The sequence below is a fragment of the Carassius auratus genome, chromosome 6, assembly GCF_003368295.1.
Source record: "Carassius auratus strain Wakin chromosome 6, ASM336829v1, whole genome shotgun sequence".
In the NCBI taxonomy this organism is placed as follows: Eukaryota; Metazoa; Chordata; class Actinopteri; order Cypriniformes; family Cyprinidae; genus Carassius; species Carassius auratus.
Genome location: NC_039248.1, coordinates 3536644 through 3639503, shown reverse-complemented (window position 1 = coordinate 3639503; position 102860 = coordinate 3536644). Strand labels below are relative to the sequence as shown.

General features: G+C 36.5%; 7 protein-coding genes across 10 annotated transcripts; 5 read left to right on the top strand and 2 right to left on the bottom strand.

Annotated features, from left to right (window-relative positions):
- Positions 1-3210: 3210 nt before the first annotated feature.
- dmbx1b (diencephalon/mesencephalon homeobox 1b) lies at positions 3211-8888 on the bottom strand. Its single transcript, XM_026256488.1, has 5 exons — positions 8663-8888; positions 6110-6272; positions 5705-5883; positions 4364-4736; positions 3211-4128 (listed from the first exon to the last, which is right to left on the bottom strand). The coding sequence occupies exons 2-5, from the start codon at positions 6261-6263 to the stop codon at positions 3716-3718; spliced, it is 1119 nt and encodes a 372-aa protein (XP_026112273.1). The 5' UTR covers positions 6264-6272; positions 8663-8888; the 3' UTR covers positions 3211-3715.
- A 30257-nt stretch (positions 8889-39145) lies between these two features.
- On the top strand, positions 39146-61383 carry LOC113105147 (collagen alpha-1(XXVIII) chain). Its single transcript, XM_074559915.1, is given in 35 exon segments — positions 39146-39311; positions 42413-42963; positions 46982-47002; positions 47217-47276; positions 47922-47975; positions 48057-48101; positions 48200-48226; positions 48722-48760; positions 48838-48882; positions 48975-49028; positions 50382-50450; positions 50535-50603; positions 50683-50751; positions 51644-51712; positions 52127-52195; positions 52269-52337; positions 52456-52524; positions 52749-52820; positions 52923-52991; positions 53191-53262; positions 53368-53436; positions 53680-53748; positions 53856-53924; positions 54045-54113; positions 54216-54284; positions 55467-55535; positions 55612-55680; positions 55763-55843; positions 56139-56174; positions 56277-56293; positions 56679-57256; positions 58042-58298; positions 58438-58564; positions 61085-61276; positions 61376-61383. Coding segments are annotated over 35 exon segments (3537 nt in total).
- Positions 61384-63151: 1768 nt separating this feature from the next.
- Positions 63152-67415, top strand: LOC113090998 (kelch-like protein 41b). Its single transcript, XM_026256487.1, has 6 exons — positions 63152-64363; positions 65204-65361; positions 65464-65571; positions 66079-66264; positions 66744-66890; positions 67028-67415. The coding sequence occupies exons 1-6, from the start codon at positions 63260-63262 to the stop codon at positions 67137-67139; spliced, it is 1815 nt and encodes a 604-aa protein (XP_026112272.1). The 5' UTR covers positions 63152-63259; the 3' UTR covers positions 67140-67415.
- A 273-nt stretch (positions 67416-67688) lies between these two features.
- On the bottom strand, positions 67689-70430 carry LOC113088129 (E3 ubiquitin-protein ligase RBBP6-like). The gene is made up of 10 exons (XM_026255691.1): positions 70083-70430; positions 69794-69893; positions 69661-69697; positions 69115-69162; positions 68850-68938; positions 68682-68778; positions 68449-68588; positions 68196-68374; positions 68023-68126; positions 67689-67943 (listed from the first exon to the last, which is right to left on the bottom strand). The coding sequence occupies exons 1-10, from the start codon at positions 70240-70242 to the stop codon at positions 67779-67781; spliced, it is 1119 nt and encodes a 372-aa protein (XP_026111476.1). The 5' UTR covers positions 70243-70430; the 3' UTR covers positions 67689-67778.
- A 649-nt stretch (positions 70431-71079) lies between these two features.
- LOC113090972 (peptidyl-prolyl cis-trans isomerase G-like) lies at positions 71080-79126 on the top strand. 2 transcript variants are annotated; one of them, XM_026256485.1, is made up of 13 exons: positions 71080-71233; positions 72310-72374; positions 72490-72564; positions 72730-72837; positions 72915-72959; positions 74447-74534; positions 74800-74829; positions 74931-75070; positions 75953-76124; positions 76438-76647; positions 76789-76870; positions 77453-77604; positions 77772-79126. In XM_026256485.1, exons 2-13 carry the CDS (start codon positions 72314-72316, stop codon positions 78709-78711), a joined length of 2103 nt encoding a protein of 700 aa, XP_026112270.1. In that variant the 5' UTR covers positions 71080-71233; positions 72310-72313; the 3' UTR covers positions 78712-79126. The 2 variants fall into 2 exon arrangements, with proteins under 2 accessions (XP_026112270.1, XP_026112271.1); XM_026256486.1 differs by lacking the exons at positions 71080-71233; positions 72310-72374; positions 72490-72564; ... (1 more) ...; positions 72915-72959; positions 74447-74534 and adding an exon at positions 74576-74597 and having other exon boundaries at positions 74754-74829.
- Positions 79127-79804: 678 nt separating this feature from the next.
- On the top strand, positions 79805-82038 carry phospho2 (phosphatase, orphan 2). 2 transcript variants are annotated; one of them, XM_026256482.1, is made up of 2 exons: positions 79805-79925; positions 80051-82038. In XM_026256482.1, exon 2 carries the CDS (start codon positions 80060-80062, stop codon positions 80783-80785), a length of 726 nt encoding a protein of 241 aa, XP_026112267.1. In that variant the 5' UTR covers positions 79805-79925; positions 80051-80059; the 3' UTR covers positions 80786-82038. The 2 variants fall into 2 exon arrangements, with proteins under 2 accessions (XP_026112267.1, XP_026112268.1); XM_026256483.1 differs by having other exon boundaries at positions 79852-79925; positions 80056-82038.
- Positions 82039-82544: 506 nt separating this feature from the next.
- Positions 82545-91307, top strand: ssb (small RNA binding exonuclease protection factor La). Of its 2 annotated transcripts, none has more exons than XM_026256480.1 (12): positions 82545-82640; positions 83151-83209; positions 83295-83398; positions 83925-84099; positions 84286-84393; positions 85456-85559; positions 85684-85755; positions 85830-85872; positions 85956-86093; positions 86179-86371; positions 87701-87817; positions 90238-91307. In XM_026256480.1, exons 2-12 carry the CDS (start codon positions 83153-83155, stop codon positions 90330-90332), a joined length of 1206 nt encoding a protein of 401 aa, XP_026112265.1. In that variant the 5' UTR covers positions 82545-82640; positions 83151-83152; the 3' UTR covers positions 90333-91307. The 2 variants fall into 2 exon arrangements, with proteins under 2 accessions (XP_026112265.1, XP_026112266.1); XM_026256481.1 differs by having other exon boundaries at positions 82581-82640; positions 83148-83209.
- The last annotated feature ends 11553 nt before the right edge of the window (positions 91308-102860 follow it).

Below are 102860 nucleotides of genomic sequence, written 5' to 3'. Positions count from 1 at the left end.
CAGTGCATCATTAAACAATTGTTATTGCATGTAGCCTACCTTCAAGACCCATAAAATCTATCATATTGTAAGAAAGATAATTTATCTTGGTATTTTGAATTTATTTTGTGTGTGTGCTATAAACCTATTATAACATCATAATTTTTCAAGGATTGATGGTCACATTTCTCCTAAGAACCACGTGCTCCCAATTTGAAAAATGAAAATGTATCAAAAAATGTTGATAAAAAGACAAAGGAGACATTTACAAGCAAAATGAATACAAAATAAGTTTTTTAACTGTTTCAATTCATTTTCTTTTTATAATTCTGGAAATGAAAACATTGAATAGGCTACAGTTTGTCGTGTAACCAAAATACTAATAACTGCTCTGAATCTGTATTGTGATTTCTGTTTTCTGGACCCATTGTATTTAGACAGTAATTTGTTAGACCCTTTAAGATATTGAAGACATTTTATGACCTTACATGAAAAAAAAAGCAGAAAATTCGAACTTTTGAGGACACACAGACACACTTTTTATTCACAAACTTACTCCTAAATCTTTTTTGCATTTTGTTCACATCTATCTTTAAATGCAATTGAAATGCTGGTACTGTCGGGCCCTTCTTCCTCACCCCTCCAAAATAAGCATATATAGTAAAACTGCATCAGACTTTTGTAACGTATATGAATACATTTAATACAAGACCGCCCACATTGATATGTAAATAGCACCTGTTCAGTGTTCAGAATCTTTGTTTGTCTTTTCACAGTGAGACAATGAGGATATTACTATTATTTCTAAACACCAGAAGAACCAATTATGAAAGTGTAATAGGCGAAAGCAGAGTATACCTTCAGCTCTGAAGATTCATTTTCATCTCCTCTCAGTTTAGTAGCAGCAGAAAACAACAAGCACAATTTAAACAGTGTAGTCACCCCTTAAAACCTTTTTCTTGGATCTTCACCCACTGAGATGGAGTTTAACTAATAAACTTCATGCAATGTCTCCAACCTTAAATCAGACACACCCCTCTGATATTCCCTGACTTCTCTACTTTATGCACACCCAGCAAGGTTAGAACAAAACTCATACCGTGCCATTGAAACAGCCCTTTTTCACACTCCTTTATGGCTCCTCTAAAGGTCTTAGCCGTGCGGCAAAGGAGAGCTGTCACTGGGGAACCTGAGCCCATTGATGAACTGACAGCCACTGCCAGAATATGATCCTAATCCTGTTCCCAGCATTCTTTAACCCACTGCCATCACAGTCCCGCCACATATTCAAGCAGCTGTCAACTCAGAAAATCCCTATAACAGAGCACAACCCTGATACACATCAAAGAGCTCAAGACGACCTCAACAGCTTAACACACACAAGTAAAGACGAAAAAGCACCCAACCCAAAAACGGCACACACACACACACACTAAAACCTTGGTTATAATTGTCAAAGAAGAAATTTGACATCTCGTACTTGGCATCAAGTTCATTTTATTGTGGTATAATTACATTAATGATCACTAAAGCAGTGGTTCTATTAAGCAATCTTAATTCAAGACACATATTGTATGTTGGAGAATAACAAAAAAAAAGTGCACATAACACTGATGTTTTAGAAAAAAAAATGTTTTTATATTTTTATTTAAATGTGTACTACTACTAAAATGGTATAGACTTAATTAGAAAATTGTTTTTTAATTCATTTTGTTTATTTAAATGTGTGCAATCGCTAAAACAGCAGATTAAATAAGAAAATTTACATTTATTTCATTATCTGGATTTCCTTTGAATGTATTTTTAATTGTGTGTACAATTACTTAAAATAGCACAGACTGAATAAGAAAACTAAAGTTAATTTTTTTATAAAATGGCTTTCAATAGTTTAAAAACATAAGCCATATTTCATGAGACCTAAAATGGTAAAGAGTATATATATGTGTGCTAAAATGGAATAGACTGAATTAGAAAACTGTCATTTTTATTTATTTATTTTCATTTAAATGTGTACAATTACTAAAACGGCATAGATTTAATAAGAAAATTAATGTTTAAATTTTTTAAAAGTGACTTTTATGTTAAATTAATTCACCACACAAACCATGTTTATCCTTGTTGTGATAAAAACGTGAACCTCTTTTTCATTTGTCTTGGACCATACTTGTGTTAAATGATTTTTTCGTCACACAACTTTTTCATGTTAGCAACTCCAAAAATATTTTATTTACCTACTAGTAAATCACATTTTATTGTTTGCATTTAGCATTTTTTTCCCCCGCTGTCTGTGACAAACCACTTGAGAACCAAGACATTAGAGATGTTAACCATTATTAAGCTTTCCATAAAGATCCTGTCTTTTGTCCTCCCTTTTCTGGAATTTGAATGAAATCCAACTTTTTAAATGCACTGCAGTCTCAGCATATAAAGTATGGGCTGTTTACAGGTGACATGTCTTCTCCCTCCGCTCCTCTGTTCTTCCTCAACTTAATCCACTGGTATCCTGACCCGTGTTAATCTGCTTACTGTGTGAATTCTGCCGCAGAGCTGCCAAACCTCTGACAGGTGGGTGGTGACGGTCTCGCTGAGGTGGATGTGGCTGATGGACTCATTTTCTGCCACTGTGTTTTAAGCTTTTCATTGGATCAGTTCTCAAGATCAGCATGGATGTGAAAGACGGGACAAGGCCAGACAGAGGAGGCACATAAACATTTAATTTGTGTGTTAACCAGGTTAAGTTGCCATTTATTTGTAATGGTGTAAAGCAGTGCATATCAAACACTTATTTTGGGGAATAAACATGAAAAAGGAGCATGATTAAAAATCTAATCATAGTGAAAACAAACCTAAGTTTAGGTCCGTGATCTGTTGTTTTTCCACTGAGGATAAAGATAAATCCTGCCATCTACTTTCATCATTTTTTTAATAGACCACTAATTATGATTTTTTTGCTTTTCAGGGCAATTTAAGTAATTTAGATGTTTAATATTTTAAATTTCTTTTTTATCACAGAAATCTAAAGGATAGTTATAGATATTTTTTTTTGTTTAAATTGTGGATATGTAAGAAAATTACTTTTTTAAAACTTTTGACTTTTTAAAGTCTAACTTTCAAATTGCATGTGCAATAAATTATTAGGCCCAACAGACAAGGAAAACATATATAAAATCTGAAATATAGACTCAATAATTAAAACAATAAAGCTCAGAATCCACTAATTACTGATACACATTCAGTTGGTATATGTGGTTTATTCCTTTTCAATTCACTGATAAATTATTCACATTTATTTAAACAATTCAGAGATATCGATAGACTTTAAATCGACAAAACACATGGCATGACGTCAGGAGCATCAGTATTTCTGATGTTTGCAGGGCCTTTATCCATTCGCATCCACAGACAGTGAAGACATTTAAACCTCTTTAAATATTCAAACAGGAGGCCTCACTAACCTTCTACCAAGGCTGTGGACCTGAATAAGCCTATTTACAGAAACAAATTAATGTGCTTTTTTTTTTAACGTTTCAAAGTGCAAAGCCAGGGGTGTTTGGAAAAGTTAAAACCTCTGCCATGCAGCCGGACCGAAACACTTACAAGTCAGCCAAACTTTTCCACTTTTGCCATGCTATAATAATGAAACAGCTCCAGCTGTTGATTTGAGCACACTAATGAGATGTGGATCCCGAACACAAGACGTTGACGCAGAAATGCATTGATTTGCATGAATCAGTGGTCAGTTTGGAAGCGTGTCCAAGCCGAGGGATGCAGCGTGCTGCTTGGCCCTCAGACGCAGGTTCTCGATGCTTGTGGTTTTGCTGTTGAGGGCCGGTAGACCACCGGAGCCCTGCAGCAGGGGGCTGCTCCACATCTGCTGGGCTTGGGACAGGCTCTGGTAGTAGGGCTGACACGGCAGGGATCCCAGCGGAGATGCCATGTTCACGTTCATGCCCAGGTAGGGTAAGGAGGACGGTGTGGTCACGTCGAAGGCAGGATAGTGCATGAGGTTGTTGGTGGCAGCCATGTGCTGGCGAAACTGTTCCTGCAGACGGAACAGACTGAGAGGAGATGAAGCGTAGGGATTGGTCTGAGCCACTTCACTGCCGACGCCACTGGAGGAGGGAAGAGCTGGAGAACCCAGCGGCTCATCTGAGGTGAGAGAGGAGACAATGCAACACTGTAAGCCCCAAAGAACCCTTCAGTGAACAGTTTTTTTAGTGTAAAGAAAATTTTAATAATAAAGAACCTTTATTTCAATGGAAAGTTGCCTTGTATCTTAAATGTTCTCCATGAAACCACAGGTGCCAATAAAGAACTTACATTTTTAACCCACTAATTTGATCATTTATTAATATATATATACAGTGGAATTTGTTCTTCATACCTGATTTAGGGCTGATAGGTTTGCAAGAAGGTGAACCATTGTCTGCCATCACGGTTGGCCCCGCCTCTTTTGCTTCATCTTTGATGGACAGTGACTCATCCTCTCTGTCAGTCATGTCCTCGTTCCCTGACTCCACCCCTGAATGTTCCGGTGAGGTGACATTCACCTCTTCACTCAACTCACAAGGAGGGGGACATGTGTGGCCACGCCCATCTGAAGGGGAGGGTGGGGCTTGAGCCTCAGCAGGCGGAGCTTCTTCTTTCCCCTCTTCCTGGGCTCCCTCCGTCCCAGCATCCTTCAGCCGCTGAAGCTGCTCTTTCTGCAGGCTGCGCTGCTTCTTGCGGAACTTCGCACGGCGGTTTTTAAACCACACCTGTTAGCGTGAAGACATCATTGTTTGTGAAACTTTGACAATCACAGAATTTATTTAAATAGGGTAAAAATCTTAACTAATAGATATCACCATACTTCCTGGTTAATTATGCAAAGTACATTAAGACAGTTTTGTATTACACTTTTCTGAAATATTGTATTACAGTTTTCTAAAATCTACCCCAAGTCTGCACTAATTTGCATACATTTCCAGAACAGAACGAATGTTGGATAAATCCAAGTTAAATTTTCTTGCTTCATTTTTTCTAAGGGTTTTTAAAGAAGGAATTTTAGATTTATCTTTTTCTCACTCCATTAATCCAAAAACACTATCAATCAGTAAAAAAAAAAAAATCAATACATTTAACAATTTTGGGTGTACATTAGGCAAATTATACATGAACAAATCTCTCTGTAGATACCTTCAGAATATAAATAAGATTTCATGACTGTGATGTTTAGTGTATGCAAGTGCTGAATTAGAGATTCCTGACTTTCTGGGGGAAAAAAAAATTATTTTGAGAAAATGTATGCATTGTAATTGAAATCTGAAGCAACTCGATCAAATGTCAAAAAAATCTAAATTGGTTTGACTGTTTTCTCATTACTATTCTAAAAGACATGTTTTGTAATCAAAATCTCAAAATCAACCAATGCATATAATAATAATAATAATAATAATAATAATAATAATAATAATAATAATAATAATAATAATAACTTATAGTTTTGGCTGTAGTGTGTCTTCTTAAGGTGGAAAGTGTAACAATGTATATAATTCTGCAAGCAACCTGCAGTTGACATAGTTGAGTTTATGTTTTGGTTGCATGGGGATTTTTGAAATTATATATGTAATTATTATTTTTATTAATTAATTAACTCATTCATTCATTTAATTATTCCCCCCACTTTTGGCTCTAGTAGAAGACTAACCCCATTGGCTGGTGTCCTCGCGTGCTGTGAACTCACCTGTACTCGAGCTTCGGGGAGGTTGGTGCACATGGCCAGACGTTCTCGCATGACCACATCAGGGTAGTGAGTTTTCTGGAAAGTTTTCTCCAGCGCCTCGAGCTGCTGCGCGGTGAAGGCTGTGCGGCTGCGGCGCTGCTTCCTGTGCTGAGAGCCGTAGCGCGCCTCCAAGATGATGTCTGAACATGTGCACCATGATAAATTAGAGTGAGTTCCATAATATGTAAATCTATCTATCTATCTATCTATCTATCTATCTATCTATCTATCTATCTATCTATCTATCTATCTATCTATCTATCTATCTATCTATCTATCTATCTATCTATCTATCTATCTATCTATCTATCTATCTATCTATCTATCATCAGTCATTACTTCAGGTGAGCGGATATTATTTCTTACCTGCCAGTCTCTCCGCGAGCGTGAGCGCGTGCACGGAGGGCCGGTAGTCGGGTGCGTGCTGCGCGTGCTGGGCGGCCTGTTGATGAAGGTTGTACATGGCGCTCAGAGAGTTCATGGCGTGCAGAGAGTAACCATTTACTCCGTAGTGCTGCATCGCGTCCCTCTGATCAACGACAGACCATGCATATGATTAGGCTACTGTCAAGATTAAAATAATCATCTTATGAGTTCATGGTGCTTTTGAGGTTGCAATGTGGCATCTAAAAGGATTTACAGTGATAGTCATAGTATAAAGCATATTTAGCATATTTTTATGAAGGGAACTCAATCATGTAATTTCTATTAGCAGAAATGTAGAGTATTAACCTAATTTATCTACCTCTTTTTTAATTTTTTTAAATAAAGGCACGTGCTTTACTTGCATGTCATGTTTTATAAACAGGCTACCATAAATAATTTAATTCTCGCATATAGTAAGCCTAAGCTATAATTTAAGTTCAAATAAAATAATTTATTCCCCACAAAAAAATATTTACCATGTGCTGTCTTTGACTAAATGTACAGAAGACTCTTACAACAACAACAACAAAAAGTTTTGTATCAGTCGTAAAAAAAATGGGCATCTGTGTCTGTTCATCAACTTTCTCTTCATGTGTTTATTGTAAAACGGTTAGCCTACTTATTAAGAGCTTTTTATTTAGCTACATATTTTATTTACGCATTTTTGCCATTTTATTTAATTTGTATCGAATATTGAAAAAAAATCAGTGCTACGTAATATTCCTTTTTAAGTAAACAATGTACTGACTTTTGTTTTAATAAATAATAAAAAACGGTAGCCTATAATGTATCTGTTTTATCTGCCTTTAATTGTCTCTATTCACCATCATCAAATCAAAGAACGAGGTAATCTTAATGTAATATATATATATATATATATATATATGTGTGTGGGGAAAAATGCCGTTTTTAATTCAATCAAACTGAGCGAAAACATTTTATTGTTGATGGCGCTTGACATTCGACACAAACGATGATGAATTATTTCGTTCAGTTTGCAAACAGCCGTGAAAATCTCTGATGGATGGGGTTATGACAGGTCGTCTATCAAATTAAATGTAGGCATTTATATATGAATAATTCGTTTAGATGTTTAAGACGTTTAACGATTTGTATTAATTGTTGCGCATTCTCTTGAACAAGAACTGGGCTCGAGGGCATGCTTTTGGCTATATCCATCTGTCAAATGACAAAAAGGAAAACACCTTGACCTGTCATAATAGACGACATAGTTAATAATAATAATAGTAGTAGTAGTAGTAGTAGTAGTAGTAGTAGTAGTAGTAGTAAAAAGCAGAAGATTGAATTGAATTAAATTATTTTCATAAGGAGAAAGTGTAAGGATGTTCCATTATTAATCTTTTAATCGATGATAATTGGCTACAGTGGGATTAATCTCTTTATTAGTCATTATTATTTTCTGAAGCAAGAATAAGTGTAAGCAGCCTGAGGGTTTAGGATTTAGTCCTCACTAAAGAGCCCGTGGCATTTGTGTCACTGACACTAAATTCCCCAATGTAATCATATTCCAGCCACATGGGAATACTTTAATTCGGCTGAACAAAAAGTGCTTTGCTAAACATTTACTTTGCCCTCCCAGTGTTAAGCTCAATTGGTGCTCTTTCTGTCCTTCATCGCCTCTGGGCTGCTTCTGCTGAAGATGTATGTATGCATTAATAAATGCTGTTCCCAGTTGGGCCGCGTTTAATGTTGGTGCAAATAGCTTTCATTACCAGTTTGACATGATGGGGCGCGAGCTGTTTGTGTTTGACCACACTTGGTGCACAGTGTTTTTTTTTTTTTTTTTACAAGTCACAACACCACGAAACGATTTTTCTAAAACAGTTTTTGATTAAAATTATTTTAGGCGATTGACAGACGACAGGTCACAAAAATATTAGGAAGCGTGTATTTGTGTCTTCATTTATTTATTTATTTTAAACATTAATAATTCATTGAGAAACACTGTGCACTGCTTAACAAATCAGGGCTTTATCCACATTCAATATAAATGCACATATGAATATTTAATATTTATAAAATATACTTCATATAAATATATAAATCAATAATTTCTAAACTGAATATTGATTGACGAGTTATCTATAATGATCAAAATCTGCATTAACTTTTATTTTAAAAGGTCAGAAATGAATAAAATAGTCCTATGAATAAAATAATCCAGATTTGGTTACAACCGCCAAAGTAATTTAAGTAAAAGATAATTGAACAACTTCACATAATACAACGTTTGTTAAAATTGTTATGAGGTTTACATTTTATTAGTCTAGACTTTAAAACGGATTTAAAAAGACCAAGGGAATAGTCTAATATAGACTGAATAAAACAAAATGTAGATTTAAAATCTCAGTCAAGAGGATTTGGTTTTATATGAGTGAATTAAAACAGATCATTTCCCAGTTTTCTGTTTTATTTGAAGGAGGTAGATTTTCACATTACAGGCTTGTAGGAGTTTTAAAAGTGGTTACTCACCTCTCTGAGAAGTTTTTTTGTCCTCCGAACAGCAACAACAGCAATTCAGCTGACAATTTACGCAATTAAACAGAAGTGATTTTTCCCAGTCAGTAGTTTAATATCCTGTTGGAAGTCAAAAGTATCCGAGACTGTTTACAGCTGCTCTGTTCTGAGGAAAGTTTGATGTTAGTCCTCAAAAAATATCATTGCCTCCCCTGGTCAGCGCGCCAGGAGGTCCCGCCCACCGACCAATGAGGAACGCGAGGAGATCACAGAAGAGCCCCATTGGTTAATTTCACTGTCAGCCACAGGTTTCCCGTCACCTTCAGTTCCAGCAGTTTTCACGGGTTCGTGCTGACCTTTGCTGTGCTGCCTTCAGAAATATGTGACTAAATCAGTAAAGAAATAATTGCAACATTAGCTGTTATCATAAATAATAATCTAGACATGTTAACAGTTTTTAAATCTCTAAAAAGGTGCTCTAATTGCAATCCGTGCTCATCAACAAATGTGATTTATTATTTTAAAAATACAAAAATTAATTTACAGTGTATGAACAGCCTATCAGTTAAACTCCTGAACAACTGTGACTCACAGATGTGTTTTTCAGGCACGACTGAGATATGGAGGGGAAGCTGTTCTAAACGCATTCACTTTATTATTTGGGTTCCACCTCTGACAGCTGTTTTTAAGAGGGACTGAAGCAGAGAATGAGATCTCTAATAGATGGCAGAATCTCTCCAGGCCTGGAGGATTTACAGAGACAAGACGCCATCTCAGCCTTTAAAACAGTCTTAAAGTGACGGATGGTAAGAGGATTAAAACAATAATGCCCTTCTCTTCTTCAGACTTTTTTAAAGATTTTTTTTCTTTTCACAGAGAGAGAGAGAGAGAGAGACCAGCTAGAATTAAAAAGTGGTCCTTAAATGTAAAACGTGCATATTTTGTTAATATGCTCGGAAAAAAATCAGAGATTCAGGGTTATATTTTCAGTCTTTGCGAATTCTTCTTTTATGTTGTATGCATTTAGCTATTTAAAAACGATTGTATTTATTTATTATACTAAATATCACATAATTAATGCTACCTCCTTACATAATGATAATCATCTAAGATGGGTTAAAATCTGATCTGTCCGAACTTCCTCCTGATCCTATATTTTGTGCACATCTGCGCGTATTAGGGTCTAGAAAAAAAAATCCGATTAACTTTTGAACCAGTGGAAATAAGAAGTTAAATAGGGGGTAAATCTGAGTAGTGTCTCTTTGTAAAGACCATTTTAAGGCAATTAAAGCGAGAAGGAATTCCTCAGTGTCTAAGACTGTGTCCAGCACCTCCGAAGAGTTCACGAGCCACTAAATAAATTCAACTAGCTTAAACTAAATGGTGATTTTTAATAACAACGTAATAATGCTGACCGACTTTTAATAATTATGCTACTTTCATGTCACTTACGAGCTTCTCTGACATAAAATGCATCCTTAGCAGTTCAAAAATAGCAAGGTATGCCTTACTTCTGTATTCAGTTTGATAGCCTGACATTATATTATAGCCACCTGCTGAGATTTCTTTGTTCATAAATAGTTTTTTAGCAGGGGAATATAAATATTGAGAAGAATGAATTTCAATAGAAACATGCATTTGTTATATTGTCTCTCAACTCAGAAACAAGCGCGAAAAAGTGAATGAATGTTCTCTTCAATTCGATTTCAGTGTGAATACTCATTAATTACAAGCATTTTTAGTAACACTTGCTTCTACAAACATCAAAGTTGTCTTTAAAGATGTTTTAGGCCACTTAGGACAACAGCATTTACAAAGGTTTGAAGGAGGAAGATTTATTTTTATTCTAAAGTTGAGTCCCTCTGTTTGAGGATGTGTTGCACTGACCACTTTTGATCTCTGATAACATATTCAGTCTCTGTGGACGTTGTTCTGTGGCATCAATCTCAGTATTTCACTCCGAACAGGCTTCATCACAGAAAGCCTCTTTAGATGATTTAGCATCTTTCCTCTTGGAGATGATGCTCTCGCATGGCAGATCTTCAGAACAAAACTTTATCCTCTCTTAAAGCTCAACCAGCCAGCCAAAATGTGCGAGCTTAGTCAATGAGCTGTAAAACCAACTTTAAACCAATGAGCCAAATGCAATACGCTGGGTTTTAGTCAGCCTACTTGAATTTCATGTTTATGATATGGATGCATCCAAGATTTTCTGGTTTGAATTCGATCAAGTCTCTGAGAGATGTACTAAAAGAACACTTGCAAAATTGTCTCTTGTTGTGTTTTGAATGTAAACACCATGCTTTGCCATTCATAGTGGGCTGAACCTCTGGACAAGGGTATTGTAGTTTGTGCTGATACACGGAATATTAATAATTTTGATTAATGGCTTTAAGTTGAATGGTGTCCGGGGACAAGAATAGCAAAACAACTTGCCAGAAGCGATCAGTTAGAGGTGTTATTATTAAGACATTTGGTTCAAATATTTTCTTTCCACTTCTGCTGAATCTGATTGAAAGTGCCAAAATAACAGTCTCCAACACTCAATCCTTCCTCAGTAATACTAAACAGCACTGGAATTTTTCTGCTTTAACATGCATGAATGCACATGGTCAGCACTTAGGGTTGAAGGATGAAATTATGATTTTGGGATGGTTAACACAGCATGATGTTCCTGCGGAGACAAGGATTGTCTAGGAATGTTTTTCTCTTCTGAAAAAGGCATGGTGATGGTTTTGAGAGATTTTTAGTGATAGAAACTAGTTCTTATTTGGCATCATTACATAAATGAGCATACTGTACTAACCTGAAAAATCCATGAAAAGGATCAACAAGCAGTTTAGTTTTCTTTGATGGAGTATTTCCTATAAGCAGAAAGTTTGGGTGGGACATATCAAAGTGATCAATTGAATAGTTGTAACTTTGGGATCCCAAAATCTGATCTGCAGTCTGAACTGCCCTCCCCGTGAATATTTGGACACCAGAGCTCTCCTCAATTGGTTTGGCCAACTTCCCATCCTGAGAACATTGACATATTGAAACTGGCAGCTGAGTTTCTTCCCTCCAGCCTACGGCCGGACACAACAACACCTTTTGTGTTGGTCTAATCCTGGGGCTCCACCGTCTTCGCAACTCTGGAGGATAAAAGCACCATCAAACCAGTACTTTAGGGGGAAAATCTTCCCTAATCCTAGCTTTACCTAAACAAAAGGAGGGAAAAAAACAAGGGGGTGGAGAGAAATTGTGCAGAAACAGGGCAAGACCCGGAGCAAAGTTCCATACAAACCATTTTCCTGGAGAAACTAAGCATTTCTGACAGGCTTTCAGGGCCACTATAGTGACACAAAGTACCAAGAACGCTCTACAGATTAGATATTTGACTAGTTAAATGATAAAGCATTGAAATTTCATAGGATTTGGTTTTAAAAAATATGTTAGTCTCAAAGTATCTCAACATGCAGTTGTTCAGTTTCCCTGTTTTATTCCCAAGGCTGTTTTTAATGTACAGCTTTTAGTTGAACAAACCTAATCTTTTGTACAAACCCCCTCAAAAAATGTCTTTGCTCTAAATAAGTTGCAGGTTGTTTTTGTGCAAAAGGGCAAGTTATAAAACACAACCATCCATCTTATCTTGCAAAATACTTTTAAAAGAGCAGACATTTTGTTGCTGAAGACAAAGGTTTTGGTGCTAATACCTGTCACTTGGTAGAAGCTTGTCGATTTAGGCAGATGCATGTAAATGTAAAGGAACTGGTATTAAATGCAAGTTACAGGTTGTTGCATCGCTGCTTGATGTCCAATTTAAAATCTGGCTTCTGAAGCAAAAGCCCAGTGCTAAATAATCTGCTCAGTGATCTACTCCGTTTGAGCACTATAGTAAGTCTGGTCTGGGCCATGAGTTCTGCACCTGTTGTATTCCAGTGACTGATTTCTGCAACCGATATAAATCTTAAATACGATTTCCTCCTAAATCTCACCCTCAGTGGCCACTTTATGAATCTAACGATGAAGGCTTCCATTTTCTCCCTCGCAGTAAACGTTCCACGAGAGAGCCGTTGTGCTCCTGATTCTTTCCTTCAGAAGGATATTGAGGTAAAGAATGAGCTGATGGAGTCAGACTCAAACCACGCAACGACTCTCTGGGGTCTAAACACAGCCGCATACACACCAACGCCTCGAGCAAACTGCTTCTACTGACCTCTTTGTTTTCTGTTTCCTAGTAAGACTCGTCTCGAGACAGACTTTTCAGTGTACAAGATACTCAGGAGCTGATCCAAATGAGTGTTTGAAGCAGTTGATGGGGTTGTTAAACAATTAAGTAAGTGTTTTATGCTTCATTAGCGCTTCCTCAAAAAAAAAAAAAAAAAAAAAAAAAATGATGTGGGATTCACTGAACACTGGCAGGTGGAGGAATATCATAACAATAGGAACAATGAAGAATTTAATAAGCAAAATAGAGTTTATATGAAAAAAAAGACTTTATATGAATATTTCCCCCCAAAATCCAAAATTAAAATTCTGTCATTATTTACTTACCCTCTTGTTGTTCTAAACTGATATGATTGAAACATTTTAGACAATGTATAGCTATTAGTGAGAAATTATTGATATTTAATCTGGAGGCATGTTCAGATTTAAAAAATGGTGTGTTGCTAAACATTTTGCACCAACAGTAGCCTACATGCAGTGAGATTTGTGGCATGACAGAGGGGAAGATTTGTCTTTAAAGATGTTTAAGGCTACTTCAACGTTTTCCAGCATTTATAAAGGTTTGAAGGAGAAAGATTTTATTGATAGATTATTGATTATCATTGAATAATAACTTTTTTTTGCAATATAACTTTAGAAGATGACTTTAGTGATTTTGGCACATAGAAAAATTAATTAATTCATACATTTATTTGGGTGAACTGTCCTTTTAACTGATGTGTTTGTACTAATAAACAGAGAAAAAAAAGGAGTTTTCCTTTCTGACACAAAATATATGGGAAGAGACTACTTAAAGGAATTATCCAAGGTTTGTGTCACTTAACTGGTATTTGTGCCTTTATTTAACACCCCAAAAAAGCATGTCTTCACCCATTTAATCTAGGCATTGTCAGTCTCAGCTGAACTTTCTACTCAAATTGACACTTTCAATAGTCTTTTTTAATTAGCCCTGTTTACTAAATCTAGACCTAAATATCAAATTTTATGAATATTGTACAATGTAAAGTACAGTGAAGAGTTTTTTTTTCTCAAATTGTTTTTCATATTGAACATTCAATATTTTCAATATTTCCAAGAATGCATGAATATAATGTCTGTTTTGTTTTATAAAACTGAAATTCAGAGGTCAAGCACTCTTTGTCTGTCCATTTGTGCTGTCTGACAATCTGATGTTAAGCAAAAATGTAGTTTGAAGCATCATTCTGTTATGGAAATATTGATTGGAAAAATAATAATTTGAAGACTCATAGCACCTTTGATAAACTGTGTGTGTGTGTGTGTGTGTGTGTGTGTGTGTGCAGCCACAGGGATTCTGTGGATGCTTCAGTGGAGTCAAGGCTGTCAAGCCGCTGGCCGAGTGTGTCTAACTCCTTCACAGATGCAAACACTGAATGAACCCTCCAGCCTGTCTCTCACTTAGCTGAAAGAGCCCTCATTGAGCTCAACTAACCATGTAACGAGTGAGAGCAACCTGTTAGACACACACTCACACACACACACACACTGCTCAGACACTTGCCTAAACACAGATAATCCCTGTTGCTCACTGTAGCAGCGGGGTGCTAGTGAACAGAGCAGTGATGGATGTGTTTGTCTACTTATCTTCCCCTAATGATCAATTGATTTTCAGCCCCTGGGCAGCCACACAGTCCAGCTTTTGACCGATACGGTGGTAGTGAAACCCAGCTGAGGTCAGTCCAAATTATTTCCACATGTAATACTTCCATGCACTGTTATTTTTTGTCCATCCAAAAGTTTCAAAATCATTTTTGATGGAAGCTGTTGTTCGGGACAGGCACAGCATGAAAGTTCAGCTCTCTGCATAATAGCTTTCATTATTTACAAGGAAGACTACTTTTCTAGGAGCACTTAAACACTTAACCAGTTAACTGTCTGAGGCTTTTCACTGGAGTCACATTCCTGTGGTGTGACATGATACATCATCTAAAATTATAAAAAAAAAAAAAATTATTAATAATTTTTTTGTAATTATTATGGAAGACATTTCTGTATTTTAATCGCTCCACAGGAGCATTTAAAGACCTCATTAAATGTATTAACAAACACAATTTTCTTTGTTAACATAATTCCTGCAATTGTTATTATTATTATTTATTTCATAATAATATTATATAATGTTTTTATGGTTTTAAATAGATAGATAGATAATACTACTACTAACAACAACATCAACAACCCATAGTCTTCAGTCATCAATATTTATTGGTCTGTTATCCAAGATAAGAAAGATTTTAATATTTTTATACCTGCAAGCAATTTTGTTTAGCCATGCATGCACTACTACGTATATATATATATACATAAAACAGGTGTGGAACTTCAAAAGTAAATCATAAGTACAAAGAAATTCAGTGTTTGCATGTAAATCAATAATCAAATCACATATGTCACAATTCTTCAGTGCGTTTTTTCAGTATCTGTTCACATTTCAGAACAAAATCACAATTGTTTTACTTGACAATTCTTTACCTTAAATGACACAAATTGTTTTTAATAATTTGCATTGACATGTGCAGTAGTCAATTGTTCACAATAGCACTGGTGCCACACTGGATCAAACAGAGAGAGAAAGTATAGCAAGAGCAATTTATATAAATGTTTCCTATTTGAAAAAAGCCACAGCTTTTTAAATAAAGCTGGGAATAATCTGTATCCACTGTGCTGTGAGATCCTGCAGGGATTTGCAGAAACATTCGCCCGTGACACAGATCTACATAATCATTTTAACTTTCTCCCCATTCCTTCCCATGATTCTCCTGCTGTCACTTTAGATACTGTTAAAACTGATTTGGGTTCCTTAATCTGGCGGTATTTCTTACACTTTTAAAATCTCTAATATTATAAGGAGATTATTTCATTTATAATTGATTGAGTGCATTTCCTGGAGTGCCACTTCAAAGTTGCTGAATTGAAGATGCATTTAATAGCCAAAGCATGCAGAAAAGAGAAGAGAAAGAGAGAGAGGGAGGGCTGGAATAGCGACGCCAGCCAAGAGCTTGACTCCCATGCTGTGGGAAATGAAGCGCGCAGTCTTTTCTTTAGAAAGCAAGAGGCGAAGATATCATGAGGGCACTGACATAGGGCAGGCGGTGATAATACACTCCTGCTTGATTCGGCATAATTATGGTATAATCCAGATTCTACATCACCCATGTGATCGAGTATTACAAAAACTAAGCAAATTAAACTGATGAATAAATGGTGAAATGTCTTAGACCAGAGAAAAAATTATTGGAATAATTCACCCAAAATGAAAATTTGCTGAAAATGTACTCAACCTTAGGCCATCCAAGTAGTAAGTTTCTCAAATTTGGATCAATTTAGCATTATATCACTCGCTGTGGATGGGTGCCTTCAGAATGAGAGTCCAAACAGCTGATAAAAACATCACAATAATTCACACCAGTCCAGTCCATCAGTGAACATCTTTTGAAGTGAAAAACTGTGTTTGTAAGAAACAAATCCATTGTTAAGCCATTTTGATTTTTATAACTGTCGCACTGCTTCCTCCAGTGAAAATGTCTATCCCCAGAATCCACCAGCATATTTGTTTAGAGCTGTTTTTGCTTCAAATAGTGGTTGATCTGTGCATATTTCTCTCCTGATTCAGACCAGATGACTTTTTCACTGGAGAAAGCAATTATGGATTATGGTACTTTGTTAAAAAAATAATTAATGATGGGTTTGTTTCTTACAAAAATGCAGCCTTTCACTGAACAAGATGTTAACTGATGGACTGGAGTGGTGTGGATTATAAGAGATGTTTTTATCAGCTGTTTGAACTCTCATTCTGACGGCACCCATTCACTGCAGCGCATCCATTGTTGAGCAAGTGATGCAATGCTATATTTCTTCAAATATGTTTTGCATGAAGAAATGATGTCATGATGTTAAATGTTATGACACATTTTGGAACACAACTTAGTCACAAGCATTCGTGCATTTGTACTTCATGTATTTGTAAACAAAAGCATCTGCTAAATTATTAAAAGCAACACAAAATAAATGAGCGGTTTGCTCCACTGATTTATGATGCTTGATAAAAGCCTAGTCTAAATTATTGTGTTAATATCTTAGTATTTGTACTCTCAATAGTTTGTACTACAAAAATAACCTCAGTGGCAAAATGCTGTTTGCAATTACACTTACACTTTAATGATGGAAAGCTGCTGCCTTGATGTAAATACTGTAACCTGTTATTACGAGTGAAACAGGCCTAACTATACTAGATAATTACAATCACACATTCATTTGGAAATGCAAATATTCAATTGGAAATGCAAACATAATTTGCTTGATTTCTATTACTATTTCCAAAAAAGAAAGCAGAGTTCAGCTTCTCTCTGCGACGTTCATGACTTTAGACCTCCAGTCGAGGCAGATCAGGACGCCTCGCTCTTGGTCTTCATTAACCCAGTGAGGAGAGGATGCTGGAGCACATTTCCAGAATATGGGATTTTCATCTTGCTGATCATTTATGAGGGAAATGAGTTTTGACAGTGAGAAGGATGCCCCCCACAACCCCCCGTCTCAACGGGGCCATGGCCAAATGGGATCATAATCCTCTTAGTGCCCATCCTTATTAAACACCTCTCTAAATGACATGAAAGGCTCCAGCAGGGGGGAAAATACTATTATTACCCCAAAATAGAATCCCGGGCCCCTCACTGTACAGTATGTATATTTTACTTTTTAGTTTCATGACAAGTGTGTCTAAGTCTTCTCAACATATAATGTTTATATATAATGTAACAGATTGAGAGCTATTAGAGCTCACTTGATGAACTTAGCACTCCAACTCTCCATTAAATTCACAGCTGTGAAATCCCTAATTATTTAATTGACTGCTTAACCCTTTTATTGTAAAGATAATCATTCATTTGTCCTAGTTTGCTTTTGTCTCAGAGGGTGGCACTGGAGACGGAAAGGAAAGGCACTGTTTTTGGAAACAAACCAAAGAATGAAGTAAAACTAAATATAAATAAATTCAAGTATATTAAATAACAAACAGAAAATAAACTACAAAAAATAATAATAATAATAATAATAATATTAATACTAATATGTATTAACCATGTTACTAACCATGAAAAAATAAATATATGCACCAAAAAATTTACTTTTAAAAATTATTATTGGAAACACTTTACAATAAGGTTACATTAGTTAACTAGTTAATGCATTAAATATTTACTAACAGTTGGCAATTAATTTGTTACAGCATTTATCTAAAATATACAACTGTTAATTTTTTGTTCATGCCTTTTCAGGTCCATTAAATAATGTTAACAAGTTTTGTTAACAACTTTTGATTTTAATAATATATTGGTAAACAATTATTTGAACATTTACTAAGATTAATAAATGATAAATTTTTAATTCATGTTAATAATTGTATAATATTATTTTAAAAAAAGAAGCCTTATGTGTAACATTTTATAATTGCTTGCGAAATCTATAAATCTAATTAAAAAAAAGAAAAGAAAAGTTTTGTAATTGCTTTAAATATATGTGACCGATGTGACATCTTTTCACAGACATACTTCATGCAGTCTATTGGAGATCTCATTGAAAGTGTCTTAAACACTTGGATTTTCTGAAGGTTTGATGCACCCAGAAAATGGCAAAGATTCGGCTTTCACAAAAATGTTGGGAAGCACAACATTGATAATAATCAAAGATCATGTGACCCTGAAGACTGGAGTAACGATGCTGAAAATTCAGATTTTATCACACAAATAAATTACCTTTTAAAATATATTAAAACTTAAATAGTAGAAATATTTCACTATATTTTACTGTGCTTCCGGACTCTTTAGCCTTTCTGGCATGATAAAACACATTTACTGCATAAAACACTGTGTTTGAAATCAGATAAATGTGTTGCTGTGGCAGAGCTGTCAGAGCTGTTGCTCTCGGTTATTTCTTTTGGTTTAAAATTCCTTATATACTTCCTGTCTGTCTTAAGCTAGTGTGAGGACTGTATTATCAGGGTCTTGTCAGAATTTCACACCTATATTAAAAATGCCTGCAGTTTGCCTTCACTTTGACCTGCTCTGGCTTCATCTCCATGCTCGCTCGATCTCTTTCACACAGACACGCTAGAAGCATGGTCACTTTAATCTTCAGCTGAGAAATATCTGGTCAAAAGCATTGAGCCATTTGTATAAACCACATTGTGTTCAACAGAAGAACTAACATGTCTGAAGTTACTTAAACGGCTGTGAAGGATAAAGTACACACGAGTCTGTGATTTCTGCCGAGAGCTGATCTGTGTGTGTGTTTGTTTTGTGAAGACTGGCAGAGATCTTAAAGAGAAGGTCAGAAAGTCAGTCCGGGGGTTTGTGAGATGAAAAGTTATGTCACTTGTGTCTCCTCACAGGAATCTCTGATCTGTAATCTCTCACACCTTCTTTCCATAAAACCGCCTGAGATTTTCACAGCGCTCTGTCAGAGTTAATATTTACCGTGGCCTCTTCTCGTACAGAGCGAGAGAGCCGAGGAACGTCTCTTTGCACATAAGTTCGAATTATTACCATCAAGTCAAATTGACAGTGTTTGCAACCCCTTTGACCAGTGATGTATAGTGTACTGACATACAATATTTGATGGAAAAAATACAATTGAAATAAAGAAAACGTAGCTGTCAAATTTAAGATAAACATTAAGAAAAGGTTAATTTACTCTGCTGTTCAAAAGTTCATAGTCATAATATTTGAAAGAAGCCTTGAAGCCTCATGCAAGCCTGCATTTATATCCAGTGTCTTTACTGTCACTTTTGTTTAATTTAACGCATCCTTGATGAATAAATTGATACATTTCTTTCTTACTGACCCATAAGATTTGAACTGTAGTTGATTTGTTATATAATTTTCAAGTACTAAAAGAATCATTAAAGGGTTAGTTCACCAAAAATGAAAATCCTGTCATCTTTTACTCACTCTCATGTCGTTCTAAACCTGTATGAGTTTCTTTCTTTCTTCTGCTGACCACAGAAGAAGATATTATAAAGAATATGGGTAACCAAACAGTTAACTGTAACCATATATTTTTTTAGTCAGTGGCTACTTTCATCTGTTAGGTTAACAGCATATCTTTTCCTAGACAGAAGAAAAAAACTCAAACAGGTTTGAAATGACAGATCCTAATTTTGCACACTGAGTAGTATGTGAGCCGGGATGCAGCATGTTTGTCTGTTTTCTCAATGTAGTTGTTCATAAAGCAAAGGAGAGGGCTGAATACATACCCAGCCTGTAGGAGGCGCTGCGGCAGGATTTACCCTGAGTATAGAGCGCTTAATTCTCCCGAGTGATCGCTGGTGGGGACAGAGATGCTCAGCACGGGACTCCGCCCCCTTCTTTTCAGAGTCTGCGAGGAGCTTTGGGATGGCGTTAAAAAAGAAGATTAGGTTTCCTCCCAAGAGCAAAGCTCCTTAAGGAGTATCGCTGTGCCTCTCAGTCTCTGGTCAGTAACAGTGAGAGGAGGAGGGGAACCAGACTGCATTCATAACACGCACCCATGCAAAGGCCACCAGGGTCACCCCATACACTCAGGTCTGAAAGATAGACGTGATGTGATTATCGAGTCACCCCTTCATATGGCTTTCATGTGGGGTGGAGAGATATTTTTAACACAGGCCACGTTCATGGCATTGATATATAATGTGCTTTTGCTCTTGCATATAGCTTTTGCTTATTTAATCCTAATTACTGTGTGATTGAGGACGCCATGAGCATCCAAATCAGGAGGAGTCACACTGAGGCGACAGAACAGTGTGAAGACAATCTTTGTGACACAAGTGCAAGGTCAGATATTAACCAGGTGTCTTGAAAATAAAGTTTCTTTTTTGGAATTGATGGTTCTGTGAAGAACCTTTTTAATGTCCATGAAATGTTCATTCCACAAAAAGTTATTTATGATTAAAAAAAAAAGATTTGTATCTATCTGTTGCATCTTGCATTTGATATATTACAATAATTGCTCAATTCTAGTTATGGGTTTAATACCTTTACTGGTTTTGTAATTAGCCAATACTGGATGTGAGATGTCAGCGGTGAGCATTGTTCAATGTGTAGCTAATATAATAGTGTTTATGATATATATATATATATATATATATATATATATATATATATATATATATATATATATATATACCGTATATAGATAGATAGATAGATAGATAGATAGATAGATAGATAGATAGATAGATAGATAGATAGATAGATAGATAGACACTGAAAGTGCAGAAAATGCTTCAAAATCTACAATATAGAGCTGTTTAATCCAGTACAGCAGCCAATGATTAACAGTCAGATTTAAAGAGGTTATGCAGAGGAAGTATGACAGATTTGACACTGAAAAAAAATATATATATGGTGTTAATAGTTAATTGTAATTTCACTCAGAAATTGCTTTTACAAGTACATACAAAGAAATGGTTTCGCTGAATTAAACTCATTAATTAGACTACCAATGAAATTGTGATGTAGTAAAATAGTATTTTAGTTGTATTTTCTTGTAAAGTATTCTATAATAATCTTTAATACTTCAAAAATATTCTTTAAAGTATGATTACAGTATGATTTCACATATGAAATCACATATTTACTCAAAATTGGATTAAAAATGCTAAATAAATAAAAAATCATAAAAAATAAAATAATATAATAACATAAATAACTATATTTACAGTATATGTCCAATAACAGCACTCAATTAATCAAACATGCATTAACAACATAAAAATACTTAATTTTGTAATTTAACTGTGGTAACACTATTTAAATAATTTATTGTGCAATAAAAAAATTCTAATTTAAATTCTCCAGGTCAGAGAGGCATAAAAGCTATACTCAAAAATATCTCCTGCATATTCTGATTACTTGATTAAAACAAGCTAATGCCACTCAGTTTTGATACAACTTATTTTTGAATTATTTTATTGCCACAAAGTTTTGTGTTGGGATGACATGAATAATTTCTGTTGACCACTTTGCAAGGAACTTTTTGAGTAAAGTGTTTAATTTTCACTTATGTTGAAGATTTAGAAGAGTTTTTATGTTAAAGTTTTTGTAATTACGTGCAAAAGCGTAAAAACGGTAATTAGTGTTGCTTCTCTGAATGAGCAAAAGCTGTGCTAATGTTACTGCAGCTAAGAGTCTCTTTATACATTTAGTTAACATGCAATATGCTGACAGTTAAATTGAAGCAGTTCAGATAAATCAGATCAACTAGAGTTAATTATTTTCAAGCAAAATTCACAGAATAAGTCAAATGAAACTGTGATTTCACTGAATTCAGAGAAATTTACTTGTCAGTACAATTCTCACAATTAGATAAATCTACTCAACCAAGTGGTAATGTGGCATAATTTTATTATGTCAAGCCTATTTTTGAGTGTAAATTATGAAAGTGATTGCAAACATGAATAGAAAAAATATCAAATAATATTTTAATTTGAATATCTTTATTATCAGTGTCTACTTGTAAACAGTGAAATTTAATAATGCTACTCTACTGTTGCATTGCGTGTAAAACGCAACAATGGATATGATAAAACAAGAAACATCAATAAAACCTTACAAATTTTCCATCTTAATAAACAAAAGCTAACTGATGAAGAAACAGCAAATTAAAGGCTTCTTAGTATCTTGGTCATATATTGATATCAGCATTGTGGTGTAGATTGTTGTCCAGACAGTGTAACGCAGCATCGTGTTACTCATTAGCTGCTGTTGTGTGGCTGATAACATCAGTCCAGCATTTCATTCACACTTGAGAGAGAGAGAGAGAGAGAAATAGAGGCAAATAAATCCTTGCACATTCCTTTAGCTGACTGAAAACACTGATGACAGTGCTGAATGAAAATGTGCAGCTAAAATCGAATGACTTATTGAGCTTTGTAGCAGGCGCTGGATAACTTTATCTGGTCCATTCAAATTCACGACGGTTCCCAAGAGGCTGGATAACTGCTCACGTTTCAGGACTGTCAAGGCCTGCCAATGGCTATAATGGCTCCTAATTCCACATTAATGCAGTCTAAATGAAGTGTCAGAGGAAGATTGATCTGTGGAAGTCGCTGTCTGAGTACAGCAGTGCCTCGGGCCCAGAGCATCAGCTGACCGTTACACAGCAGACACACGGACGTCGTGAATATCAAAGTGATGGGGGTTGTTAGTTTGTTAACAAGAACATGGGTTGCTTTGATTTGACAGTGATTCTCGCTTGGTGGGCAACAGCCCAAAATCCATTCTGTTACCCTGGACAATAGGGAAAAGCAATGCAAAAATGAAAATAAATACAATTTAAAAATGACTGAATTTGGAATAGCATACTAGCATGCTGTCTATTCTGTAAAAAAATCTGAACTTAAAAAATGTTGGAAACAGGCTTGATGAGCAGAAGAAACTTCTTTCAAAAACATTAAAAAATAGTAATGTTTCCAAACTTTTGGTCTGTACTGTATGTATATAAGAAGATCAGTTCTCATCTCAACCAAAAATGTACACATACAGTACATACATACACTATATAAAGTATGCTATTTTACATTTTCTCTGTTTCTCTTGCCTTTCACTGTTTGGTTGTCAATGATGCATTTTTTGACCTACACAGACTTCTTCTCATACATAAACTGTGGCTTTTTTTCAGTAAAACCACATATTTTGCTTCTACAGGATCGCAGTATCATTGAATCCATTATTCAGTTTTGTGTCACTTGCTACTTTACCATGCTCTCTTGCACAAACAGATATAAGCCTTTTAAAATCACTAATACCTCTTCAAAAATAATAGAAATCTTTCTATTCCTAATTTGTCAGCTCTTATTGATACTGCCATCATTCACAGGGAGGGAATATATATGTATCATTTGTATTTGGTGGAAAAGAGGTGTGTATTATGTGTACTTTAGCTTGGATACAGTGTGTGAAAACAAATTCCCTCTTTCTGAGGACAATAAAGAATGAATCTGAGTCTATATCAGCTCATCTAAAATTTTTATTCCTATTCACTTATCTTATTCTTTAATGCATTTATAAATCTTATGATTATGACAAAGAATTAAGTGAACTTAAAATATTAATTAATTAATTAATTAATATTAGTAATTTTTTAAGTTATATTTTTCCCCAAAGATAGGAAACAAATGTATAAAAAATTAAATTAAATTAAATTAAATTAATAAAATACAAAATATAATTATTATTATATGGTCCAATTCTATTTACTAACTATTAACTATCAATTTGCTGCTTATTAAGTTGCCAGTCATTAAGGTTAGGTATGCTGTAGGGTTAAGGAATCTAAAGTATAGTCATTCAAAATATTATCTTTTCATTTAATGCAATTTCTCCTCTCAGACAGTTACTGTTCCTTAATAAATATACAATCTGATATACGTACATTAATGTCTGACCACTGTTATATAATAATACAGTGCACACATGTCTCTGTCTCTCTTATTTTAGACGACCCTCACTGGACTGAAGCTGTGTTGGGACATCACACATCCGGCCTGCGGTGGATGCTGGGAAAAGCGTGTGGATCCGCTCAGGAGCCCCTGACTAGCGCTGAAGCTGCAGCGGCTGCAGTTTGATTAAGCGTAAAGCAGGGTTTTAGGGACATGCAGGCAGGTTAATGAAACTCTGCAGGACAGCAGCTTCTCCTGGTTTACACCCTGCCTGAGAACCGCGGGTGACAGAACAAGGTTTAGTATCTGCAGTTAAATCCCTCACCTCAGCCTACCTGCTGACTGCTGGGCCACCAAACCCCCTGCGTCCTGTTCCAGCAGCACACTGCATCTCTCACACACTTCATATTAATATCAGTGCTAAATTACTAGATGTTTTACACTCTCCTTGGAAAATGTGTGTTATGCAAAGCTTTGATGCTGGGGTGTCCTCGGTGGTTACCAGGACATTGGGAGGTTTTTAGTTTAACTCAATTTAGATTTTTTTGTACTTTCAATGCAACTTTACAAAAAGTCCATGGTTGTACAATACAATCAAAAATAGAAAAAAAAATCTAGTATTTATCGTGCAGATAATGCATTCATCCAGTTAACTGACGTCATGCATATATAATTAAGCAGAAACAATTTGATCATAGTATTACATGGAAAATATTTGTGTATTAATACTATTTTACATATTAATCAAGTTTGTGTCATCCTCACTGAGGACTTTTAGTCTTCTATTAAAATTAAAATGATATTAAAAAGTTATTTTAAAATAGCAAAAATTTATTCAACAAATATAGCCTTTTTTGTACTATTATTAAATTGAAAATACAAACATTATCGATGGGAATGGTGTATAATGCATCAGTTCCAAAATGCATCCTATATATATGTATTACATAACTGCTTATTCATAGAAATAATAAATATTTTTAAATTAATATTTATTTATTTATTTATTTATTAGTTAGTTTGTTAGTTAGTTTGGTTGGTTAGCTAGCTAGCTAAATAAAGCATCAGATTTAAAATCTAGCTAGCTAGTTAGATTGATAAATCAAAATTACAAGATTACAAACCATCAAAATCATGCATCCTGTTTACTTGGAATTAAAGTGCATTTTTATAAACAATTTATTAACAACTATAAAATAAAAATCTCTCGAATAAAAAATGAATGAATGGTTGAGTGATTTGAAACAGAGACAGAACAGACAAAGTTTTTTACATGTTTTAATTAAGCCAGGATTCGAAAGGACCAGGTTTCACCATTGTATGGATGGTAGAGATCCTATAAAACTCTGGTAAAGACCTCATCAGATCATGAATCAGCTGTCGAACAGAACAGAGGTATGTACTGTTTATGGCAATAGTCAGGGTATGTAGGTTAGTCTTAAAGCACCTGCCTTTCATTTCCACCCTATAAACGAGCTCCTTCCAGCCCAGTGGCTGACAGATGCAGAAGTAGGACATACCGTTGGGAGAGGAGCGCAGTTTTGATGGCTCCCTGCCTCCTCGGGTTTGGGCTGGGAGGGGTTCGTCTAATCTCCAGCGATCCACTTGGGTCTCGGATTTATAAATTCCCAGCAATCTTGGATTCTCAAATCCGTCTTGATTTTGTGGGTCTGAGGGTGCGGGGTGGCGCAGGGGTAGTGCTGGGGGGTTGCGAGTTGTTTGTGGTGTCCTTTAGAAAAAGAGCTTATGGGTTCAGTAGAAGAAACGTGGGGAGCTAATGTGAAGATTTAGGACTTTCTGTGAGGCTTGGCCTCCTTTAAGCTCTGTTTGCTTGAGCCGTTTGTGGGGTCCTGCTCGTACTAAACCCAGATTAATATTCCTTTATATCCAGCAGCCCAGAATCACACTTACACACTCACAGAGGAATCAGTCCCCCCTGCAAACACACACACACACACACACACACATACAGACATGCACACCTCCTCTTGGCCATAATCGCCTCCAGTCTCTAATCCATAGCTGCTCATCTTTCCTGCTATCTGTCTCAAGTAAGCACCTTTCTCACGGGTTATTTCCATATGGAGAGGGGAGGAATGACACTGCCGTGTTTGCTGTGTTTCCCTCAATGTCCTTGACCCCATACACCATTTTTATTGATGAAGATTTCAGTCACATTCAGCCTCATGATGTAACACGTTTAGAAAGACAACAAAGAAGGTTCATGTATTGTTATGGTCTCTTGGTGTAAAGTTGTTTCTTTTCTAACATCAAGACCCCATGCACCATTTGTCTCCAACTACACAAGTTGGACAAACATTGGATGGGTAGTTATATAGTAGATATATCTAATTGTATCTAATGGTTGAAACATCTGCTATTTTACATATTTTACATTACAAGTCAGAAAAAGTAATGAAAACGTATTTGAATGTTATGTACAAATCAAACTTTACGAAGTGGATCCTGGGATGCTCTCTTTAATATTTTGCATGTATGATTGGCACTTGTTAGCTGCTTTAGTGCATGTATTAAAAATAATAAAAATCATAAAGTATAATAAAAATGGTTTCATACATAGAATCATAAGACTACACATAATTTACATAGACAAATGTATTTAGTAATTCATGTAGTCTCTCAAATAACAAATCTCAAATGGATAATTTTAAAATTAATAATTCTAATATACTGATTTGCTGCTTAAGAAACATTTCTGATTATTATCAATGTTGAAATAGTTGTGCTGCTTAATATTTTTGTGGTAACACGATACATTTGATCAGGATTCTCTGATGAATTGAAATTGCAAAAGAGCAACATGTCTCTGAAATAGAAGATTATAGAACCCTATCAATTTAATGAATGCTTGCTGAATAAAATGTAATGTCTTTGAAAAAAATCCCAAAACTCTTGAGCAGTGAAGTGTAACAAGTAGTCCAACAAACGCAGGTTATAAGAACCCATGTGCAGTTTATTCAACAACAGTGTGAAATCCAATATCCAAACTTGACTTGAAACAGACTTGACTTGGCATGAACAGAAACACAACTCACCAACAGTAGGTTACACAGATAATAATCGACAAGGGAGTTCCAAATGCTTTTTTTAAGACAAAAATGCCCTACTCCCTTTAAAGAATACACTTCAAGGGCTCTGCCCTTTGAAGGGAGTAGGGCATAGGGATGCACACTTCTGTTGGGAATTCACCCTTTGATGACACAGGTGACAGTCACATGGCGTCTGTGCCATCTCAAGTTGGACAAATTTCTAACAGCCATGCACTGCTTCAAGTCAGAATTTGATCTGCACAGTGCTGCGTTAAGTCGAACACACCTACAGACAAGAGTAGCATATGACATGATCACATGAGGGAAAAACCAATTACCCCACGTTGCATGTAGTGTATAATTGTCTACAAGAATAAGAAAATATAGTGTCACAGTTTCATGTCAGCTTTCCATTTCATTTCAATTCCTTTTTTGTTGCTTTCCATTCTCGACGTGAGGCGTGATACGGCCGCTGTCCGCAGCTCTCAGCCAGATAAACCCGAGTTGTGTTCCTAAAGCAGTTTACAGCTCCTTCAGTGCTTCTGATCTCCCGTCTGCTCAGCCTAAAAGCCTCTTCCCTTTCCCGCTTTGTCTTCCCTTTTGCTTTCTCACCTACTTTTCTCTTCTCCTGAGTTGTCACAGTGATAAAAAAGAAAACAAAGTGAGAAGAAAGAGGATGAGTTTTAGCATGCTGAAGAGCCTCTCTAAACCAATTACCTAAGTGTCTTTTATCCGCTATATGCTTTTGTGTCTTGATCAGCTTTGAATCTCTTGAAAACGCTCCCTGAGATAACAAACAAATGTATGAGGAGAGAAAGAGGAAGAAAAGCTTTTTGGCACGGGGAAATAAACTGGCACTGGTTGGAGATTTCATCTGTAGGGAAAATGCATAAAATTATCCATATTCTTTCTCTTGTAGGTGAAATGTTTTTGAGAATATCATAGAGGAGACTGGGGTCAGGCTTTCAGAATATTTCTAAAGCCAGGTTTCTTTTTAAAAGTACACTTTTGTGTAGACACAATGTACACAAAATGTCGTTTTTGGACCTTTTTTTAGTGTGTACCTAAAATCTTAGCTTAAACCATTTAATCACTACTTCTCTGGAACAGAATACATTTTTTTTTTCACTCTCACAAACACTGCCTTAAGTAAAAAGCTATAAGGTTATACATTTTTGCAGATGCTGCTATCCAAAATCACTTACAATAGAGGAGCATAGACAATTAATCAACAGTATTCACTGTATACAATGCCATGGTTATTAAAAAGCGTCTTTGTTTTTAATAGGAACCTTGATTTGAGTGAAGAATGCTAAAAGGCTATATAACCATGCAGATTTTTTTTTTTAAAGAGTCTAATCTATTGATTTCATTGCAATAGTACTGGCCACATGGGTGACAGGAGTTAAACTTGCTTGGTTGTGGATAACTTTATTGTGCAAAAGTAGAAAAGACAGAAGATTCTCACTCACTGCAAGTAAGAGAACCCAGTGTTTGAAAGTGACGTATAATGAATGCACCATAATCTCACAATGGTGGTCATTCTTATCAGATTCACTGCAAAGACTTTTCTAATAGTTTTGTTTCTCTGTAGCCTGAGGCACAAACGGCAGAACAATTGAGGTGATGGGTCAAGAGCAGCTTAATCCAGACATTCTTCATCCTGGAATATAATATCACTGGAAACCAAGGGGCATGTAAGGGAAGAATGTGTTCAGAGAAGGTAAAAACATGAAAGAAATATTAACCTTCATAGGAATTCAATCAAAAATGAAAATTCTGGCATTATTTACTTTACTTGATGCTTAAAATCCCCACAGAAAAACGAACAGCATATGGATTTGGAACGACATGAAGGTGAGCAAATAATATGATCTTTATTATATGACCTGTAATATGTATATGTTTGATAGCTGTGATAAACTATGGCGTTTCCTCCAGTAGCTCTCTCTCTCTCTTTCTCTCCCAGTGGATGCTGGAGGAAATAGATGTCATTAATAACAGCTTCACTCTTCCACCCGATGTGTGGTTCATCAGCTCCACCGTGCTCTCCTGGAGCAAGTCGTCGTTTCTAAGATGTCACTCAATTACCTCTTAAGTGCTCAAACAAATGGAGAGACCTGGCAAGTGACATCAAATCAACTCTGTCACAGGTGATTGAGTCTAGTCATCAAGTCAGGGCGAACGCCGCTGCCTGTCAGGAGCGGGAAAACACAAGAGCAGGACAGAGATTGTAATGGACTCCTATTAATACAGAAACATTTTTTTTTCAGAACATTTTCAGGTGGTAAAGATTGAAATATATTTCGCTTGTCCTCTAGTGTATTGCCGTCTTATGCACGCTTGTGGGTCATGTCATTCCAACCCTGGCAAAGACCTCGTTTTGTTTAGTGTAAGGATGTGCAAAGTTTTACAGTGGCCGTGTTTATGTGCACATGACAGTTTCGGTCATATTCTAATCCGTGATGTAAATGCATAAACTCGATATCATTATAAACAATTATTCTGGTTTATAGAAGTCAGTTTAATATGAATAAGACAGTCAGCATATGCTTGTAATAACCCGAATTCTGTGTAAACATCTCGTCTTGAATATGCATTTTAATGCACTGTAATAGAAAAGCGACATATTTTCCAGTTTACGTAATCTTTTGAGACACAAATACAAAAAATTTTAATTACTTGAAACTACAAGAAAACTTGCATCAGAAATCCCTAAATGTTGTCCCAACACAATTGTCTGATATACTGTGTTACCATTTGAACATTTGCTGTATAAGAAATCTGTAGTTGTCTTGATAAATTTATTGGATGAATGAGACATTTATAAATCCACAATTCATTCATTCATTTTGCATGTAGTGAGCACATTAATAGTTTTATTTGGGACAATATTTAAGACAATAGTTGGAAGAAGAGCTTACAAAGCATCAGGCTGCATTAATTATTTAAAGTTTTCACTGTTGCTTGTTGCTGTGTAAATTAAATTGTAATACATTTAAAGTACAAATAATTCCAATAACTGAAGCATAATTGTGTTTTGGAATAAATCTTGGAATAAATTCTGAGAATGATGTGCATGTAAATGTAGCCATTGTTTGCACACCTGCATGTTTTAATATGAATCTAAATTTGGTCCTTTTGTGATCTAGTATGCATCCTTTAAATGCATTAACCTGATTGCCATTTGATTTCTATAAAGACAGCTTTCTTTTGTCAGTGTAAATTGGAATATTTGGCCACATAAACACATCTTATTTTTTGCAAATTATTTGAACACCACTTTTTAGAAAGCATCATCACAAAAGTGATCTTTATCCCTTTTTTAATCCAAATGTTAACCAGTCAACATGAGCAAACTTTGTGAGCAGACGGGCCTTGAGCGCTGGAACGCGCATCTGATGGAGGCAGGAGGCCGTAGGACATTATCAGCGAGATAATATTGTCAGTGGCTGATGTAAATTGCAGGGAGACATAGTCAACAGACATGGCTGAGTGGCTGCAGTGTGTCGGGGCCGTGACACTGACAAATGGAATATTTTTCGAGGGCTTAATCGTAGGAAATGGGGTTCTGTCTGATGGTGACATGCCACCCCCCGCTCCAATGGCCGCAAAAAAGAAAACTGATTGTCTGGGCCGCTCACTCAATCTCACCTCCTTCAACCTTGCACCCTCCTCCCTTCCCAAACACACACTCATACACAATTGCTTTTTCCCTCGCTGTCAACAGAAAGAGGCCTGAAATGAAAGACACCCTCATCTGTTTCATTAAATAGGCAAATTAAGACATTGCGTGCTCTTTTTCATATTCATTCCATCCCAGAAAAAAATTGTATTGCTCAGGAATGGCTTTTCCTACACTTAATAGGGTGAAAAAACACTTTTCCCTCTTCAAATCAATATAATGTTTAATAATAATTAATATAATAATGAAAGAAAATAAAAGGTGATGTGATTAGTGACTTTTTCTCAAGTGAAACATATAAGATATTTCGCATAACCCTCCACTTTCTGTCAGTTATTGCTGTCAGTGCAAAACAAACTAAATCACATTACCATAGTAATACCGTGTTCAGTGCGTTTGAAGGGTTAGTCCACCCTAAAATGAAAATTAGCCCATAAATTAATCACCCTCAAGGCATCCTAGATTACTTTTTTCTTCCCTACGAATCCAGTCAGAGGTATATTAAAAATTGTCTTTCAAGTTGTTTAATGGTTGTTGCAGTGCATCAGTCCAAAAGAAGTGAATTAAAAAGTCCCCATCCATTAAAAAAAAGTGTATCACAGTGCTCCGGGGGTTAACAAAGGCCTGCAGCGAATCGATGCGTTTTTGTAAGAAAAATAACCGTATTTAAAATGTAATAATCACTTTAATCTATCTTACACTCACTGTTGATATTATTGGGATATTATTGCACATTATTGCAGATTTGGAACATCTTCAGGATGTGATCAGTGCACTTAATGTTTAGTAAAAAAAATATTAATAATTGTCAGACTAGATATAGGATTGTTCAAGTTAAAATCGATTAATCAGAAATCAATATTTTTACCCAGTTCTACTATATTTCTGCATGGGATAATGAGAAAAGTCTTTTACAATTGATGCCACAATTGATGCATTTTACCAACTTTGTTCATAAATTTTGCGATGTTGAAGTTATGGCTAGCAATCGCTTTTGTGCTGTATTCTTCAGAGCACTATAGCCACGAGCTGCTAATGAATGCTATTCACCGTCATGATGTCTGTGACTAGGAAAGTTCAGATTTTATGGTCTTATAGTTTCCTGTAATGATTTTGATAATGATAGCTTGTGGCCTTGAGGGCGAATGTCAGTGTCTGGGGCCGAATTAAAGCTCTCAGATTGAGAAACAGGAGCTGTGCTTTATTAGGCGGCTAAGAGCTGCCGTCTGATGCTGGACGTGCAGGTGGAGAGACGTCCCCTCAGCAGCGCTTCATCACTGTTGTTACCCGCTGAGAAAGAGCAAGACCGTCCCACTTCAGGCATGAATCATTTCCAAATGCGCCTGACCCACTCTCTGTAGATCAATGATAATTACCAGTGTGACATGAGTACAGTTATTACTGTACAGGATCAGAGGCTGCAGGGGAATGCTGGGAGCTCGATGGAGCTTGAGTTACGGCTCTCAAGGCCCGTGTGAGTCTCGCTCACTAAGCAAGCCATTTTACACTCTTGTATGACAGGTTACAGCAGGATATAAGCCTTAACGCTTGATGGCCATGGAAAGAGTGGCATGTTTCTCCTCTGCCTCGGTTCTCTATGATAGAAAACACATTTTATACTTGATTTTTGAATAAAATAGTACTATGGAAACAATCAATTACTGTGCCTGCCTGGTCATTTTGCAAAAGCTTAGATACAGAAAATATAGGCCCATTTAAGTGTGTGTGTGTGTGTGTGTTTCAGTTAAAGCCCCAAAAAAAATTAATAAAAGAAGTTAATACTTTTATTAACAAGGATGCATTAAATTGATCAAAAGTGATTGTAAAGACATTTATGATGTTACAAAACATTTTGGTTTCAAATTAGTGCTGTTCTTTCGAACTTTTCTAACATTGCATTCTCACAAAAATATTAATTACTTTTGAAATTAAAAATAAAGTAATTATGCTGTAAATACAGCTTTGAACAAAGGAATAAATTATTTTTTAAAACGTATTTAAAAAAATGTATATTTGAAATTGTAATAATATTTTATAGTATTACTGTATTTTAAGTGTATTTTGGATCAAATAAATGCACCTCATTCTCTTTGAAGTGTTTGGTTATTCTGAAGAAGTTGGTGTAAATAAGGGCAGTGTGAACTAGCAGCATAAAAAATACAAATATTTGAACCTAAAGTGTCAGAAAGAGAGTTGATCATGTTAATGAAATCAAATGTAAAAAGTTCCCAGTTGCCAAAACATTGTAAGTGGACCTTGAGAAAAAGCTAAAAACAAATATTTGACCCATTAATAGAGCTGCTGGATAAGTAAAGCACCTCTCATTTGCACACACACACACACACACACACACACACACACACTCACATCCTCTTATCCCAGTATTTCCACGCTATGTTTGGCAGCTCTCATCTTCCCTTTGATTCCCTAAGTCTGCTTTCCTGCGGTGTGTGTGTTTTCAAGGATCCAGTGGTACCTGTAATCATAATCTACGACAGGAAACTTCAGAGAATCAATTAGTCCAACCCTCATCCTGCGAGCGAAGACGATTCCCCTCGACTTGAGCCGCAAACACCTTCTATCACGAGTCATTTTGCCTCCCTAACACCCGACTTCTCTTCCCTGAGCCCGGATAGGTTTGACTCTAAGCCTCTAAAAAGTTGACAACCCAAAAGCGCTTTTCCCCCTCTCGCTCTCTCCGCGGCCCTTCTCCCCTTTCAGCCTGTCGCAAAAGAAAGCTGGATTTGTTTTCCTGCGCCACCGATAGCAGAGCCCGTTATGGCATTTCATCCCCAATTAAATAAACAGTCTTTTAGAGTCGTCTACAGCAAAGAGTCGGGTAAATAGGTGAGTCTGCAGGGGAAGCCAGTGGCTCTACACTTTCCTTTGTCCCGGGGAAAATGAGCCCCTGAAGAGAATTCATTGTGGCCCCGTTGTTTTTAAACGTGGCCATGTTGCACAAAAGGAAACGTAAACCTGGCTCGCTCCTCTCGGCTAAAGTGGCTCCTCGGCTGGAACAAACACCTCATTCAGGGGTCAAATTTAATCCACCCCGCCTCAAGCTTTTGTATTCAGATTAGAGACTAAGGAGGATTTGCAGCGGCTCGAAGCCTCTTGTTAAAAGGCTGTGTTCCCCACTTAACTTGCAATTTACCTGTCACTTAAGCCCTGAGTGGAGATGGAGCTCACCTCTTCAGGAGAGGTTCAAGCCTTTCTCCTTTCCTCTCAATAAGTGCTTTCTCAAATGCTTACTGTACCGAGAGGCAGAGACAGATTAGAAGAATCAAAACCACCCGGCTGTTTGGATAAGTAAAAAAGCATATACACCTGAATGAAATCGAGAAATAAAACACAGACTTGTGAGGCGAGCGAATAACTCTTTTATGTTCCAACAAAGACCCGACTGTGGTAAATCCACATGACAACACCGCAGTAACAAAGCAATCCCATAATGCACTTTTGTAATGATTAGCACTACTAACCGTTTAACCGAATGCTGCACGTATTCATGCCAAGTCTTTATTCTGTTAAAAGATGTTTACTGAATATTAACCAAGCAACACAATTTGTTAAAGGGTTGTTTTCTTGATGTCTTGATGCCTGCACTTTGGATAAATGGCACCTCAGTATGAGTTAAAACAGCCCCTAGAGTGATATAGTGTACTCTTATGCCACTTTTGATCAGTTTAATATACCTCCTTACTGAAAAAATATATTTTTGATCAATAGTGTATGTAATGGATCTATATCATGCATGCATTTCATAAAAATAAATTGTAATGTCATTGGAATAGCATCTTAGCATCTTTGCCAATCATTCTTAAGACCTGTCATTGTGATCATAAACAACTGGTTGGCCACCTACTTATTCTTGAGGAGAATTCACAGACAGCTTGTGTCTCTCGTCCTCACCTTAAACCTCTCTCGCTTTGTGTCGCGCCACAGACTAATTATGAGGGAAGCGTATTTCACTTCTATTTACAAACCACATTATTGTTTTTCATTAGCTCAAACTAGTCAAGCAGCTCGACTGGAAATATCAAACCAAAAAGGAATGTAACATGGCACGATTATGAACGCTGCAAGACCGTAATGGTCTTTTCCGTACTGCTGCCATCATCCTCAACATTAAACAGGGCACAGTTAATCAGAACCCACTCTGATTTTTAATGGGAAGAAGAAGAGAGAAGTGGGATGCGTTAAATGCCGTCTGTCATGGCGAAGCTTTTCCATCTGAGTAAAATCAGTGTTTATGAATATGGATTATTATCGAGGAGTTCACAATGTGTTTCCTGCCCTGGCTGGTAAAGATGAGAGGGTTGTGTGTGTGTATCTGTGTGTGTGTTTGTATATGTGTGTGGATATTCCCTCTACTCGTCTGGAGTCCCTAGGCTCCTCGGCGTTCTTCTCCATGAAATGATTTTGTAAATTCAGAAGGCCCTGGGGCTACAGAGGCCCGGGTCTCTTTCAGAACTGGATAATTGACTCTTTTACCTTGATAAGTCATAGCTTGCATATGCCAACTAATACATCAGCATGAGAGCCTGTGGCTGCTCTTGCATCACCCCTGAGACCCTCGAGGAGATCGAGACAACAGACAGTGAGAAATCACCCTTTCTGGCTTTATGAATGAATTATGTCCACAAAACATCTTGATAAGTGCATGGTGTCATCTTGTGTCTATGACATTACTAATTTGCTGGTTAAAACAAGGAGGAGATGGACGGAGGGGAGATGAATCCGCCAATCAGCTGGCAGAATGATGATGTCTCTGGATTTTGTTGGTCTTTTAATACATTCATCAAAAGCTGCCATGTTCCTCCCCCAGTCTTTAATATTGCCCTTTTCAGGAATGAGATTAGCATTATTGTGAGAAGAATAGACGTCATTTGTTATTTCAATAGGCATGTCAGATCCTCCAGTTGTCTTCATGGATTCATTTGTGTACTCATTGAAAAATCATGTGATATAAAGTGGATTTTCATCCTTTTTTTTTTTTGAATTGTCTAAAAAAGAGAAAGATGAACATAACATTTGTCTACAATGTGACTTTCTGTATGTAAATTCAGTTTGCATATTCAGATCCATGTTCTGCAATCTATTAAAAAGGTTGATTCTGTAAAATTAGAAGTTAGAAGTATCACACGAAGTACTATGAAATGTATAAATACATTTTGCCGATGCTTTTATCCAATGGAATGAAATGGATCCCAGGTTTTACTCATTTGACTGAAACAATCCTACAGATACTAATGTGTTTTGTTTCAAACTACTCAAGTTTGTGCAGCATATGGTGCATCTTCTTATTCCAATTTTGTTGTTGTTGTTGTTGTTGTTGTTGTTGTTGTGTGTAATGTCTGCGCTCAGGTGTTGGTCTTTGGGGAGATGTCTAAATGCAAAGAGGTCAGAGGATGCTGGGAATCAGACATTTGGGAATGTGGAGGCAAATGCATGAGTTCATGGCCTTGGCACTCTGCAGTTGCATCAGTGCTTTCATCAGTGCTTTCACACAGAATTGACTAAAATACATCCTTGAGGTGTTTAATATTATTGTGAAACTTTGTTTTGAGCATCTATTTTTTATATCCCAGTTAGGTTTGAACTGGGAGGTTTCATGCGTACATATGCAATCCACAGTGCAGTGCACCCTCTAATGGTTCTATACAGAAATTTTATGTAAAAATACATGGTTCTCCTGCCCCCTGCTGGCACATACTCATACAGGAACATTGCACTATTGCATAGGCCTATATTTTTCAGCCTTCATGTGATAATCAGAATACCTGATCAATCTCAATAAATTACAGAGGGACTGTAATTTAATCATTTCACCATGTTGGTTCAAAATGTTTATTATATGAAGCAAACTAAGCATGTGTTTTATGCTGATTTGACTAAATACAGAATTTCAGAATATTGTGTGAACAAAAGGCATAAACTTTAAGTGGTAAGTGTGGGGGGAAATAAACATTGAGGTAAATGCACAGTGCATGTCATTTCCAGTCAACCTGTACTTGTTAATTTATGCCTAAAATGTGAAAATATAATTGTGTATATTTAAACTACATAAAATGTTGTCTTTTTTTCCTTTAAATATGGATTTCCAACACGTTAACTCCATTCATAATTTGAGATGTGGTGGTTTTGCCGCTGATTTTTTTTTTACAGTGATGTGTAAAGCCACATAACTTAATAGAGCTTGAAGAATTTATGCATCATTAAAACAAACCATCTGTAGTCCCATATGCTGATATATGAGATGAACCTGATTTTCATGAGTTTCTGACTTCACCGTGTGTAAGAGGCCGTAAAGATGTCCATGATCATGGATGTGAGGCAAAGGTTATATGGTGCTTCAAACAAAGGTAATATGCTTCTAATTTGAAGCAGAAAAATAAAGTAAGATGCACTGTTCATATATTTCTGATATAGAAAACAATGTACGCTAGGCATGTATTGATAGTTTACACATTTATGCAGCTCTGCGTTAAGTCCAGTTGTCGGAGAACATCCCTGATAATAATGTTCTCCTGATTCTTTCCAGCTCTGTTCACTTTAAGCCCTGTCGTCATCACTGGAATAAAACTGAATTTATGTTTCTGCTCAGATTCACGTTTTATTGGTTTTGTTTTTTTACTGCCTGATGCTTTGAACACCACATGCTCTGATGTTTCAGCTTCAGTTTATTGCTAAGGTGTTTCCGCACAGCATGCTGATGTACATGGCATGTAGCTGTATATCACAACAGGTCAGGACGTTAACCATCCGTGCTGGAGATTTTTCAGACACGGCTGACACCAACAGTAATTATTTGAGTTAAATGTTTTTACATAAAAAATCATTAAAAGGTTATTTTGTCCATTTAAAATCATAAATGAACCTAATAGCTGGTTTGTTTAATTGGTAAATGTCAGATATTAGATTCATTACAGGAATAATTAACTTCTTAGAAATCAAATGACCACTTCCACAAACATTAGTTATGAGAAGGAATGAAATGATGCTAATAATGCTTCATTCAGTGAAATAGTCAATCTCCTTTTGTCCTCTCACATCAAAATCCACACACATATTTGTTCAGATTTTGATCTGTGCATTATTTCTCTCCTGATTCAGAGTAAATAACATTTTCTGGAAAAATTAATATTATTGATAGAGGATTCATATTTTAGCTGCAGTTTATAGCTAAAAAAAAAAATTGCATTCTGATGCATTCTGATAACACCCATTCACTGTCAAAGGAACCAGTGGTGAGCAAGTGATATAATCCTACATTTCTCCAGATCTGCATCTTAGTTGGAGAGTGAGTACATTTTCAACAAATTAAAATTTTTGGATGAGCTATTCCTTTAACATCCCTTCAGTAAGTGTTTGAGAACTATTTGTGATAACTTTAACCATAACAAATACTAATGCTTAACAGATCAGAGATTTTTAAGGTACACAAAAAAATCTGTTCTAAATTGCATTACATTGACTGAAAATGAAAACTACTGCACTTGCTTTAAAAATGATTATATTCTTTGTTACGTTTATGCACAGTCATGCATCTTATATACTATTGGCCCAAATGTGAAAATAGGTTGGTTCACGGGAGGAGCTCTGGATATTAGTGTTCCTCTGTATGGCAGAAGATTACATGAATGGAGCTGATGCACATTATTACATTTCTTGTCTTCATACAGTCTTCACACATATCACTCAATCATTCTGTATGGGATCTCTTTATAGCATGTGGATCTCACACAGAGAAGAGGCTGTAAAGACTATCATGTCCTTCTGATCTTCATCATTCAGCTGCTGATTTTAGGTTGGACTCGAGCCTGTACTGTACCGAAATTAGAGCTGTTTCTCACAGTAAGTGCACATTTTGTTTGCATTAGCTGTTATAATTCAGTAATATATTAGTTCAGATAAATGAGACTAATGAGAAAATAACTTTTTTATTATTACACTTTTGAAACATGTTGTTAATGGTAAGTTTTGAGTACTTGAGTATTTAAATTAAATAAGCAGACACTGGTTGCATACTTTGAATGAGGCAATGCATGTGATGCATTTGAGAATAAGGTTATCCATTCTTAATACTGTGTTGGCATCTGTTTGTCTCTCTTTTAGTGATGATACGGCTCTGTGAAAGCTGGCTGGTTTATCTGTTGGGAATGCAGCTTGTTTTGGCTCAGCTGGGTAAACTTGACCATGCTGCTGAAGATGATGTTGATTTAGAAGACAAGAGAAATGGAAGAAATAAACCAATCACCTCTAATGTCATCCCAAAAAACAATGGTAAATATTTCTTGTGGTTCATCACAACGCAGCAGGTGGCTCATGAGCAAGTGGCTTGTAAAATACTGTATTTGCCTTTTAAATTAAAAAACCTGTTTGGCTTCAACTAAGCACAAGTAAGGTTTTGGTCCAGGTGGTATAAGATCACTACAACAGATTTAATTAATGCATACTGTATGTCAGACAGAGGCAGGGTATGGTTAATTATGATTTTTAAAATAAATTAAACTGATTTAAATAATTAGCAAGAGCAAGAAAAGTTTATATATGACCCTGGACCACATAACCAGTCACATTGGTCAGAGTGATGTAGCTGAATAAGATTTATAGGTCACATAAGTGATGGAGCTGAATAAATAAGCTTGCCATTGATGTATGGTTTGTTAAGATAGGACAATATTTGGTTGAGATACAACTATTAGAAAATCTGGAATCTGAAATTAAACTCGCCTTTAAATTGTCCATTGTCCAATGCATATTATTTAATTAAAAAAATAAGTTTTGATGTATGTAAGGCAGGAATTTTAAAAAATATCTTCATTGAACATGATCTTTAGCTAATATCCTAATTATTTTTGGCATAAAAGAAAAACCTTTACTTTTGACCCATATAATGTATGCTATATCTACAAATACTGTATACCCCTTCTACTTAAGATGGTTTCGTGCTCCAGGGTCACATAGTTTGCTCTGCTTTCCAGGGCTTCTGAATTTGCTCAATGTCCTGGTGCAGATGTCCTCTTTGACATCTTCATCATAAATGTGATTTACTGGAGACATTTCAGCTGGTTCACATTAACTATTATCTTTACTTTTTTTTTCTTCCTTATTCAATAGAGAGTATATTGCATTAGTCATTTCTTTTTTGGTTTAGTAAATGCATGTACAGTATTTTGTTTATTTTGCTGCAGAAATTCATTTCTAAATTTGAATGATCCATCTCAGAGGCTAGCTTTATAGAACGAACGGTTTATTTGGGGAACAAAGACAGACAGAATTGCTGCAGTAAAGGCTTTATTTGCAACAGGACATTAGAAAAAAAAACAAGCGTTTACCTATACTTAAAGTACTTTCTCTGAACTCTTAACACAGCAACACACCTACATCACAGAATTAGCCTAATAGTTAATTTTCCGGCCAAAACCACATTTTGTTAAATAAATACAAACTCTACATTTCAAAATGCTGAATACCTTTTTTCCTACATATGTCATCTATCAAAACACAAGCAAACCCAATTCAAAACCATTTGGACAAAACATTAGAACTATTTTTCTATCCAATGGGAACATATTGTCAATCATAGCACAGTGACTGTCAAAATACGAACAGTTGATGGCTTTACAAAAACTACATTACTTTCTTGTACATGATTGTCATACATGTTTCAGTTCTACTTGCATAGACAGTATTTTAGTTTACAGTAATTTAGTTACCATTAACTGAAACCTATTTTACATTTTTAAATGTTGAATGTTTTCATTCTTGGCAACATACTGTCTGTAACTGAATGAGTCATTACTTTATAGATTGCACAATAGAATAGGATCCTCTATGCAGGAATTCAATTGGAACCTTGACCATGGTAGCTGATGCCATGAGATCAACAAAAATTACAAAATGCATGGCCTACTGTAACTGTAACATTACTGTAAATGGTCACAATTACCTTTAACCCTTTATATTCCATTTCAGAAATAAGCTTTCATAGGTTTCACATGTGTAAGAGGGAAAAACAAACAAACAAACATAAAAATGCACAGTCCAGCACACATTCTTACCTCCTCCCTTACCTCTTCTTCTCCCTTTTTCTGATCAATTCATCTCCCTGTCCCAGGCATTATTTTTTTCTCTCTATGATTCTTTGTGTTGTTCTGCATCCACAAAACCAATTAAAATAGGTATTTTTTTACACTATGTTGATGTAATGGAAAGAACATCAACACCTGACTATTCCTCTAACTGAGACTGGAATCAGCTATTTCTAAATATTTTGGTGATCTGTTACCTAAAATTGCTTAAATTTACAGATTGGACAAAAAGAAAGTTAGCAACTGAAAAAAACGGTATTATGTAAAAAAATAAATAAATAAATAAATGTAATCTAATCTGCCTGGTATTCTGCGTTTGGCCACATATTCTCATCCACATCACACCTGATATTTTACACATTTATGCAGGAGTGCACTTTTCAGTACATTTACATTTAGAAGACCCTTTATCAGATTTTCTATCAAATATGGAGACATTTGTGTTTCAATTCACAATATGAACAGCTGTTCACTTTAGAACTAAAAAACACTAAATTTATGCATTTAGCAGACACGACTTAAAGTGCATTCAGGCTAACATTTTTTACCTAACACGTGTTCCCCAGGAATTGAACCCACAACCTTTTGTGCTGCTAACACAATGCTCTATCACTGAGCTACAGGAACACAACAAGTTTGGTTTTGAAAATAATGTTATCTGTTCTAACATATAATGCAAAAGTGTTTGTAAATTTGGCAGTAAAAGTTAATTGTTTTGGTCTTGGTTGAGCTTGTGTGTGAAAGAATTTCAAGCATTTAAAATGTGTTAACTGCATGCATTTTGTGTCAAAGCAACAAGAAATGTGTTAATTGTATAGCCTACACAGACGGATGTTGTGCTAACTGCATTAAGAGTTTTGGAAAATTGTTATATGTCATAGTGATTGTAAAAACTGTCATATGAAAATGGAATGATGCTTTGTCAACTGGCTGAAATAAAATAAGTGTAAAGATGTTATATTTTAAGTTGTTCATTTTATTTGTATTTTTTAAATGCTTTTGGTTGTAGTTTTTGCTAACAATAATAAGCCTTGCATGCAGAACATATTTGCAGCAGTCAAGCTACACAAAATGCAAAAACACAGTAAAACACTATAAAACTCAAATCAATATGACATCAGAAGTCAAGGTTAAGGTACAATGTAAATCATGTTTGGTCACAATACATGCAAGAAACAAATATGCATAAAAATATATTATTGATGTCCAATCTAACGTTTTAACATAGATTCAAATTTATATCTTTAGATAAATGTTTAATAAATTTTTGTCTTTTTCCCCATCTTTCAGATGACTGTAACTTGGAACTGGGTTTTTTGGTGGACAGTTCAGAAAGCGCCAAAGACAACCATGCTCAAGAGAAACATTTTGTTGCTGATCTCGTTAGCAGGATACGAAACATCCATCTCCAAACTGGACAGGGCTTGAAATTCAGAACTGCTCTCCTTCAGTACAGCAGTCATGTGATCATCGAACAGTCCTTCAAAGATTGGAGGGGCGTCCCCACCTTCCAGGACCACATCGGGCCCATGCCTTACATAGGGCACGGTACCTACACCACCTACGCCATCACCAACCTCACACGCATCTATCTGGAGGAGTCTGGCCCTGACAGCGTGAAGGTGGCCATTCTGCTGTTTGACGGCGAGTCGCATCCCAAGAATCCTAATATCTTCTCCGCTTTAGCTGATGCTAAGAACCAAGGGATTCAGTTCTTCACAGTGGGTTTCACATCCGCTGCCAATGTGGAACAGCTGCGGCTCCTGGCCAGTCCCCCGGATGTCCGCTATGTACACAGCCTACAGGACAAAGGCGTCGTAGACAAGATCGTCAAAGAGATTGTAAGTGTTTTCCCATTGGAAATAAAAATCTAAATGTTTTTGATAGACATGAATGAGAGCAAATGGAACATTTTGTCCTGCTAGACCCCTTATTTTACTATGAAATAGTTCATAGGGATAGTTCACCAAAAATGGAAAATCTGTCAGCATTTACTCACCCTCATGTTGTTCTAAATTTTGGAGCACAAATTATATGACATTTTTTTAATGAAAATTTATCTGAGAGATTTCTGTCCCGCCATTAATAATCTACAGTGCTACTACTTTTTCACTTCAAAAGGTCTTAACATCTTGAGTCTCATCAGAAAATGTGGACTAAACTGCTCAATTCATTTGGATTAGTTTTATGATCTCTTTCTGAACATTTCAAACATTTCAACATTTCAACACAATGTGGTCATGCATAGAGTTTCAATGGCTAAACCGAAATCTCTCAGATTTTATTCAAATATCTTCATCTGTGTTCTAAAGACGAACGAAAGTCTTACAGGTTTGGACTGACATGAGAGTGAGTAAATGATGTCAGAATTGTCATTTTTCTTGTATCTATCTCTTTAAGAATTTCCTCAGAAGCATTGTGAGCCTAAAGGCTGAAATGCACCACACAATAAAAAAAAAGGCATAAATGAGACTAGGAATAGGCATCACTAAGCATCACTAAGCAATTTGGACTGTATGGAAGACTATTTTCTGCCACTCAAAAGAAAAAAATGTAATTGTGACATTTTATTTCACAAATCTGACCTTTTCCGCAATTGTTTACTTCTTGCAATTCTAACTTTTTTTCTTGGAATTGCGAGTTTATATCTCACAATTGTTATTTTATTTCTCACAATGTATATCCTGCTATTCTATTCTATAACTTTTTTTATTATTCAGTGGAATAAATAGGTGAAATGGTGAAGTCTGTGTGCTTCAAAAACTTAGCAATTTTCTGTGAGATCTGTTGATTCTGATTGCCCAAAATCTGAAGACTTTGACATTCGGCAACCATCATCAACTTTTGCAGACTGAAGATTGAAGAAATTGGTGCCAATGACTTGGCTTTAATCAACCTAGACTTGTGACGCTATTAGAAGTCTCTCAATATAAACTCAATTTCTATTAAAAACAATTATTTGATCTGGATCATCACTCATTTTATAGTAACTTGTGTATACTGAAAATTATCTGTTGTCTCATTTGTGCCTATTTTAATTTCTCCTGAGGAATGTTTGAAGAAATATCTGAAAATAAATTCTGAGCAATAAAATTTCCCTCAGGATTGTCCAAACAAAGAAGTTTTATGGTGGCAGTGTTTTTTGGTCCTTAGGGAAAAACGTTGAAGTGTAGAAATTATAAAGTTCAGATGCTTGTGAAGGCCCAAATGAAGGATTTATATCTCTTGAGGGATCACAGATTAAGTGGGACGTGTGTGTGTGTGTGTGTCAGGGTTTGTGCTATTAAAACACTCTTCATGCAGTTATGTGTTCCGTCTTATCTCTGTATCTGTCCTGAGAACATGGAAAGATTTGATTATGTATTCCTTCAACAGGCCATTAAGGGCATAGTGACTAAATGCTTTCTGAAACCTTAAGTTAAATGAGATTTAAGAAGCTTTCTACAATTAGAGCAAAGTATTGTGGACCATTGTGTGCTTGTCAGCAAGAGGTGCAATTACAAGTCTGGCTCGTGTAATTTCCTGAACCCAATCTGACTTTGTTGCCTGATAAATGTGATACAAGCATAACTCCAAAAAATATTGGTGCCAAAACCTGATCGAGTGTGTCTCAATGCATGTAAGATGCATGTCGTGTCTGTCTGTGAGATTCCATCCGTCTATTTCATCACACGTTTATGTTTTATTAATGTATTCGGAAGGAGCACGATCAGATAATCAACCAATTTGGCACAGGTATAACCCGTTTAGCTAATCATCCTTATTTAAACAATATGTATATTCTGTATATCCACAGCCTACTGACCTCTAGCCAACAAAAGTTTTCTGGCATCCCTCCTTCACCCCAACTCTTCACTCTTAATCTATTCTCATCCCATACTAAGGATAGGGGGAGTCCTCTGGGCTCTGGCTATATTCCGGCTGGGATATCCCTCCCCCAGGACAGAACGCCAACATATGCTTACTATAATCTCAATCAGATTAGATATAAGGATGAACTCATGAAAAATCCTTCAACGTTTTTTTTTTTTTTTTTTTTTTCGACTTTGGCTAATTGTTTTAGCATTGTTTTCTATTAGTAGACAGGAATGCTGGATCTTATCTGGAATATCTGGAGTTGTATAAACTTACAGAATATCTTTAATGTGGTGAGCTGACCTCTGTGTCCCACAGCATCTGCACAAGGATGGGAAACTTTTACGACTGAATATGTTATCCAGCGCTGCCGTCTCCTGCTAGAGGTTCCCTTGTGCTTCTCTGATAATAGAAAACATCAGATCACATGAGAGACATCCAAGCCTGTGACATCACACCTGACAAAAATCCAGCCTTTGATAGTTGTAAGTGTTCTTTCTGGTTGGACAAACCTGGTTTTAGTGTTTTAAACTGATGGCTTTATCAAGATTTACTTTAGTCTGGATTAGCAAAATGTAAAGAGAGAGGGGGGGGGGGCAAGAAGTTCTCAAATGTTGGTGGTTATTTTTTCATCTTTCTTAGGAACAATGGTAAAAATAAAGATAATATAATTTTTTTAGAAGTTAAATACATTCTTTAGAAGTATTTGGCACACAGATATCCATAATTTTAAGTTAAAGAAAATAAAAATATAATGGCAGTTAAGAAGAATATTATTCTTAAGAGTGTTTTGTGAAAGTTCTGGCCCCTTATTATAGGTTTTGACCATTTTTCTTACGACTGGTTGACATCCTTGGCCAAGTTGGTTGTCCACTACACTACCAGTTTATGGGACTGAGGTTGACCTGGTAAATCATGATTGTGCTGGTGGGAGCTGAAAGACTACTTTGATTAAACAATCGCTGAGCTATTAGACCAGTTTTATCAATTGTATCCAGTCAGAATGGCTGATTTTATGCTCAGTGGTTGGGCAAAAGAGTGATATCTGTAACAGACATTTGTGGTTGGTAGATCCAAATTCTGAGGGTAAAAATACTCCAGTTTATTCTCTTATTATTATTTTTTTATTTTGTATACCAGTACATATGTTGTGAATTTTCCATTTAGCTTCTCAACTGTGCATCTGATGTAGTCAAATAGGTTTATTAAGATTTTCTTAGAACATTTTCTTCCTCTGGTATTGAATGTTAAAAGATCTGGTTAGTCTGCTTGACCAGTTGGATTTTTTTTTCTTAGCAGATATAGTTAGAGCAGAATAACAGTTAATGGATTGCAGTATTTGAACAGTGAACATCTGTTTCTCACTGACTGTGCTGAGTCAGAGCTTTAGGGTACTATGAGCGGCATGATCTTGCATGAAGGATGAATATCTCACCCAGCCTTCTACACACTAGCTGCTCTGGAACAACTGTTCATGCAGGTGCTTGTCAATGAGACAATCAGAAGGCCAGGAACATTGCAATCGCATGCAACATTGTCATCTTCTCTGCTGCTCGACTGTCTCATCCGCTGTAGTTACATCTGTTAATGAGCTACTGTGTCATTATGTCAACTGTGTGCACTGTTTGCAATCAAGATGAAATTACTTAACGTGTTGCAATTACATTTTCTTTGTTCTTCTGAGTGCCTGCGATTCCCAGATTACGGCATTTGTCTTTTTTAAACTTGATCTTCCAAGGAATGTTGTTGGAAACGTATCTCTTTTTTTGTTTTTTTTTTCATTCTTAAACATATTATGCAAATGCAAGCACACTATCTAAAAAAGGCAGACTTTCTTCCAGCAACCTGTTGTGTATTGAGAAGAGCCTTAATATGGGACCTTTCAGTTTTCTAAAAGTTGGTTTGGACATTTATACACACATAGTCTGTGTGAAGTCTTATATAATTTTTTTATAAATCTTTTCTTGTAAATTCATTTTTTTTTAAACTTTTGTTTCTTTCTAGACTGAGCTGGCTAATGAAGTGGTGAGTGTTTGACTGACAGAATTCATTTAGGACACTTATAAGCAACATTATTTGATGTGACTAAAGCAGTGTGTGTGTGTGTGTGTGTGTGTTGTGTGTGTGTGTGTGTGTGTTTGTGTGTGTGTGTGTGTGTGTGTGTGTGTGTGTGTGTGTGCGTGTGTGTGTGTGTGTGTGTGTGTGTGTGTGTGTGTGTGTGTGTGTGTGTATCTAACAGTGCCCCCTTTCCCCAAAATGCACTTGTGAGAAAGGAGAGCGAGGACCCAGCGGACCACCTGTAAGTGTAACACATTCTTTAAACCCTTTCCAGGGCCTCACATTGTGTCTCAAAAAAGCATAAATTAATATAAAGATTTGGTCTTTCCACATGTTTTTAATAAAGAGACCAAATGCCCACCAGATTGATCAAAGTGGCTTCATTGGGCGGAACATGCTACAATATTACAGTTGAATAATTATCATGCTTATGACATACTAAACTTTATTTTTTGAGTTGCTTATTTTTTTTTTAGCATTTGCACTCAACTGTTGTCCATACAGTGACAGTTTATAATTATAAATGTCGATCTCTAAAAAGGAGAATACAATTTAAAAATATAAGAAAAGCATCATACAATCAATAGACGTCTTGCATTTTAATGAAACCATACTGAATTTTATTTGGTGGAGAGAAGTTGTTTGAATATTGCTGAAAAGTAGTTAATTCAGATATTGAACGGTTTTTTTTTTTTTTTTTGAAAGAAAATTGCTTGACTGCTGTTTTAAGTTAATACAATTTCAGCCTATTAATAAAACTGTGTATCTTTATTATTGTAAAGAATTTTCTGTGTCTAGAAGGTAACACATAAACATAATTAAATAATTCTGCACCCGTCAGTTCTGAATCATTATTAAATTAACTCTATTTCTCTGAGAACCACAGGGTAAAAAGGGTCGTACTGGAGAAGACGGAAGTCCAGGACCTAAAGGGCACAAGGTCAAAGTTATTTTAAATTACCGCTCATGTTTGTCATTATTGATTTGTGTTACCCTCTAAAATGAGACACACTTCCTGCAGGGAGAGAGCGGATTTAGCGGTCCTCCTGGACGAGACGGGACAGAGGTGAACCTGTCCAGAACAAGGGCTAAAGTCACTCTATTTTGACTTTACCTGCTTGTGTAATTGCGCTTTCTCACCATGTTTTCTTTATTGATTATTAGGGGAAACCTGGATACAAAGGAGAAAAGGTAAAATGATGCATCATAGACTGATTTACTAATTATTGGTTGTGCTAGCAATGGCATCTCATGGTGAGATTAGAAAAAAAGAATTCATTAAATGCAATTTAATCGCTTTGAATAAAAGCGTCTGCCAAATGTCTAAATGTAAACAAATACAAATTTTATATGTCATATGCAATCCACAATGGTGCAGCATTTTATTTATTTAATTATTTATTTTGTATGTTGTACTGACTGATGTTACAATGTTTTTAACTGTTAATATAGAATATTACATTTAAAATAGTATAATATAATTTTTTTTGAAATGTGTAATTTATGAAGAATAAAACAGCTTTTAAGACAACTAATATAACTTTATCTGAGTGTACATCATATGTCAAAAGTGATATATATTTTTCCAAAAATGAATGGGCAAACCTTTAAATTTTATGTATATACTGATAATGACTATTAAAAAAATAAATATATATATATATATATTATAGGCTGATATTATAGCGAGGGGAGTGTGGGACACCAGGAGTCAAAGGAGACCGAGTGAGTGACACTTCAGATCTACAGTTCATGTACAGTAAAATGAGTTATTTTTAACTGGCTGAATCTGATTTTTAAAGGGGCCGGAGGGTCCTGTTGGTAACAGAGGAAGCAGAGGACTGCAGGTTTATCTTTAAACTTCATTTATGAAAATTCAAAAAAATGTTCTCTTTTTCATTAGTAGTTTACTTTATTACTCCGTTATGTTTCTCTGCAGGGTTTGCCTGGACCTAATGGAGACATTGGCCCTGAGGGCCCACCAGGCAAAAAAGTGAGTTTGATTCAACAAGGTCTGCTTTCAAATACAGTAAAGCAGCATTTTTTTTTCAGCAATTCTTCAAAATAAAGATTACAAAAGAGGATTTTCACAGTGATGCCATATAGGAACCATTTAGGTTTCCTGCTAAAAAAACAAAACAAAATAGAAACATTTTAATGATCTTTAATAATCACAAAGCACCTTTTTTCAATTTAAAGAACCTTTTGTGAGATGGAAGTGTTTGTTAATGGACGTAAGCAGTTTATTGCTGCAGTTTGAGTTTTGGGATTCCTTCCATGTATACTAATCACCATTTAGATGTAAATGTGATCCACTCTTCATCCTCATAGTGCTCCAAAAATTTAATGAAAAATGTCTAGAGACATGTTTTTAAAAGTTGAACTTCTTTTAACTTGAGCACTGCGTGTTTGCATGTGAGACACTGCAAAAGACATGATACATGACTGCAACAGTCAAACACGCCTGTCTAGAAATTTGTTTGTATAGAGAAACAATGGGATAATAATGCAGTGGAATTGAAAATGTATTCTATGTGAACAGACGCTAAGAATGTTATCCAGATTGCCTAGTATTGGTGTGTCAGATTTAACCTTATATTTCTATTTATTTAACAGATCCTAATATGTAAAGATTGATCAATAATTATCCAAACCATTAATTATTAATAAAGGGGTCCCTCAGGGCTCTGTGTTAGGGCCATTTTCAAACCCTTTTTTAATTTTACATGAATAATATTTCTTAGGTTATCTGTAGTCAGAAAACCTATATTCACTCTTTATGCTGTAGGATCTTCATATGGTGAAGTTTTAAAACAGGCACAGGATAGTTTTAATAATATCCAAGAGGCTTTTAATGACTTAAATCTATATATCTAAATAGCACAAAAACAAAAGTTTTTTACGTTTGTAAAAAAGGTTTGTATGTTTCTCAGGAGATATGAATTCTCCTTCCAGGCTGTTATTGAAAACAAGAAGGTGTTCTTAATTGACTTGCCTGGTTAAATAAAGGTTAAATAAAAAATTATAGTATTTAACATTTCAACATGTAGATTTTTATAGTAATGGCACAATAATCTTTTTATCACCTTTCTCTCAATATCATATCATATCAAATAGCAGTCATCCAATTTCTATGCATTGATTTGTTAGTACATTAATCTAAATACATATGGATATATTGAATAAAACATCTAAAAAGAAAGTCTTAGTACTCTTTTTTTTTTTTTTTTTACAAATTTAAGACTATCTCTCTAAATGCTTGTCTAGTGTGGGCTTTTCAATATGGTAGAGAGGTATAGAGAGCATATTATTGTTATTATTGTTGTATATGGTTCTGCATCTTTAGGGCGAGAGAGGTTTTCCCGGACCGCCAGGATTAAAGGGCGAGACTGGCTTTGGGTTTCCTGGACCAAAGGTTAGCTTTTATATGGAAACTCTGAGATCAGGAACCCAGTGAAATTGTATCTGTGATCATAATGTGTGTTTTTTAAATCTATAGGGAGATGTGGGGTTTCAGGGCAGAATGGGTCCTCCAGGGCCAACTGGGCTTGGCGTGCCGGGCCAGCCGGTAATTATTCTCATGGATGGTTGCTATTGTGATGGAATACATTGTCTTATTAACCTCTATAATCTTGTTTACTCTGAAGGGGGCACAGGGGCCGCAGGGTTTGCCAGGAGAGAAGGGCCCTCCAGGAGAGGGTTTACCAGGACCAAAGGTAAACTTGTCATTGAACGCAGTGTGTGCGTGAGCCATGTCAAGGTTATGAGGTGGTATAATATGTTTTTATTCAAGTTGTGTCTTGTGTGGAAGGGTTTATGTCAAAGGACCTATTGAAATGTCTGAACTTTGTAACTTCTGACCTCAATACATTTTCTGAGTAATCCAGCATTCTTTCTTCTGTTTTTATTCAGTAGAGGAACATAAGTGATCTCGCTGTTGTTTGACTCTGTATCTGAGAAATGCAGGGTATGTCAGATATATTTATCTATTTGGCAGATGCTTTTATGCAAAGCAACTTAAAGTGTTTTCAGTTAATGCGTTGCCTGGGAATCAAAACAATGACGTTGGCGTTGCTAGCCCTATGTTTTACAAGTTGAGTGTCAGAGGTTTGTTGACACAGTGCAGAATTAGATTTTTAATCGTGTTTTTGTTACAACGCAACTAAAACAACCTGAAAAATATCCAGATAACATGCAATGGGGAAAACAAGATGCTGAAGGTGTTTTTTTTTAACCTAATTGAACACAAATTGCTTGTAATTTTCACAAAGAATTACAAAGAAACAAATTAACCATGAATAAAACATGAGATTTTGAAGTGGAAAGACTAAAATAGTATTTTAAAAAAACATTAAATGCAGTTTAGCATGATCATGAGTTTTTCTTGAGAAGCTGTTGTGCATTATGCAAAATGTCTTAATGGTTCTACTTCTAAAATATGAATTAATTTCCTCTCTACAAATATTGCTTTTTCTTTTGATCTTATAGGGTGAATTGTGACCTCCACATTTTTGTGACATTCACCAGGATAAACAACAACAAAAATATATGAAAATGGGATGGCAATGCATGGTATAAATATGTTGGTTTAACTTTTGTCTTTTACAGGGTGAGAGGGGTCTGGAGGGTCAGAGAGGACCCAGAGGACCAGTAGGTCCTGGCATTAGAGGAGACAAGGTAAAACATTCAGATTGATTAAATGAAATTAGATTTTTAAGTGAAATAATCACTTTCTTTTTTGAGCTCAGATCTCATGAGCGGGTTAATTAAACCCTAAAACTGCTCTATACTAGATGTTTAGTTTTCTTTCATAACTTTTAAAAATGAATATGAAATGTTCTTAGCTCTGAAAAGTTTCAGTCGTAACTATTTTGCATAAATATTTTGCATATTTTTTTATATACAATTCTCTGTGGCTCATGTAACAGTTCAATCAGTTATCAGCATGTGGCCAAGATATGAATATCAATGCTGTCTATTACACATTCCAAATGCTTTTAAGAAATAGATTGTACACGGGTGGACAGATTTGTTTATGCTTGACTTTGAGGTGTGTAATTGCAATAATGTATTTGTGTTTATTGTCTTAAGGGTGATATTGGTCCTCCCGGTCTTCAAGGACCAGTGGGGCTTCCTGGAGCGGGGATCCAAGGAGAGAAGGTGCTGACAAGCTTATGATCTGAGCAAGATCAAAAAATGTACATCCATGCAATGTAGGATATGCTTGTTTTAGGGTGTGGAAGGACCACGTGGACCCCCGGGAAGCAGAGGCCCACCGGGTGAGGGCTACCCTGGGCCAAAGGCAAGAATTTCCTATCATGCTATAGCCAATGTCACAATTTCAAATAGTTAAAGTGTTGGATAAATGTTGTTTGATAACTTATGAAATCATCTGAATGTTCCCAAATGTGCTCTTGAAGGGTGATCAAGGTTTAGCAGGTGAGATCGGTGCACCAGGAGAGAGAGGAGCAGGAGAACCAGGAGCTAAAGTAAGTCATCTTCACTTTACTCTGATGATGCTAAAATAATGGCTGCATGTGTTTAAAATCATTACATTCTTCTTAAACAGAGTAGTTTTGCTGGTTAAATTAGTTAAGCATCCTACTGAAGACACCAGGTCATAGCAACCTAGAAACCATATAAAACTAGCACCACTTTTCTTTCATAATTTGCATAATTAATTCATGTTTAATATTTGAATTATTCCGTGAAGGGGGAACCTGGTGCTCCAGGGTTATCAGGATTACCAGGTGTACCAGGAGAGGATGGCGCTTCCGGACAGAAAGTACCAAGCACACTTTAATCTCATGAATCAATTCATTCAAGATTTAGTTAGCATCAGCACCTCAGGAAAAGCCAGACACATTCATCACTGTGTGTATTTCAGGGAGAAACTGGAGCCCCTGGGTTGAGGGGCCCTGAAGGAACAGCAGGAGTGGGCATCCAGGGTGAAAAAGTATCTCTTTCACGTTTCTCTCATGTTTTCTCACGTTATACTTTATAAAATTGTCTTAAAAACCTATCAAATGAAAACTGAAGTTTTGAGAGTGAGATTTCCATGCATGTCAAACTAATAACTTCATTGAGGGTCTTATACTGTAAACCTCAACTTGATGCTAATTGATGTAGTGTTTTGTTAATGTAATATTGTTTAGGGTGATCAGGGTCAGCGGGGAATCCGTGGGTCACCAGGGCCACCAGGAATAGCCGGACCCTCGGGGTCAAAGGTGAGTGTCTAGTGCTCAGCTGTGAGTCTGGAATAGTTTACTACATAGACATTATATAACATCATATATAAATTGTCAATCTTTTCTTTATTAATGTCTTTGTAGGGACAGCCTGGCACCCCTGGGAGAATGGGATTACCTGGACTACCGGGACGTGCTTTAACAGGCCCAAAAGTAACAGCTTTTCTATTGCAATATGGAAATAAAAGTTTTTGGTTATTTGTAATATAAAACCCCCCACTTTCTGACACACTATTTCCCTGTTTAATACTGTAAAGCTGCTTTGACACAATCTAAATAGTAAAAAGTGCTTTATAATTAATGATGACTTGACTTTTGCAGCCCACAATATATGTGTTAAAAACCCTTTAAATGCACATTATGTCTGTAAAAAAGCATTGTAATGTTTCATTGTAGGGTGACGTAGGCCTGCCAGGTCCATCTGGTCCAATAGGAGAGACGGGATATGGACCTCCTGGACCAAAGGTTCATTTATTCTTAATTATTGTTAATTCTCTAATATAAACCCATGTTATTAATCTGTTGTCAGTCTTGATTAAACATCAATGGATTGCTCATGCTATGTTTCTCAGGGTGATCGTGGTGACCCAGGTCCTCCTGGTCTAAGTGGACCAAAAGGGGATGGCTATCCTGGTCCCTCAGTGAGTTAAAAAGGGCTCTTATTAAAAACCATTCGTGATCATGACATCATTCTGTAATGAAGTTCTCGTAATTCACAATGAAGTCATATTTTGTTGTCGCTGTGTGTTATATGTTTGCAGGGGCCTCCTGGTCTTCCTGGTCTTCCAGGAGAACCTGGTCCAGAGGGCATAGGGATACCTGGACCAAAGGTAGGACAGTACTTATGTGTCACCTAAAGTAGATCAACTGTATATGAATATTATCATCAGATGGGGTGTAAACACAAGTATTTCATCATGTCTGTGTCTCAGGGTGATATTGGCTTTAGAGGTTTACCGGGCCCACCTGGACCTCCAGGGGAAGGACTACAAGGACCACCTGTATGTCACCAAACACAGACGAATGTCATATTTAAGCCCTTGTCAATTTCATTCAGCCCTTCTTAGTCTTGATTTAAGACAAATTATAACACATCCATGAGAGCTCCTCAACATATTACAAAAGGAAAAATGTGTGTGTGTGTGTGTGTGTGTGTGTGTGTGTGTTAAAGAACAGTCTTCACAGTTAGCCAAAAGTTTTTAGAATATGAATATTATGTTAAAATAGTATTTACACTACCATTCTCAGGTGTGTGTTTTTTTAAAGAAATTAATACTTCTGTTTAGCAAAGACACATTAAATTAATCAAAACTAAGACTTGTATAATGTTCTAAAAAGTTTACTTTATACATTTATTTATTTTGAACTTTCTATACATCAGACAATCATGAGAAACAATGTAACATTGTTAATAATCAGAAATGTTTCTTGAGCAGCGAATCAGCATATTAAAATTATTTCTAAAGGATCATGAAGACTGGAGCAATGTTGCAGAAAGTTCAACTTTGATCACAGGAATATATAACAATTTGAAATACATTACAATAGAAAAAAGTTTTTTTAGATTGTAATAATATTTCACAATTTTCCTGTTTTTACTGAAATACTTGATAATAATAATAATAAATGGAGCCTTGGTGAGCAGAAGAGATTTAGTTATTTAACTAAAACATCTAACACCAAACACTTGATCTTATTATATATTTTTATATTACAAAAAATTTAAGTGGCATCTGCAAAGAGATTGCTAATTTGAGTTGCTAATTGTTTACACAATTATTAATTTGTGGCTTATCTATCCAGATACTTTTGAGATAAAACACTTCTTATATTATCCGTAAAGTATTTCTTCTACTATCTGTGATCCCTGTAAGACTGTAAGTGCATTCTGTCTCCCTGAATGAACTTCCTATAGAATACATGCCATTCCTCAAAGGCTTCATCAATTACCACATCATCTTTACACCACATTTATCATCATATTGTATCCATAATCGTATATTACACACACACACACACACACACACACACCTGCTCCAAATCTTTTACACATGTGTCCAACAAATCCTGATAATGTAATCCAGTAACAAAAAACATCATTCCAGATGTTCCAGTGCTGCTTTTATCTCAGCACCAATGAATCTGTTTGTGTTTTCCCCCTTTGATTTGTGTGAACAAAACAGGGAAACATGGGAAGACCAGGACCTCCTGGACCAACTGGGCCGCCAGGACAAGGCCTACAGGGTCCAAAGGTGAGACACTGCCATACACAAATCTTAAAGAGTTGACCATGCATATATAACAGCACAATCTTGTACACTATTGCAGGGTGATCAGGGGTCACAGGGGGTGAGTGGGCCAAGAGGACCTCCTGGAGAAGGAATGCTCGGGTCAAAGGTCTCAGGATTTGTTATATATTCTGTTTTGTGATTGAATATTCATACAATGTATTAATATGAAGCCCATTTGTGTTTTTCAGGGGGATCGTGGAGGTCAGGGTGAGAGGGGGATGAAGGGGGTTAAAGGTAATCTGGGAGATCCTGGCATTACTGGACAAACAGTTAGTAAACTAATCTCATCGTTTACAGAGTTTCTGCCTGTATGAAGCATTTCAAATCAGTCATAATGCAAATGAGTTCCTATTTCATATAGGCTGCAACATAAATAGTAGGCAGAGAGGTCATTTGGAAAAATGTTATCGGGTTAAATTAATTAAATGATTTGGATCAACAGCATGCAACAAAATACACATCCCAATACAATTTCAATGTGTGCCACATAGGCAAATATCTCTGTGATGTAATTTCCGTTTGTGTATACTTTGAGATGTTATAACTCTCTTACTCATGTTTCAGGGTAGACCAGGAATCAAAGGAGAATCTGGACTAACGGTGTGTCTTTTACATCTTTCACATTTTATCAAAATATGCTGTTTATTCATATACTGTATGTATTTCATATGCATTTTAGTGACTCAAATGATGTTTTTTTAGAGGGAAGAGATAATCCGAAAATTTTAACATAATTTGCTTTATGTACTGTTCAAAATGTTGGGGTTGGTGTGATAAAAAAAAAATAAAAAAAAGGTAATTAAATTCTAATAAAAAATTATTTTATGTTCTCCAAATCTGCATTTATTTGATCAAAATGACAGAAAAAAGTTGTAGTTTAAAATAAAAGTTTTGTAATATATTTTACAATATATTTTTCCTGTCACACAATGCTGAATTCAGTATCATTCTTCCAGTCTTCAGTGTCACATGATCCTTTGGAAATCATTCTGAAATGCTGATTTGCTGTTCAAGAAACATTTCTGATTATTATCAATGTTGAAAACAGTTGTGCTGCCTCATATTTTTATGGAATTCTTATTTTTTTAAAGAATTATCATTAAATGTCCTGTACTGTCTTTCAGGCTGTTGAGTCAAGTGTAAAGAGCGTCCCATGGAGCTGGTGTTTGTGATTGACAGCTCTGAAAGTGTCGGGCCTGATAACTTTGAGATCATCAAAGACTTTGTGGCAGCATTAGTTGACAGACTTACCGTGGGGCGTAATGCCACCCGAGTCGGTCTCATTCTGTACAGCTTAGAGGTCCAGCTTGAGTTCAACCTCGCTCAGCACATGACCAAACAAGATGTCAAACGGGCGATACACGGGCTTCACTACATCGGCGAGGGCACATACACTGGCTCTGCCATTCACAAAGCAACTCAGGAAGCGTTTTACAGTGCAAGGACTGGCGTGAGGAAGGTTGCCATTGTCATCACAGATGGACAAACAGATAAACGGGAGCCTGTGAAGCTGGAAATTGCAGTCAGGAAGGCGCATGCAGCCAACATTGAGATGTATGCTCTGGGGATTGTTAACGTTAGTTATTCAACACAGGAAGAGTTTTTCCAGGAGCTCAATCTCATTGCGTCGGAGCCTGACAGTGAGCACATGTTCTACATAGATGACTTCAACACCTTGCCAGGTAATAGATTCAGTGAACTTGAGCTTAAATGCCAATTCACATACTTCTACTGCATGAATGTACTTCTCTGGTGATGGCAAGATGCATAACTGAATACTGTACATATGGAGGTATGCATAAGCTGATAGATGCTTTCTCCCCCCAAAAATGGTTTATTTATGGCTTGTTAACCAGCATTGGCATGTTTTTTAAAATCGCTTTTTATCTTGACTCATTGATTGATTGCATTGCTAAAAAGTCAAGACATTTTACATTAACCTCAATAAATAAGCTAAATATTAACATTTGTTATAAGCAGAACTGTACTAAAGAACATCCAAAGAATTAAATTCTAAGTTAATTGCCTTATAATGCCTGAATAATTTAAGTTTCTGGTCAAATTTAGTGTTGATTTATTACTAAAACATTACAATTCATTATTAACCAACTTTAAAATACATTTAAAAACTGATTATTTATATATATATATATATATATATATATATATATATATATATATATATATATATATATATATGTGAGAAAAAAGTGCTGTTTTTTTCTAGCAAGTCCTGGATGAATATATAATTTCTTGTTTAAAAAAACAAACAAAAAAAACTTTTGAATGGCAGATTAAATATTAATATTAATAAAATATAGTCTATATATTTAATAATAGTTGACTTTTTATTTATTTAAAATGAACCAAATGATAGGCTTAATCTGGAATTGATCAGATATATACATTTGGGTAGAATTCAATATCTAATATTGCTTTTCTCTCTTTTTAATCCACTTTTATAAAGCTCTGGAGTCCAAACTGGTCAATCAGATCTGTGAGGATGAAAACGGAGCACTTATCTTCAGTCGCATTAATGGTTTTGAAAATGGATATGGTATTAATGGCAACCGCGTCAACGGTAACGGCAGATACAGTTATGGCACCAGTGTAAATGAAGTCCATAGAGAGAACACGGGAACACACTCGGGGATGAACACTGTCACTCATGAGACTGGGAGAGGAGACACGTTTGCTCCATCAGCAGCTCCAGACATTAATGAGGTTAGTGCACTGACAGTCTCAACCGTGACCAGACACTTTCTTGGGTGTCTTTGTTTATTAATAATGAATGGAATTTTTTATTTGTGTTTAACAATGATTTGGAGTGTTATTCACATTTCAGTCGATCACTCAATTAAAGGTTAAACGTGTACCTGAGACACCAGACACAAACCCTTCAGAGCAGAGCAGTGGTAGAGGAGATTCTCCAACGGTCACTTGGACATCCACCCACCTTATACCAGCACCACGACCACCATTACCTAAAGGTAAAAACATAACACACTCATTAATGCACAACAAAATACACCACTGTTCAAAAGTTATGGATCTATACGATTTGTATTTATTTATTTATTTTGAGAGACGTGAACGCATATATTCAGCAAAGATGCATTAAAATTAAATAAAATTTCAGTATATTAGAATGATTTCTAAAGGATCAAATGACACTGAAGACTGGAGTAAAGATGCTGAAATTCAGCTTTGATCACAGGAATAAGTGAATATGAATATGAATATTAAAATAGAAAACAATATGTATGTAACCCGCGTTCCTTGAATGAGGGAAAGGAGACGTCATGGGGTGTAACAAATAGGGATGTGCAAAGAGTACTGAGCAATGAAAAAAAAAAAATCTGATTGGTTATAGCAGCACTTTGGGTGGCACCCTGAGCTCTGATTGTTTAGCTTGCAACAGCATGCGGTCCAAATTATAGACATGAGAAGAGAGAAGCATGGCTTTGAAGTCACGTAGTGATGTATGGGTTAGCTACATACATAAATGATTAATCTAATATGATGCATTGAAACATCAAAGGTGCAATAGGTGATTTGGTTCAAAATAATTTGTTATGCTGGTTCAAAATCTCTTCACATTTTTATAGTAATCATTAAGTTAAGTGGGACCAATACATGTTTGTTCTTTTCGACTTTTTTTTTTCCGACTGCCTGTCAACATATGTATTTGTATACTTCTGCGCACCCCATTCACACAGACCGGGTTTACTCCATCAGCACGTTCATGTATGCTGTGCAGACAGTGTTGTGGTAGCAGGATGAGCATGATGGCCTCGGTCTGCTTCTGTGCAGTCGAGAACTACTGGGTGAGGTTCTTCACCGTGTCACCGAAAAGGCCGGACTGGGACATGGGGGAATTCAGGAAACAAAACTTGTCGGTCTCCCTGATGTCAGTGACGGCCAAACTCAGCCAGAGATGGTGCTCCTAGACGACCATCATGGACATTGCATGATCCAGAGACTGTGCGGTGACCTTCGTCAATGGCATGTAGGGCAGAGGCAGCTTCTCCATAGGCCACATAAGCACTGCTGGTCAGGGTCAACGAGTACCTAAAGGCCTGAGAGGGGAGGGACAGCTTACCCGCCAGATGGCAGCAGTGTTTGCTGGAACCACTGCCTCTTTGCAGGCAACTCCTGGACGGTCATTCTCCCACAATGAGAGCACGACCCATCAACAAAAGCTGCCTCAGCGTGCTTAACAGCCAGACACATGAGGCAGTGATCCTGAACATCAACCGGTGCCAGGTAACAACTGCATCCAGAAACCTGTGAATGCTCTTTTAAGATTTAAGCTCAGGAGAGTTGACTGCCTGCACTAAAAACAGGGGGTAGTGCATCCAGATGTGTGCAATGCACTCGACAAGGGATCCTACCACTGCTGAAGCACCGTACCCCCAACACCAAGAGCTCGAAAAAGCTTGCTGAACTCAGTAGTCAGGAGCAGAACTATGTGATTGCTCGGCTCTGAAGTGTAAAGCTGAGTATGTGTTGCACCTGCTGCATAATTATACTCACGCTGCGATCAGTGGCAGCTGGATGCAATTATCGCATGCCACTCTGCATTGGCTAGTTTAGTTACACTCGAATAGATTGGTCTCTCTAAGATCCCGATTCTTCAGTCAGTACCGATGTGACATGGACAGTGACCGACTGAAAAGGAAACTACAGTGACCGAGAGGGGACATTTTGGGTTCACGTTTTGTCATGGCCATGGCATACTGACTCGTGGGAACATCATATTAACTCGTGGGAACGTGATGAAATGTTGTAGCTTCAAAATCCTATGTTGAGGGAATGACATATTTTTCTTGTTGCTATGAATTTAATGTGTAAACAAACCTGCTTGACCATAGCGACCTGATATCATCATTGATGGATTTATTAATATTTTATTTTGAATTAAAAAAATGATTATATTGTAGAAATTAAAACATTATTAATTTATATTAATTATATTAAGAGGCCTAGGCTACTGGACAGCATTACACACAATATATTCAGCATTTTAATGAAGCTTATCATGAATAAATGTTACATAAAGTACAGGCCTTCAAGAAATTTTTTTTATCCATCTCACAGCCTTGTAAGTCTGTTTACTGATTTTCTGTTATATTTTTATATTATTATTATTAGACTATTTTTATTGGTTATGCTGTATAGAGGGTGTGGGGGGCATCACTAGATTTAGTCATTTTATGACATTTAATTTTTAACTTATTTAAAACTGCAAAGTCTGCTGCACAAGCATGTGCAGGATGTGTGATATCACATGGATTTCAGATCATCTTGTCATCAAATTGTCTATATTTTCTGCAGTCTTCTTTTATTTGAAATGTCTGATGAACAAAAAATAAACAAATAAATCTATAGTTGAAGATTCACATTAATACAAACCAAGTAACCTAATGAAATATCTGAATATTTTGTTCACCAGACAAGATATGAAATACATGTAATCTTGTAAACCTTTCTTTTTTATCTATGTTCAGAAGTTGTATCTCTGGCCCCCCACTGTGAGCTGCTCCTGGATCAGGGCCCTTGTCGGGACTATAACATGCGCTGGTACTACGACCCGCGGGCCAACTCTTGCGCTCAGTTCTGGTACGGAGGCTGTGATGGGAACCAGAACCGCTTTGACACAGAAGAAGAGTGCAAAAAGACATGTGTTGTTGTAAGAACAGGTAAAATACACACTTGAATTAAACTTTTCTTTAGTAAATGAAAACAGACACCAGTTCCTTCCATATAGTCACATTCTTCACTCATTTCTTTGCATTTAGGAGGCTGATATCCATTATGGATACTTTTCCCTTTCTCCTCACACTCAGATATGATGGATCTGCACTGAAATACACAAAGTATATGAAAAATTGATAGGACAGGAGATTTCATTGAGAGTAGGTAGTTAATGAAGCACAGTGTTTTTTCATATCACTTCCTGCAGGACTGTGAAGAAGCAATACTGTAATATTGTACACGCAACATTCTTGAATTGGCATTAATGTAATAAATGAAATGTAATCTGGATTTTGAGAACTATGTGGTTTTGTGTAATAAAGCTTGTCATTTTATATCTTGTACTTTTTGTAATAAAATATTTTGTACTTGGAAAAATGGGCTGGCTGCTACACTGTCAACAAATCCAGATGCTGTGCTGGTTATATTATAGTTATAATGAGGTAGCATGGCATATGTTATGTATTGACTTTGAGGTTGCACACTGCCATCTCTTAGAGAAAACAATTGATTTGCAGTATTTTGATATTGTGATGTCTGAGAAAGCAACCCATTAGCATTCCCATTCATCTCAACAGCAGTCCAGGAAGTGCATGACCTGCATCATGCCATTTTTGTTAATGTCACCAATTACTTATATACTAAGATAAAAGATCAAATTGAATGCAATTATGGGAGGCAAAAAAAAAAACTACTTTTGATTGCATGATATTTGTTTAAATGTAGGGCTTCAATTAAACCAACCCCAAACTTCTGAGCAAACAGCATCCAAAATGAAAACCCACATGCTGAATAAACCTCAGCTAACCTCAGTCAATTAAACTGGTATGTTTTTCACTCGTCATCATCAATATCTCCTCATGCTTCCTCTTTAACAGTCTCACACATCTTTCCCTTATGCTTTGACTTCAATTGCACATGTCTCCTTCCACCAACACCTTTCTGCCCGCTTTAATTTTAGTATTAGTATGTGACTGGTGCTCTCCTCTGAGCCCCGAGATCATTCTAGAACCATTTGAGAGAATTGGGAAAACGAAATCCTGCATATTTATGATTGCTCTTTTGAATAGCACTAATGAATCTCAAATTATTAGTCTGAATTGTATTTATAATGACCCCAAATACTGTTTAACCAGGAAGAGATCATCTTTGATATCATTTGTACATTTGAGGTTTTTGTTTTTTAGCTGTTTTCCTCACAGAATTTGCAAAAAGTTACCTTTAGAGGTGCATCTGGTGTAGTAGCTTTAAAAGGTCCACTTTGGGTGGTAATATGTAACCTCAATGTACTACCTTTAACCTTTTATTGGTAAAATATGTACAAAAATGTCCCTTCGAGGGTGACTTTGAAGCTGCTGTATCCCTAAAGGAAATTTTTGCACTATTTACTGAGAGTGCACAAGTATGACCAGCTACACTAAGAGTTTTGTCTCCTCCCAGGATCTGACGCATGCATAATAAAGTTCACAGCTGAAAATGGCTCATCACCTGTTGTAGTCGCAGCTGTCTCCAAACACTGCTAGTTAACCCTCCATTTATGTGGGGAATTAAACTCAAAGACACTTGCATAAAAACTTGAGGACAAAGTATAGAAGAAAGGTGTGGGATTGGTATATTTTGCCGAGATGTAAGTCTTCTCAGAGCTTTATTCGTCCTGCCCCGTCGTGACAGCTGCTGTCTAGAATGGCCATCACACTGGGATCCCTTTCTTCACAACTAAGATTGAGGGATGACAGAGGCAGTGGGGGTGGACAAGAGCGAGAGGGTTATATTTAGAATGGTAGGATTAAATAACAGCCTCTGCACTCTGGGAATCTTTTTAGCACTCTGTCCTTTTCCAGCCTGGCCGGTGTGGCGAGCAGACCTGGAGACACCTTCTCCCCTTTTTCTTCTCTAGTCTGTCAATTCCCATCTTGAAACGCAACAGCATGGATCCTAAAGCCATAAAGGATGAGCTGCGACTGTTCCAGAGCACCTTGCTTCAGGATGGACTGAAGGAACTTCTGAATGAGAACAAGTTTGTGGACTGCACTTTGAAAATCGGCGACCGCTGCTTTCCTTGCCACCGCCTGATCATGGCCGCCTGTAGTCCTTACTTCAGAGAGCTCTTCTTCTCTGAGGACGGCAAGGAGAAGGAAAGTGGCAAGGAAGTTATTCTGGATGACGTTGATCCAAATATCATGGATATGATCATCCAGTATTTGTATTCTGCTGAAATTGATTTGACAGATGACAATGTTCAGGAGATCTTTGCAGTGGCGAACCGATTCCAGATTCCCTCAGTGTTTACAGTATGTGTGAACTATCTCCAGAAGAAGCTGTCTCTGTTTAATTGTCTCGCCGTCTTCAGGCTCGGCCTGGTCCTCGGTGTTCCCAGGCTAGCCATAGCGGCACGCGATTTCATCGCTGACCGGTTCGAAACCGTGGCGGCTGAGGACGAATTCCTTCAGCTGGCACCTCACGAGCTCTTTGCTCTGATTGGTGGAGACACTCTTAACGTGGAGAAGGAGGAGGTTGTGTTTGAGTCGGTGATGAAGTGGGTGCGCAACGACAAGGCCAAGCGTGCCAAGAGTCTGGGCGAAGCATTCGATTGCATCCGCTTCCGCCTTCTTCCAGAGAAGTACGTTCGGGAGAAAGTCGAGACCGATGACATAATCAAGGCAGATCCAGAACTCTTGAAGAAGCTGCAAATCATCAAAGAAGCCTTCGGTGGAAAACTCCCCGAGAAGAAACCCAAAGAGAAGAAGGAAGGAGAGGCTGGAGCAGAGGAGGAAGAGGAGCTGCTGCCGGGTTACTTGAACGATAATCGTAGACTGGGGATGTACGGACGAGACCTGATCGTCATGATCAATGACACGGCCGCTGTGGCGTACGACGTGGGAGAGAATGAGTGTTTTCTGGCTGCCATAGCAGAACAGGTGCCAAAGAACCATGTGAGTCTCTGCACCAAGAAGAACCAGCTCTTTATCGTTGGTGGCCTGTTTGTCGATGAAGACAGCAAAGATTCTCCTCTGCAGTGCTACTTCTACCAGGTACAAAATGACTCTAAAACAAGGTGCTGGTGTAATAGTAACCACACTAGTTTTCTTAATTAAACTTGCTTTACCAGAAGGGATCTCTATGGTCTTGACCAAGAGGATCATGCTGGTCAACTAGCTAGACAAGTACCAGCATAGAATCTTTATGATCTGTTCATGGATCCTTGTACTGAATTAACTTTAATCTGCAAACTTCAATCTTTGCAAACTTTAATCTGCAAACTTCACCTTGGTACTTTTCAAGTTAACTTTTTTCTTATATCCTATATTTAAGGTCTCTGAATTGAGCTGCTTTTATGGTGACACTTTTCATTGTAATTTGTTAACACTGCATAACATGAACTAACAATGATCAGTACTTTTTTCAGGATTTAGGTTAATTTTATATTCTACCTAATGCATTTACATTTTTCAAATTAACAAGAATGCATTATAAACAAATATGAATTAACTATGTATATCAAGTCAATTCATTTCAATGCATGTGGTTTCAAAGAAGCGTTTCAGAAAATCAAGATGTTACTATAATAATATCATATGAATTTAGCAGATTAGAGCTGGAGTTCAAACCTTGCGACAACATAATCTAGTAGTTTAGTTTATATATTACAATATGTGAATATGCTGTTTATATGAGGATATATCTAAATTAGGTGATAATGCAACATTTGATAATATATGAAAACATTATTAGTCTACAATATTATAAATTTGTTTATAAATGAAAAGGAATGTATATTAATAAATCTGTTAATTATTAGTTAATGATAGATACATATTGTAAGGTATTATTGGAAATGATTTGTCATTTTAAAACTATTCTATCACATCCAGCTGGACAGTATTGCTGCTGATTGGAAGGCAATGCCTCCTATGCCCAGCCCTCGATGCCTGTTCAGTCTGGGGGAATCTGAAAACCTGCTGTTCGCCATCGCTGGCAAAGACCTGCAGACCAACGAGTCCCTCGACTCCGTCATGTGTTATGACACTGAGTATGAATTCAAAAGCTTTGTCTGTCCAGCTGCTGATTCTGCCCTTCACACTTAACTGCTGGCTCGGATCTGTGGCTTCAATAGTATTTTATGTCATTACAGAAAGATGAAATGGCACGAGACCAAGAAACTTCCTCTGCGTATTCACGGCCATTCAGTTGTCTCGCATAACAACATGGTGTACTGCATCGGAGGAAAGACAGATGACAAGTAAGTGTGTGTGTGTGCGTGCATGCGTGCGCATGCAACTGAGATCATTTTTATTCAGGAACATATGGTGCTTGCAGCTTTCTGTGATCCATCAATCTTATGTCCAATGTGAAATATAAAGGGCTCTTATCATGAGGAACAAGGATGGATCTTTTCAACAGCTTGATGAAACTTTATCTTCAGTCCTAAGCATTTATTTACTTTTATTCACAGCTATGACTAAACATCAGAAGAACTAGTAAAAAGTAAAGAAAATTTGCCAAACTGTGAACTGATTTTGATGTGTAGCACCTACATCTCTGCATGCTTGAATCAAGTGGTTAAGATAAAATTGATATAAATACATAATAGAAAATTATACAATTATACATAGTTAAAAATGAAGAACAGCCCCTTTTAAGTCAGGTAAGTCAGACTGAGATGAAAGATTACACTTTTTTTAAAGTAACATGAACCAATGTATATAAAAATCTAAAGTGAATAAATCTCTTTTTTTGTCTCTCACAGCAAAGCTCTTAATAAAATGTTCATGTACAACCACAAGCAGTCAGAATGGCGAGAACTGGCTGCTATGAAGACGCCAAGAGCGATGTTTGGTGCCGTAGTTCATAAGGGAAAAATCATTGTAACTGGGGGAGTGAATGAAGACGGACTGACGGCTTTATCTGAAACCTACGACTTTGGAACAAACAAGTATGGTTTCTCTCCAGCGTTATTTAGTTTATATATATATAATATTTTATTATTTTAATATTAACATTTTTAAATATTTTCATTTATTTTTGTTTCAATTTTAGTAATTTTAGCTTTAGGTTTTATTTATTTTTATATCACTTTTAGTTTAAGTAACATTTTATTTCAGTTAGATTCCAAGACAACATCTCTAAATTAGTTTTCTCAAGTTTTTCATCTTATTATTTTATTTTATTACAGCTTTATTTCAATTATAAAATTTTGTTTAAAGTTCTAAATTTAGCTAACAATAACAACTAAGAAACAAAATAGATTCTATGCGATTTACAGGTTTGCTTGTGAAATTAAACAATAATGTTGTATCTACAGAGATGTACCATTCTAGGTGTCGTCTTCCTGTGCTTATCCATCCCTTCACTGCTTCTGCATGTAAAAATTAAATATGTATTTTGTATTACATTAATATTATCCGCTCTCAGGTGGGACACATTCACAGAGTTCCCTCAGGAGCGCAGCTCGGTGAATCTCGTGAGCACCGGGGGAAACCTCTTTGCCATTGGTGGCTTTGCTATTGTAGAGCTGGAGGACAAAAACATCGGACCCTCTGAGATCACTGATGTGTGGCAGTAAGTCATCCTGATTCTGTGTCCAGCCGTTCCTGAAAGTGAAAAAAAAATATTTCAATTAATTAGTCAAGTTCCAAGAAAGAGTCCAGGAATAGAACTGGATGTCAGTTTATGTATTGACCGGTTTTCTTTCACAGGTATGAAGAAGACAAAAAGACATGGAGCGGCATGCTGAGAGAGATGCGCTACGCTTCAGGATCGTCCTGTGTTGGTATGCGTCTGAATGCTGCCAGGATGCCCAAACTTTAAATCAAACACTTTTTTATTTTTTTTAAGTGCAAAAGCTTTTGGGTTCCCTAAAGTGTTTTACTTTTACATTTTAGACAAACACAGGTTAATGTGAAATGTGTGTGTATGTGTGTGAACATGAGCCATTTCTCATTTAATGCTTTGACAGAACCATGCAAGCAAGAACGGGCACATTTCTGCATTGTTATTATACTGTAATAAAATGAACCTTAGTTCACTACTTCAAAAATACTAAAATATGTGCATTTTTTGTAAAATAAACATTTTTAAACCATATCAACTTGTGTGTGTGTTTTAAGCACATAGATTTCACTGGCTGGTCGGTTACATTATTTTAAATGCAACATGTTTGTAGTAATATTTTTTTATTTTCAAATTTACCAGTTTCTCCATGCATCCCAGTTGTAACACTTCTTTCTTTATCACTATTTGATTTTGTTTCTACAACCTTTTACTAATTACTAAATTATATATATAAATTCATGTTTGTTTCTAGCAAATAGAAAATATAGTTGATACAAAACAACTTGTTTTATTTATTTTTTTGTTTTGTTTTTGTGTTTTGCTGCTAGTGTTTTTTTTTTGAGATCTTGAAGTCAATGCTTCACAAGGTTTCTCCAATGCAGGACTGAAAGCCTCTCAGTAGCGTGGTCTCTTCTGGTCTGTATATCTGTTTAGAGGAGATCTGGAGCGGGAACGATTCCCTCTCACATCCCGACGCCTCTTTGATTTTTGGTTGGGAGACCGTGATCGACAGCTGTAGGAGTGCAAAGATCTGGTTCCATTCCTAAAATGATTCACCTCCTGTTTGAGAAAGAATCAGAAAATAGCTCTGAAGATGCAGAAGATGAACTACAAGAAGAAACAGGGTTTAAGGTCTTACTTGACGCAAAGCCGTGTTTGCAGTCAAACTGTCAGGAGAAACATCTGACTGTCTGCAGGATGGACAAACATGTCCGTCAGACTCCAGCAGACACGTTCTGATACCTGACACCAAAAGATTGTCAGAAACAGCCTGTTTGCTTCTGACTGATGTTTGTTTGATCAGACACTCACATTCATCACAGGAGCTGCTCCTGCAGCAGGGAATCATCACGGCATCAGTCAGCAGATCCTTACAGATCAGACACAGCAGCGCGGCAGGAATCAGATCGGATGAGGATGAGGAAGGGGATGAAGGCTCATTCTGGGGTGAGAAGGGCGGCTTCTCTTTCTTCCCAGTGGCATAGGCATCGCTAAACAGTTCAAACACAACATGATTCAAGCAAAAGACTCAAGTACAAGGCAAGACCAAGTAGAGTAAACTCACGCATCCATAACGGGAATTACGTATTTCCCACTGCTGTCCATCATGACTCCCTTTCTGTCAGGATCATCCACCTCCACCAGGAAACTACGAGGAATCCCTGCGCATTTCCGCATGCGTTTAAGAGGAGCATGATTTTTGTCCTGTGAATTCATGAATGACATTCAATCTCTGAAAGACTGACGGAGAAAAGAGCTCAAGTTCACAGCAGCTGTGATCTCTCAAAGCCCAGTTACCGCATTGCTCAGACAGTTTTTAATGTGATGTCCGGGAATCCTACAGCGGAAGCAGATGTAGTTTGGGGGATGCAGTCCGATCAGCTTCATCGCGTCACTGATGAATGTCAGAACATGAGGAACTCTCATGTGTCACAGATTCAATCAGATCAATATCTGAACACTCACCTGCTGGAATAATAGCACAGACTGGACTGGTACATCACAGCTTTGAGTTTGTCCTCCTCTGATGCATTTGCCTCGGCCAGATTCTCAGTCTGTTTCACAGGCATTTGCATGTTTTAACGTTTAGCACTGAGACACTCTAACCTCCTGGAAGAAGCTGCTTGTGTGTCGATACTCAGCACTCATTGTCTTCATAACTACACTTCGTATGCAAACTCTGAAGTTCATTACAGTGCAGCAAGAGTGTGTTTCTCACTGTTTTCAATACCTTCAGAAGCAGATCCAGTGAAACTGGTGAAGAATCACCAACCTGCTGCTGAAATAAACATGAACACAAGACGAGTTTTACCTCTGTGAGAAGACACAAGGCTTATTTAGGACAATAGTGAGGTCAGTCATGTAGAGTTTGGAGACCAGAGACATGAACAAGACACACAGAGACATAGATGAGACATGAATGAGACACTTGTCTACAGAAACCCAATCAGAATAAAGACGCACAGCCTTGAACCGTCAGGGAATTAATAATAGTTTTATTGTGTGATGTTCCAGTAATCATACAGCAAATGTTGTTATTCATACAAAAAAATGTAAGATAAAATGCGAGCAGATAGAATGAAAATTTAGTGGAAATGGGCTTACCTTCGAAAAACAAAAACAGTGTAACATTAAACAAATTAAACGTGGTTATCTGTAATTTACTGGAGAAGCCATTCGACAATGTTAGGGTACACAAATAACCATACGGATTTAATATTCCCTTCCGAATAACGTTAATAAACATAAAGACCAATGCAAACATTTTTCTACATACTGTTTGTGAAGATCCACATGATGGTTCAAGCCAATTACTGCAAAACCAAACAGCAAAGAGTCCAAATGACTAAAACACCAATCTTCATATTGTATATAAATGATGAAAGGTGTGCTTATGTCACGTGACTTACTTGACAAATCTTGTGTTTGTGGATTTGAGCCCAGCAGCAGGGATTCGTCTGATGATGACTGATGTGTTGTTGGGAATAAGAGCTTCATCATCAGTGTATTCTGACAGCAAAAACACCAATAAAAGCATTAGTTTCACTCGCACAGTACCATAGTATTCTTTGAGTGACATTAAATATATCAAAATACCAAGATGGAACCCCATACATGTCATGGTAACTGCTTCTTGAACATAAAAGCATTAACGTTAATTGATGTTCTGAAAGTTTAAGGTTAGTTTATTGCACTCACCTTCATTGGTTTGCGCGCAGCTGATCTGCAAATCACAGAGCATCAGTCTCTCGCGCTTCATAATTTTTTGTTTTAACTCTCTCACAGTGATGTGAACGCTTTCAAACGGGATCGTGTCGTGAGAGAGTTTACTTCGAAACTTATAATGAACACAAGGCATGTTTACACCGTTCGGATTTCGTCACACAAAACAAAACTGGTCTAAACGATCACAATTGCGAAGGGAAAATCCAGCAATCGTTCGATTAACTCAGCTATCAGCTCAATAATCGTCGCAAGGTGCTGATAAAAACATAGATATTTATAATATTTATGAGACGGTCAGATTTAAATAAACACGAAAACAGAACGTTGCCATGGATACTGTTCAAACGTGTCCAAATAACATCCGCGATGACGCGAGACGCACCTGAATGCTGAAAAACTTGAAATTCTGTAAAACCGTATTGAAAATATGTAAAAAAAAAAATAAAAAAAAAAGATTCATAAGTATTGATCTTTAAGAATAAATATTAATATGAATAATTATTCATCTTTATTCATATGGTTTAATGAATGTTTGTGTGCTTTTTAATAAACCAATTATTAGATTAAAAAAAGCTATTTTAGTTTAGTAACAGTTGCTTCTTTGTGCTTCAAAACTGCTCTAAATATTATTTTGTTGCATGCTACTGGTATGTGAGTGGTGAGATTTTTCATCAAGCGACAAATTAACGTCTATTTTTCTGAAGGAAAAAAAAGAGTGAGCGTAAACAAACTTCAACAAATGACACAATATTACGTATTAAATTAATATTAAAATTAATAATATTAATATAATTAATTATTAATAAAATAAATGTGTTTACAATTAATGATACTCAAATGAAACGAAACTCGTTTTAATATGTTTTAAGCGTCCCTGGTTCACTAGTTCAGGCGAATCTTTAACGTCTGGTAGGTGGCGGTAAATGCACTTAAAGCTTGTTTGCGAACCGCCATAAAACGTCAAAGAAGAAGAAGTAGGCGGTTTATCTTTTTACCCAGAGAGCACCGCTGGTCTCCACTGCGCCATCTTTACAGACCTGCGCGCTGAGGACACGAGAACGAAAGTCAATGTTATAAATGTTTTTGTTCATTTTGGTAGCATTTGTTTAACTTGGATCAAACATGTAAGTTATACTTCCTAACATAGATATATATTTAAAAAAAAACGTTCAGTAGGACTTGTACACAGAGAAGAACGAGATCTCAATATACTCACTCATGGACACATGTAGCACGTTAGCATGCTAGTCATTCAATCATTAAAAACGTCGCGCTTTTAGTACTTTATGAATAAATATAACTAACTGCCCGGTCCTTTAAAGCTAATTCGAGAAATATAGAGTTTAAACATATTGCAGTTCTCAAAGCGTCCTGCTGCTGCTGCTGCTGCTGTTGTTGATTTGACGTGTTTAAGCACAAACTGAGTGCAGTGAGACACGGAAAACAAACATAATTTTAATGTCGTTTTATTCTAAAGTTATTTATAATCTTAAATATACTCTCACTTTGATGCTTAATTAGAGCATGCTAATTAAATGGGATGAACAACTATTGACATGAAGGAAGAGGACTTGCTGCGTAATAAATATGAAATGCTATACTCCTTTGTGGTGAACTTTACAAAATGTCAAAAAACATGTTCAAGTTATAATTCTGAACAAAGCCAAAATGATTAGCAAGTCATGGAGTCTGTTGTTATTAGCTGTTAGCATTATTAGTTAGTGTAATAGTGTTGGTGCACTAGTGAAACCGATTTTGATGGTATTTTAAAGGGTTAGTTCGCCCAAAAATTAAAATTATGTGATGATTAACTCGCCCTCAGTCGTTCCAAACGCCAATAACAAAGATATCACGTCAGCAGCATCATGAACTCGCTCACAACAGACCCGGAAGAGAAGACGATGCTGAAATAAAGTCTTAATTTTTGTTATTTGTGGAATAAAATGTATTTGATGCTTCAACAAATTCTAACGGACCCTCTGATGTCACATGGACTACTTTGATGATGTTTTTCTTATTTTTCTGAACATGGACAGTAGACCGTGCACACAGCTTCAATGGAGGGACAGAAAGCTCTCTGAAATCTTAAATATCTTAAACTGTGTTCCGAAGATGAACGGAGGTCTTCCAGTGAACTAACCCTTTAAGTCTGTGAGCTCAGGTGTGTCTGTACTAGTGTGTGTTGTGTTTGTGTCTGCAGTGTGATGGGGGTAAAGGCGCAGCGTCCTCGCTGCTTCATTGACTTTGGCATCAGTAATGTTCCAGGTGAGACTCTGCACAGGTGTTCTTCAGGACCTCAATGGGATACTTTTTCCTTCTTGAAAGTGTGGGATTATTTCACTGTATAATATTTTTCTCCCTCTGGTTTTCCTTGCTGCAGCGGGTCGAGTGGTCATTGAGCTTTTCTCAGATGAGTGTCCCAAGACATGTGAAAACTTCCGCTGCCTGTGCACAGGTATTTATACAAACATATATAGAGAGATGCAATGTGCACTATTAAATATTATGCAGAGATGCAGTAAATGTACTGTCGGTGTGAGAGATTTTACATAAAGTCTTCCTGGTCTGTTTATGCATTGCTTTGTGTTTTTTTTTTTTTTTTTTCGTCCTCTGTCTTTAGGTGAGAAAGGGATTGGTAAGACTACCCAGAAACCCTTGCACTATAAAGGAAGTCTGTTCCACAGGATAGTGAAGGACTTTATGATACAAGGAGGGGACTTCAGTGAAGGTACTGCTGTTTTTTTGTTTTTTTTAATCATGTACATCATACACGTGATGTTATTTGACAAATGTTTGACTTAACAGGAAATGGTAGAGGTGGGGAGTCTATATACGGAGGTTTCTTTGAAGGTGAGTGGGCTTTTTTCCACTTAAGAAGCACACACACACACACACACACACACACACACACACACACATATATATATATATATATATATATATATATATATATATATATATATATATATATATATATATATATATAAATATATATATATAAATAAAATATGGGCTATGCTGATAGATGATAGTAGATGTCTCTGTTGATAGTCCACGATATTAGGCTCATTCTCCTGTTAATGTTTTAAATAATAACTTATTTTTATTAGGCGGCCTATTATAATTCGGCTATAAAACTGCCCAGCTATTTCAGTTCAGCACTGCATTTCTCACACACACGTGTACACACGCAGAAGAGGATTAGAGCCTGTAGTCGGTGAAGTTGTACCGCTTTGACTCGGATAACTCGTTAAATGAATGAAATAAAAGAGATAGAAAACGAGGAGTTGGTGTCCCATACATTTTATGGCTGGTGTGCGGCAACACGATCTTCTCAAACATGAGAGATTAACAATCTTGGTATAACAAGTAAAGTAAAGACAAAATAGTAAGGCGGCAGAGCGAACTTCTCATCCATAGTGATTCTCATGTAGTCCTTCTACGTGATCACCACATAGTGTGTGTTGTAAGTTAAGTGATTAATCTCTTAAAGGGCACTCCGCACTATAATGTGATGCACGCAAAATACATAGTTTTGGCCGTTACAAAGTCTCCATACACAAACAGACATACATCGTCTGCAGATAGAAGGTATTTCATTGCACTTAATCTGTAGTAATCTGAACAGCCTATATATGTGTAGTATTTTAAACAAAGCCTCACTAACTGAGGTTAATGCCACCGTTATGTCAGAACGCATCTCATTCTTGTTCTCGTGGCAGTGTGTCAAGCTCGTCATGAGGTGCGCGGTCTGGAGCGATGTATGACTGATGTTTCAATTCAACTTTACTCCAAATATATGAATTTAACGGTTTTGAATACCGTATTTTTCGGACTATAAGTTGCACTTAAGTATAAGTCGCATCTGTCCAAAAAAACGTCATGACGAGGAATAAAAACCTATATAAGTTGCATTTATTTAGAAGAGAAAACATTACCATCTACAGCCGCGAAAGGGCGTCCGGCTATATATGAACCAGCTGTTTTAAATACCGGTAGATATTTTTCTATTTAATGTTAGTTTATTAGTATGTTTGAAAGTATATTTTTTTGATTATTGGTGATTCCATAGGCTCATCAAATAGTTATGCTATGACAAGAACAAAGAGTCTCTCTTGCTCCACACATGCATGTTAATATCGTCTATCATCGGTGATGATATGTCGATTTGAAAAATGACCATATCACCCAACACTTGCATAGCAGGATATCTAATATAACTTTTTCATTGTAGGTTCTTTTAAATATTTTATTTTAGGTGTATTCAAGCACTTTTTAGTAGTTTTAGTTATCAATTTCAACAGAGATTTCAATATTCTGACATTTCCTGTATCTAGATGAGAGCTTCACAATGAAACATACCAAGGAGTTCCTGCTGTCGATGGCAAACCGAGGGAAAGACACCAACGGCTCACAGTTTTTTATGTGAGTCCAGCATACGCGCTTCTAATGGATAGCACCGGCCTCTTTGAAAATGGACGATGATCTGTGACTATCATTTTCTTTTTCACAGCCTCGATGTAGAATAGATGTATATGTCCTCCTCAGTGCATTGGTTTGGTCTTGAGCTAGATATGAACTGCAAATGATAATGTCTCAGATCATTTTATGGTGTGCATTAATCACTGTTTTTGTGTTTGTTAGATTTATATTTACATTCTGCCTCACTGTTTTGTGTCCCTGACCATAGAACTACAAAACCAACTCCTCACTTGGACGGGTAAGTGTGCAGCACAACGTGTTACTCCGTATTTGATAAGCAAACTGCTAGGTAACGCATCTTATGGAGTGTTGAACAGGTTCTGTTGCTTTGTTCCACAGACTTCATGTGGTGTTTGGTCAGGTGATCTCCGGCCAGGAGGTGATCCAGATGATCGAGAGTCAGAAGACGGATGCCAACAGCCGACCTTACGCTGAGGTCAAAGTGCTCAACTGTGGGGAACTTGTTCCAAAATCTAAAGGTGATATTCCAGATTTTCTTTTCTCTTGTTTAAGCCTAGAAATGTTTAGATGTTCTATGTTATTTGCTTTAGCTTATATTTTGTGTACTTGTGTATAAATATGCTTCTGGCCTAAGTAGGCAGTCCCTATGAAATCAGTTTATTTTTTCCTAATTCACTTTTATTTTTAAAACATTTTTTGGATTTGAATAAAAGTATTAATCAAAAAGCATAATTAAACGCCTTAAACTTGAACAATTTAACAATTTATGTGCCGTATTTTTGGACTATAAGTCGCACTGGACTATGTTGCATTTTAGAACCAATAGAAAGCATTACCGTCTCCAGCCGCTAGAGGGCGTGATTACAAGAGCACTGAGCAGCACAGAGCGCCCTCTCGCGGCTGGAGATGGTAATGTTTTCTCTTGGTTCATTTCTCTCGGTTCATGTCAAATTAATTTTGATAAGTCGCACCTGGCTATAAGTCGCAGGACCAGCCAAACTATGAAAATAAGTGTGAATTATAATACGGTAAATTAAAATAATGAATATGTATACACATGCTTTTTTTATTATAAAAAAAAATGGGATAAAGCAAAAGTTTAAGATCTAGTCAGGGTTCTTCAATCTCATTCATTTTGTGGTGACTTCTACACAAAAGCATTCAGAGCCACTGTCAGTTAAGAATTGACTAAACTTATTTAATAGGCAAGTACAATCAATGCACATCATTTGTGAACTGTCCAATGCCATGAATGTCAGTATTTAATGGTCACTATGATTACCTGTCTTATTCACTACTATCTTTTTAATCGCTTGTGCAGAATGTTCCTGTAAAGTCTTATTAATATGTCAAATTGTTATACTGTGTTCTAAAGTATTGCTTCAACTTCTGTCATCCAGCAAAGAAAGAAAAGAAGAAGCATCAGTCATCCAGCGAGAGTGACGACGACTCTTCCTCAGACAGCTCCTCCAAGTCAGAGGAATCAGAGAAGGAGAAGAAACAACGGAAGAAAAATAAGAAGGAACTCAAGAAAAAGAAAGAACAGAAACACAAGAAGAAAGACAAGAAAGGGTGCAGTTGCCTTTTTATGATGGGAGTCTTTCACCCTACAACAACGCTAATATAAAATGCTTCAAAATGCTCAAAGATGTGCCTGTTTTGAGCACATCATTACTAAAAGCTCAACAGAGTACCAAGATTATCACAGACATAAGCACTCTTAAAATTCATAACATATAACACTATCTGAAATAATTTTACCAGCCAGATTCTTTTCTTTCTTTTTTTTTTTTTTTGTACGAACCGTGTTCATTCTTGCTGAAAGTGATTTTTAAAGTAGTCATTCTTCAGAAGAGTAAGAATTTCAACATGTCGTCTTCTGTAGGTCTGATGAGGAAGAGGCTGATCCCCAACCCGTGTCGACCATCCGTCCAGAGGAAGTGCCAGCTATTCCTGAAAACCGCTTCCTATTGAGGCGAAGCCCCCAGAAGGCCAAAGAAGAGGAGGAGGGGAAAGAAAAGCAAAAGGAGGACTCTGGAAAAGACAGACAAAGAGAAAGAGACCGGGAGAGAGAGAAAGAAAGGGAAAGGGACAGGTAGAATGTGATATGTTGATATGCATTTCATTCAGTAATGTCGTGGAGGATGCTTTGTTGTACAGACATGGATGAAATGCCGATGTTGTAAGATTGTTATATTTTGCTCTCCACGGCCATGACTTGTAAATTATATTCCAGACCCATGGGGAACTCACGGCCAAACCGCACAAGACTGGTGATGACCAGGTCTGGGCGCAGAATTAAAGGAAGAGGACCGCGGGTGAGAGAATAAATATGATTTGCTGTGAAAGGCAGATCGTGAGTTAAATGTGAAAACACTTAAAACGTTTGGGTTCGGTAAGATTTAGGAAAAACGTCTCTTCTGTTTAGAAGGCTATATTTATTTGATCAAAAATGCAGTTAAAACGGGACTATTGTAACAATTGTAACAATTTTTTTATATTTTAATACATGTGATCAAAGCTGATTTTTCAGCATCATTATTCCAGTGTTCAGGGTCACATGATCCTTCAGAAATCATTTTAATATGCAGATTTACTGCTCAAGAAACATTTCTTATAAAAAAAAGAAACGTTTTTTTTTTTTTTTTTATGGAAACCATAATGCACCATGAAGTTCAAAAGAATAGCATTAGTTTAAAAATAGAATAAAAAAATATATATAATACTTTAAGTGTTACTTCTGGTCAATTTCACACATCCTTGCTGAAAAAAAATACAAATAAAAGAACTGATCAAACCAGACCAAACTTTTGAACGATCTATGTTTTGTTAAACATCTTTTTGATTTTAGTGAATAAAATTAAAGCTTGTTATTATTATTTTTATTTATTTTTCCTTAGCGCTACCGGACACCATCTAGATCTCGCTCGCGATCATGGGATCGGTTTCGCCGCAGTGAGACGCCTCCACACTGGAGGCAGGAAATGCAAAGGACACATAAAGCTAAAGCCAACACCGCCGCCACCCAGGATCGATGGATCAAAGGCGACAAGTATGTGCGAATTTTAGTGTGCACGCAAATATTGCATCCAGGATTCATGCAATGTGTTCATAAACTTGTTCACTCAAGAGTTAACCATTTAATATAATTTGTAAAAAAATAATAATAATAAAATATATAAAATCTGTTGTGTTTTTTTTTTTTTTTTCTTCTTCCAGAGGAGATATGTCGGAGGAAAAGGCCGAAGCCACTGAGCCAGCCAGCGATAACAAAACTGCAGGACAAGAAGCAGCAAAAAAGATCTCTGAACGAGAAAAGAGAGATTCAAAGCGGGACAAGTCACGCAGTACCTCCAGAGGAAGAGACAGGAAGAGGGACAAACATCGCTCCAAAAGCCGAGAGAGGGATGCACGGAAAAAGAGCGATGCTGATGCGGAAAAGAAAAAAGCTCGCAGCCGGAGCAAGAGCAAAGAAAAGAAGAGAGAAAAGGAAAAGCACAGTAAAGCGGATGACAAGCAGGGACGCTCAAGCAGCAAAGACCGGAAAGAGAAAGATGCCAAAGAGCATGACAAGGAGGGCGAGCAAAGAGACCGAAGCAAAGAAAGTAGCAAACAACATTCAGAAGGGAATGAAAAGGAAAAGTCAAAAGAGGTGGAAAAGAAGAATGGAGAGCAGCGACGTGACCGGTCTAGAAGCAGAGAGAAGGGTCGGGACGGGTCACGGAGGTCCAGAGGCCGAGACAAGCGTGGCCAATCACGCGACCGAGGACGTGACCGACGCCACAGCAGTAGTCGTGACCGAAGATCATCTCGCCGGTCGAGAAGCAGAGAGCGAGACCGACGAGACCGTGGGAGAGACGCAGAAGACCGAAACAAGAGGAAGAGTGCAGACGAGTCAAAGAGCAGAGGACGAGACAGGAGCTCCAAAGAACGATCCTCCCAGAGACCGAGAAGCCGAGAGCGAGATGATCGACAGAGCGGCAGGAAGCGGAAAGAAAGGAGTGACAGTGGAAGCAGCGATTCAGAGAGCGATGCTGAGAAACAGAAGAAAAGAAAAAGGAGCGAGAGTCCGAAATCTAAAGAGAGAGTGAAGGAGAAATCTAAAAGTCCACGCAAAGATGCAAAGAAAAAGGATTCCTCTTCCAGTGACAGTGACTGAGAGGCTGCATATACCACTTCATTTGTTTCCAGTTTCCCCATCAGTGACTTACTAACGTTGGATACAAAGAGACATTTTAGTCATCGTGTGAAACAGACATGCCCATCTCCTGAACGCCTGGAATATTTTTTTAATGACTTGATACAGATCACAATGTCCTGATTTGTTTCGGTTATATTTGTCCTGCTTTTATCTGACATTTATTTTAATTTCCTTGCCCATATCTATACATAAACGTTTAGTGGAAATGGTTGCGTAAGTGATTTTCTGTCCAATCTGAGCTGTGTTTTTTAAATGGGTTTGTTGGGGACATGTTTGCATACTTTGGAGTTTTGTAAGGGCTTCATGTTTGTAAGGAGATGACAATGTTAGGTTCTGTTGAATTTGACAAATAAAAATTGATACTGAACCTGAACTTCACTTTCAGTGGTCCTGTTTATTGAAGTCTCTTCCTATTTTTCTTTAGGAATGCAGAATGTATTGGTAGTTTTTTTTCTTCTTCTTTCATTTATCTGTAGTCAGTTGATATAAAAATATTAAATTGATTTTTGTTTTGTATCTATAGGTGTTTCTTATATTAGAAACACCTTCTTAAATTAGTTTCTTAAATTAGAATGGGGAAAAGTTAATTTATTTCAGTAATTCAACTCAAATTGTGAAACTTCTGTATTAAACTATGTGCATTTTATTTTAAGTCTTTGATTCTTTTAATTGTGATGATTCTGGCTTACATTTGACAAAAACCCAGCAATTGTGTGTGCATTTGGAGGGGTTAAATGCAGAGCACCAATTCTGAATGTAGGTCACCATACTTGGCAAATGTCACGACTTTCACTTTGAGGTACCACGTGGTTTTTTTATTACTTTATTAATGCTTGAAATCAGTGTTTTAGGCATAAATTGGCACCTGTTTGTGCGTTATTTCATACCTTTATTACTTCTATTCCAAAATATTTACTAACAGTATATATTTTAAGAAAATTCCGTTCTCATTCAGAATACGCTGATTCACTTTGAAAACAGAAACCCAAGTTCGATTCTAATGACCAATCAGAGCCTACCAAGACGTTTGAGTGACGTGAGCGGCAGCCAATCAGAGACGAGCCGTCGCACGCGGAGCACTGGCAGTGACTAATCACGCTTTGTGTTGTAAGCGAGTGTCAGTTTCAGAATCGCAAACGAAATCGAATAATTCACTCAGACTGCCGCTCCAGGTCAGTATATGCTTGGTTTGATTTCATGAATCTCGTTATTTAAGTTTCACAGACTGATATGTTGAATACTGAACATCTTTTTTCTCACTCATTATATCAATACCGTGTTTTTGTCTCATTTCCAGCACAGAATCATGAAGACCTTAGTAGTGTTCGACTTCGATTACACAATAGTAGATGACAACAGCGACACATGGGTGATCCGCTCCGTTCCTGAGCAGACGTTACCGGACTGGCTGAAGAAATCCTACCAGAGAGGCCGCTGGACCGAGTACATGGCTCGAGTCTTGACCTACATCGGTGACCAGTCGGTCCGGCCGGAGCACATGCGCGCGGTGATGGAGAGCATCCCGTTCACCGACGGCATGATCGAGCTCCTGACCTTCATATCTGACAACAAGAAGGACATCGACTGCATCATAATCTCCGATTCCAACAGTATCTTCATAGACTGGGTTTTGCATGCATCAGGGTTGAATTCTGCTGTGGATGACGTCTTCACCAACCCTGCCAGCATCGATGCGCGCGGCTACGTGAGCGTGCGCTGCTTTCACGCGCATAACTGCCAGCAATGTCCCGTAAACTTGTGCAAGAGCAGGGTGCTGCATGATTTCAGAGAGAAGCAGGCTAAGGATGGTGTGCATTACCAGAGGATTTGCTATATAGGAGATGGAGGAAACGACTTTTGCCCCGTTCGTGAATTGAAAGAAGGAGATATTGCAATGCCTAGGAAAGGATTCACCCTTGAGAAACTGTTGTGCAAAACCATTTCGGAGGGTTCAGAAGCACTGCATGCGAAAATCATGCCCTGGGCTAGTGGCAATGAAATCCTCAGGGAATTAAGAGCTCTTATTGAGTAATATCGTATTATATGCAATATTGTGACGAACTAGACTCACTTTACTAATAGAATAATCACATGGTAAATCTGCACTAAATGCATCATGTGCATGAATGGGCATTCTATTATAGCTCATTTCCCCTTTAATCTACTTGATAAACTTATTTGGGCATGGTGTAATATCTTTTAGAATTAAGTTTATGTTTTGGTTTCATTGCACATTTTAAAATGTAATGTTTTTCGCAGTTTTACATATAATTGTTTTGACATTTTTTAGATTTAAATAATAAATAAGCTCACTGGCTGAATTTATGTAACAATAATTTAACAGTTTGAGGTGCTTGATATTTAATCCACTGAGGTTTGCTGCAGACTGCAGAGTATTGCAATGAACACATTTAAAAGTTTTAACATGCTGCAAAGTATTTATTTTAAAATCTGCACGATGAAAATCCTATCTATAAATCCTAACCCAATGAATGCCATTATTGTCATGTTGTAAAAACGTAAAGCAGCACGATTGTGACCCTAACCTTTAACACTGCAGTTTGCTACTGCTATGAAATGAAAATAGTTTAATATTTCAGTGCAGAAGATATAAAACCAACCTTATTTTTATTATTATTAGAAAACCCTATCTGCATGTCAGTACCATATTCCTATAAATACACCAGACCCCTTATTTTAGGCTTATCTTACTATTTTTCTTTGATTATATTTTATTTCTGTTTTTAAGTTGATTTATGTATTACAAATAAATCTAATAATTTGATTAAATAATGTTGTTATTATTAATGAAACACTTCTTTTCTGTGTGGATTTTCAATGTGGTGTCAGACTTTTGGACCCCGTTGTATGTTTCAGTCATGTTTGGAAAGCCAGCTGGGTCATAGACACTCGTGCTGAGTCCTGATAACAGCATTTTGGGGTCAGACGTGTCGCTCTTGACTTTAGATAAACAGTGTTGTGAATGTTTGTTCCTGAGTGTGCTTGAATTTTACATGCGGATTGTAAATGCAGCCGGATTCTTGATTCAAAGTGTTGTATTCAAAGCAGAGATGAACAGGGACTCTAGTATTGGCTTATAAATAAACAAAGTTTTCATGTCAGAAAAGTTTGTTAATATGACCAGAGCATCGTCATATTCTCCTAAACTGAGACCTTGTTCCTGTTAGTGTTTACAACAAATCTAGTGTCATTTGTGCTTGTGACACACAGGCCATTCACATGTTTAGTGTCTGATTATAATTGAATAAATATTACCCAGTCTAATGTTTGTGTCTTTGTTTCTTTGAATAAATGATTGTATCTGAATGGAGGTTAAACTAAGCTTAGATAGCAGCACTTTGTGGACGATGATGTTATTAGGGAACAGGACCTGGCTGCACAAACCTTTAAAACCATTAGTAATAATTATAGGCTGATATGTTTTCTTGTACAGCCGGCTTCTTGCTTTTGTAAGGGATTAAAAAGTAATATTAAATAAAACAATATTTAGGCGTTTTCAGTTAGAGAACGCTGGAATATTGTTTTATTGAATATTACTTAAATTACCTTTTAAAATGTAGGCTATTAATATATTGCCTGTGTTTTATCAAAGTGGTGCATGGTACAAAAATAAATAAATGGTAATGCACATTTTAACTAATGAAATTATTTAAAAACGATTCAAAATAACATGATTTTAAAAAAGCTGTTCGATGTTTATGTAAAAAAAAGAGAAACTTTCAGGAAATAAGCGGATTCCGAGTTGAACTCACTTTCCCATGATCCTTCACCCGGACTGTTGGTGACGTCATAACAATACGACGCGACACGTTCGGGTAGCAATTCGTGTGGCGTTTGATTTAGTTCAGATTCAAAACGCAAGCTAAGTGAGTATGGGGATTTTGCAACGTTGATTGTTTTTCTAATGTTTACAGTGTCGCTATGCTTCAGAATGGAGACGAAAACAGCAATGTCAGATCGGGCGCTTAATGTTTGTTCAGTGTCATTCTGTAACATGTGGCGCGCGTGGAGCAACGTTACATGATTTATAAACATTACATATATTGACTGCATTTATATCCTAAAGACAGGTTATTTTAATTATATTAAACACTGGATATATTCACTTCAACAGCCAGCACTCGATATAAAACAAGCTGCACGCAGTTTTGCTATAACGTAACACACACGTGTTTTTAGCATCACACATTTGTCTAGTCACGCGGCTGTCTGGAGTCCACACACATTTCACATCACAATCTTTTACCTAAATTATCATGCTGATAATACAGGCTTGTGATGCCAATCGAATAGAAACAGTGTTAAAGTTTACATACTTCTTGCACTTTTGCAAAATGGAAAACACCATCTGTTTCTGTTACTTCTCGTCCCAGCAGAGATGGCAGACGATCAGGAAATGTCTCTTCTGGAGAAGAAGGTGGCAGAGCAGATTGAGGTGAGACGATGAGCCTCATAATTAGGTTTATTTTCTCCTTCAAAGCCTTGAATGACACAAATTTTATGTTTCTATGTGTGTTCAGTACTACTTTGGGGACCACAATCTCCCTCGAGACAAGTTTCTGAAGGAGCAGCTGCAGTTAGATGATGGCTGGGTCCCTCTGGAGACGATGCTGAAGTTTAACAGGTACATGCGAGAGAGATGCATCATGTTTCTGGAAATTGGAAAATAGAAACTGGGTTTCTGTGGGTCCTTAAATGTTTTAACTCCCGTTGAAATCCATGAAAAGGTTGTACATTTGAATAGAAAGTCATCGTTTTGTAATGTAAGGGCATTAAATGTTGCATTCGCTGCAAAAAATCCTCAGTATTTTTGTTTTGTTCTACAATACAAATACATAAAACATCCTTAAATCAAGATACGCTTGGTTAAAGATGCATTTTGAAGAAATGACACTAAAATAAGTGCTTCAAACAAGAACTAAAAATGTCAATAGGTACAAAAACGTATTTGCTTTCTGAATTAATAGCTTTCACAAAACCTGCAGAAACCCTGAAGAATGCTTTTTATTTCCTGAGGTCACCACAAACTGTTGTTGCAGGAAAAGAGAAATATTCCTTAAAAAAATAATAATAAAAGCACTCATAGTCAGTCTATGTAGCTTGTTAATCTAATGGCACAGGGTTCTTGCATTTTGTGTTCGTCCTCACAGACTGAAGAGTCTCACGTCAGACGCTGCTGTTATTGTGGAGTCGCTGCAAAAATCTAAAACGGGTCTGTTGGAGATCAGCGAGGACAAAACCAAAATAAGACGAAATCCCAACAAACCTCTCCCAGAGGACAACGAGGAATACAGGGACGCGCTCAAACACAAATCCATATACATGGTGAGTGAATGGGAACAATGACATCAAGTTCCCCTTCGCATTACCTTTGCTCTAAAACAAACAGCATATAATACGTTTTTAACAAGTCATCTTGTCCTGTTTGTATTACTCCATCCTATTGTTTTCCTCTTTTGTCAAGCCACATGTGTCTGTTGGTTGACTGATATGAATGTTTCAATTCAACAGAAAGGTTTTCCTCTTGAAACCACGCTGGATGAAATTAAAGAGTGGTTTGCAGATAAAGGCAAAGTTGAAAACATCTACTTGAGGAAAGGAGCACAGAAGACTTTCAAAGTAAGGCTTTTAATGTGACACGACAAGTATCTCAGGAAGAATTTTTTACGACTTCAGTGGTCAGACCAGTGTTATTATCTATATACTCTTATGGTATTAATATTTTGAATGTTTCAATTAATTATTTAAAGATTTCTATTTTAAGTAATTTTAATACACTTAAAAGAATTGTAACCAAACATTAATAAAACATGTTTAGAATACATTTTAAAAGAAAATGCTTGAAATTCAGTCTTCAAAATTTCATATTTATATCAATGTGTTGCTGTTTCTTTGCTAGTAAATTTCACAATTAATAAGTAAAAATTGCATGCGTTCAGTTTTAAAGTGTACGTCAAGCTTGTTTTATTTTAGTTAGTTGCCAAGGCAGCATTTTAAGTTGGCATTTCGTATAATACTTTTATTGTTTCAGCTTTATTTTAGTCAATCAAAACATGACAACGTTTCAGCCGAAAACAGGAAACTTTTTATCTGTTTTGGCTGTTTGTTTACACCGAAAATGCATATTTTTGAAAACAAGTTGCAAAGTAAAGGTTTATGAAAACATCACAGTTATCATTTCTGTGTAAACGCCCAAAACGTGAATCTTTTAAAATGGTGACTTCATGCGTGTGCGTAGTAAATGTTAGATATGTAGACATGCGCAGTACGTGTCGATTTTAAAGGCAAGTGCGAAGAAACATACACAACAATGGCAGAGTACGTTACCGTTGTTGATGCTCAAAAGTTTATTAGAGCAAAGTGTGGATTTACTTCACCGATATTGCAACCAATAACGGAGACACTTCACATACAACATATAACTTCCCTTCAGATACTGTTTAGTAACAAGGTGAGAGCGCCAACTACTGGCCTGGCATATGTAATACAGCGTTTTTGCGAATCTTTAAATGTGAATCTTTTGAAAATGTTATCGTGTATATGTGAAAAACTCAAGGGAAAAACGTACCCGTTTTTGACTAAAACTGTACTTAGCATTGTAAAACTAATTTACTGGGAGTAAAACAAGACATTTTGTATCTACCTCAATTTTTCTGTTTACGTTGCTGTTATTGTCTGCAGGGATCGATCTTCGCAGTTTTAGAGTCTGAAGAAGCCGCCAAGGCTTTTGTTGAGCGCGCTGATGTCAAAGAGTACAAAGGGAACGAGATGATCGTCATGATGAAGTAAGTGCTTCTGCAGGTTTTATTTCCTCATTTGTATCAGAGCATTTCATGTTGATTTCTTAGTACCTGAATGGCTTTGAATGTTCTGGTGTGAGAGTGGTTAACCTTTGACATCTGTCTGTAGAGATGACTATTTTACTAAAAAGATGGCCGAGAGGAAGCAGAATCGTGTGGAAGCAAAAGCCAAGGCAAAAAGGTAATGCACAACACCCGTTTTCTGCAAAAAAGTGAGATGAGTTAAAAGTTATAATTGGTAAATGTGCATTTCAGTGAAAAGGAGGACAAGCAGAAACAAGCCGAAGAAGAAGAGCTGGTGAGTTTTCATGCAGAAACGCAAATGAAACTGATTTTCAGATGTGACCGTGTTAATAATAAATGGCTCTTCTGTTTACCCAGAAATCCCTGAATGATCAGAAAGGCTGTCTGCTGAAGTTCTCCGGTGAACTGGGTCAGACCTCGAGAGAGGACTTCCACACGATCTTCTCCGATCATGCTCGGATCAAATGGATTGATTTCACCAGGGGAGCTAAAGAGGTGAAGAATGAACCAAATACTTCCCTCACACTCTTTATTGGCAATATGAGTTACACCTTAAAGATGTCTTTGATATCTCCCTCAGGGCACCATCCTGTTCCACTCGAACGCCCAGGAGGCCCTGCAGAAGGTCCGAGAGGCTAACGGAGGAGAAGATCCCAAGGTTAAAGAGCAGGATGTTCAGTGGGAAGTACTGGAGGGAGACACAGAAATGGAGATGTTGAAGAAAATCATCGAGGATCAGCAGGAGTCCATGAACAAACGTAAAGCAGGCAGAGGTAATCCAGAGCAGTGTTGTGGGTAACGCGTTACAAAGTAACGCGTTAGAGTACTCTAATTACTTTTTTCCTGAAATTTGTAACTTAACGCGTTAGTTTCGTGCGTAAGTAATCAGTAACTTCGTTATTTTTTAAAAAAAAGTAATCCGTTATTTTAAGGAAAGGAAAATCCCGACTGCAGCCTGCTTTTTGTCAGACAGTAGTCCTAGGTGTACTGAGCCACCTGCGGATGTACAGTATCAGCGGAGCCGAAGCTCTGTGATCGTAAAGTCAATGGCTGTGATGCGTCTGTGCCCTGCACCTGACCCTGTGTGTGTGTGCGTGTGGGTTTTTTTTTTTTTTCGAACTCCCGGCAAGATAGCAGAGAGGACAGCGTTTGGTTTATGGAAGTACGCACATTATTTTCAATTTGTCAACAAAAAAGAAAAGAACATAACGGTAAAATGCACAATCTGCTTTGGTGAAAAGCTTCTGTCGACCGCCAAAAATTCTACCTCAAATTTAACGCTACGTTGTAATCACTACTTTGAAGAGTAAATGTAAGAGGACTGTGTTAAAGCGAATTTAGGCTTGTGACTGTGAGTGACACTTTAATAATAATTAGTTCGGCTATTAAGCGATTTGTCATTTGCCTGTGTGGCAGTGAAGGATTTAATTCGGTTTGTTATCATTTTTGTTTGACAGGCAGCTGTTAATTTCTGTTAGATCGTTGGCTGGCTGGTTGTTCATCATTTCTAAATGGATTTAAATCTGCAAGCCTGTTTAAGGTTGTGTTTACAAGTAAGCATACTTGTACTTTGATAACTGCATTATTTAAAGTTAAAGAAAAATCAGGAGTTATCTTGTGGTGCTCATAATATACAGTAGCCTAGGCTACCCGGGCTGGGTAACGTTAGGTGCGAATTTTGATTAATAATATGTTCTGTGATAATAAATAAATAAAACGCCATGTGGAATAGCCGATTGCTGACTGTCTTTCCTGTTATTGTTATCCTGCAGTGTTAATTTAGTCGGATGACTGACGTTATTCATTGTCGGGAGTCACGACTTCTAGGTGCATTTTAAGGGGCCAGGGGCTATGTCTGTCGTGTGTGAGCCGCTGCAAACGGCTTTTAATTTTTGGTAACGCATGAGTACTCTAACGCGTTACTTTTATAAATAGGTAACGCTGTATCATAACTGATTACTTTTAATTGATGGTAACGTTGTAACCTAACTAACTACTTTCCAAAGTAACTATACCCAACACTGATCCAGAGTAAACACACGTGCAGGTGTCTCAGAGTTTAACACATTGCTCTTATGCTTCGCCGTGTCCTGTGAGTGCAGGAGGTCACCGGGGTCGTGGACGAGGCAGAGGAGGACGCAGAGACCGAGGAGGAAGAGAACAGACCCAGTTCAAGGGAAAGAAGACCAAGTTTGATAGCGAAGAAGAGGGAGATGAAGGTAAAAGGGGACACTGATGTCACATACACTGAAAGAAATGGTGTAGAAACAGTTTTCACTCTGAAATTGCTAGTCAATTTTGTCACACACTTTAGTTTTGGGACCAGTTCTCACTATTAACTACAACCTTTGCCTCCAAATCATAGTTGGCTGCTTATAGTTGAGTGTAGATATGGAATAAGATCTAAATATGATAATCTAGATCAAGGCATTAATATGTTCTTTATACGTACTAATAAACAGATAATATGCTAGTATTATGCAAACTAGTTAATAGTGAGAATTGGTACTTTAAAGTGTTACCTAAAAACTCACATATAGTAAAAAAAAACAAAAAAAAAACAGCAAGTATCATGTTTGAAGTTGAAAGACCAAAGTAATATTTTCTTAATTTACAAGTAATTTTTAATGTCATTTTAATAATATAAGTGTCAAACAAAAATAAAATGTGTATAATGGTTTTGTTTTAGATCTATATTTGTATTTATTTGTTTATTTAACTTCTTATGCCTGGTAATACTTGTCATTTAAAACATTTAGAAGTATAATTAAATAATATATGCAAGACATACAGTATTGTTCAAAATAATAGCAGTACAATGTGACTAACCAGAATAATCAAGGTTTTTCGTATATTTTTTTATTGCTACGTGGCAAACAAGTTACCAGTAGGTTCAGTAGATTCTCAGAAAACAAATGAGACCCAGCATTCATGATATGCACGCTCTTAAGGCTGTGCAATTGGGCAATTAGTTGAATTAGTTGAAAGGGGTGTGTTCAAAAAAATAGCAGTGTGGCATTCAATCACTGAGGTCATCAATTTTGTGAAGAAACAGGTGTGAATCAGGTGGCCCCTATTTAAGGATGAAGCCAACACTTGTTGAACATGCATTTGAAAGCTGAGGAAAATGGGTCGTTCAAGACATTGTTCAGAAGAACAGCGTACTTTGATTAAAAAGTTGATTAGAGAGGGGAAAACCTATAAAGAGGTGCAAAAAATGATAGGCTGTTCAGCTAAAATGATCTCCAATGCCTTAAAATGGAGAGCAAAACCAGAGAGACGTGGAAGAAAACGGAAGACAACCATCAAAATGGATAGAAGAATAACCAGAATGGCAAAGGCTCAGCCAATGATCACCTCCAGGATGATCAAAGACAGTCTGGAGTTACCTGTAAGTACTGTGACAGTTAGAAGACGTCTGTGTGAAGCTAATCTATTTTCAAGAATCCCCCGCAAAGTCCCTCTGTTAAAAAAAAGGCATGTGCAGAAGAGGTTACAATTTGCCAAAGAACACATCAACTGGCCTAAAGAGAAATGGAGGAACATTTTGTGGACTGATGAGAGTAAAATTTTTCTTTTTGGGTCCAAGGGCCACAGGCAGTTTGTGAGACGACCCCCAAACTCTGAATTCAAGCCACAGTACACAGTGAAGACAGTGAAGCATGGAGGTGCAAGCATCATGATATGGGCATGTTTCTCCTACTATGGTGTTGGGCCTATTTATCGCATACCAGGGATCATGGATCAGTTTGCATATGTTAAAATACTTGAAGAGGTCATGTTGCCCTATGCTGAAGAGGACATGCCCTTGAAATGGTTGTTTCAACAAGACAATGACCCAAAACACACTAGTAAACGGGCAAAGTCTTGGTTCCAAACCAACAAAATTAATGTTATGGAGTGGCCAGCCCAATCTCCAGACCTTAATCCAATTGAGAACTTGTGGGGTGATATCAAAAATGCTGTTTCTGAAGCAAAACCAAGAAATGTGAATGAATTGTGGAATGTTGTTAAAGAATCATGGAGTGGAATAACAGCTGAGAGGTGCCACAAGTTGGTTGACTCCATGCCACACAGATGTCAAGCAGTTTTAAAAAACTGTGGTCATACAACTAAATATTAGTTAAATATAATAATATCATGAATGCTGGGTCTTGTTTGTTTTCTGACAATCTACTGAACCTACTGGTAACTTGTTTGCCACGTAGCAATAAAAAATATACTAAAAACCTTGATTATTCTGGTTAGTCACATTGTACTGCTATTATTTTGAACAATACTGTAGATGTTGTGGTTGTAGTTTTCCTTAATACAAAACTACTACAAATCAAAACCAAACCGAATAGTATGAGCTACGAATTTGTTGCATAGCCTTTTCAAATTTTTAATATTTTAATATTGTAATAGCAGCAAGGCAAATTCATGTCCGTGACACAAAACTGCCTTTGTACATACCTTTTATAATTTAAGATTTCTGATATTTTGTTGAGCCTGAGGCTGAGACTGGAGGTTAGTCAGGCTTTTTATAAGTTTCATCACCTGTAGACATGTAATATATTAAAATGCCGGAGTAAATAAAGTTTGTTTAGAATTTTTAGCTTTAATCATATGAAATCTGATGCATTTTCTCCTTTAACAGAACAAGCCAGTCCGAAGAAGAGACCTCTGGAGTCTAATGGTCAAGGTAATGAAGAGCCAGCTTCCAAACAAGCAAAAAGCGAGAACGGTTCTTAAGGGCAAAGAACCCCACAAATTTTCCCAAAAATCGAGAATCCTGGAAAATGCATTCTCAGACTTCTTTCTGTCAAAAGATGCAAAAAAAAGCTTTATGCCACACTTTTTTTTTTCTGAACTCGCCATGAAAAAGGATTTTTTTTTTTTTTTTCTGTGAACAAACATACTGGGTGCCTGGATGTTGTGTATTTATTTGCCAAACACACGCTTATGATTGCTGGTATGATTTAAGATCTCATCTGCAGCTCAATAAATGTGTCATTTTTAAAATCTATTCATTTTAAGCAGTTAGCTGGAAGCGCTTGTATAACTCTTGACATCTTTGTGTATTATATGTACTATAATATACAATATACTCTATATAGACTATAATTGCATTCCCTGAGCGCTGACAGTCTGCAGAATCTACACCGATAATCAAAGAGCTGATTATCTGTTCTGACAGCATTTGTTAAATCCAGTACTGTATTATTATTATCAAACTGTTTGAGGCCTAGAAGAGAACTTAAGTTTTTTTTTTTTTTTTTTTTTTTTTTTTTTTTGACAATGTCAGAAGTTTTAGTAATAAGCATTGGTCAATATTGCTGTTTTTTTTTCATTAACGAAAACCTGGTTTCCAGCTCCTTTCACAAACGTAACATAAGAGAATAAGTGTGTGTTATCCCTGTTTCTTTTTATACGTTGCTGTAAAGTTGCTTTAAGCGGTTACAGAGGCATGTAGATCTGGAGAGTTTTCATTAGGAGGAATTAGATTTGACTTGAAATTTTTTTTTAAGCATATTTTCTTTATCACAGAAACATGTCTCTTAATCTAAAGTGCTGTTTTAGATGCCATGCTTTATATTTTCCCATTCAGGACTTCAACAAGCACTCATTTTTATTTTTTCCCTTATTTTTTTACTGTTTGTCATCTGTTGAGATTAATATTACACAAATTTAGAAGTTCAATAAAGAGTCATGAAAATCTAAATAGTATTTATGTGTGTGGTGTCATCATTTGTTTTTTTGTTTTGTTTTGTTTTTTAGTATTTGTGAATGTTATTTATATTTAAATGAATATTCTTGCAGTTGAACAGGCCTTGCAAATCTACAGCTTTAAACAGTGGGATATTGCTTCATATTGTAAAAAAAAATTGCAAAAATTATAATAACAGCAAATAACTTTATACTCTGCTTCTGACACAGACTCAAAACCATAGTGAATCCTTCCAAAATTACACGTAAAACTTGCTAAGAATTTATCATAAAAAGTAGTAAATGTTGTCTAGCTGGAATTCTCATTTAAGAAAAATGTCTATTTAGATTGCAGCTGTAGCAGACAGAGAGCTATTGTGCTCAATGGAAATATGTTGTATCATGTCTACAGACTGAATCTAAACCTGATATTGCTAATACGAGTACCATGTTTCTGCCTTTCTTAATTCTTGATTAGCCCTTCCATAAATGAAGGCCTTAAAAAGGTCTTAAATCTGAGCAGAAGAGATTTCATTTTCAAAGTTGTGGCATTAAATGTTGCTTGCACTGCAAAAATAAGAAAAGAAAAAACGAAAAAAACAAGATACATTTAGTTGAGATACAAAATTACCCAAAAAGTATTGTTTTCTGAGAAACTGATCCAAATAGATTTTCAATTTTAAAGTTCACGCAAAATTACGTTGTTGGTTTTTTTTTTTTTTTTTTCCTAAATTAAAACGTTGAAAAGTAAAAATCTGTTGAAATCAATATATTTCGAAAAACTGACACCATGTTCCCTTTTCATCAAAAGTGTTACATTTGCCTTCATAACAGCTGCATGAAAATAAAAGTGATTATGATCACCTGTAATTGAAAGGTTTGTATGGTCACAGCACAAACATCGCTTCATCATTATGATGTATGATGTCATAATGTGTTGATAGGAAATATGTAAAGCTCAACTTTTTTTATATCAGTTCACGTCCAGCAGGGGGCGCCATGCCTTCAGTTTATTGCCCAAATATCAAGACGTTTCACTGCAGTTTTTGCATGCTAAATTCAAGGTTGCTTTGCTTAGAGGTGGTGGTGCCCTTTGGTGTTTTCCTTTTGAGTAGAACGCAAATACGTTTATCTGTGGTTGTTTTCCTTTGGTGCAATGTCACTGTTGGGAAGCAAAGAAAATCTTCAGTAGACTGCTGTTGATCCCTGGCTCACCGCATCGGCGCATTGCAGTTTCTTTAACTCTTCCCAACATGGTTTGAGAATTTTTGTCGAGCTCCATGTTTTTGAAAATTGTGTGAAAATCTTTGGGCTGAAGAGATGCTCGGTAAATCAAGAATTTCATGCTTTGGCCAGTGAGCATCAATACCCGAGCAAATACACAACACACTAAAAACAACTGAAAATGATTTTAGAAACAAACGTAAGCTGATAATAAAAATAAAAAAAACGCTTAAGCCAGCCTGTTGGTCTTATCTGGTTTAAGCTGATCTTCCAGTCTGGCTAAATCAGGTTCTAAACTCCTTCTTAAACAAGCCAACCAGTTTAGGCACTTTTTTACCCCCAGCATCACTCTAGTAACCTGTTTTGCATGTGCAAATATCATCATCTTTGTAGTGTCACTCTATGTGACAAACTTATTGTTATTCTCATTTCTCCCAGTTAAGATGCATTATTATTTTCTGATGTTCTTCCGCTATAATGTCTTAGATTTTGCTGTTTTCAATGGTCCCCCCTCATTTCTGATGTCAGTTGACATGGAGCGAGCAGCTCACAGTATCATGCACGCACACAGGTCTTCATGCATCAGTGCACGGTCTATTGTCATCCTTGATTTGCATGCACAAGCAGTCACCAGCATGTCAATGAGTGTCCCTGGTGTCTTTCAATGTCTGCAGCACCTGAAAGTCAAACATTCAACTGTGGCTGTTCAACGCACATAATGCATGTCTTGTGAAATGAATGCCAATGGTTTTACGATCTTTTACAGAGATATCGCCATACGTGACATGAATCGTTTGTTAACAAATAGGTTGTTGGGTGTCATTTAGTACACAATACAATATCTACAGCGCATCAGTTGGAAATTCACAGCACTTGTTGAAGTCAAGTAGATATAAGACTGTATACCGAGGATAATGCGTCAGTGCTTTGTAATTACCTTTTTGCATGTAAGCAACCCGTCACGTCACTCTGTCCCAGCATGCATGCTGCTGATGGACACTCATTGTTATATGACCTTGAAAAGTGCATGTGTATAACCAGCCACAGGCACCTACAGCTCGCTCTCATTCACACATGGTCAATACCTGAGCAATCAGGGCTTTCGTTTAGTAGTCTGTGGGTGGCGAGGGCTTTCAGAGATGAATGGACAGAGAGATCCGCCTGATAACGGAGGGTTAATTCCAGCCTCAGTGCATTATGTCCAGCCGTTAATCAGTATTGTAAGTTGATAAAGAGGTTATAAGAGAAGGATCATGTGTTTGTGTGCAAGAAATGGGGAATGTCCTCTATTCAAGGTCACGGTACAATGTGCAATTGATGAACACTTGATGTGTGTATTTTGACTGAGATATAGTTTGGCGTAAGCCATACAAGGGCGAAGAATCAGACTAGTGGGGTTCTTCTCCCTGAGGCAGTCTTGACATCACAATGACAAGATGATTAATTTCTATTTTTAGACGGTTTTTTTTGCCAAAAGTCATGCTATGATACTTACTTGATGCAAGTCTTTAGAAAAGTCAGCAGTATCTTTTGATTATAAAAAAGTGTTAAAATACTATTCATGATGTATTGATGTATGGTTTATTAGGATCAGACAATATTTGACCGAGATACAGTTATTTGAAAATCTGGAATCTGAGGGTTTAAATTGTCCAAATTAAGTTTTTAGCAATGCATTTTACTGATCAAAAACTAAGTTTTGATGTATTTAAAAAAATTACTAAATATCTTCATGGAATATGATCTTTACTTTATCTCCTAATGATTTTTGGCATAAAAGAAAGATCTATAATTTTAACCCATGCAATGTATTTTTGCCTATTGCTAAAAATATACCCCAGTGACTTGAGACTGGTTTTGTGCTCCAGGGTGACATATCTTTATTTTGAATTCCTTGTCTATGCATGCATTAATAATTGGTGTTTGTCCATCCTCAGATTCCCACCCTTAAATATAAACATACAGTATATTATCCAGCACCATTAGTTCTACAGATGTGAAGGCATTGTGTGATTTGGTATTGTGTTTAAGTGATTCGTAAAGGATAAATCCAGTGAGTTGTGATCCTTACAAATAAAATCTTCATTTTAACATTCACTGTTTAAAAACTGTTTAGAGGTTCTAAAAGTCGTAACATTTTTGGTTCCCCAAAGAAGCTTGTTGAACAGTTCTTAAAATAAAGAATTTTAGTGTTAAGAACATTTTAATAACTTAAACTTTATCCACTTTAAATGTTTACAATTAATTATTTATTAATAAGAAGACTTAATCTTTAAATTTAATTTGAACTATTCCTTTCACTTTTTAGCAAAAAAAAAAAAGTGCTGCACAACTAAGGTTTAAATTAAAGCATAAAAAATGTTGATATTGTGTGAGATTTCTTTAAAAAATAATGTTTTAATAAACATTGTTGTCAAACTTTTGTTGTTGCAATTCTATACGATATTATATTTTGTCATAATTTCCAAAAGTGAAACAAAACTTTTATTTTGGCAGATTGTAGTGAAGTCCTTTGATTTAATGTTTCCGTGCTCCAGTATGTAAGTAGATATTTAAACAGCCATCTTAAGTGGTTAAGTCCATATCACAATTTAATTGTGTATCCCTTACTTTTGATTTATTCATAAAAATGTGATGAAATTCCATGACATTACACTTCATACAGTACATTTCGTGGATTTCATCATACGGCCCTACAAGCAACATCCTAGCATCACTGAGGTGATTTTTGTCTGGGCAAGTAGGCTACCACACATATTTTCTTTTAGGGTATATAAAACTAGTTAATTGTGTAAAGTCATTTGACTCTAACAGCCATATCACTATGTATCTGTGGTAATTAGTTTCTGGTTGTTTGTTCTGTGTACCTGCCACTAATTAAACAGATGATTAGCTTTAACAAATTAGCCAAACATCACTTGCCTACCTGTCATAGCGGATGGATTGATTGATGGAGTTTCTAATAACATCTGGAAACAAACTAAACACCAGTCCTCTGCCTTTTTTTTTTATTTTTTATTTTTTATAAAGCAGCCTGAGCATTTGACTTTTGTTGGTTTAAAATGTTCGTCTAGCCTGACCACGCATGTGGTTTAGCTGGTTGACAAGCTCAAGCCAGACCTTCTTAGGCTCGTTCAAGCTGTTTATTTTTATTTATTTTTTATCTTTGAGTAGCATATGGATATTTTTAAAGTAGCAATGAAACTGAAGCATCCATATTAAGTCCCATAGAAAAAAATATATATATATCACAATATCACAAAAATCACAATTCAGGCTTTGTTTCTCGGATTTCAGGCTTTTTTTCAGAATTCAGAAATCAGTTCTGACTTTTCTTTTCTTTCAATTTTGAATTTACATTTCACAATTATCTTTTTTCCGCCATGGAATAAAAAAATCTAAAGGTATTTGCTACTATTCATCTAACATTTCTGACCTTATTTCATGCAATGTTAATAACAGTATCTCACAATTATTTTTGTTTTCTCATAATTATATCAGAATTATGAGACGAATGTAGGGTGGGGATTTGTTTCTGTCCATTGGATGTTGATTGGATGCAGGCAGACAGTTTGCAGTCAATTTTAGGTAAGGGGCGGTGTTTAAGTGGACAAACTGATTGGAGTTATTTGCCATATGTCACCAGACACCAATGTAGTTGCATATAAATAATGACATCAAAACAAAACACACAACTGAAACACATGCATGGATGATTTGTTCACTTTACGCTCGTGCATTAAGAAAATAGATGGCACTTTAAGTGCAATCAGTATATATACAGGAGTATGTGTGGTCACATCTTGTTTCCACCCGTTCTGCAGTCTCCCAGAGATAAACGCAGAGATGCAGTCTCAAGGTCAGCTGAAGATCTCTCTGCATTGGGCTTTTCCACTGCTGTCAGTGTTGCAGCTGTAGTGATATTAATGCTCAGGTCGTATGTGCATATGATTAGTGAGTTTTTGCTTTGATAAATGGTTGTGGGGTCGCTATCAGCCATCCTGACAATATTAATGACCACACCGACGCTAAGCAGAGGGAAGCCAATGAACAGAAATATTGCTGTTATCTGTGGGGCCATAATCATAAAGAAAATAGAGAGATGTTTAACGGCGGAGCACAAAGGCATTTATCATCTGTAAGAGGCGTGTCTGGGTGGTGAGTCTCGTGGAGGGCCGCAGTCGTGTGAGGGAGTGTGTGGAGTGTGACATACTTTTAACATCCATTTTGTGTAACTAGGACATGGAGGGTTACGTAAAAACACATTTACTTCAGTATAATGTAGCTTTTCACTCTTGTGTCGATAGTGGTCACTATATTTAGGGCTAAGGATCTGAATAGACCTTTAACCAGTTAGGTTTTCAGCATCTCCAGTTTCCTCTGACATTCTTTTGGAAAGGGAATTTAAAAAATCAGCATGATGCAATTATAGCTATTAATGGAGTAATACATTTTCAGCATAGTTAAACTGCCATTTAAAGGTTTGTAGTCGGTAAGACTTTCTTTTTGAAAAAAGTCTCTTCTGCTCACCAAGGCTACATGCATTTGATCAAAACACAGTAAAAACAACAATATTGTGAAAAAATATTTTAATTTGAATAGATTTCAGAATGCATTTTATTTCTTTGATCAAAGCTGTATTTTCAGCATCATTCCTCCAGTTTTCAGTGTCACATGATCTTCAGAAATCATTCTTATATGATGATTTGCTGCTCAAGAAACATTTCTGATTATTATCAATGTTGAAAACTTTTGTACTTCTTAATTTTTGTGCAAACCCTGATCTTATTTTTATTTGTATTTTTTTAATATGTACATATAAACACATCCATGTATATATTTAAGAAATATATGTAATACATTCATATTTGATATAAATCATATGGAAATGTGAATATATATATACATGTAAATATTTCTTAAATATATTCATGTGTGTATATTTATACAAACATATAAATATAAACATTACACACATGTAGTATATAAATACTACTGCTGGGCAGCGATTATTCATGATTAATAAAATGAAAGGTTTTTGTTTATATAATATAAGTGTGTGTGTCTGTGTATTTGTCATATATCTATAAAGACACACATACACACACAGTGTATGTTTTGAAAATATTTACATATATTTATATGTATATATTTATATATATATATATATATATATATATATATATATATATATATATATATTACATGTAAACGTCCTTAATATATAAACATATTTAGGTGTACACGTATTATATAAAAAACTTTTTTTATTTTGGATGCAATTATTTGCAATTTATTGTTTTGACAGCAAAATATAATTATATGGTCAATACCTGAATATATATTTAAAATAAAAATTATGAATAGAATAATTAAAAATCATACTGACCCCAAACTTTTAAACAGTGTATGTGATGCAAGATTGATGTACATTTGGTTTACAACAGATGCAGCCCTAGCAGCCCACCTGTCTGTGCGGGTAAATGTTAATGCCAATTTTTCAGTGGGCAAACCTGCAAAGAGAAACACTGGAGGAATCGAACACACTCCGTCCAGATCTTTAACCCCAGATGGTCTGTTTCTATGACAACCCTCCTCTGGCCTGTGGAGGTGGGAGATGAGGGGCGTCGAGCTCACTCTTGACCAGTGGGCCGTGGAGGGGCTGTCAATACTGTTCTGCCCCATCACCACCCAGAAAAAGAGAGGTGGGCGACTGAGACGGAGGAAGATAAATGCAGCAAGAGGAGGTGCGAAACAGAGAGATGATTGTCATAATGTTCAACGTCAGAAGGTCACCCATGTTTTCTTCAAATAATATGCCACAGCTGTCCTAGAGCATGTTTAATGTCAATATTAAAACAAAACTGACCCTGTTTACTGGTTTTAGGAACAGTTCACAAATTGCTTTTTGAATTATCGATGATTGTAAACACATTGCCTGTTAAAATAGCACTTTTTTAAGCATTACATTCTTAAAAATAAAGTTCCAACAGGAGATTTTTACAGTGATGCCACAGAAGAAACATTTTAGGTTCCCCAAAGAACCTTTCAGTGAAGTTCCTAAAATAAATTTTTTTTCTTAGTGTAAATAACATTTTAAAAGAGATCTATTATGCACTTTTTTTAAAACATGTAATATAAGCCTCTGGTGTCCCCAAAATATCTCTGTGAAGTTTCAGCTCAAAATACCCCACATAATATTTACTATATAATTTTGAAAATGGCTATTTTGAATGAAAGCCGACACCACGCTGTTTTCATGCATGTCTCTTTAAATGCAAATGAGCTGCTGCTCCCCGCCCTCTTTTCCAGAAAAGGGCTGCCTTACTGGTACCTCAGATATTCTGCTAAAAAAAAAAGGGTGTTTGATTTTGGTTATCACGCTGGAATTATACATTTTAAACATTTTAATGTGTCTCTAACCAAAAAATAAATTAATATTAATAATTTACATTTTATTTAAAATTAATAAAAAATTAATCTTTCACATTTTCTGGGCAGGTGGATGCACCCAATTATTGCGCTTAAACAAGGAAAAAGATAGATTTTCGTGATATGTCAGCTTTAATATTCTAAAGATCCTTTTCCCACTCTTAAGAATCTTCTGTGCAATGGAAAAATTACATGAATGTAAAAACTTCTTCATTGAAAAATCAATGCCAATAAAGAACCTTTATAAATTGTCTCAAGTTAAAAATGGTTTCAATTTTGTTTGTTAACCAGTGGATCAGTCAGATGAATCTATGGCCGGTATTAGCATATTTTCTTGTTATAGACAAGCATATAGACTACTACAGGAATGAGTCTCAAAACCCAGAAATCAATTTTCCATAAGTCAGTGTTTATTGAAATAGATTTTGGTAAATGCCTGAAATAAGGTCAGTGATTAACACATGCTCATGACATTTGAGTGTTTTATTCAATGACATAAAGTCAGGACTGTAGTAATTCTGGGCCCTGTACACTGAATTAGCTATGGGGCTAATTATATATTATATAAAATATATATATATATAATTATATATTTGAATGGCCCTGCTAAAAACAAAAACAAACAAGAATTACTTCATCATAATTTTTTTCATCTAAAGTAATAAATCTCTCATTTATCAACCCCTCCCCTGTCCCCTCCATCCACAGCTAATCAATTTCTGATGTATTATTTTTTCTCTTATTTAATGTCCAGTATCCCCCAGAAATATGTCATATTGCACAAGTAAAATGGGTTGCATTTTGCATTTCATGTTGACTTGAGACCGTGGATCAGCACTGTTTATTTGTCCTGGATGAGGTTTATACAAACCCATGTATGTAAAATCATTGATACAAGCTCAAATGTGTTGTAATCATGCATGCGTGCTGATTCCATCCACGTGTTTGGCCAGATTAACCTGTCCATGTGAGACAAAGTAACACCGAATCCTGAGCCGCACGCGGTTCAAGCAAATGGCTGACTTTTGACAGGCCATTTCTCTTTTAGACATCATAGGCATCTTTTTTCATTCTTGTGGTTGCCATGGGGATGAATAAGTGGGTTTCCCTGCTGGGCAGAACAAGAGATAATTTCAGTGTCTTTGTGTGTGTGTGCGAGAACATGAATCATGGAGTGTGTTTCTGACTCTATAGCTCTGTTTCACAACAGTGAGCTGCCTGGCCATTTGCAGCCAATATAGACAAAAGTGACTGATTTGGAACACTTTATATAGACGGCAGCTCACAAATAGGGCTTTTTGCATGAAATGCAGGGGAGATTCAACTCACGTTGATTTGCATTAGAGTTTGATGTTCGCAGTTTAGATTTACTGAAACTCTAAGTCTAAAAATACATGGTACGCAAATATTGGGTCCATTTGTATAACAAATGTAAATGTTTTAGTATTGAATTATGTATTTAAAATCCAGATTTTCTTGCTTTGTCTGTAATTCTTGATGTAGGGCCCTGTGATTCCCGTGATCTGGAAAACATGGCAGAATTGCAGAATCCATGCATAAAAACTAAATTAACTGTATAACGCCAAATGTTACAAAATTTGCAGAATCTTGGATGGACAAATCAAACATAGGTCAGCACATTTTAATAAAAACAGTCAATTATATACTACATGAGAACAAGAACTGCTCTGAGAGTCACCTGAAGAGCATTTAACTATTGCATTTGAGTAAAATTATCATCATATAAAGAAATAGAAACCTAAAAGGTCTTCACAACAACCCGTCAAAATAAAAGTTCTGTTTAACTTGAAGAATCCGTAATAGAAATATTACTTAAAGTTATTTTAGAACTACTACTACTACTAATAAAATTATAATAAAACATAATTTTTGGATTATTAAAGCAATATTTACCAGAAATATTATTTACCAGAATTAATGCTTTTGATTATTCATTTTTAATGGAGCCATTCAGATGAAATCCAGAAAACCTGAATATGGTTTTAATAGATATTAATTGATATTGTTCAGAGCATTTGCTTTCTTCATGAAACATGCATGCATTTCTCTTATAGATTCTGGCCAAAATTAGGTCAGTCTTTGAGTCTAAAGCTTTAGCAGCAGGAAGCACGTCTTTGATGCCCTGTGTAAGAATATCAAAAAACTTTTACAAACAAATAGTGTTATTTGTTTGTTTGTTTGTTTAGTTAACAGATCAAGTAAGCTCATTTTGTATTACTGCAACAAAGGTCCTTGACCTAAAATGGAAATGTTGCCCTTCTGCACAGTTTGTGCACAAAAAGGCCTATTGGCTGCCTCTCGGCTGCTTTAATGTGCAATGATAGCTGTCCACAGCGATTAACTAACCCTCACGTTAACATCCTCTCCAGCTATTTACAATGGGTTTCATGCTTGCATGCGCAATTAGTGTCGGCATGGCAACCATGAATAGTCACAGCTCACATTTGATCATTGAGTCCTCGTCCCATTCACTGTTTTTTAATCTCCTGATTAATCATTGCTATTCATGGTTACAGACATTAAAAAAATACTTTTGCTTTGTAGGTTTGTATAAATTCCTTGTGTACATACATCCCATCATTATAATGTCTGTCCTTCTGATGATTTCGATCATCATATTATCATATCATATTATTGTCATTTTAGTATTTAATTTTGTGGCCTGTAAAATAGAAATAAAATATGATCCAGTTGACTGACCGCTACTTCCAACCAATAAAATTCCATGCAAATTAAATGTAAATACAAGTGGTTTTGCTGGTGGGAAGATTGCATGAGTAATTAACATATCATGTGCATTAGCATATGGCAGTGAGTCAGTGGGACGTATCATCCAATAGAAGAGAGGCGTAACGTTGGTGTAGGCTGTAGCCAATCAGAGGACAGGAAACCCTAAAGGCTTGTGACATCAAAGACACCCACTTCATACAGGAATGCCTTGAATGTGTGACGCACTGGATTAAAATACACACATCCAATCTCTCTGTGTCCTTTTGGACGTCATCTCCATTCTCGTCACGTGTTGCATTTCCTCGCCACACCATTTGCTCTTCTGAAATTCCTTCAGTTCCTCTCAAGATGTATCTTTTATAGTCTTATTTGCTTCTTTCACAAGTCACTTTGCTAAAGGGGTTTCAGTCAAGATCCAGTGTGAGAGACAGGCGTCAGAGCAGCTGCTCTGTTTTACACTGTTGTATCCACAGAATTTCATGTAACCTGGACTTTTTTTTTTATTCCAACATGCAGGAGCATCAAATACTGTGACCAGAATATTCTTTGAGTGAATTATTAAATTAGTAAATTATTCATGTTTTAATGTGTATATTCATCAAGTCTGCAAAATCGGATATCTCTGTATGAATTCAAACAATTCTCATTAAATTCTTCTGACCTGCTGTCCACATAAACTTATTGATACTAATATACTCTCAGAAAACAGGTACAAAAGCTGTTACTGTGGAAGCACCTTTTCAAAAGATACAAATATGTACCATTTAGGTATGTACATTTTAGGCAAACTTGTGTACCCTTCCAGGGAAAAATAAGGTACAAAGCTGCTTTTATACCTTTGTTTTCTAATAGTTAACCATGTGTCAGTAATTGTCTCATTTGAGTGTATTTTACTTCATCTGAGGCAAAATTGATACTGTAATTGGTAACACCATTACATCTCCTGAGCAATGAAAGAGCAACATCTGAGCAGTTTTTCTCTGGGCTTTCATCTCTCACACACCACCAATGTCTGGTGTTAATACGCCATTACCAGTGACTTCTGAACTTTACCCTCTGTCATCTTCCCTTTTTTCCCCTGTCTTCAGTGTGTGTGTGTGTGTGTGTGTGTTGTGTGTGTGTGTCTTATCAGCTCTCTGCAGATGCTCTCCTGTGCCGTTCACATTT

Excerpts from the sequence above, each read along its gene's own strand:
- dmbx1b (XM_026256488.1), bottom strand. The coding sequence starts at position 6,263 with ATGCAGCACTACGGAGTAAATGGTTACTCTCTGCACGCCATGAACTCT. Across the intron at positions 4,737-5,704 it reads TCCCCGAAGCTCGAGTACAG|GTGTGGTTTAAAAACCGCCG; the intron begins GTGAGTTCACAG and ends TCACGCTAACAG. Across the intron at positions 4,129-4,363 it reads ACCTATCAGCCCTAAATCAG|ATGAGCCGCTGGGTTCTCCA; the intron begins GTATGAAGAACA and ends CTCTCACCTCAG.
- LOC113090998 (XM_026256487.1), top strand. The coding sequence starts at position 63,260 with ATGGATCCTAAAGCCATAAAGGATGAGCTGCGACTGTTCCAGAGCACC. Across the intron at positions 65,362-65,463 it reads GTCATGTGTTATGACACTGA|AAAGATGAAATGGCACGAGA; the intron begins GTATGAATTCAA and ends ATGTCATTACAG. Across the intron at positions 66,891-67,027 it reads GAGATCACTGATGTGTGGCA|GTATGAAGAAGACAAAAAGA; the intron begins GTAAGTCATCCT and ends TTTCTTTCACAG.
- LOC113088129 (XM_026255691.1), bottom strand. The coding sequence starts at position 70,242 with ATGCCTTGTGTTCATTATAAGTTTCGAAGTAAACTCTCTCACGACACG. Across the intron at positions 69,163-69,660 it reads CATGTGGATCTTCACAAACA|CAGCAGGTTGGTGATTCTTC; the intron begins GTATGTAGAAAA and ends TGTTTATTTCAG. Across the intron at positions 68,779-68,849 it reads CTGTGCTATTATTCCAGCAG|TGACGCGATGAAGCTGATCG; the intron begins GTGAGTGTTCAG and ends GACATTCATCAG.
- LOC113090972 (XM_026256485.1), top strand. The coding sequence starts at position 72,314 with ATGGGGGTAAAGGCGCAGCGTCCTCGCTGCTTCATTGACTTTGGCATC. Across the intron at positions 74,535-74,799 it reads AACGGCTCACAGTTTTTTAT|AACTACAAAACCAACTCCTC; the intron begins GTGAGTCCAGCA and ends CCCTGACCATAG. Across the intron at positions 74,830-74,930 it reads CCAACTCCTCACTTGGACGG|ACTTCATGTGGTGTTTGGTC; the intron begins GTAAGTGTGCAG and ends TTTGTTCCACAG.
- phospho2 (XM_026256482.1), top strand. The coding sequence starts at position 80,060 with ATGAAGACCTTAGTAGTGTTCGACTTCGATTACACAATAGTAGATGAC.
- ssb (XM_026256480.1), top strand. The coding sequence starts at position 83,153 with ATGGCAGACGATCAGGAAATGTCTCTTCTGGAGAAGAAGGTGGCAGAG. Across the intron at positions 84,100-84,285 it reads AACACAAATCCATATACATG|AAAGGTTTTCCTCTTGAAAC; the intron begins GTGAGTGAATGG and ends TCAATTCAACAG. Across the intron at positions 84,394-85,455 it reads GAGCACAGAAGACTTTCAAA|GGATCGATCTTCGCAGTTTT; the intron begins GTAAGGCTTTTA and ends TATTGTCTGCAG.